We start from the raw sequence: 139,383 nt of genomic DNA, 5'->3' as shown, positions 1-139,383 counted from the left end.
GTGTAGCTGTCAAGAGGGATCGGGGTGGGGGAGAGAGACAGGATGGATTTAAGCCACAGCAAGCAGGGGCACTTCATCTCCAATGTGCCTTAGAACATTTACCGTATTTTTCGCTCTATAAGATGCACTTTTCTCCTCCTAAAAAGTAAGGGGAAATGTGTGTGCATCTTATAGAGTGAATGCAGGCGGGAGGCTCTGCTCAGCGCTCCCTTTAAAGAGCCGCGTGGAGCGTGTGAGCGGCTCTTCAGGACTTTTCCCTGAGGAGGGAGAAGGGCTGCCCCTCTCCCTCCTCAGGGAAAAGCCCTCAAGAGTCGCACACACACTCCGCACACTCTTTAAAGGGGGAGCCTTAGCCGCACACAGCCTCTCCCGGGCAGGGGATGAAGGCTCCTCTTGCCTGGGAGAGTTTGCGCGTGGCCAAGCAAGAAGCCAGGACAGCCAGCAGGATCGTTGCACAGCGATCCCGCTTGCTATCCTGGCTTCTGGGATACAGAATTTTATTATTTTGTTGTTTTCCTCTTCCTAAAAGTAGGTGCGTCTTATGGTCTTGTGCATCTAATAGAGCGAAAAATACGGCACTTATTTACATTTATTCCCTTGCACAAAATGGTAACAAACTGCTCGATTGTTAAAAAAAAAAACAACAACCCATGAAATGGTTTATGAAAAGAATGAAACAATGAGGTAAGAAGAGTGGAAAGCAACTATTTAAAACATTCAAAAGTTAATTGAAATAAACAATTTGCTAAAAAAAACAAAAACCAGATTAAAACGCATGTCTACATGCCTGGATAGGCTTGCCTGCCCGATGGTAACAGGCAGGGGGTTCCGAAGTGTAGGTTCTGCCACACTAAAAGATCAATTTCTTACAAATGCGGAACAAGGATTATGTGGCACCCGTAATGGTGCCGGTTCTGCAAATCGGAGCGGTTCAGGTGGGCATATATGAAGGTAAGATGATTTCACCAGTAAATCAGTCCCAAGCTGTTAAGGGCTTTATATGCTAATAGTAACACCTTGAATTTGTGGCAAGCAGGGAACCAGCAGAGGCGCTACGTGCTGAAAAGGTCCCGCTCCTGTCAGCAATTGTGCTGCAGCATTAATTAACCACTAACTGCAGTTTCTGGATTAAGCTGCATTCCTGAATCTATCACACCCAGACCCTGGCTCCCAAATCACCCACCTGGGGTAGAGTCGGTATTGCTATATTGTTGTTATTATTATTAAGTCTCCATCTATTCTTACCCCTTATCATAAAGAATGCAGTAAGGGATGTAGAGCATGCGAAGGAACTTCCATATATCCCGGTATGTCCAGTCCTGGGAAAAGGAGAGCAACCTAATCAGGAGGGCTGACATTTCTTTAAACTCCTCTACTCTAGGAAGCTATTCAGCAAATGAAGGCAAGTTTAGACCTATATACCTTCCTAGGCACAGAGGATCAGAGGAGGGCCAGAGGCACGTAATACGGTGTTTGAGAAAGGCAGGAAAAGAGTTCGCACTCAGAAGGAAAAGAGAAGTCTAACTCGGTGATGTCTCCTCTAGTGAATAGAATGGATCAGATCGAGGCCCCCCCCCCCCATCTGCGCAATACATTTAAAGCTGTATCATATCACTTTAAAATGCCATGGCTTCCCCCAAAGACTCCTGGGTATTGTAGTTTGTTAAGGGTGCCATTAAAGGTAAAGGGACCCTGACCATTAGGTCCAGTCGTGACCGACTCTGGGGTTGCGGCGCTCATCTCGCTTTACTGGCCGAGGGAGCCGACGTTTGTCTGCTGCAGTTTTTCTGGTCATGTGGCCAGCATGACTAAACCGCTTCTGGCGAAACCAGAGGAGCGCACTGAAATGCCGTTTACCTTCCCGCCGGAGCGGTACCGATTTCTCTACTTGCACTTTGACGTGCTTTCGAACTGCTAGGTTGGCAGGAGCAGGGACCGAGCAACGGGAGCTCACCCCGTCGCGGGGATTCAAACCACCGACCTTCTGATCGGCAAATCCTAGGTTCTGTGGTTTAACCCACAGCGCCACCCGCGTCCCTAAGGGTGCCATTAGGAGACCCCTATTCACCTCACGATGGATTAATATCCTGCAGCCTTTTACATGTATTTATGGGATGAGGCAGTATTGTTTCGTTTTTTCTGCTTTAACTATTTAGATGTGCTTTTATATTGTATTTTTATCTTGTGAACCACCCTGAAATCTTTTGACAAAGGCTGGTGCATTAAACAAACAAACAAACAAACAAACAAACAAACAAACAAACAAACCAGTTACAATTTCCAGAATGGGTTAACATTCAGTCCCTCTTCCCAGGGAACCCTGGGAATTGTAGTTCCATGAGGGGAGTCTCAGCACCTTTAAGAAACTCCAGTTCCCAGGATTCTTTTGGGGAAGCCATGCCTTTCACGGGGTATATTTTTATTTACTTTCAATAATACTATCTAGGAACAGAATAATAAAAAAAAGTATTCAGCATGTTTTGTCATTTTTGAGTCAGAGGCAGTTATCGCAAAGGTTGTCGAATGCAATACGGCACGGGTGTCAAACACAAGGCCCGCGGGAGATGCCTATGAGGAACCCCCACAGACCCACCCAGCCCCTTTTGACATGCCACAGCGCCTTTGCTACATACCAGGAGAGGGTTGACCCGCATATATTGGGGCCAATCGGGGTCCGTCATGCAGAAGGGTGTCAAGGTGCATGAGTAAGGGTCTGTGCGACGGGTGCCCATCAACACAGCCTCTATCTGCGGCTGTTGCACCTTCAGGTCGCCCAGCGCCTGTTTGATGTTCCCATGGACATTACACATCTGAAGGTTGTACCTGCGGGAGGTAGAAGAGGGAGTCTCGCCTGACGCCAACATATTTTTTTGTGTGCCGGACAAAGAAGACCTTTTCATTTACAAGAGATTTAATAACAATGATGGTGATCCCTGAGGGCTGCTGCATTTTATATCTGGGTGGAAACCATAGCTGTCAACTTACAGATTTGAAAATAAGGGACCAGCAGCCTCAAAAATAAGGGATCAGCAGCCAAAATAAGGGATTTTCCCAGCACAGGTATGTTCAACTTCTGAGCCCCTCCAAGCCAAAGGCAGAAAGCCCAGCCAGCAGCCAAACGAAGCCTCAAGCGGTGGTTCCCACAGCGCAGCAACCCAGCAAAGGGGATGCAGCAAGGAAAACCACTGTCACCTCTCCGCTGGGAAGTGCTGAGCAAAGGCAAGTCCCCAGGCAATGCGGCCGATTTGATCGGCACAAGGCATGCAAGCTCCACCCCCCAGTCGTCCTTAGACTCCTTATTGGGTGAGCAACGCAGCCAAGCAACACAGTTGGAGACTCCCTCCTCCCTGGCCAGCAGGGAGGGAGGGAGAGAGAGAGAGGAGCTGCTTCCTTTGAAACCCGGGAAATTTAAGGGATATCATCAATAAGGGACAGCAGCGGGACACGGTGCTGGGATAAGGGAGTTATGGTGGAAACAGCAAGGAGTCCTGCTGGGATGTTGGGGCCTCAGCAAATCCCCCAGAATGCCAACTGACAGCACCATTCCCATTTCCAAAAAGGCCTCTAGGCAGTTCTCAAAATGAAACAAACACAAAATATGGGAATACAACAAATGAAGGTGCCGATCGTTTGTTTGTTGCCTGTTAAGGGACTTCACACCAGCCCCCCGGAATGAAAGTACATGTTTCGTACCGCTGGGCTGTGTCTTCGATGAACTCCTCCATCTCCGGAAACGGGGACACAATCCGGATGTAAAGAGCCTGCAGCTTCTCCGACCTCTCTGGACACCGCCTGGGTGGGAAAGAGAGAACACAGGGACCCTTCATTTCAGTGGGAACCGGTTAAGCTGCCTTAAAAGGTAAAGGGACCCCTGACCATTAGGTCCAATCGTGACCGACTCTGGGGTTGCGGCGCTCATCTCGCTTTATTGGCCAAGGAAGCCAGCATACAGCTTCCGGGTCATGTGGCCAGCATGACTAAGCCGCTTCTGGCGAACCAGAGCAGCGCATGGAAACGCCGTTTACCTTCCCGCCGGAGCGGTACCTATTTATCTACTTGCACTTTGAGGTGCTTTCGAACTGCTAGGTTGGCAGAAGCAGGGACTGAGCAACGGGAGCTCACCCCATCACGGGGATTCAAACCGCCGAGCTTCTGATCGGCAAGTCCTAGGCTCTGTGGTTTAACCCACAGCGCCACCCGCGTCCCACACTAAGCTGCGTTATACCAGGTTATTTGTCCATTTAGGCAAGAATTGCCTTCTCTGACTGGCAGTGTGGCTCTCCAGGGTTCTCAGGCAGAGAAGAGACTTCTGCCCTCTTAGCAGGTAACTGGTTTTATTTTTAACTGGAGACGCAGGGGCTGAACCTGGGTCTTCTGCATTCCAAGCATGTGCTGCGCCAATGAGCTATGTCTGCCCTGCCACCCCCAAAGCACCCCATTCCTCATGGGGGCCAGCTTCTGGGAAGTCCACAGGCAAGGAAAGAAAAAGTGCTTTCCCCTTCCCCACTTGCAACTGGCACTCAGGGACAGACTGCTTCGGAATAAGGAGGTTCTCTTTATGTATCCTTGTTAACAGCTGCTGCCTTTGCAGGCAGAAAAAATTGTCCTGGACAAGCCCTGATTCTGAGGTCCTCAAAATGCCACAAATGGGCACCTGCCCTTCCTGATTTTTTATAGTTCTTCCAAGAAACAGATCTGAATTGGGGGAAAGAGAAAGGAAGAAGAAAAATGCAGATAAGCCAGTGATGAGGACTAGAAACTTGTGCTGCCTTGCTGAAAGATTCCAAAAGTTGGGAAACGACTAAGCTGTGCGATTTGTTATGCAATCAGGGCTAGGAAAGGCTTAAAAAACAACAACCCTTGCCTGGTACCAATCTAGGGAAGCCCTAACGAGAAATACGGAAAGAAGAGGGTGCAAAGTACCTTTGTACCGCAGCATGGAAGAGGTGAAGCAAGGCTGTACAGTCCTTTCCCCCATTGAATCCGACACAAAGCTTTGACAGGGCGTATTTATCCAAAGCTTCCTCAATGGTCTGAATGGCTGCTGCCACCTTCTGGCCAAGAGGGGAACCTACAGAGAGGTAAAGGCAACTAGGATGAAACAGGGTCTTTGAAAAATAATAGTAATAAAAATTAAAAACATTCTTACTTTTATTTGCCACCTTTTCCTCCAAGGAGCCACCAAAGTGGTGTGCATGGTCCTGCCCTCCATATTTTATACAGTGGTACCTCGAGTTACATATGCTCCAGGTTACATACACTTCAGGTTACAGACTCCGCTAACCCAGAAATAGTGCCTCAGGTTAAGAACTTTGCTTCAGGATGAGAATGGAAATCGTGCTCCAGCGGCGCGGCAGCAGTGGGAGGCCCCATTAGCTAAAGTGGTGCTTCAGGTTAAGAACAGTTTCAGGTTAAGAACGGACTTCCGGAACGAATTAAGTACCTAACCCGAGGTACCACTGTACTCACAACAACCTTATAAGGTAGTTTAAGTTGACAAGACTTGACCATTGGTGAACTTTGACATCACCATCAATATTATTATTATTAAATTTCTATACTGCCCTTCAACGGAAGATCATAGGGCACTTTACAATATAAAAACACAAAAATACTTACCATAATAACAAACAGAAACAATACCCTGCCCCACTTTAAAAGGCCGTGGGTTGTTTAATGAGCCTAAGGCCTGGCGGAAGAGAAACATTTTTGCTTGGTGTCTAGAATCATAGAACTGCAGTGTTTGAAGGAATCACAAGAGTTATTGAGTCAAAATCCCTGCAATGCATGAATGTTTCGCCCAGATTGCTCAAACCCACGACCCTGAGATTAAGAGTCTCATGTGCTATCAGCCAATTAATGAAGGTGTCAGGCAGGCCTCTCTGGGGAGAGCATTCCACAAACGGGGAGCCACTGCAGAGAAGGCCCCGTTCTCGTGTTCCACCACCTTCTGGACCTCACATGGAGGAGTCACATGAAGCAGGGCCTCAGAGAATGAATGCAGAGTCCTGGAGTGTTTATATGGAGAGAGTTGCACCTTGGTGGGTCCTGAGCCATTCAAGGCTTTATAGGTCAAAACCAGCACTTTGAATTGGGCCTGGAAACTAATTGGCAGCCAGTGCAGTCGAGCCAAGATTCAGGTTTAAATGCTCAAACCATCTTGCCCTAGTGAGCAACCTGGCCACCAAATTCTGCACCTGCCGTCTTCAGAGGCAGACTTACGTACAATGCATTCCAGTAATCTAACCTAGAGGTTACCAGAATGTAGGCCACAGAAGTTAGGCTATCTCTGTTCCGACAGGGGAGCAGCCGGGTCAGTAGCCGAAACTGATTCTAGGGATCATCCCTGACCACTAGTCATGCTGGCTGGGGGCTGAAGTCCGAGAACATTGCTGAACTACAAATCCCATCATCCCTGACCACAGGCCATGTGGAAGTGATGGGAGTTGGAGTCCAACAACATCTACAGGGGTCCACAGGTCCCCCCACCCCTGCTCTGCCTACTACACCACGCTGCCTCTCCTTTCAGCCCCTGCATAGTCCCGCATTCTTAACCTCGTGGTCCTGTATCCCCACAGATCCAGCCGTACGCCAGGCATTACAGTGGCACCTCTGGTTGCGAACGGGATCCGTTCCAGAGCCCCGTTCGCAACATGAGCAGAATGCAACCCGCGTCTGAGCGTGTCGCGATTTGCTGCTTCTGCGCATGCGTGTGACGCCATTTTGAGCATCTGCGCATGTGCGAGCGGCGAAACCCGGAAGTAACCCTTTCCAGTACTTCCTGGTTGCCGCGGAATGCAACCTGAAAAGATTTAAACCGAAGCGCCTTTAACCCAAGGTATGACTGTATTCCCCTACCAGATTCTGCTAAGGCATACACGTCCTGGGCTGCCTGCGAGACGGGATCGGCCACTAGGGGCACCACAATCCCCGGCGGCAGGTGCTTCATCAGGAAGGCAACCGCTTCCTCCAGGTCCTCTTCCGAATCGGAGTCCAGAGTGAGCTTGACCCGGAAGTAGTTGCTGGCCCAATCCGGGTAGGAGCCCAGGCTCGTGCGACGTCTGAAGTTGGCATTGGCCCGGTCAAGTATGGGCGCGATGAGGGTCTCTTCGGAGTTGACAAATATCTCCTGCGAGCAGAACTGGGTCTTCTCGTTGCGGAAGAGGTGGCCGAGACCATCCAGCGCTCGCCTCATCAGCGACGGGATGCCTGGGAAAACGTAGACGTTCCGGACGCTGATGAGCGGGTAGGGGAAGCGGCGGCCCGTCTTTTCGTCCTCGCCGTAGTTGAGCAGCGACGACGCAGGGACCCGGGCCAGCTTCATCTCGGGGCAGTCGGCCCCTGTCTTGCCAAAAAACTTCTTCACCAACTCCACCATCTCTGGGTGGGCAACGACCTTCTCTCCGAAAGCCTGGGCGACTGCCTCAAAAGTCACGTCGTCGTGCGTGGGGCCAATCCCGCCCGAGGTCAGGACATAGGTGAACTTGCTGGAGAACGACGAGACTTCGTTGGCGATGGCAGCCACGTCGTCAGGAACCACAGAGATCTTGGCCACCTTCACTCCCAGCGAGCGAAGCCTCTTGCACATGAAGAAGGAATTCGTGTCTTGGGTGTAGCCCTGCCGAAACAAGAGAGCTGTCAGTGCGAAGAGGTCTGCCACAAATATTGCCAAATCCTGCATCCTATTACATAGGTAAAGGGACCCCTGACCATTAGGTCCAGTCGTGGCCAACTCTGGGGTTGCGGCCAAGGGAGCGCTTTACCGGCCAAGGGAGCTGGCGTACAGCTTCCGGGTCATGTGGCCAGCATGTCTAAGCCGCTTCTGGAGAAACCAGAGCAGCGCACGGAAACATCGTTTACCTTCCCGCTGGAGCGGTACCTATTTATCTACTTGCACTTTGACGTGCTTTTGAACTGCTAGGTTGGCAGAAGCAGCGCAACGGGAGCTCACCCTGTCAATCCTATTACATATTTCACTTAATAATCCACATTGGATTACGGCAATTCAATCTGCGTGGGGCTGCCCTTGAGGATGACTCAGGAACTTCAACTGGACCAAACCGCAGAGGCCGGATTATTAATTTATTTCATAATATTTGTATACCGCTTGACTGCAGAACACTTCACAGTTGTTTACAAAAAGGAAACAACAATAGGGTTATTGGTTAAAAACAAATAAACATATATTGGTGAGGGAGTATCTTGTAGCTTTTTTCCTGTTCCTTTTTTCTTCAGTTTCTTTCTTTTAGTTCCTGTAATTAGTTTGTTTTTTTATAGGATTGTGAAAACTTCATTAACCCCCCCCAAAAAAACATTTAAAAAATTAAAACCACCAAAATACCCCCACCAAATGCATCATAAAAATATCTAGGTAGGCTTGTCTAAACAAAAATTTTTTTAGCAGGTGCTGAAAGGGCTACAGTGAAGACGCCTCCTGATGTCAATAGGCAGGGAGCTCTAATTTAGCTCTTGATTTTGTTCCACTTTGGTTTTTGTTATCTTCCTTAATCCTCAGGGTTAGGGAGGGATCTGCGTGCAGATGAAGGAGACGGGTGGTTGATGAAGGGCCCTTCATGAGAGGCAGGGAAGGGAAGATCTCCCAGGTGAGAGCTGGAAAAGTCTCGCCTCTTTGTGTGTGGGACAAGATTTAAGATCTTCCTTTGAGAGAGGACCTTCTTCTTTTCCTTCCTTTTTTCCTTTTCCTTTCATTTAGGTTCATTTTGTTTTTAATTGTATTATGAAAAGTCTTAATGAAATCTTATAAAAACAAAATATCAATTAAGATTACTGGCTGCAGTTCCATGTAGATCATATAGACCAGGGGTCAGCGAACTTACCGCACCTCGGGCCGGTGTCTCCAGTGCCGATTGCACAGCGGGCCGGGGAGCGCGGGCCCATATGCGTGCGCACACGCTATTTCCAGCGCACTTCCGGGTCGGAGGAGCACCGGAAATAGCTTGTGCGCATGTGCACAGGCCTCCTCCCACCTGGATGTGCACTGGAAATAATGCTTGCGCATGCGCAAATAACGCTTGCGCATAAGCTATTTCCAGTGCTCCTCGGACCCGGAAGTGGGCAGCTGTGCAGCACAGTGCTGGTAAAAGTGGGTGGCAGGGGTCGCTGCGGGTCGGATAAACGAGTCCCTCGGGCCTTATCCAGCCCACAGGCCTTAGTTTGGGGCATAGCTGTCAAGCGTCCCTTATTTGGTGGGACAGTCCCTTATCCCAGCGCCATGTCCCACTGCTGTCCCTTATTGATGATGTCCCTTAAATAAGCTACTGAAGGTAATGGGGCCCTTTCTATGTCCAGCTGTCCTTTGTCAACAACAAATTGTTGCTTTTTTTGTGTTGAATATATGCTATATGGTAATTTATGGACCTAATAGGTATCTAAAGCCATTTGCATGCCACAGAATATGTATTTTATCAAAGTAATTGTTGATCCCTTATTTTGGCTGCTGATCCCTTATTTTCGAGGCTGCTGGTCCCTTATTTTCAAATCTGTAAGTTGACAGCTATGGTTTGGGGACCCCTGATATAGACTAAATTGCACTGGCTCTCACAGGAAGAAGGATGGGAACAAACCTAGAATCCAGGCTCCGCCTATTACTGCCTCTGGCTCTGCCTACTGTTGCCCTCTCTGCCTCCAGCCCCACCAGCCCGCAATGGGCATCACCAGCCGTCACTGCGTCTAAGACAAGGGCCACTGCCACACCTTCCCGCAGCTCACGCACCTTTAGAATCTCGTCCCCGATAACTATGATCCCAGCTGTCACGGTGCCATCTGAGGTTCCTTCACTGGTTCCGGGAGCGGCGGCGCTGCTCTGTGCTGCCATGGCTCGGAGATACCTGCTCTGCCGTCCCGTGTGCAGAATGCCCTGGCAGAGCCGGAGGTTCCAGCGCATCACTGCCAGCACTCAGCAGAGCGTAGGGGGGCCCACATGGCAAAGCAGAAAGGAGGCTGGCCCGAACTAAAACTTGGGAACAAGCAAGATGATCACAAAGTAGAATTCCCTGTTTACCTCTCCTTGCGATGGACCACTCCTTGTAAGGCCTTGTACATTTAAAGCCACCCAGATGCAGGAGTGGAGACTTGGGCCAGCTCGCTTGGTCCCCTGCATGGGGTTCCTTCTCGCCTACGGCGACCAAGCTACGGCTGAATGCAAAGCTGCCACCAGATTCCATGAAACAGCACTGAGTTAGAATTAATAAACAGTGAGAATGAGCACTGAAATGTCCACAGGGCAGGAGCGAGGGTTATGGCTGTGTACACATGAAGGTACATTCAAAGCACATTCTGTCCCTTAAATAATTCTGGGTACTGTAGTTTTCTTCCCCTGCCCCAGCAACCCTTAACAAACTACAGTGCACAGAATTCTTTGCAGGGTGTGTGTGTGCTCTGAATGTGTTTTAAAAGTAAAGTCATCTGGCGTAGGGGTCCCCAACCTTTTCTTTTTTGGGGAGTTCCACAGGCACATTTGGAAACCTGAAAGACTGCAGCAGGCCCCGCAAAATACCCATTTCACAGAAGAGACACTGACGATGCTCAGAAAGGTCCTCTCCAAAACAGGCAAAACCTCCTCCGTGCCTCCAAACAAACAAGGTAAAGGTAAAGGGACCCCTGAGCGCTAGGTCCAGTTGTGGCCAACTCTGGGGTTGCGGCGCTCATCTCGCTTTATTGGCCGAGGGAGCCGGCGTACAGCTTCCGGGTCATGTGGCCAGCAGGACTAAGCCACTTCTGGTGAACCAGAGCAGCGCACGGAAGAATAATAATAATAATAATAATAATAATAATAATAATAATAATAATAATTTATTTGTACCCCGCCCATCTGGCTGGGTTTCCCCAGCCACTCTGGGAGGCTTCCACAGAGACCAAAAATACACTAAAATATCACACATTAAAAACTTCCCTGAACAGGGCTGCCTTAAGATGTCTTCTGTATGTCAGGTAGTTGTTTATCACTTTGACATCTGTTGGGAGGTCGTTCCACAGTACGGGTGCCACTACCGAGAAGGCCCTCTGCCTGGTTCCCTGTAGCTTTGCTTCTCGCAGTGAGGGAACTGCCAGAAGGCCCTCGGCACTGGACCTCAGTGTCCGGGCTGAATGATGGGGGTGGAGACGCTCCTTCAGGTATATTGGGCCAAGGCCGTTTAGGGCTTTAAATGTCAACACCAAGACTTTGAATTGTGCTCGGAAACGTACTGGGAGCCAATGTAGGAAATGCCGTTTACCTTCCTGCCGGAGCGGTACCTATTTCTCTACTTGCACTTTGACATGCTTTCAAACTGCTAGGTTGGCAGGAGCAGGGACTGAGCAACGGGAGCTCACCCCTTCATGGTGACTTGAACCGCCAACCTTCTGATTGGCAAGTCCTAGGCTCTGTGGTTTAACCCACAGCGCCACCCATGTCCCTTTTGACACATGCATGAAAGGCTGGTAACATCCCTTCCCAAAATGAAGGAAGCTCCCCCCCCCCCCCGCGGTGCTGGCTGCAGCCGATAGGAGTGCGGACCTAAACACCTGGAAGCTTCCAGGTTGGTGAAGTCAGAGCTACATTTGCCCTTCCCTCTCAAGGAATTCAGGAATCCAAGATCTCCAGCCAAGCTACATAGCAGAAGCACCTGCTCCTCCCTCCCTGCTTTGGGCCTAGAATACAGGGGTCTCAAGGATGGGTGCCAACCGGTCAGAAAAGAACGCAAGGAAAGCACCCTAGCTTCAATCTCTTGAGCAAAATTAGTGAAGTTTTGATGCACATATTATTATTACTATTATCAAATTTACTAGTCGCTTGTTCGTACAAGGTCTCCAAGCGACTTGTATTTTTAAAAATAAGCAAAAATGCATCGAGCCATTAAAAAATTGCATAAAACATTAACATCCTCATAGAACACCTACACGCACACCCCAGCTCCCCCTATTGACTGCAATATGTTAAAATCAATATATATGTGTGTAAATAAATTAAAACAAGTATTACATTATCTACAATGGTACTTGCCAAACTTACAATAATTGGGCTTGAAAATTTAGTCCTACTGGCCCGCCCCTTCTTGGAAGATCATTTGGGGGGAGTTTTAATAATACTATTTTATCTATTATATATATGTGTGTGTGTGTGTGTGTGTATATATATATATATGTCATATACCATTTGAAACCCTTTCCTGTACCCCCTGGGGTATGCGTACTACAACTTTAGGAAACACTGGTCTACAATATTCTTTGAGAGGGAAAGGCAAGATAGAAATAACAATGACCTGTGTTTATATGAGTAGCCACTGAGAAGATCCATAAAAAAGCAACAGTACCAAAAAGAATTGTTGTGAAAATAAGAAATATTTGGGGGGGGGGTGCCAAATTTTGTCCTGGCTCAGGGCACCAATCTTACCAAACTTTGCCCGAGTATATATTGGTAGATCAATGAAAATAAGCATTGTGTTGTATAGAATATTGTTGTATTATTATTATTATTATTATTATTACCCACTCTGGGACTTCATTGTGAAAATCAGGTAAGAAATCTAAAATAATTATTAATAAAAATTAATAAAGCAACAAAATAAAATCAACAATAATAGGTGAAGATGTGGCTGTCACGGGAGATAAACTTTGCTGATCGCTGCAGATCCAGCTGCTCTTAAAAGGCACAGCTTCAGGGGCCAGTGCGGAAGTTGGCAACCCTCTGTCCACTCCAAGGCTACATGATTTCAGCTCTAAGCCTGTTTTGTGTCCCCTTGGAGGAAAAGCACTCTGCACGTGGCCAGAGTTACTCTCCTTCGCATCCTTCAGGACACAGAGGGGAAGGGGATGGCCCTGAAAACACATCCTGGGACGGAGCCTCGCGAAGCCCCCCAAAGTCATACTCAAAGCAGCCTCCCCTCCCTCGCTCTTCCTACTCACCTCCCGTCTCAGATCAAAGCTCATCGAATCTCCCCGCCCGACTCTTGCCCATTGGCCGCTCCATCAACGTCGCCCCGCCTCCTCCCCTCCCATTGGACAGCAGGAAAAGGGGCGGGGAAAAGAACGGCCTATGGAAAGGAACCGATTGGCCAGAAGCTTCGTCTCGTAGCAAGCCTGATGCGCCTACTAGAAGGAAGATGGAGAATGAGCAAGAGACCATTGGGGAGCGGGGGACTACGATTCCCATCGTGCTTTGCGGCATTCACCTTCGTTCGAGGTTGTCTTTGAAAGGCAGGAGGCTCTTAGGGCGAGAGATAGCTAAAAGTAAGGAGATGAAATGAAGGATGATAATGAAAATAATATTAATACACTACAGATCATCATCAATCTAGGAAGGTGTATGAGCAGACAAGGTTGGCAGATGTATGGAAAATATTTGGGAGGGGGAGACAGAAAAGGGGGAGGAGGGAGAGACTAAATCTCTTAAAGGTTCAGTAAGGCTTGAGTATGCTCAGTGGCACTGTGGGTTAAACCACAGAGCCTAGGGTGGTTTGAATCCCCGCGACGGGGTGAGCTTCTGTTGCTCGGTCCCTGCTCCTGCCAACCGAGCAGTTCGAAAGCACATCAAAGTGCAAGTAGATAAATAGGTACTGTTCCAGCAGGAAGGTAAACGGCGTTTCCATGCGCTGCTCTGGTTCGCCAGAAGCGGCTTAGTCATTCTGTCCACATGACCTGGAAGCTGTACGCCGGCTCCCTCAGCCAATAAAGCGAGATGAGCGCCACAATCCCAGTCGCCTGCGACTGGACCTAATGGTCAGGGGTCCCTTTACCTTTACCTATGTTCAGTGGCTACAGAATTGTAGAGCTGGAAGGGACCACGGCAGTCATCTGAAATGCAGGAATTGTCTTTGCCTAACGTGGGGCTTGAACCCACGACGCTGAGATTAAGAGTCACATGCTCTTACCGACTGAGCTATCCAAAAATTTTGGTGGAGATGGAATGCAGTGACTGAGCACACTGTACAGAAGCACTTCATGCTGCCATCTTATATAAATATAAATCCTCCGTAGCAGCAGTTTTCAAACTCTGTTGGGAAGAAAGGCTATCTTACAGATTGCTTGGGACTACCTGTTTTCCCTTGCAAGGTGTGAGGTGTGTTTCTAGGGCATAGTTGCAGTCAGCGTAGGCCAGTGATGAATCCCAACCAGTCTATCCAGTAAAATGGGTTTGTACCCTGCTCCCAGAATCCACTGCATGTGGTCAGCACTTCCTCAGCAGATAGGTTCTGACTTGGAAAATATTTCCTCAAAGGAGGAGAAAGTTGTGAAACATCAGCTTGTCTGTTAACTATGCACTCAGACACACTAGAAAAGTACTACAACAAGAGTTTTCAGATGTCCCCTTCATGACCCATAATGTGAATTCACCCTGGCAGATTTCTTTTTTGTGTGTGTGAACTCTCGTTATGGTACAAAATGTTTTTGGGTGCTTGTGTTTCCCCTTAGTAATGATGCGCAGGCCAGGACATGTCAGTCAGCTCAGCTGCTATAGTGCATGTTAAAAATTAGACTATGCTTCAAAACCGTTAAAAGTTCTGCTTGTGGAGAACATGACAGCCTACTTTGAGATCTGGGTGGACCAGGGTTTTTATATCTCACACAAATCCTGCTCATAAAAACTCTCTAAAATGCTGCAGCAGTTGCTTGTGTTTGCACACAAAGCTAAGCCAAGGTTTGCTTTAACCATGGTTTACTCAGCAAGCCATTACTCATATTGCAGAGAACCCATGGTTTGTTTCTCCAAAGCTTGGTTTGTTTTCCAGCTTCTGTTGCTTCTGTAGGTCAGCGAACATATGTGGCGGGATGGCAAAAGAAGCCATGGTCAAGCAAGGCTGTTAGGATTGGCCCTAACAACACACCGCGGCCAAAAAAACTGTGTTTCCTACGCCAAGGAAATTGTGACTTCACATCACAGTTCGCTGCCAGAAAACAAACCGTTGTTAGTTTGTTGGGACCAGACAATCTATGCTTTGGTTGAGCAAACCATTACAGTGGTGTCCCGCAAGACGAATGCCTCGCAAGACGAAAAACCCGCAAGACGAAAGGGTTTTCCGTTTTTCGAGGCGCTTCGCAAGACGAATTTCCCTATGGGCTTGCTTCGCAAGAAGAAAGCCCATAGGGAAATCTCCGGGGACCTCTTTTAAATGCTGGCGGTGGGGAGCAAAGCCTTTCCCCCACCTCCGGCCTTCAGAAGAGGTCCAGGAAGGCCGACGGGGGCCGAAAGGCTTTGCTCCCCACCGCCAGCATTTTAAAAGCGGTCCAGGATAGCAGGGAAGCGCTTCCCGCTATCCCGGACGGCTTTTGAAGGCAGGCGGGCGGGAGCAAAGACTTTCGCCCCCCGCCGGCCTTCAGAAGAGGTCCTGGACCTCTTCTGAAGGCCGGCGGGGGGCAAAAGTCTTTGCTCCCCCCTGCCTGCCTTCCCGGGAGAGCGGAGAAACGCAGCGCTTTCTCCGCTATCCCGGACGGCTTTTGAAGGCAGGCGGGGGGGAGCAAAGACTTTCGCCCCTCGCCGGCCTTCAGAAGAGGTCCTGGATCTCTTCTGAAGGCTGGCGGGGGGCGAAAGTCTTTGCTCCCCCCGCCTGCCTTCCCGGGGGCTTTAAAATCGCCCCGGGACAGCGGAGAAGTCCTCCGCTGTCCCGGGTTTTTTTAAAATGCTGGGGGTGGGAAATGGTGCCGCCCGACAGCATTTTAAGATCGCCCCGGACAGCGGAGAAGTCCTCCGCTGTCCCGGGGTTTTTTAAAATGCTGGGGGTGGGAAGAAAATCCCTTCTCCCCCCCCCCCAGCCTTCAGAAGAGGTCGGGGGACAGACTGTCCCCGGACCTGGTCTGAAGGCGGTTTCCATAGGAACGCATTGATTGATTTTCAATGCATTCCTATGGGAAACTGTGCTTCGCAAGACGAAAAACTCGCAAGACGAAAAAACTTGCGGAACGAATTAATTTCGTCTTGCGAGGCACCACTGTACTTTGAATTGGGTGTAAACCAGACAACTCTATCTTCCCAACCTCTTAATTCTCACTACCACCTCTTGAGTCAAGTTGGTGGAGCCTCCACATGCTGTTGAGCTATAGTTTTCATTGCCAAAGCCATTGCCCATGATTGCTAGGGCTGATGGGAGTTGTATTTCAGCAACACCCAGAGGCTAACGCTTGCCCACTCTTATATTAAAGGCTGTTGCAATGGCTCTTCTGTCAATTAGGGTGCTTGCTGCCCAATTTTAAGCTTACCAAAAAAAATTCCAGGTGGACTTTACAACATTTTGCATTTGAGCTGGAATAAAAATAATTCAAATTTTCTCTCCTGAATGCTCTCGCCTGTTCCGACGTCCTTGGGACTCAAGATAGGTTCAAATTTTTAAAAGCTGTAGGCGAGGCAACTAGTTTACTGTTTCACGAATAGCTGTTAGGTTGAAAAAGCTACCCTACCCTTGTACTAAAGGAAACTTTCAGGGAGCTAGTGGTGGGCATAGCCAGAGACAAAAATGGGCGGAGCAACAGGCATGACACTTACCTTTGCATGGTTGAGTATGTTCCAGCCACACTGAAGACAGAGGTTTCGACACATACAGACCTCTGCGTCCACATCCAGGCAAGGAAAAGGCATTAGCAAAAGATATATTCCAGCCAGGCAAAAAGCACTCAAGGAGAGCACAAGGTAGGGTCAGTAAGGGGCGCAGATAGTGGAAGTCTTGAGGGCCAGGCAGAGAGGACTGGAGGGCTGCAATCCACCCCCAGGCAAGAGGTTCCCCTAACCCTAACCCAGTCCTTCGTTTGTTCTTGCTAGCAGCTTTGCCAAGTCTTTCCGCAGAGGTGGAAGTTGCTTCTTTAAGAGGGAAAAAATACTGTGGAACTGAATGCACATGACCCAGCCCCCACTTGTTCCTATGCCCACTTAAGTATTAAGGAGAGGCAATGGGATGCCTAGAGAGGTAGCTATGTCCTTTCTTGGTGCGTAAAGTTTGTTTTAAGAGACAGTGCCATTTCTGCGGAAAGGCCTCCGAAAGAGAAGCTGTAACACACGTTACAAAGATGTCTGCAAACGTGACATCAGCCTTGCTATGTGGAAATTCCTTGCAGATGACCGCAGTGCCTGGAGACACGACAGTCATGCCATTTTTGCACAGCAATGACCAGAGGAGGAATGACTGCTGGGAGGAGCGCAGAGAGAAGAAACGCATCTGCAGCAGCACAACTGGATGCCTTCGTCTCCCCCACCTGCAACAAAACATGTCTCTCCCATATCGGTCTCTACAGCCACAGCAGGCACTGCAACTTTCCAACTGTTTGACATCACCTGCAAAGGCATACTCCTCCACTATCTCCCGAGACAGATGGATGCCAACAACATGCACAAGCTCATCTGCAGCTTATTTTTTAAATACTTCTAGCTCAGCTTTGTAAATAAATCCATGAAGGTTATTTACCAGCAGAAATAAAATAATTTAGTAGCCTGCTAAGAGGTTTGTTGTTAGCATTGTTATGGTGACCATGGAGAAGGGAGGCACTGCCCCTGGAGGCATAGAAATAACCACTGATTGGATAAAAATATAGATATCTACTCAACACGTTGGCAGATCCTCACCTTCTCTGCCTGTCCATTCACTTGTCTACATGCAATTCCATGCACTGTTTGCACATCAGCTGTTAATACAAAGCTGTTCAAGCCACATTTGAGAGTACAGCAACCAGAAGGTTTGAGGGAGTCTATGAAATAAGCAAAAAGGATGTGTAAAACCTTGGTGCTTTATTGACAGACCCTGAAGAACAGTCATATCAAGCGTAACTTTTAAAAGTTCCAAAGGATTAACATGAAATACAAGGTTTTAAAAAAAGATTTAAAAAACATAGATTAGAAATATCCAACCAGGGAAACACACTGCATTCTCCTGGGTTTAAAAACCAAACCAGCCCTGCTGTGCGGGATAAAGCAGGAGCAAGGCTTCAGCCAGTGTAAAAAAATATCAATGTTTCAGCAGCTAAAACCAATCCTTTTCAGCAGACAGTCTTTCTGCAGCAAGCAAAGCTTTTCTTGTCCGGCATTAACTGTTGCATTGAGTGGACTTTTCTTGACAGACACAGTGAAAACATTTGTCAAACTTTTCCAAAAAACACAGTTGCTGGGTTTTTTGTTTAAAGGTGCTTATAGCTAAAACATGGGGAAAGGCCCAAGCACATCATTTTTCTGGCTTCTTTGGCAACGGCCGTCGGAAAAGCAGGATGTGGGGCTCTGCAGGGAGAGAGGAAATGGCATGTTAAAAAAAATCTAGAAAATAATCTTGAAAGGCCAGGTGACTCAAGCCTAACATGGGTGTTTCTAAGCATATGTCAAAAATCAGATGAGCACTTTGCACATGGCACAGTCACAGCTGTGTCGCAAACATGACCTCCAAAACAGCATCCGATGCATCCATCAGCTTCCTCCAAATCCAGATTTTGATTTGGAGTTGCTAATCCACACTGCAACAACAATAAGCTTAAAGCTACAACCATGTAAGAGCAGTGGTAGAACAGCTGCTTTGCATGCAGAAGGCCCCTAGATTCAATCTCTGGCATCTCCAGATGTGGCTGAGAGAAACCCCTGCTTGAGACACTGGAGAGCCACTGCTGGTCAGTGTAGACAACACTGAGAGAGATAGACCAATGGTCTCTCAGTATAAGGCAGCTTCCTATGTTAAAAAATCTGCAGGCAGAAGGGATCGGGAGAAGCAGAATCTTACGTTTGTCACAGGTCCCTCTCCCTTTTCAAAAATTTTGACTGCAGAACATTGTAAGCTGTTTTTGGTGGTTAAAAGATTTCAAATATTTCATTTTTTTCTACTTAATCACATTAATTTTTATTGATTTATCATAAGCATATGTATAAGCCAACATATAACCATACAGAACTATACACAGAGCATATTCAGTATAAAAACAAATTACAGAGCCAAGTTTTTAAGATGAGTCTATACAGCACAATTACAGCAAGGCGTGAGTTATAGGAATAGTTCTTAAATAAATGACTGCATCAAAACTCTGATTTGGTTTTCCTGCAGGGCACTTTCTCTTCTTGATATCCCTGGCCAGCTCCCTGATCAGTTCAGAGCTCCTGTCACCCAATGAGTGACAGGCCAACCCCGACTGTGATCTGGACAAGGGGAAGACGAAAGTAACTTCCTGCTTTAGTGGAGGTAATGGACACTCCCGACTATGGCTGGTGCTCTGCCAAACTGAGAGGCAAGATATGCAGTATATGCCAGGAGTCTTTTCATCTTGTCATATTCAATCACGTACCAAGGGTGGTGAACATTATGAACACCAGTAAACGGCCATAAGGAGTACTTTATTAATACATAAACTCTGCTCCTAGGGGAGGCAGAGGCATTTGCTTAAATAGAAAGCAGTGAGGAACTAGCAACTTTAAATCAAAACTGGGATTTGCAAGAAGCCGACAGAAGCATTGGATGCTGTTTTTGAAGCCACATCTGTGTGCTTTAAAAAACACAGGCTTTATAGGGCAGTGGCTCTCTGCAAAGGCCTAAATATCTTTAAGTCTGAATAGATATACAGTCTATACAGTTACTGTGATTGTAGTTATAATTTGTAACAGTAATCTGCACCCCTCACTGCCTCCCTTTGAATGGGAGAGCTATCTCCCTTCAGACATAGCTCTCTGAAGAGCATAAGGAGAGCCTGCAAGATTCCTCCAGCAAGTCCACAGGCATAAAGGCAAAAGCCCTCCTTCACTGTTGTCCATAAGAACCCAAAGAGACCCCTCTGGATCAGGCCAATGGACCACCTAGCCCAGCCCAGTAGGCAACCAGATGCCTGTGGGAAACCTGCAAGCACGATCTGAGAACAAGAAAACTCTTCCCTCCTGTAGTTTTCATCAACTGGTACTTGGAAGCATTAATGCCTCCAGCTCCGGAGGCAGAGCATAACCACCATGGCTAATAGGCATTGATGACCTTCTACTGCATGAATTTGTCTAATCCTCTTTTAAAATCATCCGAGTTGCTGGCCAACACTGCCTGCCTCTTGTGGGAGCGACTTCCTTGTTTTAAGTATGTGCAGTGTAGAACTAGAGAAGCTGTTTATATTGGGTCAGACTAGATGTTCATCCAGGGCAGCAGCAGGGAACTTGTGGCTCTCCACGCACTGCTGGACTTCAAATCCCAGCAGTCCCAGGACTCTCAATGGTCAGCCATGATGGAAGTTGTGGTCCAATATCTGGAGGGGCTCAGATCTGCCAAGCATGCCATAGATACATGTCGCAACCAATCAGGGATCACATATCCTCCACCCCTGCTCCAGACGTAAGAAAGCCAGCTGCCTAGAATTCTGGCAGGGCACAATGACAGCACAACTCAACTTGGTGTTTAAAGCAGCTATTGTAGTACAGCTCTTTTTGGTCATTAAGAAGAAATGTGTGCACGTGCAACAGAGGGACAGCAGGTCTCACATCCTACCTGATCTATTTCCTGCTACCCTGATATCAGAAAGCCATTTTGTCAGCCCTTCCCCTCAAGCAAGGTCTCTTAGCATTTGCTCCAAGCCTCCTGTGCCATTGTGCAACCTACCTGGCTCGTGGATCATGTAGTGAACCCAGCCCTGGCTTTGCTGGACCCCCAGGTTCCGCCACTCTGACTCGGACATGAGGTGGGTCTTTGGGACCAGCTTGGCAATGTCCTTTGGAAGCATCACGTGGCTGCAGCGGCAGGATAAAGAGAAGAGAATGTTAAAAGAAGCACAGGGAGGATCGCTGTAAAATAGTTTGTGACCATTAAGTCAATCATCCGAAAGTAAAGAGAACCAACACATTGGACCCATGGCCCATCTGGTCCAGCAGTTATGTTCAATTGATCCAATATATGGAGGGCAAGCCTATCAATGGCTACTAGCCATGATGGCTACGGTCTACCTACACAATCAGAGGAAGCAATGTTTCGTTCTGCATATCAGTGGCTGAAAACCGCAGGAGAGTTTTGCATTTGGATCCCTTCCAGTCGGGATTCAGGCCTCATCATGGGACTGAAACTGCCTTGGTCGCACTGGTTGATGATCTCTGGCGGGCTAGGGACAAAGGTGAGAGCTGTTTCCTAGTTCTGCTGGATCTCTCAGCGGCGTTTGATACCATCGACCATAACATCCTTCTGGACCGTCTTGAGGGGCTGGGAGCTGGGGACACTGTCATACAGTGGTTCCGCTCCTTCCTCCTGGGCCGTGTTCAGAAAGTGGTGGTGGGGGATGAGTGTTCAGACCCCTGGCTGCTCACTTGTGGGGTGCCTCAGGGTTCTGTCCTCTCCCCCATGCTTTTCAACATTTACATGCAGCCACTGGGAGAGATCATCAGGAGGTTTGGGCTGGGTGTTCATCAGTATGCAGATGATGCCCAGCTCTACCTCTCTTTTAAATCAGAACCAGTGAAGCCGGTGAAGGTCCTGTGTGGGTGCCTGGAAGCGGTTGGAGGATGGATGGCGGCTAACAGATTGAGGTTGAATCCTGACAAGACAGAAGTACTGTTTTTGGGGGACAGGAGGCGGGCAGGTGTGGAGGATTCCCTGGTCCTGAATGGGGTAACTGTGCCCCTGAAGGACCAGGTGCGCAGCCTGGGAGTCATTTTGGACTCACAGCTGTCCATGGAGGCACAGGTCAAATCTGTATCCAGGGCAGCTGTGTACCAGCTCCATCTGGTACGTAGGCCGAGACCCTATCTGCCTACAGACTGTCTCGCCAGAGTGGTACATGCTCTGGTTATCTCCCGCTTGGACTACTGCAATGCGCTCTACGTGGGGCTACCTTTGAAGGTGACCCGGAAACTACAACAAATCCAGAATGCGGCAGCTAGACTGGTGACTGGGAGCGGCCGCCGAGACCATATAACACCGGTCTTGAAAGACCTACATTGGCTCCCAGTACGTTTCCGAGCACAATTCAAAGTGTTGGTGCTGACCTTTAAAGCCCTAAACGGCCTCGGTCCAGTATATCTGAAGGAGCGTCTCCTCCCCCATCGTTCTGCCCGGACACCGAGGTCCAGCTCCGAGGGCCTTCTGGCGGTTCCCTCACTGCGAGAGGCCAAGTTACAGGGAAGGGGGCAGAGGGCCTTCTCGGTTGTGGCGCCCGCCCTGTGGAACGCCCTCCCATCAGATGTCAAAGCGATAAACATCTACCTGACATTCAGAAGACATCTGAAGGCAGCCCTGTTCAGGGAAGTTTTTAATATGTGACATTTCAGTGTATCTTTTATCTTTGTTGGAAGCCGCCCAGAGTGGCTGGGGAAACCCAACCAGATGGGCGGGGTACAAATAATAAATTATTATTATTATTATTATTTGGTTGGCCACTATGAGAACTGGATGATGGACCAGATGGGCCACTGGCCTGATCCAGCAGGGTCTTACATTTCTGGGAAGCCCACAAGACTAGACTTGAAAGAAATGTCACTTTCCTATCGTCATTCTTCAGCAACTGTTAAGCATGTTGCCTCCAATACTCAAGGCAGTACTATATACATATAGTAGCCATTGGAAAGCCCCTCTCAATCCAAACCACCAGCACAGTGTAACAAAGGAAGTATATCAGAAACTTCCTTTTTCCTAGTACTGAATCTCCTGCACCCAACAACCCACAATCATAACTGGTTATTCTGATTACTATCCTGAGAGATTATTCCTAAAAACTGTCCCCTACACCAGAAATGATGACAATAACGGTAATGATAATGCTAGATCCATCCAAATAACAGATTATGAGCTTCTTTCCAGAGCTGCTCCCCAACTTACCATCAGAACTGCTCATTATTCCGAGATTCTTCCTGAAGCTATTCCATTATAAGACTGAGATGGAGCAAATGGTTCTCTCTCCCCTCCCCCATTTTATCCTCACAACAACCCTGTGAGGTAGGCTAGCTTGAGAGGCCAGTCACCACCTAATGGACTTCATGGCTGAGTGGAGGGATTTGAACCCAGGGCTTAGTCTAATCTAAGATGGCGGCGCGCAGAGACGCTGCGGCTCAGTGCTCTCCTTTTGTTTTTTATTTTTACTTGTTCTTTGTTTTTTATTTTTACTTGTTCTGAGTATGTTTGGCCGGGCAAGAAAGATTTATAGCAGGCAGGAACTCCTGAAGGTCGGGTTACAGTGTGAACAAGCTGTGAGAGCTGATTATTTTCGCCTAGATAACGCTCCTGTGGGAGTAGCCAGGCCACCGGGTTCTCCATGGATTACTATGCCGCCAGGGAGGAGGCGAAGGCGGCGTAGAGACAGGAGGCAAAGGCGGGGTTGTCGGGCCGGCGTCCTGGTAAGATTGCAGAGGAGTCCATCTAAACCACCACTCCCTAGCATATTTCTTGCTAATGTGAGATCTCTTGCCAACAAGATGGATGAATTGAGGCTGCTGGCGGCAAAGAACAGTCTTGTAAAAGATTGCTGCGTTTTATTTGTCATTGAGACATGGCTTCAACCGTCCATACCAGACACGGCTATTCAGTTGGAAGGCTGTGTGGTACATCGTCATGACCGAGGCATGGACTTCGGAAAAACCAGAGGAGGGGGGCTGTGTGTATATGTGAACAAATGCTGGTCCAATAATTCTAAGACCGTTGGCAGTTACTGTTCACCGGATTTGGAATACGTGGCTGTTAAATGTAGACCAGCCTATCTCCCTAGGGAGTTTACAGCTGTTATGCTAACTGGTGTGTACGTGCCACCAGATGCCAATGCCAACTTGGCGCTGGGATGCCTGCAGAGCCTTATCAGCAGCCAGCAAGACAAGCATCCTGAAGCTGTGCACATCATTGCGGGAGACTTTAATCATGTTGAACTTAAAAAAGTGCTCCCAACGCTCTATCAGCATGTGAAATGTCCCACAAGAGGGGACAAGACACTGGACAAAGTTTATTCGAATGTAAATCACGGCTATAGGGCTTTACAGCTGCCACATTTGGGCCAGTCCGACCATATGTCTCTGTTCCTGGTACCAGCATATATCCCACTCAGGAAACGGGCTCCCACAATATCAAGGACTGTTAAAATCTGGCCTGAAGGTGCTATCCATCAGCTGCAGGACTGTTTTGAGAGAACCAATTGGGACATTTTCGATCGTTCAGACCTGGAGGAGCACACGGCGGCAGTTCTGTGCTATATCAATCACTGCACAGACACTGTCACAGTAAATAAATCCATCCGGTTTTACCCCAATCAGAAACCCTGGATGAATAGAGAGGTCCAGTGCCTGTTGCGGGAAAGGAACAGGGCTTTTAGGTCGGGCGAGGTGCTGCTTTACAGTGTGGCAAGAGCAAACTTGAAGAGGGGTATTCGACGGGCAAAACTGGTCTATAGGCAGAGGATTGAGGATAATTTAAGGAGTAACAACACAAGACAGATGTGGCAGGGGATTCAGCATATTACCAACTACAAACCTAACCTTGGTGCTGTCGACGGTGACCCTTTGCTGGCGGAGGAGCTTAACTTCTTCTTTGCTCGCTTCGAGAAGGAGCCACCTGAGACGCCGGTATTACAGCCACCAGCCCATAGGGGCCCCTCATTCACTGTAGAGGAGCATGAGGTGAGACAGGTATTGAGGATGGTGAATCCGAGGAAGGCTGCTGGACCTGATGGCATCACGGGAAAGGTGTTGAAGGGCTGTGCGGATCAGCTGGCGAGGGTCTTTACTAAGATCTTCAACAAGTCCTTACACCAGTCTATTGTCCCACCCTGCCTGAAGTCGTCAACTATTGTTCCTCTGCCTAAAAAATCCACAATCAGTAGTCTGAACGACTACAGACCAGTTGCACTGACTCCAATCATCATGAAGTGTTTTGAGAAACTGGTGCGCCGTCACATTATTTCCTGTCTTCCATCAACTTTTGACAACTACCAGTTTGCATACAGGGCAAATAGATCCACGGAAGACGCTATCACTACCACTCTCCATGCTGCTCTGTTCCATCTGGAGCAGCCGGGGAGTTATGTGAGGCTGCTGTTTGTGGATTTTAGCTCTGCTTTTAACACTATCCTCCCCCATAGACTGGTGTCCAAGCTAGAGGCGATTGGACTCTCCAACTCCACCTGTCTCTGGGTTTTGGACTTTTTGTCAGAACGTTCTCAGAGGGTTAGAGTAGGGTCACATATGTCCACAGCCCTTAGCCTTAACACCGGCTCACCACAGGGTTGTGTGTTGAGTCCCCTGCTCTATACTCTCTATACGTATGATTGTACAGCCATTTATTCCAGCAACAAAATCATCAAGTTTGCTGATGACACTACGGTGGTGGGGCTCATTTCAGGAGGGGATGAGTCCGCCTATCGGGACGAGGTGGAGCGGCTTTGTGCTTGGTGTGGAGAGAACAATCTGGCTCTTAATACGACTAAGACCAAGGAATTGGTGGTGGATTACAGGAAAAAAAAGGCGGACATTCAGCCCTTGTATATCAACGGGGAACGGGTGGAGAGGGTGGCGGAATTCAGGTTTTTGGGAGTGACTATCGATCAGGGCATGACTTGGAGCGCAAATACCACTGCTCTGGTGAAGAAGGCCCAGCAGAGAATTTATTTCCTCAGACTTTTAAAGAAGAACAATCTGAGTGAGAGACTGCTGGTGTCCTTCTACCGAGGCTCCATAGAGAGCATTCTCACATACTGTATTTGTGCCTGGTTCTCCAGCTGTACAGCTAGGAAGAGGAAGGTGCTCCAGAAGGTCATAACCACAGCCCAAAGGATTATTGGTCATCCCCTCCCATCTTTGGAAGAACTGTACGGTTCCCGTTGTCTTAGGAAAGCAAACAATATCCTGCAGGATGCATCTCACCCGGGACACAGTCTGTTTGTACTACTGCCTTCTGGCAGGAGATACAGAAACATCAAGTCAAGGACAAATAGACTGAAAAATAGTTTCTATCCAAGAGCTGTGGCCTTCTTAAATGCAGTAACTCGATAGTGTGACCTGGGAGTTTGATGGGTGTGGGTGTGGGTGTGGCTGGAATGTGGTTTGTTTGGTTGTTGTTGTTGTGTTGCTTTTGTTGTTTTTAAGGGATGGCATCCAATTTCGTTGCACTTGTGCAATGTTGCACTTGTGTAATGACAATAAAGAATCTATCTATCTATCTATCTTCACCTTCTAACCACTACACCACACTGCCCACCTCCCTTTTATGGAAGGCTCTCCCCCAGCCACGAGAAGGCCCCGCCCACTCCTTAGGGCCCCGCCCCTCAACGTAGCCATAACAACCCCTAGCCACGCCCCTCCTCTCCCTCTCAGGGCAAACCCCGACGCTTCCCCGCCTTAGGCCTCGCCTTTTCTCACCGGTACTCGAACTCCTCGTCGTCGTACTTGTCCGAATAATAGATCTGATTGTGAGCCATGAGGGGGAAACAACAACAACGACGATAATTAACAGGAGAATCCCGTCACAGAAGTATCCCGGCAGCCCCTGCAGCAGCAGCCAACGAGCGAGCGGCGGCGCGAGCTCAGGCCTCTCTCACTGGCGCCCGTTGGAAGAGGAGGCGGGACGAGGGAGGAGCCCGGCGCGAGCCCTCGTTTCGGCGCGTGCGCGAGGGCGCCTGCTGTCCTCTCCCTCCCTCCCCCGCGCTTCAGGCACGCAAACACACACCCCTTCCTCAACCGCCGCTTTTCAAACGCCGCCGCCCATGGCACTGATTGGGCGGAGGAGGCTCCGGGAGGGCGACGTTTGTTGACGTAGAGAGTGCTGATTGGCTGGCATTGGCATTGGCTTGGGATTTCCCCTCCCCTTCCCCTCGCTCGCTTTTTAAATTTTTTTTTAAATTAATAATTTATCGCTGTCCGTCCTGCGCGGAAGTGGAAAGGAGGCAGGAATAATCAGGACCGTGTGGGAAAACATATATTATTACGTTATTGTTTATATAACATGCAATATAAATATCATATAAGATATAATAAATTTGTAGCTTTAGAGCTTTAATATTTTATTCGTTCGTAAATTGCTGCCTCGCCTTTCGGCCCTCATATAATTTATATGTACAAATGTAAACGATGAAGTCAAATATTAAGCATATTTGTATAATAGCTTTTGTTGTTGTTTAGTCGTGTCCGACTCTTCGTGACCCCCTGGACCAGAGCACACCAGGCACTCCTGTCTTCCACAGCCTCCCGCAGTTTGGTGAAACTCATGCTGGTCGCTTCGAGAACACTGTCCAACCATCTCGTCCTCTGTCAGGGTCTTTTCCAGTGCTGGAGGAGACTTGAGAGTCCCATGGACTGCAAGAAGATCAAACCTCTCCATTCTGAAGGAAATCAGCCCTGAGTCCTCACTGGAAGGACAGATTGTGAAGCTGAGGCTCCAAGACTTTGGCCACCTCATGAGAAGAGAAGACTCCCTGGAAAAGACCCTGATGTTGGGAAGGATGGAGGGCCCAAGGAGAAGGGGACAACAGAGGACGAGATGGTTGGACAGTGTTCTCAAAGCTACCAGCATGAGTCTGACCAAACTGCGGGAGGCAGTGGAAGACAGAAGTGCCTGGCGTGCTCTGGTCCAGGGGGTCATGAAGAGTCGGACACAACTAAACGACAACAAGAAATTTGCATCCCTGCCTGTCTCACACACTTCAGTCTACACCCTATTCCATATGCCACACTCATGTCTCGTATTGCAGGTGGTCCCCAAAAGGTAAAGGGACCCCTGACCATTAGGGCCAGTCGTGGCCGACTCTGGGGTTGCAGCGCTCATCTCGCTTTATTGGCCGAGGGAGCCGGCGTACAGCTTCTGGGTCATGTGGCCAGCATGAAGTAAGCCGCTTCTGGCGAACCAGAGCAGCACACGGAAATGCCGCCGTTTACCTTCCTGCTGGAGTGGTACCTATTTATCTACTTGCACTTTGATGTGCTTTTGAACTGCTAGGTTGGCAGGAGCAGGGACCGAACAACAGGAGCTCACCGCGTCGCGGGGATTCAAACCACGACCTTCTGATCAGCAAGTCCTAGGTTCTGTGGTTTAACCCACAGCACCACCCGCGTCCCCTACTTCCTGGTAAATCATAAAATTGGAAGGGACCCAAGGGTCATCTAGTCCAACCCCCTGCGATGCAGGCAGGAATTTCAGCTAAAGCGTCCATGACAGATGGCCATCCAACCTCTGCTTAAAAACCTCCAAGGAAGGAGAGAGCCCACCACCTCCCGAGGGAATCTGTTCCACGGTCAAACAGCTCTTTCTATGGGAGGAAGAAATAAAAACAACCCCATTAGGAACTTTAAATAAGAGTTGTTGTTGTTTTTAAGAGCCTTCCGACTTTCAGGCTGCGCGTGTCACTCTACCCTGATTCCTATCTCTAGCGGGGTTAGCGAAGGGTTGGTTTTTTTAAAAAAAGATGGGCGGGGCGTGCGAACCAGAGTCGGGCTGGAGCCATAGAGGAGGAACCGGAAGTAAGCCCTTGAAGCCCGGAAGTGAGGTTCTGGGGCGGCCGCAACCGGAAGTGGTTGACGGGGAGGAGGAGTGGGGCCCGGGGCCCAGCTGAAGTTTTGCCGAGGAGCTGCTGCGCGACGGAAGGAGGCCGCCTCTGCCTTCCGCTGAGGACCCCCATGGTGCCGCCGCCCCGGTAAGAAGCGCGGGCCCGCCCCTCCCTCGTAGCCCCGCCCCCTCCCTCGTGATTGACTCCGGGCGATTCCTCCCCCCCCCCCCACGGCGCTCTAGTCTCGCCTCCCCCCGGACTTGGGTCTTCTTCCTTTCTTCGCCTTTCGTTTTGCGAATCGTATGTGTGTAGCAAAGGAGGGGGCCGCCCTCCTCGGAATCCTCGGCACAGCCCTGTAAGGTAGGCCAGGCAGGGAGGGAAGGGGTTAAAAAACTCAGCCTTGCGGCGGATTCGAACCTGCGCCTCGCCCCTCCAGCCCGTGATCTCTGCATATGAGTGGTTCTCTCCCATGACAGGGGGGCTTGGGAGTCATCCAACCCGGCAGCGGATTCAGGGTAGGCTAAGTGGTGCGTGTCTGTGTGTGTTTAAGCCCCACTGAATTCAACAGGACTTGCCACTGAGCAGACACGGTGAAGGTTGTGCTGGTAACTTCCTTTAAAAGGAGACCGGGCAGATTCATGCAAGAGGTGGAGGAGGAGAAGTCTGCAAACAGCTGTGAGCCGTGTCTGTGAAACAGAACCTCCAGGTTCAGAGGCAACTTACGTCTGAATACTAGTTGCTAGGGGAGAAACCAGGGAAGGCCAGGCCCTCCCTGCCCTAGTTGTAGGTTTCCCAGAGGAATCTGGTTGGCCACTATGTGGGAAACAGAATGGTGGAGTAGAGGCAGCCTGTGTGTCTAATCTACTCCGTCCGTTATTGTACAGTATTCAAAAGGGGGAGGTGTGTGGGCTCTTGGCACACGGCGACTGCGATGGAAAAGAATCTTAAACTGAAATGGAGAAGCACAGCATTTAATCTGTGGTGGGGGATCATTATTTCCAATGATGATTGTGCGTCTTAAAAGTCTTGAAATCACCACACCAAGTTATCTTGGGGTTCTTCACAAGATGCAGTGATGGCCAGCAACATGTGTCCTCTTTTTCCAGGGATAAAATTTGAGACAGACTGCATTTATTTGCTTTGAATTGCTGTCATCGCGTCTTCTTTTTCCTCTTCAAAATATGGCAAGTTCGTGGTGGATATAAGTGGCCACAATGGCTATGTTCTCCCTTCACTGTCGGAGGAGGCAGTATGCTTCTGAATCCCAGCTGCTGCTGACCACATGTGGGGAAGGTTGCTGTCGCCCTCAGGTCCTGTTTGCAGACTTCCCATTGGGGCCTCTAGGTGGCCAATGTGGGCACAAGAAGCTGGACAATGAGCCTTTGGCCTGACCCAGTAGGGTTTTTCTCTTGTTCTTATGTACAGTTACCTGGATTCCTTGGGGAAAGCAGTGTGCTTTAAATGGGCATTCAATGTATGGTGTGGATTTGATCTCTGTTAATACCTGTTTGGCGCGGGTGGCGCTGTGGGTTAAACCACAGAGCCTAGGACTTGCTGATCAGAAGGTCGGCGGTTCAAATCCCCGTGACGGGGTGAGCTCCAGTTGCATGGTCCCTGCTCCTGCCAACCTAGCAGTTCGAAAGCACGTCAAAGTGCAAGTAGATAAATAGGTACCGCTCCGGCGGGAAGGTAAACGGCGTTTCCGTGTGCTGCTCTGGTTCGCCAGAAGCGGCTTAGTCATGCTGGCCACATGACCCGGAAGCTGTATGCCAGCTCCCTCAGCCAATAAAGCGAGATGAGCGCCACAACCCCAGAGTCGGTCATGACTGGACCTAATGGTCAGGGGTCCCTTTACCTTTAATACCTGTTTAGTGTTCCATGAAAGCTACAAACATGCACCTAAGACTAGGCTTAGACAAGTTCATGGAGGAGAAGGCTATTAGGGCCTATCAGCCACAATGACTATGATCAGGCAGCCTGAATACCAGTTGCTGGTGGAAACTGGAGGGAAAGCTGCTGTTGGGCTTCCCACTGAGGCATCTGGTTGGCCACTGTGAGAATAGGATTCTGAACTGGATGGGCATTTGGTTTCATCTAGCAGCTAGACTCATATTGTTTTCTGAAATTCTTCATAACACCATCTCTTTCATTGGGTCAGTAATGTATTATCATCCCTGTGTTGTGGAAGGTGGTCTGAGAGAGAAGACCGGCTTGCTTATAAGGCAGAGCTGGGGAACTTTCAGCCCTCCGCAGACGTTGCTGGACTACAACTCCCATCATCCCTAACCATTGGCCATGCTGGCTCTGTGGCCGATGGGAATTGGAGTCCAACAACACCCGGGAGGCAGTGTTAGAAACTGAGATATGAAAGCTAGGAGCTAAATGGCAACTTAAACCTAGGTTATGGACGCAGCAACGGAATGTCTAGGTGGTTTTTCTATAACAAGAATGCAGAGCTGAAAATGAATGAACTGCAGTTAAAATATTATGTTCATTTTTCACATGGTCTAGTCCTTCCCCTGCCCACCCCCCTAATATTCTTAAGAGGGTCTCCAGAGAGTAGCTGGAAGTGAGGGAGGCAGAAAAAGTTCCTCCTTCCACTCTGCAGTTTTAATCTGAAATCTTAGGCGCAGTGCTGCGCCCAGAGCTCAGAGACTGCTCAAGCTAATGACATTCCCTGTCGCAAAATGTGCCTAAAACAATAGGAGTTTTGAACACTGCTGGAAGGGGCAAAGGTTCTCCACTCTTGCTCTCAGTTAATGAGTTCGTCCAGAGGCCAGGTCTGCCGTGGCTCAGCCTCTTTGTTACTTTGGCCCAGTAGTTCTCTTATGGGAGAACGAGTCCTGTTAGCAGACCTAGAGAGCGAGGAGACACAATGGCTTTGGTCACAGATGTGGAGGAGAGGGGACCCCTGGCTGTTTACGCCGCTCCTGTGTCGGGTATCCCTGCAGTTCTGTCGGTGCGCGTGGAGCAAGACTAGGGGGAATCCTTGGCAATCCAAGGGCCGCATTCCCTTATGAGCAGCCTTCTGAGGGCCACATGTGAAAATGTGCAGAGCAATAAGTGTGAATTTGTGCAGTACACACATTCACACACCATCAAAGCAAGCAAGAGGTGTGATCAGTGTTTAAGGGCACATTCCAGCCAGGCAAAAACACTCCAGGAGGTTGCAGAGCAGGGTCACTGAGGGGTGTGGCTTGGGGAAAGTTCTGAGGGCCAGATAGAGAGACCTGGAGGGCCACATTTGGTGCCTGAGGTTCCTCACTCCTGTCAGAGAGGAGTATGATCTCTCTTTCCCCCTTATATCCTCCTTTTGGCAGTTGCTGTGCCATTTTCTCCTATAGTCCTTCACTAGGTGGGTCTGAGTTTTGTCTCTTTCCCATCAGCCTGCCTGGTTTGAGCTGGAACTGGGGTTGAGCAGGTGGTGGTGGAGGGATGCCGTTCTGGCTGGCTACATGAATCCCACCCCATTGCGAAATGCTTAGCTTTGGGGGGGGGGTGTTATTTTTAAAGGACGTGAGTAAGCAATGAGTAATATCCCATGATTACAAAATAGCAGATGTATAGCTTTTCTCTTCCAGGCAGGGTCCTCCCTTGGGGGCAGAGAAGGCAAATGCTGTATTCAAATCCCAAGCTTTGGCAACCAAATCTGTGGGGTTTTCCAGTCTTGCATGTGGCTTTCCCTCCTCTGCGGCAGCTTCTCCTTGCGCCCTGAGCCAGTGGTGTTTCCCAAGCATTTGATAGTTGCAGCAAGCTTTGATCTGGATTTAAATTAACTGGTGTTCTTGGGGTCTCCCCCCGCCTGGTTTATTTTAATAATGTTTTCTTCTTTCGGATGAGCCTCCTTCTCCATGTGTGTGTGAATTGCTGTTTAGAGGAACGTATGCATACAGATCATCCATTTCACCCACTATTCTCTACTGGAAAAGATGAGGAACCTGTGGCCCTCCAGAGGTTGCTGGACTCCAGCTCCCATCAGCCCCAGCCAGCATGGTATGGGATGACAGGAACATCTGGCAACATCTGTAGAGCCCCATGTTCCCCATTCTTGTCCCCAGCCAGGTACATATCCCATCCAATCAGGGATCACATATTGATTGGAACCAAGCCTGCAAATCCTTGGCTATAGGTTTCGGGTTGATGATAATCCTGTTGGCTGCCTGCCTGACATGTATCACAGCTCAATCTGCTGCGTGCTAAGTGTGCCAACACTCTTCAGCCATGGAGTTGATCCTGGAAGCACCCGTGAATCTTCTCTTGAACTCTGTGGCCCCTTTCCTCCCACACAGTTCTGCTACTTCAGCGGAGATCTGACAAAACACTGAGTCAGGTTGCAGCTGAGGTTCAGGAAATGCTTGTTAAATTGGGAAAAGGAAGCCTCCTCCGTTGTTAAGGCTTTGGGGGCATCTTGATGCCTGACAGAACAACCACAGCCCAGTATCTGCTTTGCATCCAGAAGGTCCCAGCTTCAATCCATGGCATCTCCTGGCATGTTCCCTGCCTGAAACCCTGTAGAACCACTGTTGGTCAGTGTAAACCAGGGTTTCCCAAACTTGGGTCTCCAGCTGTGGTTGGACTACAACTCCCATCATCCCTGACCACTGGTCCTGTTAGCAAGGGATGATGGAAGTTGTCCTCAAACCAGAGCTGGAGACCCAAGTTTAGGAAACCCTGGAGCAGACCATACTGAGCTAGCTGGACCAATGGTGTGACGGAATAAGTCAGCTTCCCACGTTCCTATTCATAGGAATCCTATCCTTTGTCTTAAGATCATGAGGGCTGGAATTTTACTTTCTTTCCAAGGGAAGGGCCATGGTTCAGTGGCAGAGCATCCGATCTGCATGCAGAACTTCCACGGTTCAATCCGCAGCAATCTCCAGCTAGGGATGGGAATGCCCTTGCCAGAGTTTGAACCCAAGACATCTTGTATGCAAAGCAGCAGCTTTGCCTCTGAGTTACAGGCCTTCCTCAGGACGTTTAGCATTGTTTTAAAAATAAAAGTAAAAGGAATTTACTCTTTAGGGCAGGGCTGGGGAACTGGATCCAGCTGGCAAATCAGATCTTTACCTCTGCACATACCTGCAGAGCCACCCTCCTGTCAATCACCTGAGAACAACAAGCTTCATAATCCATGGCCACTGGTCACGCTTGCTGGGGCTGATGGGAGCTGTAGTTCCACAACATCCAGAGGGCCAAAGTTTCCCCATACCTGCTCTAGCTGGCATCAGAAAATGTTTTGATGCAAACTGAAAAAACGCTCTGAATCGAATTTTCCTAATATGTGCATGGCAAACTTTTCCGGTTCAGAATTTTCCGAAAAAGCCACATCGTTTATAAAAGATCCACTGCCTCGCAGGGCTGGACAACACATGGGAAAACGAGGCAAAAATACTCCAGTGACGCCACCCTTGGCAGGGATGGGTAGTGGGCCTACAACTTCCAGGGGTGATGCGATTTGGAGTTCAGCGACATCTGGAGCACCAAGGCTGCAGGATCCATCCCCATATGGGACAGCTGCATATTCCTGCACTGCAGGGGGTTGGACTAGATCAGTGTTTCCCAACCTTGTGCCTCCAGCTGTTTTTTGGACTACAATTCCCATCATCCCTTGCCACTGGTCTTGCTAGTCAGGGATGATGGGAGTTGTAGTTCAAAAACAGCTGGAGGCACAAGGTTGGGAAACACTGGACTAGATAGTCCTCAGGGTCCCTTCCAACTCTGCAATTCCATAATCTGAACTTTTAAGGGAACAGGACATGGAGAAGCCTACCTTATCCCAAGTCAAGGCCCCTTGGCGTTTCTAGCTAGGTATTCTCTACACTGACCCGCTGCTCTCCAGGTTTTCAGATAGGGGTTATTTCTCCACTTTGCATGCCAGGGACTGAACCTGGGGTCTTCCATGTGTGTATCAGATCTGCAACCGAGCTATGTGTATCAGATCTGCAACCGAGCTATGGTTTTTCTCCTTGAAATAGCGCAGGGTCCTAGTCCTCATGGTTCTGAATGGTTTATAGGAAGCATCCTATTGGTCCGTCTGGTTTATAGCAAGCATCCTATTGGTCTGACTAGCTCAGCATTGTTTACCCTGACTGGTAGCAGCTCTCCAGAGTTTGACAAGGTCTTTCCGCCCCCTTTGTAAAGATTCTGGAGCTTGGACCTGGGACCGTCTCTGTGCAAAGCAAGCTCTTTACCGCTGTGCTTCTATCTGCGACACCCTTTTCTCTGGTCCTTTAACTGCCTTCCGCTGAACTTTGTGAAAGAAGGAAAGACCAATCCTTCTGCCAGGTACATCAAGGCCAGTGGGAGCTCCTTCCATGGTCTGGTTGGGTTGGTCACCTGGGGGACGTCTGAGAACAAAGGAATGTCTGAGCCTAGGACTGGGTTATGGGGCTTGTCTTGTTCCTGCCAGAGAGGGCTGGCTGATATCTCAGATTTCAGGCCTTGTAAAATCAGGATGGCCTGCAAAGGAGGCGGGGGAGAAATGAAGAACCAGAAGCAGTTTTAAGTTAGGGAAACCTCCTCTTCTCTCTTCTAGGAAGAGGAGGAGCGATTCCTGAAGGGGTGAGGCTGTAGTTTCTTCTCTCCTGTTTGCTCTTGCTTTCTGAGACGGGAGTTAGAAAAGTGTCTGTGTCCAGGCCAGCAGGACAATTTGCTCTATCCATTCCCAATCCGTCTGTGCGAGGGATCGCCACCCTTTTCGTAAGTCAGCCGCCCGGGAGGAACAGCTCTTTCCTGGCTTTGCCGGAAGGGAGAAAGAGAATTCCATGTCTCCCTGCGCCGGCCTCCGTTCGGAAGGGAGTCTGCTTGGCCTCTGCAGAAGCCACAGCCCGCAATGGCACTCTCAGGCCGGGGTGTGGGGTTGCTGTTTCCCACATCCTTATTTCTGCAAAAGGTTGACACCTCTGCAGCTGAGTTGGAGAGCCAAAGTTTACATATGCCACTTAAGCTTTGGAATGCCCCGAGTCTTACATGTCTGGGGACATGCCATAGGAACACAGGAAGTTGCCTTGTACAGAGTTAGACCACTGTGTAGGGTTTGGGGGCAGTGTCTGCTATCAGCCCTGCTTGGAGATGGCGAGGATTGAATCCAGGCCTTCTGCATGCATTGCTGGAGCTCAGCCACGGCCCTTCCCTTCGTTGCTCTGTGTGCAGCGATCAACACCGAGACTTAAACCCATGGCAGCAGAACTTCCCTACTGACTTATTAGTTATTGCATTTTCTATCCGGCCTACAGTGGTATCTCGGGTTACATACGCTTCAGGTTACAGACTCCGCTAACCCATAAATAGTGCTTCAGGTTAAGAACTTTGCTTCAGGATGAGAACAGAAATCGTGCTCCAGCGGCACGGCGGCAGCAGGAGGCCCCATTAGCTAAAGTGGTCTTCAAGTTAAGAACAGTTTCAGGTTAAGTACGGACCTCCAGAACGAATTAAGTACTGTATTTTTCGCTCTATAAGACGCACCAGACCATAAGACGCAGCTAGTTTTTGGAGGAGGAAAACAAGAAAAAAAATATTCTGAATCCCAGAAGCCAGAACAGCAAGAGGGATCGCTGCGCAGCCTGCATTCGCTCCATAAGATGCACACACATTTCCCCTTACTTTTTAGGAGGGAAAAAGTGAGTCTTCTAGAGCAAAAAATACGGTACTTAACCTGAGGTACCACTGTACTTCTCCAAGAAGCTCCATGGTTCTCCCCATCCTCAGTCAAAGAAAAATAGAATTGTAGAGTCGGATGGGGCCCTGAGGGTCCCTGTGAGGTAGGCTAATAATAATAATAATAATAATAATAATTTTTTATACCCCGCCCATCTGGCTGGGCCTCCCCAGCCACTCTGGGCGGCTTCAATAGAAACCAAAAATACAGTAAAATATCATACGTTAAAAACTTCCCTGAACAGGGCTGCCTTAAGATGTCTTCTGAATGTCAGGTAGTTGTTTATCGCTTTGACATCTGATGGGAGGGCGTTCCACAGGGCAGCACTACCGAGAAGGCCCTCTGCCTGGCTCCCTGTAGCTTTGCTTCTCGCAATGAGGGAACCGCCAGAAGGCCCTCGGCGCTGGACCTCAGCGTCCGGGCAGAATGATGGGGGTGGAGACGCTCCTTCAGGTATACTGGACCGAGGCCGTTTAGGGCTTTAAAGGTCAGCACCAACACTTTGAATTGTGCTCGGAAACGTACTGGGAGCCAATGTAGGTCTTTCAAGACCGGTGTTATATGGTCTCGGCGGCTGCTCCCAGTCACCAGTCTAGCTGCCGCTTCTGGATTAGTTGTAGTTTCCGAGTCACCTTCAAAGGTAGCCCCACATAGAGCTCATTGCAGTAGTCCAAGCGGGAGATAACCAGAGCATGCACCACTCTGGCGAGACAGTACGCAGGCAGGTAGGGTCTCAGCCTACGTACCAGATGAAGCTGGTAAACAGCTGCCCTGGACACAGATTTGACCTGTGCCTCCATGGACAGCTGTCAGTCCATGGAGGCTAGGCTGAGAGGCAGTGACTGGCCAGGGCTACACCCCGTGAGGATTCGAATCCTGGTCTCTCCCAGGTCCTAGTCCGACACTCTAACCACTACACCACTCTGCTTCTCTGGGCAAATTGTTCATGCAGTTTCCCCCCTCCTTTTAATGCTGCAAGTCCATTTGGTCAAGCGTTCTGCTTTCATGAAAATCCCCCAGGCATGTGATGGGGCGAGCATCTCTCACCCCTGTTTGTCCCCCTGCAACTGGCATTCTGGGGTGGACTTCCTTTGAACATGTGGGCTCCACGAATCCATGGAACCCACCCACCCCCTTCTCAAAAGCTACATAAGCCATAGGGAGCCGGCTCTGCCTTCCCTCCTGCTTTCAGGCCTCCCTGGCTTGCTCCCCGCACCAGACAGCTCATTAATCACAGCCTGTTTACTGCTGACTTTCTCTAGCCTGCTGCGTTTTCCTGCTCCTCCTCTGAGCTCCCCTTATCTGGTAGCCTCCCGCCCTAATCTCTCCCATCAGCCAGGCTCCATGCCTGGGGCGAGGTTAGGGCCCCAGATAGAAAGGCTTGCTTGCTTCCAGCAGCAACAACACCAGGAAGTTCAAATCCTGTTTGTTTGCCTCCTGCACAAGCATATCTTGGACTCTGCATTCTTTCTTTGGAGGTTCCTGGGGAGGGGACTTTGCCACCATATCAGCCCAAGGCTGTGGGAATGTCTATGAGGAGTGTGTGTGTGTGTGTGTGTGTGTGTGTATTTCACACAAACACACACATACACTCACTTTATTCATTTTGGAAAACCAGAAAATGTACAACAGTGTACGATAGGAACTTCCCAAAATGCTTAGTTTATCAAATACAATAATCACATTTGTCAGATTATAATTGCAGCCTTTCTAACCATAATCATAATAACTTATTAGTTATATGCTAACTTATCTTATTCGGTTGCCCCAGCCACTCTGAGAGGCTCCCAACAAAAATAGCAAAGCACGACACAACACGCACCAAAATCTTCACTGAAGAGGGCTGCCTTCTCTGAAAGACTCTTCTCTGGTTGACACACTGGCTGACAAGAGTACAGTAGATGCAACCCGCAGCGTCCGCAACCCGCAGCACTGCATCTGCGCATGCGCGGGTCGCGATTTGGCACTTCTGAGTTCGGTACTTCCGGGTTCGGCACACAACCAGTACGTTTCAGAGCACAATTCAAAGTGTTGGTGTTGATGTTGACCTTTAAAGCCCTAAACGGCCTCGGCCCAGTATACCTGAAGGAGCGTCTCCACCTCCATCGTTCTGCCCGGACACTGAGGTCCAGCGCCGAGGGCCTTCTGGCGGTTCCCTCATTGCGAGAAGCAAAGCTACAGGGAACCAGGCAGAGGGCCTTCTCGGTAGTGGCGCCCTCCCTGTGGAACGCCCTCCCATCAGATGTCAAAGCGATAAATAACTACCTGACATTCAGAAGACATCTTAAGGCAGCCCTGTTCAGGGAAGTTTTTAATGTGTGACATTTTAGTGTATTTTTTGGTCTCTGTGGAAGCCGCCCAGAGTGGCTGGGGAAACCCAGCCAGATGGGCAGGGTACAAATAATGAATAAATATTAATAAATATTTTTTATTATTATTATTATTATTATTATTATTATTATTATTATTATTATTATTATTACCTGAAGGGTCTGTACTCAGTTCTGGGCTGTGTGGATAAACAGCATCTTGTGTGGGAAGGTTGCTGTCCGCACGATACATTTAAAGCAGTATCCTACCCCTTTAAAAAGTCGTGGCTTTCCTGCAAAGCACCCTGGGAGCTGCAGTTTCTTAAAGTCGCTGACACTGCTGAGAGTTGTTAGGAGACCCCTGTTCCCCTCGCAGAACCAGCATTCCCAAAGTGGTTTAGCCCTCCTCCCCTGGGAACTCGGGGAGCTGCAGCTCTGGGATGCGAGGGAATAGGGGTCTCAGCACCCTTAAACTACAGCTCCCAGGATTCTTTGGGGGAAACGGCGACTGTTCAAAGGCATATGACGCTGCTTTAAAGGTATAGTGCGGATGAGGCCTCAGTCCAGCTGTTCAAGCTCCTCTCTAGCGCCTGAAATTTCAACAGGCGGCCATGAGGACTAGGCACTTGAGGAAGGATGGGGTAAGGTGGAGGGTTAGAAGTTGAGATTTCCTGGGAAGCTGAATCTGCCACCCGTACAGCATTCTGTTCTCCCACGAACCTCTCCTTATATACACCCCCAGCAATGCTGCCTTTCGGGTTTTGGCTTAAAAAAGCTTTCCAAGGCAGCTTTGAGCAGGGTTGGGAGCAGAGACGTCTCCCTGATGACTCTGCTCTGCAATACAGTGGTACCTCTGGTTACGTACGCTTCAGGTTACATAGGCTTCAGGTTACAGACTCCGTTAACCCAGAAATAGTACCTCCGGTTAAGAACTTTGCTTCAGGATGAGAACAGAAATCGTGCCGGTGGCACGGCGGCAGCTGGAGGCCCCATTTGCTAAAGTGGTGCTTCAGGTTAAGAACAGTTTCAGGTTAAGAACGGACCTCCGGAACGAATTAAGTACTTAACCTGAGGTACCACTGTACTGTCCCATGGACACCCCCAAACTCCTGAGCCTGCACAGAGCAGTTTCCTGCTTCTTTCATGTGAGCGTTTCCCAGTGTTCCCTGATTTCCAGACCCCACCCCACCCCGCTTTCCAGCATACGCCATGGCTTGGACTGTCCTGGCTAATTCCCTCTTTGTCACTGAACCGCAGGTCTCATTCCCAAGAAGAGGGGCCCTCTGGCATCTGCCTGTGATGGAGTACACGGTAAGGCCGGCTGCCTCTCCCTTTCCTGGGTGTGGTGGAGGGCTGGCTGGCTGGCTGGCTGGCTGGCTGGCTGGCTGCTACGGTGGCAGGTCAGCCCTCTGTGTCCCCTCTCTTCCCGGTGGCGTTGATCGTGGTCTCTCTTCATTCATTCATTTTATTTCCTTTTCCACACATGGGGGGGGGGGGGAAGAATCACACTCGAAAAGGCTTGCAGCAGAGAAAGCAGGGGTGCATTTCAAAATCAACCCTGGAAAAACAATTTCATACCAACATAATAAAGCAACAACTCAACAGCAAATATCACAGCCTGCAAAACAATGGCAGCATTTCGATACTGTAGTTATAACCAAGTTACATTAACAGGACTCAGAAATAGCAAGGGAGCTTGACAGTCTCACCTTGGTCCTAGGAACAGCTCACCTGTGATTTTCCTCGCTGTCGGTCCCCTGCAGCAACTTGCAAGCAGTGTTAGAAACTCAGATACACAAGCTAGGTGCTAAATGGTCCTTAAACCAAGGTTGCAGTCACCAAAACAGAATGTCTAGTTGCCATTTGGGGGCAAGATGGGTCTAAAGTCTTATTTTTCAGACGACTGACTGACTGTGATTGATTCTCAGTTAAACATCTGGCTAGTTCAGATGACAACCTTGAGCTTGGTTAAGAGCTTTGAGAACTTAGAAGCCCCTTTGGTCCAGGGACCGTCCACATATATATTGGCCTATTCTGGTTTTTTTTATAAAAAAAATAATCTTTTTTGGTTTAAAATCAACACATACACACAAAGAACATTTAGGGGGGGAAGCAAAGAAGAAAACAAAAATAAAGCAGACAAAGAAATAGCAAAATTATACAAAATAAAAAATATACAATATATATTGACCCATTCTGAACTCTTTTTCTTTATGGTGGCACGGACCATTCATAACGTAGGGATGTTCTTCACAACTGGGAGCAGGGCAGAGGGGTGGGGTGAGTGAAGCCAAGCTACAATAATTAATTATAACGTTTTTCATTGCTCCTACACAGGCTGCACAGAAAAAGCATTTTGGTTCCCGATATTCTTTCCGATTGTGCAGATAAAATATAACTGATAGAATTCTACAGGATGGGGTGTTAGTGTGTGAAAACAGTCCAGATCCGAAGATCTCCAGGCTTGCATCTCCAGATGGTGGAGACACCAGGCGCCATCCTGCCAGGCGCCCAGGCATCTTCGCTTGGTTGCAAGTGGCCAATAGCCAGGTGCACATTTCAAACACTGCTTCCAAAGCTGGAAACAGCCCCCCCCCCCATTATTCTGCTCTTCCTCTGATCAGGGGATATGACAGCATAGAAGCTTTCCTAGGCTTGTGGGAGTTGTAGTTCAGCAGCACCCGGAGGGCCAAAGGTTCCCTGCGCCTGGCACATGTTATCAAGGGAGACGGCAAGGCATGAATCTAGGGAGGCGGAAGCCTGTGACCTTTCTGATGCTCAGTGCATGCTATCCTGACCTAATAGGGCAGAAACGAAATGGAAATTTATAACTGGGGCAGAAACGAAATGGAAATTTATAATTGGGGCAAAGGTCCTAACTCAGTTACAAACTGAAAGTGGGTTGCGAAGGTTGTTCAAACAGGTTGCAGGCTTTGCAAGTAAACCCCAAATTATTACTGCATGTGATCTTGAAGGGGCACGATGAGCACCCCTTACAACTCTCTGTTTTGTTGGTGAATTGTAATGCTGTTGTTGACTGCCTTTATTGTGGCCCATACCACCAGAAAAAAACCCAAGCTCCCTTGATTCTTTGCTGGCTTCCAATGCTCTGCGCTGCAGCGACCCCACCTTGTGGCTAAATGAGAACATCACTGCTCAGCCCTGAACACTTAACAAAGGAAGACATGTATGGGTGCGAATTTCACAGGGACTAGCATCCTGCTGCCTGAGATTTGGCAGGTGGTTTCCAGAATGAATATGTGAACCCCATCCTGTGCAGTTGTCCTCTCTCCCAGTTCTCCCTCTTCTTCAAGGTCTTCTTCTTCCTCCTCTCCAAGACATCTCTGCTTTCTGCCACCTCCGTCCTTCCCACCCACCTTGCATTTTTTAACCCGCCGGCTAACATTTCTGTTGGCACTCTGATCAGACCGCGGGTCGACCAGTCGGACCACGGTGGCTGTTCAGTCTCACTCATTATTGCTTACACTGACCGGCAGGGTTTCAAACGGCAAGTTTCCCACCTGGAGATCTTGCAGGTAGATCCCAGGACAGAAGTTTCTAGCCCTCATGGTTTGGAAAAAGCAGAGGTCCCGGGCCCTAAGGAAGTCAGATTATCCTCCACCAGGGCTAGGGCCTTCTCAGTGATGGCTCCGACCTGGTGGAATGATCTGTCCCATGAGACCAGGGCCCTGCAGGATTTAACTTCCTTCCGCAGGGCCTGTAAGACAGAGCTATTCCGCCTGGCTTTCAACTTGAACTTAGCCTGATCTTTTATTCCCCTTCCTTACCTCCCCCTCCCCTTTTTATGAAGATTACCCGCTCTGGGATCCCACAGCTAATTCTCCCCTGGTCTCCTCGCTGGCCCAAATAGGACTAATTTAGCCAGCTACCCCTGGTGATCATCTAATGTTTACTGGATGGATTTCCCCCCTAAATTGATTTTTGATTGTTATTCACGTTTTATACTGTATTTTATGCTGTTTTTGTTGCATCAATTAAGTGTTTTAAATTTGTTGTTAGCTGCCCTGAGCCCAGTTTTCTGAACCGGGAAGGGCGGGGTATAAATAATAATAAAAAATATTTATTTATGATTTAAACGGCAGCAACTCTCTGGGGTTCTGGGCAGGAGACATCCTGAAGAGTTGAACCTGCGACTTTATGCACCCAGAACGGGTGCTGCAACCACTGAGTGCTTGCCCTTCCCCCTTAGCCTTATGGTAGGAGATCCCCGCTCCAGGAAAACGTTATCCCCGGACAAGAAACCACCTCGGAGGGCCAAGCTGCTGCGGAAATGGCTGCTCTTTCCGCCCCCTCCCAAAGCCCCTATAGGAACAAGACCCAGAGGGGCCTCCCACACAGGGCGTGTCTTCCTGTCTCCCTGGCCCCCAGGGTCCTTGAACTGGGGCCGAGAGGCCAAAGGCACATCCGCTAGCCTTGTTCGGGGAGGGAGAGCCATTATTTCACCTTCCCTCCTCCTTCCGCTTCTTCCCTCTTTCAGGTCTTTAGGGTCTCATGATCCTCCCTCTTTCTTTCGGAGGAGGGAGCCCACGGGTGAAACTCTGCCTCCTTCCTCCCCTCGAAAGCTTCCCTTTTTTTTATTTATTTAAAGGAACCGGTTCCAGTTCACAGTCCAACGTGTTTAAAAGAAAAGGAACTTCCACACACACCCCCCCAGTTCATGTTTGTCCCTTTGCAAAACGAACTGGATCAGTTTGTGTTCCATACGGACGGAGGGGGGGGGCAACCAAAATGAGCAAAGGGAGGGGGGGAGGAATAACGTTAGTCGGAGATGAGGAGACAGTAAATTTATGAATGGCATGGAGAAAGGGGATTGAGCAAAAGTTTTTCCTCCCTCTCTTATAACGCTCGAACTCTCAGGGATGCCCAATGAAGCTGAAAGTTGGATGGTTCAGCACAGATAAAGTACTTCTTCCTGCAGTGTGTTGTTAAACTACAGAACTCCTTCCCACACGAGGCAGGGATGGCCACCAGCTTGAACCCTGGCCTCTCCCTGATCAAAGGCTTAATTTTTTTAAAAAACGCACACCCACCCACACTGGTATAAGAATGGTTTAATTTCTTTTTCCTGACAATTTTGAACTTTCATCTTAAAGGCCCAAATCATATATACAGTGGAACCTCCGGATGCGAACGGAATCCGTTCCGGAACCCCTGTTCGCATCCTGAAGCGAACGCAACCCATGTCCGTGTGTTTGCGTGGGTCGCGATTTGCCGCTTCCGCGCATGGACATGACATAATTTTGAGTGTATGCGCGAGCGGTGAAACCTGAAGTGACTTCAACCCAAGGTATGACTGTGTGTAGATAGATAGATAGATACACACACACACACACACACACACACACACACGGTAAGAAATGAACTAGAAATTGTTCCAGGCTTTGCCCCCCCAAATGGACTTAATCAGTTCCCCAGCGATTTGGCGAACTTCACTCAAGTGTTGCCTCCTCTTCCCACCTGGGCTTTTGACCCCTTATGAAATACCGGCACCTAGCGTGTATCTCTGTCTTTCTAACACCGTGACCGGCCTGATCCGGCAGCCAGGCTCGTCTTCTTAGAGGACTAGACAAATTCAGGGAAGATAAGGCTCTCACTTGCTGGCCAGCATGGCTACATCCTCCCTCCATGGTCAGAAGTGATATGAATGGCAGCTGCTGGCCATTGCAAGTGGGGAGAGTGGCTGTTGCACTCAGGTTCAGCTTGCCAGCTTCCTTTAGGAGTATTTGTTTGGCCACTGGGAAGGCTGGGCTAGAAGGGCCTTTGGCCTGATCCAGGTGGGCTTTTCTTTTGTTCCCATGAGTGGCAGGGAGGGAAGGAGGGCTCTTGCCTGTGGACTTCCTGGAGGAATCTGATTGGCCCCTGCAAGAACAGAATGCTGGGTTCCAGTGGGCCTTTGACCTGATACCAGGAGCCAGGCTGTTCTGATGTTCTTGAATACATAGCAGTATTGTTAATCATAGGCCATGCTGGCTGATGGGAGTTGTAGTCTTAACATCTGGATGGCACAAACTCAGAGGAATTGTAGAATTGTAAAGTTACAAGGGACCCAAAGGCTCATCTACTCACCCTGCAAAACAACAACCTGGCAGAGGCTGGTTTATACCTTCCTCCTGGATTGAGGGAATTCGGTGCTTAATTATGGGATTAAAAACCTGGATTTTTAAAAAGTGCAGCTTGACTCTGATTGTGGGCTTCAACACCTAGGAGCTCGCAAACCTTTGTCTAATGGCTAATCTTGTTATCGGATCCTGCCCCGCATTTTTATTTTTATAGTGAGGATTTGTAGTGGTGATTTCGAGTTGAAAAATTGCTTTGTGTGGCTGGAATCGTCGTGACGAAGGGAATGCTCAATAATAATAATAATAATAATAATAATAATAATAATTTATTATTTGTACCCCGCCCATCTGGCTGGGTTTCCCCAGCCACTCTGGGCGGCTTCCATAGAAACCAAAAATACACTAAAATATCACAGATTAAAAACTTCCCTAAACAGGGCTGCCTTAAGATGTCTTCTGAATGTCAGGTAGTTATTTATCACTTTGACATCTGATGGGAGGGCATTCCAAAGGCCGGGCGCCACTACCGAGAAGGCCCTCTGCCTGGTTGCCTGTAGCTTTGCTTCTCGCAATAAGGGAACCGCCAGAAGGCCCTCGGCGCTGGACCTCAGCGTCCGGGCAGAACGATGGGGGTGGAGACGCTCCTTCAGGTATACTGGGCCGAGGCCGTTTAGGGCTTTAAAGGTCAACACCAGCACTTTGAATTGTGCTTGGAAACGTACTGGGAGCCAATGTAGGTCTTTCAAGACGGGTGTTATGTGGTCTCCACCCCCAGTCACCAGTCAGTCTCTAGCGCTAAGAGACCGAGGCTGCAAACGGAACCCGCCTTTATCTGGGAGGAATCCCCCTTGGATTCAGCGGAACTTGCTTCTGAGTAGGCCTAGGTGGGGCAGTAGCCCGAGTTGTGTGAGAAGCCTGACTCTCCTTTCGAATCTTGCTACTTGCATATTACTTGGACAAAGCCTTCCTTTGCTTCTCTCTCTCTTTCTCTGTCCAGGTGTGAGGAAATTAACAGTGGCCTACCTTGCAGGCCTACCTTGCGGGACGCGGGTGGCGCTGTGGGTTAAACCACAGAGCCTAGGGCTTGCTGATCAGAAGGTCAGCGGTTCAAATCCCCGCGATGGGGTGAGCTCTCATTGTTCGGTCCCAGCTCCTGCCAACCTAGCAGTTCGAAAGCACGCCAGTGCAAGTAGATAAATAGGTACCGCTCCGGCGGGAAGGTAAACGGCGTTTCCGTGCACTGCTCTGGTTCGCCAGAAGCAGCTTAGTCATGCTGGCCACATGACCCAGAAGCTGTACGCCGGCTCCCTCGGCCAATAAAGCGAGATGAGCGCCGCAACCCCAGAGTCGGTCACGACTGGACCTAATGGTCAGGGGTCCCTTTACCTTTACCTTGCAGGGTATAGTATCAACTTTTATATCCTAAAGCGTTAACTAAGAAAGAGGGAGAAGGGGTTCCCCTGTGCCATAAAGAACTCCATGCAAAACCAGAGGTGTTGTCAAGTCAGGAGTGTGGCTTCAGATGAGGAGTGGCCCATATTAGATCGGGACCCACCTTGCTGTGCAACCGGTCCCCATTCTCTCCTCTGCACCCTCTACTCTTCCTTCCTGTGCCCTGCCTCCCCCCTCTCCCCCCCTGCGCTCTTCCCACCCCACCCCCTCCAGCCTAGCTGCCGGAAAAACCTCCCTTCGCTTCCCTGTGCAACCACTGACCTTGATTTTCACAAGTGTTTGTGTGCTGTCGCTCTGGCTCTCTCCCCCCACAAGGCCCCACCTCCCTCCCTCCGCATTTTATTATACAGATGCCTTGTCTTCCTTTCCGCACATGGGGGTGGGGGGCAGAAGCAAAGCTCTTGTGAGTCAGCACTGCCCTACCATTGGCAGCGGGGGCTTGGCCTCTCTCTCTCTCTCTCTCTCTCTCTCTCTCTCTCTTTCTCATTCCACCGCACCCCCCCTACCCGCCCGCACCCGTGCCTGCCTCTTCCCCAGAAGGGGAGCTGCAGTCACTTAGAGCCCAGCAGAGATTGTGAGCAGGATGCGGTAGCAATTAGTGTCTCTCTGCTCTGGAAGAAGCAGCAGCAGCAGCAGCGACTGCAGCCAGGAAGAGGGGAGGAGGAGGAGGTGTGGGGAGAAGAGCCCAGATCCCAAAAGCAAGGGGGACTCGGATTCCGCCTTCGCCCCTTTGACCAGCCAGGTGCAGGGGGGCCAACACCCGTTTCCCCTCCTCTTCGGCTCCCGGTGTGTTCCCAGACCTCCATCTCTCCGAGAGAGAGGCAGGCCGGCGTCTGCCCACTGATTGACACGTGGGCTCCCGTGACTTCACAGAGGAGCCTTGTTCGCGTTCCTGGCAGATCCTGCGGCCGCGCCACCTCTCCGGTCCCTGCCAAGCTGGGCCCAGCTGGAAGGCACTCCAGGGCCTCCCTGCTCTTGGATAATAATTTTTCTCCTTTTCAAATACATCTATATACGTTGAGCATCCGTTCAGCGGAGCGGCAGGCGAGCTCGAGACCGGAGCACCCGCCGTTCTGGACGTCATCGGCTGCTTTCTGCGTCGGCTGCTTTCTGCATCTCAGCTGTCTTTTTTCCTTCTCTCTCCCTCCTGGGCTGTGTGAGACCTGCTGGCGGGGCGTGGGGTGCCTGTGGCCAAGAGGACGTGACAGGACCTTTGGCAGGCGGCCCCGGGGCAGGGCGGCCGTTCCACAGGTGGCGTGACGGCTCTCCAGGGTGTGTGCCAGCCACTCCTCCCTCCCGGCCATCGCTCCGGCCTCAGGGACTAGCCGGCGGCCTCTCCCTCTTCCTCTCGAGCGCAGCAAAGCTGTCCAAGGGTCGCTGGTCATCTGGCAGCGTTGTCAGGGGCCGGGGGACACGGAGCAACGTCTGCGTCCTGTGACGACGACGGTCTTTCACCTGTGGCACAGTGTCCCCACTTCCGCTGCCCTTCTTGCGCCAACACCTCTCTTCTCCGCAGCCATGCCTGCAGGGGGCCGGACAGGAGTCGTCTCGCTCGGATCCGTTCTGACTTTCGTGGGCTCCTGAGTTTGGTGTCGGGGCCGCACACCCTCGCCATCTCCTGCTTCTCTCCCCCCCGCCTCCTGGCGCCTTGGTTTCGTCCCGTCTCCTCCGTCGGTTTCGGGGCATGGATCTGCTGCAAAAGAGCAAATACAACCACTTGCGCAATGACTCCCTTTCCTCCCTGGAGGAGGGCTCTGGGGTGGCCGATGGGGACTCTCCCGTGGACCCCCTGGTGGCGGCCCCCTCCCTGCCCAGCTCGCTGTCCTCCTCCTCGCTGAGCCCCATGCTCCCCCTAGGCGAGCTGTCCTCCGAGTCGGAAGACAGCCCCACCACCCTGTGCTCCTTCTTCCCCAAGATGGCCAACCTGAAGCTCGCCAACCCGGCCACTCTGCTCAGCCTCCGTGCCTTCTCCAAGGAGGCGGGCAGCTCCGGGGAGCATCCGCCGCCAGCGGCACCACCACCTCCTCCTCCCCCCGTCGCTGCCGCGACTACCTTCCCGGACTCAGCGGGGACTGTCGGTCTCTATTCCCAGGATATGAACAAGTTGGGCTGCGCCAAGAGGATGCGGGTGGAAGGGGGCCAGCTGGGGGGAGACGAGTGGACACGGCACGGCAGCTTCGTCAACAAGCCCAGCCGGGGCTGGCTGCACCCTGACGACAAGGTGATGGGCCCCGGAGTCTCCTACCTCGTCCGGGTAAGTGAGCGGCGATCGCGGGGGGCGGGGACAGGAGGTAGTTCAGGGCATTTGTGGGTGCAGCAAGTCCCAGTCGCTGGGAACCCTGATTGGTTGGGACGCGTATCTCGGCCGGGGATGGGGAACCTAGTGGTCTTCTAGATGTGGCTGGACTCCAACTCCCATCTGGCTGTGCTGGCTGGGATCGAATGGGGTCAGAGTCCAGTGACACGTGGAGGGGCCAGCCCACCATGGAGTCGCTGGTTGGCAACTAGCAAGGTCAGTATGGGAAAGTGGACCAAGAGCTTTTCTCCCCTTCCTAGTTCAGTGCGTTACTTGGGGTGCGCTGATTGGCCATAGCTGCCTTTCCCCGCTTTCACACACCCCTCTGTTGCTGTGGGGTGTGGGGGGGGGTAGTTGATCCCACTGAGAGAATGGCTTGGATTTGATCTTGGGGGTCTCCAGTTGCCAAGACCTAATGTGCAGGGGACATCATACTTTGCTGAAGTACGTCTGCGTGTTTGTGTGTGTGTGTTGGCAGTGCCGCTTGAGCTAAGAAAACAGCGCCTCTCCAGAGCATACAGAGAGCCTCTTTTCCATAGCTGGCCTCTCTGGGAACAGGGTAGGTGCTTCCACGTGGAGAGAGGGCGTGCATGACCTACATAAGTTGGGAGAGGGCTGTCGCTCCGCAGCAGAGCATTGACTCTGCGTGGAGAAAGAAGGCCCCAATGGCATCTCTGGGTAGGGCTGGGGGGGGGGACTGTCCCTTCTGAAGCCCTAGAGAGCAGCTGCTGCCATTCAGCACAGACAGTAATGACCTAGGTGATCTAATGGTGTGATTCTGTATGAGGCAGCTTTTGAATTTGGCTTCGCATCTTTCTTGGTTCCTAGGAGGACAGTGGCTTGAAGGCAGAACCACTGCTTTGCATGCAGAAAGTTCCAGATTCAGTCCCCAAGGGTTGTCTCCAGGAATGTCCCCTGCCCCAAACCCCAGAGAGCCAGTTGGTATCGATAGTACAGAGTTAGATTGACTATATCTATACAACACAGGTCAGGGCATCACTGCTACGAGGAAAGCAAACCTGCTGCATCAATCCCCAGCATCTCCAGGTAGAATCATGAGGACTAGAATCTTCCTGTTCCTTTTCAGAGGCAGGGCTATAACTTGCCTGAGGGATCACATGCAGCGTTAGAAACTCAGATATACAAGCTAGGCACCAAACAGCTCCTTAAAACCAAGGCTGCAGTCACCAAAACATAACATCTAGTTGCCATTTTCGGGCAAAACAGCTCTAAAGTCTTGTTTTTCAGATGTGATTGATTCTCAGCTAAGCATCTGGCTAGTTCAGATGTCAACCCTGAGCTTGGTTAAGAGCTTTGAGAACTTGAAGAAGAAAAGTCGCTTGATCCAGGGACAGTCCACATATATATTGGCCTATTCCGACCCCTTTTTCTTAACGGTGACTGCTCACGCTCAGGCTGCACAGAAAAAGCATTTTGGTTCCAGAAATTCATTCTGATTGTACAGATAAAACATAACTGATAGAATTCTACAGGATGGGGTGTTAGTGTGAGAAAACAGTCCAGATCCAAGGGTCCACAGATGGCGCCCAGGCATCTTCACTTGGTCGCAAGTGGTTGAAAGCCAGGTGCAAAATGCGCCTGGATAATTTCGAACACGGAGCACGTGCCTCACACACGGATGGATGGTCTCAGTTACCAGCACCTCCAGGTAGAGCAGGGAGTATCCCCTGCCTGAAACCCCAGAGAACTGCTGCCAGCCAGTGTAGACAGCACTGAGCCAGATGGACCAGTGATCTGAGTCTCTGTATGAGGCAGCTTCCTATCTTAACTTGTCATTTTGAGACGGGAGCTGTTGAAAAGGCCACCGAGGAGAGTTCCTGCTGTTCCTTTCAGCCCTCCTCCCCGTCTCCCAAGAAAGGCAGCACATCTTACTCTGGCCTCTTTGTGCAGAAATGAGGGGGGGGGGAGACACACAGCCCCTTTTGCCCTTTTCTCCCCACAGAGGCTGCCAGCCATGGCTGCAATGGTGTGGCCTCCCTGGCAGGCATCTGTCCCGGGTCTTCTGCTCTGCCACATGATTGCTTCTGACAAGCGTGCACCCGAGCGTCCACCCCCCCGAGCCACAGCGCACATGCGCCAGGCGCATCAAGCCGGCCTGCATTTCTCTTCCACTTCCCCCGCCCCCCTTCCAAGCCTCTGGCTGTGATGACCGCCAGCCCCAGATCTCCGCTTTGGGAGGCTGGGGCATCCCTCTGTGGTTTGGCAGAGTCCAGGGATTGGTCAGCCCGTTGCTGCTGGTCCAGGTGTGTGCCTCTGCATCGTTGCGCTGCCCACAGACTGCTTGGGAACTGAGATTATCTGGCAGGAAGATCGTTCCACCCACCCACCTGCCCCAGGTAAATGGTAGGTCTTGGTGATGCCTTGATACATCGCCCAGGACTGGTTTGAGGGCCTGAGCACGATGGCACTTTCACCCGCAACGTACCACCAGGTGAAGGCTCCATTGATTGCGCTTTGACTCTCAAACCGAGGGAGGAATAAGCTGCAAGGCGCCGTGGCTGATAGAGCCCGTTTCCCCCTCGGCGTGCTGGGTGCTGGAGGGACTCCTGCCAGCGCTTTGCATGTGGAGGAACAAGCTCCACAAGTCTGATATTGTCACTGCTCCTGCCTAGGAAGTTGAGGCGGTTTCATCTTGGTGTCTCGTGGGGCCGGGCCCAACGCAGCTTGTTCCTCCCACCGCTTTCCAATGCTGTGGTGTATCACTGTATCGCGATGTTTGGCTGGTGTTTGGCCCACTCTAGTGAACGGATCAGGCTGCCTTGCGTGTAAAGCGCAACCAGAAATGCCAAACAAACATTCCCCTGATGGCGTGCAGAGTGCATACCTTGCTGTTCCTCCATTACATGGTCTGAAGTTGAGTCCGAACCGTCGAGTCAGACCATTGCTCCACCAAGCTTAGTATTGTCACACTGGCTGGCAGCAGCTCCCAAGGCAGGGATATTTTCCCCAGTCCTACCTGGAGGTGCCGTTGAGGATTGAACTTGAGACATTCTGCAAGCGAAGCAGATGCTTTACGACTGAGCTGTCCCCCTTTCCCTGAAAATAAACCAAGATTCTAGTCCTCATGTTTCTGATTCAATAGGAACATAGGAAGCAGCCTTATAGCAAGTTCGTCCATCTCACTCTGGATTGTCTACACTGACCGGCAGCAGCTCTCCAGGGTATTTCCCCAGCCCTATCTGGAGATTGAACCCAAGACACCTTCTGCATACAGAGCAGATGTCCTGCTACCCAGACTCCTTTTAACCTCTGATGCCACTTCACCTTTCCCTCAACCCTGGACTTGAGCCTCACTGAAACCTTTGTCTGGTGAGGGGCACACAGCTGTGTCACTGGGAGTGTCTTTGCCCTCGGTGCCCCAGTGCCAACTCTGTACAGAGAACGATTGGTTGTACCCTTAACGGGAGAAGGTGAGCAGTAGGAGGACTAGAGTCCAGATCCAGGTCTCCAGTCCATGTTTTCTTGACCACCATTGCTGGTACAACACAGGAAGGGGGCCGGTTTTCCAACACCCCCCTCCTTTTCCTCCTCCTGCCCTTATATCCTTTTGGATTTATGCGGAAACAAATTCACACGCAAACTCCTGCAACCCACCCAGGGGAACGCCTCCTTTCATGCTCCTTGCCTGCGTCCTGCTGTGATCTCCAGGGTCAGTTTCAAGACTGATGTCTTGGAGGCAGCTGCAGGGCTTGGTGGCAGGACACCTGCTTGGCTTGCAGAATGTCCCATCTTTAATTCTTGCCATCCCCACATCGGGCTGGCAAAGGTGCCCTGCCTGAAACCATGGAGAGCCGCTGTCAGTAGGTGTTGACAGTGCTGAGCTCGATGGACCAATGTCTTCCTGTCGATTCAGCATCATGAGGACTGGAATCTTACGGTTATTTTTAAGGAAGGCCATAGCCCAGGAGCAGAGCACCTGCTTTGCTTGCAGAAGGCTTGATCCCCGGCGTCTCCAGGTAGGGCTGGCTATGCCCCCCTCTGCCTGAAACCCTGGAGAGCTGCTGCCAGTCAGGGTAGACAGTATTGAGCTGGATGAACATCTGATCTGACTCGGCGCAAGACAGCTTCCTCTTTTCCAAATCGCCGCTCCGCTACAGAGACCGAGCTTAAGCGTCCTTGGCTTAACCTACTCTGTAGGCTGGAGACTCGGCAAGAGGACAAGTTTGCTGCCTTTGAGCGCCTGGGAGGGTGGCAGAGGATTGGAAGATGAACAGTGCCCTGAGAGCATTCAGAGACAGGGTCTGGCGAGCAACACTTGCGTTGCCACTTCCCCTTCTCTGACTCATACTGGTAGCCTCGCCTCGCCTTGCTGGCGTCGCTGAAGTCTTTGTGTCTTCCCACCGCGCACAGCCGGCCTGGCAGGTGCCCAGTGGCACATCCTGTGCCAGATGCTTGCCCCTTCTGCCCTCTTTGCTGTCGGTTCTTCATCCCAGCTGGCGATTGTGCCAATGAATCTCTCCTGCGCCCTGTTCCACAAGCAGCAACAGAAAGGCTGCGGCTCGGTTGGCAGAGCCCCTGCCTTGCGTGCAGAAGGTCCCAGGTAGGGGACAGCATCTTAAAAAGCAGAGACATCACCTTGCCAACAAAGGTCCCTATAGTTAAAGCTCTGGTTTTCCCAGTAGTGATGAATGGAAGTGAGAGCTGGACCATCAAGAAGGATGATCGAATGGATGCTTTTGAATTCTGGTGCTGGAGGAGACTCTTGAGAGTCCCATGGACTGCAAGAAGATCAAACCTCTCCATTCTGAAGGAAATCAGCCCTGAGTGCTCACTGGAAGGACAGATCCTGAAGCTGAGGCTCCAAGACTTTGGCCCCCTCATGAGAAGAGAAGACTCCCTGGAAAAGACCTGATGTTGGGAAAGATGGAGGGCACAAGGAGAAGGGGACGACAGAGGACGAGATGGTGGGACAGTGTTCTCGAAGCTACCAGCATGAGTTTGACCAAACTACGGGAGGCAGTGGAAGACAGAAGTGCCTGGCGTGCTCTGGTCCAGGGGGTCACGAAGAGTCGGAAACGACTAAACAACAACAACAAAAGGGCTGGGAGAGACTCCTTTTCTGAAACCCTGGAGAGCTGCTGCCAGACAGTGCAGACAATACTGAGCCCAATGGTCCAAGGCAGCTTCCTGTGTTGCTAACCAGCTGGAAACGCCACTTTGCGATCAGGACCAGGAGAGGCTCTTTCTCACAGGCTCTGTGAGAAAGAGGCATGAAAAGGGCAGAGCGGTGGAAGGCTGCATGCAAGCTCAGTTTCTGATTGCTTGGGGAAATCCCTGAAGAGAAGGGGACTTAGGCAGCTGGGGGGAGACAAGGACTTTCAGTATTGGCAATTAATAATAATAATAATAAGAAGAAGAAGAAGAAGAAGAAGAAGAAGAAGAAGAAGAAGAAGAAGAAGTTGTTTTATTTATACCTTGCCCTCCCCAGCCAGGGCTGCTAACACCAGGTATAAAAACTAATTGATTAAAATACAACTTAAAAACGAGATTAAAATACAACATTAAAATGCAGCCTCATTTCAGTAGAAACTCAAATCAAAAACTTTTTGGGGATGAAAACGTCAAATCTTCACCAAGGCCAACTATCCAGACTGGTCCTACGTGGGCTAGAAAAAAGCCAGGGAAGTCCCCAAATAGGAGGAGAAAAGATTCATGGGGAGAAGACCGACCAGGGATAAGCTGCTGTGCTCACTAGGCCTGGCTGTCAGCCAGTAAAGACTGTGGTTTTACTAATAGAGTGAGCTCCAATTTCGGTGTGATTTACTGCTGGCTCGCTGTACGATAGCAGGTGGCCTGGAACTGGGCCTTCTCTGTGACAACCCCCTAAGTTCTAGAATTCCCTCCCTGCAGAGGAGCGAGCCTCTGGCATTTCCACTATACAGCCTTTGACCCCTGAGATGGTTGTTTCCGGGGCCCATCGTCCTATTCCTGCAGCTGCATTTGGCTTTAAATTGTCGTCGCCCTCCCTGGGACCTGCTGGCAGAGGACAGAAAATAAATTCAGTGATGGTGGTGATGACTAATAAGGATAACAGTGCAGCTTGGAAGTCTTCCAGGGGCCCTACCTGTTGTCTTGTTCCCTTAGGGAAAAAAGGGGGAGGTGAGCAGGGTGGAGGTGGAATAATTGATTCATAATATCTGGGTGGTGGGGATGAGGGTGAATGGGAACAGAGGGGACTTTGGGACCTAACAGGCTCTCCCATTCTTCCTTCTCCCATCAGTACATGGGCTGTGTGGAAGTTCTCCAATCCATGCGGGCTCTCGACTTCAACACGAGGACTCAAGTCACAAGGTGAGCTGCGCAGTCATCCGGGGGTGGGGGGGGCAGGGGAGATCGGGCGGGATAGTTATGTTGTGCCGCTGCACAGGCTTCAGTCAATCACTCAGGGTCACCGACTGGTTGGATGCAGAGGAACAGTGGGAGGAACCAGCTAGGGAACCCCCAAGGGAAGAAGGCTCAGAGCCCTGGGATTGGTGGTGGGGCGATGATGCAAGTGGTCAGAGGGAGAAGACTAGGAAGAGGAGTTTTCAGAAGAGGTCACAGGGTTTAGTGAGCTGGGAGAGTCCGGAATCAGAGGCAGGAGAGTGGGATGCGGGAGGCCAAGAGGCGGAGATAAGTCAGGCTGGTGAAGAGTCACAGGTGTCTCTCCCACCCGCTGTGAGAAGCTCCCTTCCCCACTTGTCTCCCAGAACCAGAAGAGGCATGAAAAGAGCGGAGGAGAGGTTGGCTGCACGCAGGCTCTCAGTCTCTGACTGCTTGGGAAAAAACCCTGGGGAGGAGGGGGCTTAGGCAACTGTGAGAAGGCGGGATCCTTCAGTCTCTGCAACTGCTTCATGGGGGCAAGATGAGTTGCTGTTCTCATTAAGCCCGACACTCCTATTCAGACTTTTGTTTTTTGCTAATAAGGAGTTAACTCCCACTCACTTGGGTGATTGACTGCTGCCTCACTCCTGTCACTCACTAACCCCTAAAGCAGAAATGCTGTAAGCTTTGAGAGGGTGTGTCCCGTTGTGTCTCTGCATGAGTTGCCGCTCTGGGCTTATTTCTTTTCCATATCTGCCTGTGTGTGTGTGCAGAATTCTGCTGTACCTCTGCACTGTACTGGGTATGGCTGCATAGGGAGCATTGAGACGATCAAGACACATGTCTCTGCATGAGGCTTGTCTTATGTGTCTCTACATGAGTTGCTGCTTTGTGTTTGCCTCCTTCCAATCTGCATTTTCTCGGTGGAGGTCATTGAGCTTGACGGTCCGATAGTCTTTCCTGCCCTCAGAGGAGGAGGCTGCCTGTTGTATCTCTGGATGAGTTCCTGCCCCGGGTTTCCTCCTGCCATCCGGCACCTGTTGGGAAGCCGATTTTGTGGCGCCTCTGCATTGGCTCAACCACTCACTCCCAATGCAGAAACACTGTGGAATTACCCACTGTCCGGGGAGGCTGCCTGTTGTGCCTCTGAATGGGACACTGTCCTTCCAACCAGGCTTTGCTGGGGGCCAAATAATTCTGTTATGCCTTTCAATCGGCTCAACCTGTTGTCCCAGTGCAGAAATGCTGTAGAGTCGCCCACCATTAAAGGAGGCTACCTGTTGTGTCTCTGGGCGAGATGCCGCCAAGTCATTCCGTGGTGCATCTACATCAGATGCAAACTGGGCCCTTGGTGCCCCAAGATAAGCTGTGTCTCCCCCACCCCTGTTAATTAAATCCCAAGAACCGAGCCTGTAATGCCCGAAACTCAATAATAATAATATTAATTATAATTTTATTATTTGTACTCCGCCCAATCTGATTGGCTTGCCCCAGCCACCATGGCCGTGGGAAGCCAAAACTGGCTGCAGAGGCCAGCAGAGAGGCAGTCTGCTCCAGCTCATATCCTTAGCAGCAGCAGGAAATAGTTAAAGCTGAGTTGGAGGGGGAGCAGAGAGAGGTGTGTGTGTGTGTGTGTGTGTGTGTACTGTAAACCTGTCCATTACCGGGCAGACGCAAGGTCTGGAAAAAGGTGACCGGAGGGAGCAGCCAGCAGGAGATGGAAAGGCTTCAGCAGCCAGGCCCCGAGCCTGCCATCAGCGGCCGGCGTTTTTTTTTTAATAAAAAAAATTAATCCGCTAAAGACAGGAAGCGTTTATACAGCATCATCAAATATTAACAGCACTCGCTCGATTTCTTCCCCCACGTCCTCTTCCATCCTTGCTCTGCAACCAAGGAGCTGGGAGACACACAAACACACACACCAAACAAACAAAACACAAACACACTGTGTGTGTTTGTGTGTGCACGGGCTGCCTGCAGGGGCCACATGGGGCTCTTTAGCCAGCCCTCGGGGCCACACACCCCTCGCCAGGCCACGCCCCCCCAAATCCGCCTTGCTTTGCATCCTCTTTGGGTTTTCTTTCCTGCCCGGAAGGCGTCCTTGAGCTCTCGCTTGCGTGGAAGGGTGACCGACGGATGTGTGATGTGCGTGTGTGTTTAGAAACCTCTCGACTCTTGGGTGGCTGGCAACGTAGCCTGCTGGGCAAAGGAAGCAGAGCAGTGACAGGGCAGCGTCTCGTCCAGAGGTGCCCTCACTTGAAGGTGAAGGGACCCCTGACCATTAGGTCCAGTCGTGGCCGACTCTGGGGTTGCGGTGCTCATCTCGCTTTATTGGCAGAGGGAGCCGGCGTACAGCTTCCGGGTCATGTGGCCAGCATGACTAAGCCGCTTCTGGTGAACCAGAGCAGCGCACGGAAACGCCATTTACCTTCCCGCCGGAGTGGTACCTATTTATCTACTTGCACTGGCGTGCCTTCGAACTGCTAGGTTGGCAGGAGCAGGGACCGAGCAACGGGAGCTCACCCCGTCATGGGGATTCGAACCACCGACCTTCAGCAAGCCCTAGGCTCTGTGGTTTAACCCACAGCGCCACCCGTGTCCCATGTGCCCTCACTTAACGGCGGGCAATTCCACAGTGCTTCTGCACCGGGAGCGGTCGGTTGAGCCCATGCGCACCTGACATAACAATACGACAAAGGTAGAGAGTCCTAAGAACCTGGGAAGACCCCTTGTGGGTGAAGCCAGCAGCCCGTCTGGTCCAACACCCTCTTATTTATTTAATTTATATACCACCCTTCCTCAAAAGAAGTCAGGGTGGTTGGCCCACGCTGGGAAAACAGGCTGCTCGACATGATGGCAGGTCTTTGTCCTGTCCCAGCAGGGCAGTTCAATGAAAGAAAACGGGCGAGGGTTCAGGTGAGCTCTTCTACCACTTTTTGCCAGGACATACAGTGGTGCCTCGCAAGACGAAAAGAATCCGTTCCGCGAGTCTCTTCGTCTTGCGGTTTTTTCGTCTTGCGAAGCAAGCCCATTAGCGGCTTAGCGGATCAGCTGTTTAGCGGCTTAGCGGATCAGCTGTTAAGCGGCTTAGTGGATCAGCTGTTAAGCGGCTTAGCGGATCAGCTGTTAAGCGGCTTAGCGGATCAGCTGATAAGCGGCTTAGCGACTTGGGAAAAAGGGGAGGGGAAAGGGAAAAAACCCCGCAGGAACTCGCAAGACATTTTCGTCTTGCGAAGCAAGCCCATAGGAAATTCGTTTGGCAAAGCACCTCCAAAACGGAAAACCCTTTCGTCTAGCGGGTTTTCCGTCTTGCGAGGCATTCGTCTTGCGGGGCACCACTGTACTTGAGATTCCTGCATTGCAGTTGCGCCTCCAGGTCCCTTCCAGCTCCACAATTCTAAGATTCTATACACCCATCCCTCATTTCTCTCCTCTTCCTTCAGGGAGGCTATTGGCCTAGTCTGTGAAGCTGTGCCCGGTGCCAAGGGAGCCGTTCGCAGGAGAAAGGTGAGGTGGACAGAGAATACTTCAATTTTTGTTCTCTTTGGCTCTCTGTTGTCCAAATTCGCCTCATACATCTCAAGAGCTGTGACGCCACTTTGAAACTATCATGGCTTTCCCCCAAAATACAGTGGTACCTCGGTTTATGAACTTAAACCGTTCCGGAAGTCCATTCTTAAACCGAAACCATTCTTTCCCTAAAGAGGTCTCTGGCCGCCGGTGCCCTTCCACCATTCGGCTTCCGTTCTTAGACCGAGGTAAAGTTCGCAAACCAGGACGCTACTTCCGGTTTTGCGGAGTTCGTAAATCAAATCGTTCGTAAACAGGACTGTTCTTCAACCGAGGTACCGCTGTATTCTGGGAGCTGCAGCTCATTACGGGTGCTGAGAGTTGTTAAGAAGTTTTCCTCTTCCTCTCCCAGAGCTACAATTCCCAGAGGTCCCTAGGAAATGGCTTGATTGTTAAACCGCTCTGGGAATTGGCAGGTAAGGGAAAATAAAAGAAAAAGGAAAGATCCCAGGTGAGAGCTGGAACGGCCCACCACTTTCTGTGTGAGACAAGGGATGAGAGCTACTTTTGAGGAAGAACGCTGCGTTTTCTCTTTCTCTGCTTTTTTAATTTTTATTTGGATTAGTTTCCTTTATCTTAATCGTATCACGAAAAAGCTTTAATAAAATCTTGCCAGACTGTATGTTGCCTTGTGTGCAGCTATAAATTGGATTCCTCACGCAAGACAGCCTTCCGCGGTAATCCAGTGGTAATCCACTCTCCTTTCAGTACAGTTCATGGATATAGTATACTGCAGCAGAGAGAATGTGTTACAACTGCTCCAGTCTATTAGGGTATGATTCTGGGACCACCCTACAATATTCCACATATTCAAGGGTGTAACTTGTAAAAATGTCTGTTTTTTTAACCTATCACTATTTTTCTGAAATGGGGGGTGAAATCCCCACTGGGAATTGTTATCTCTGGGAGGGCAACAAGAGTGGGCTGGGTCTCCTAACGATCCAAGGCACCTTTAAAAATGTCAGATACCTTTGGGGAAGCCGTGGCTGTTTATATTGGCATTGCAGTGGTTTAAATCTTTAGTTTGAACAAGCCCTAGTGGTGTGTTCAAAGATCCCCAAGCAAGCAAGGCAGAACCAACCACAGAGGGGCAGAATAACTCTTAAGGGCTTGTGATTCGGGTAAAAGGAGCTGGTGCAAGGATGTGTTCAGCACACCCCAGCTGGAACAGCAACACTCCCAGAGTGTGAGACGCGTGAGAGCCGCACGTGCTTTTCAGGAAAGCTTGCACATGTGTCTGTGTGTGATTTGATTTGAGGTCTCCAGCCTCGGCCCCCCCTTTCTCCCTCAGGCTGGGAAATGGGGACTGAGTTGCTGCAATAAAGGCCCGGCGCAGGCGAGGCTGATCAATAGATAACCATAACAGCCCGTCTAATGGACGCGGAGGAAAGTGGAGGGGCATGCGCAGGGTGGGGAGGTGAGGGGGCTGTTTGGTCATCAGCCCATCTCCCTTTTGTTCCTTCTGCCCTTCCCAGGTTCGCTCTTGCCTCTTTCTGCTGTGCACCCTTCTCCCTGATCTCTTAGGAACATATAAGGAGCTGATTGATTGATTGATTGATTGATTGATTGATTGCCAAGACTTCCAGCTCAGTTATGTCTGCGCTGGCTGGCAGCAGCTCTCCAGGGGTTTAAGCAGGGTTCTCTGCCCAGCCCTGTCACCTGCCTTCCTGCCTTCCTTAACAGCCAATCCCAGGGGTACTTGGCTCTGGCTCCGCCTACTGTGGGCCTCCCACCCCCCCAGTCCCAGTGCCTACCAGTCACCCTTCCCAAATAGGCTTGGGTCTTAGGAACACAGGGAGCTGCCTGATACACAGAAATAAAGATCCTAGTCCTCACAGTTTTGAACAAGCAGCTGCTTTTAAATAGAACCTGCCCTATTCTGAGCCGTACCATTGGTCCACCTACCTTAGTATTGTCCGCACTGGCTGGCAGTAGATCTCTAGGATTTCAGATTTCAGTCCAGGGCTGGATGGAGACTTTAGAGGCCCTAAGCACTTAAAAGGTTTTGGTGCCCCCGTAGATCTAATTCAAAACAGAAACAATAATAAACCGTAAAATAAATTTTTGATTTTTCGAAATGAAACGAAACCTACGGCAAGATGGGAAACGATGTTTGTTTTTGTATACCTCCACTTGATTTATAGTTGGAAAATCTTCTCCTGCTTTTTCTAATTGCATAGCCTTTGATCAGATCCTTACGTAACACATCTGCTTCTATACTTAGTAGAGGTAAGGCATCCAGCCTGCTTTGTTGCACAGTAGTTCTGTTGGGATTTTTAATATGCTTCGACTGAGAAAATGGAACACGCAGCTGAGCCATTTGTGACTGTTAATGTTAGAAATCTGGCAGTGGAAAATTTCTGTGATGCTCCCCCCTTTCTCTTGATGCCCTAAGCACATGCTTACCGTATTTTTTGCTCTATAAGACTCACTTTTCCCCTCCTAAAAAGTAAGGGGAAATGTGTGTGCGTCTTATGGAGCGAATGCAGGCTGCACAGCTATCCCAGAAGCCAGAACAGCAAGAGGGATCGCTGCTTTCACTGCACAGCGATCCCTCTTGCTGTTCTGGCTTCTGAGATTCAGAATATTTTTTTTCTTGTTTTCCTCCTCCAAAAACTAGGTGCGTCTTGTGGTCTGGTGCGTCTTATAGAGCGAAAAATACGGTATTTTGCTGATTGGTTAACCCAGAACTGTTTCAGGCCCCATAGCTCAGTGGCCTGTAGAAGTCCCCGGGTTCAATCCCTGGCAATCCTGGGGTGCTTTGTGGAGAAGGGCCATCGCTCCGTGATGGAGCATGTGGTTTGCACACAGAACGTCCCAGGTTCAGTCCTGGGCTTCTCCAGCCGGTGCTGCTGCTGCTAACGTCCTTGGGGTGCGTCTCTCTCCCTCTCGGCAGCCCTGCGGCCGCTCGCTGAACTCCATCCTCGGCAAGAGCAACCTGAAGTTTGCCGGCATGCCAATCACGCTCACCATCTCCACCAGCAGCCTCAACCTCATGGCATCTGACTGTAAACAGGTGAGGAGTTACCTTCCCTCCCAACCTCCTCCTCTGGGACACACTGTCTAGGGTGGATACTTGACGGACGGGTGTTGAGGATCGTGGGCTTAGACAGCCTTCCTCCTTGCTTGTTATGACCCTCCAGATGTTGCTGGTCTACAGTTCCCTTTGTCCCTTGACCACTGGCCATGTTAGCCCAGCAACATCTCTGTATCCCTGCTTCACATGCATTTAATGCGTGGTCCCTGATTGGCTGGGACATGCATCTAAGGCAAGGCCGAGGAACCTGCCAGGCATTGCTGGGCTCCAACTCTCATTGTTCCTGATCACTGGCTGGGGCTGATGGGAGTTGGAGTCCAGCAACATCTGGAGGGTCAGACGTTCCCTATCCCTGAACTGGACCACTGTTTGCCTTTTCTAAGCTCTGATCACATTCCTGTCTTATTCCAAAGTGGGGAAGGGGAACTTTCATCCCTTCCAGCTACTGCTAGGCCACAACGGCCATCAACCATTGGCTATGCCAACCACGTCAGGGGTGCTTCCCAGACACGGAATGCGCAGGGCAGAGAGTTAACTCTTTATTGTCTAAGATAACACAGTTGCTTCTAGGGCTCTGGATACCTGCACACAGCAATCTAGCATCTAGGCAGCTATTCCCGGGTCATCGCTCTAGGGGGCGTTGGCAGCAACTGGAGACGACTCCCCCTCCACCAGTTTATATACCTTCCCCTAATGGACTGTGCGCACTTAGCCAGAGACTGCGCCCGTGTGGATGCTATTTCTGCTGTTCCTGATTCAGCTCTCTCCTGGTTCTGGGCGACAGTGCTGCAGGGGAGGGTGGAGAAGCACCCTCTGATGCTTGCCTCCTGGCTGGTACAGGCCCCCACAGACCACTGCCCTCCTTCCAGTGGCGTAGCGTGGAGGGTGCAGGGGGGCCCGGCCGCACCGGGCGCAACATCTGGGGGTTAGGGTTAGGGGGCACAAATCCACGGGTTAGGGGGTGCAAATTACTTGCCTTGCCCCGGGTGCTGACAACCCACGCTATGCTACTGCCCCCTTCCCCTGATGCCCACTTGCCAGTGTCCTGCCAGTCCCTGCCAGGGCATCAGGTTGGAGAAGTCTAATCCAGGAGAGCTTGCCTTTACTGTAAGAATTTCAGGAGGGTGGGAAGGGGCGGGGAGGAAGCTCGCTTTGTGTTTTTTTGCTGTGCTTTGCGTCTCATTTTTCCTTCTTCCTTCCCTTCCATTGTTTAGATCATCGCCAACCATCATATGCAATCAATTTCTTTTGCATCCGGAGGGGATCCGGTGAGTGTCGAGAGGGTTTTGTGGATGGGTTGTTTTCAACACAGGGCTAAGGATTTCTCCTTCCCTGGCAGAATCTTCTCCCCGCTCCCTGGTTTGCCCCCTAACCTTGTTCTGGGGTTTCTGGAGACGGTGTGGGATGCGCATGGGGAAAAACTTCCTGCATTAATGCTAACCCTTGCACAAAAAATTAGTTGAGTACCATCCTCTCTGCATGTGAGCCACGCGTAGACTATCCCTGTGGCTAGCAGAACCTGTATAAATTATGCAGATTAACGCCATTCGCATAATTTATGCAGGTTGCAGAAATCCAGTGATTCATGCTGTGGAAATTTTAGGGTCTTCAAGCACAGACTCCATGCAGCCCTGACTATATTCATTCCACTGCACCCCAGTTGCTAGATCTGTTGACTAGCCCAGGCATAGGCAAACTCTGGCCCTCCAGATGTTTGGGACTACAATTCCCATCATCCCTGACCCACTGGTCCTGTTAGCTAGGGATGGTGGGAATTGTAGTCCCAAATATCTGGAGGGCCGGAGTTTGCCTATGCCTGGACTAGCCATTCTCCCCTCCATCAGGATTCAGATAACTTATTACCCTCCTTCATGTCAGGGAAACGGAGAGCTGGTGTGGTGTAGCATTGAAGTCTGGGGAGAGCCAAGTTGAAATTCCCACTTGTTCCCAAAGCAAACTTTGTGACTTTTGGCCACACACACAATCCTACCTTGCAGGGTTGTTAGGATAAACCAGGTAGGAACAATTTACACGATCTTGAGCTTCTGGAGGGGAAAAGGTGGGAGATAGATAGATATAGCAAATAAAGCAGCGCCAGTGAAGGCTAGTTGTGGGCTGCTTTCTCTTCCCTCTCTCCCCTTTTTTAATCTGGCATTTACCAAGTCTCCCATCTTCCCAGGACACGGCCGAGTATGTTGCCTACGTTGCCAAAGACCCTGTCAACCACAGAGGTAAGACGTTCTGTGCCAATCAGAAACTACCTGGGGCCAGGTCAGCTTCCTGCGGCCAGGTCAGCTGGGTTTAACAGATTTGCACCCTGCTTTTCCAGCAACCGTGTTCAGCTCAGTCACAATAACGCCAGCAGCATTAAAAAAAAAACTAGCGAGCACTTTAATCAGAATAATCAAGGTTTTTTGGGTGGGGGCCAAATTGGGAGGCCTGGTGGGCTTGATCTAAGTCTGTGGGCCAAAGGTTTCCCACCTCCGGTGTAAACGGTCATGAGCTGGATGAACCCAACGGGTCAGGCTTGGTAGAAGGCAGTTTCTAGTGCTGCTACAAGAAGCTGGAGAAATGATCAGTGATGGTGCTCGACAACATTTCATGAGCCACATGTCTTGTTTGTTGAGATTCTGTTAGCATGCGCTGTTTGCTTTGTTTATCGTTTTGGATATGAATAGATAAATAGATGGGGGGTAGAGAGAGAAAAAGATTCTAATTGCTATTAGATTCCATTAAATTTATAGATATAGGTATAATGTGTGTGTGTGCAAAACATGTATTTACGTCGGTTTGTAACTGTTTTTTTTCCATCCCAATCTTTTTTATCGCGCTTTCAGTTTGCTTGGGTTTATTTCATTGTGGGGTTGTTTTTTTTTGCACTGCTTCTACTCTTGAGCACCCGAAACGGCATCCGATACAACCTGTTACCTTATTCTGCTTCTCCCTGCCCCCCCCCACAGCCTGCCATATCCTGGAGTGCCCCGAGGGGCTGGCGCAGGACGTGATCAGCACCATTGGGCAGGCGTTTGAGCTGCGCTTCAAACAGTACCTCAAGAACCCTCCCAAGCTCGTCACCCCTCATGACAGGTAAGGCCAAGCTGGTTTTATTGAGCAACACCTGGAGGGCCCCACCCACCCCTTTCCCAAACCAGTCATGCCCCAACCAATCAGGGATCACATATTAAATGTGTGTACAGTGTTGGAGAATATAGCGATTACAGAGGAAAATCACACACCGTCTGAAATTCAGACAAGGAACAGAATCTCCAGCTCCCTGTTTATATGCTGTGGCATCTGTTTGTTTTTTATAGCAGTCTCCCTCCGCTTTTCAAATATTTTTTATTGAACAACTGTAGGCAAGAACAACAATGAAAGAAAAATATCTTTATTTTAAAGAAAGGTTAGTTGTCACACTTGTCAATAAAAAAAATAAAGGATGCAGCTATGTGATTTACTGAATCGATAAGAAAACATAACCAAGAGAAGGATGTGTGTTCTGTGATTACAAAGGGTTCCATGGTTTCAGTCAAAATCATTGCCATTTTTTAACTTTTCAATTTTATGTAACCTTGGACTGTACTAAATCTGGACGCTTGCTTAGACTTGTGGGTACCTAGCCCACCTGAGCTGCTGTTTGTATATAAAATAAAATCATACCTAATGGCAAAGAAGCCAATAGGTCCTTGGACACTCAAGCGAGATTTCCGCCCCCCTTTTCCCATGAAAAAAACAGGCAATATTTTTCAAGAAGGACAATTTGCGCTCCCTTCTTTCCTGTGGCTGTCTTGTATCTTGTTAGCTGCCTATTAAAAACGAAATAAAACCTGTTTGCAGAGTAGTAATAGCAGGGACAGGGTGGCGCTGTGGGTTAAACCACAGAGCCTAGGAATTGCTGATCAGAAGGTCAGCGGTTCGAATCCCCGCGACGGGGTGAGCTGCCATTGCTCAGTCCCTGCTCCTGCCCACCTAGCAGTTCAAAGTGCAAGTAGATAAATAGGTACCACTCCGGCTGGAAGGTAAATGGCGTTTCCGTGCGCTGCTCTGGTTCGCCAGAAGAGGCTTAGTCATGCTGGCCACGTGATCTAGAAGCTGTACGCCGGCTCCCTCAGCCAATAAAGCGAGATGAGCGCCGCAACCCCAGAGTCAGTCACGACTGGACCTAATGGTCAGGGGTCCCTTTACCTTTAATAGCAGGAGAGGGCTATAGCCTCTGTGCCCTGTTGTCTGCCCTCCCTAGGGCATCCAATTGGATCATGTGGGGATGCTGATCATCATGGGAGCTTCCCTGGCCTGATCCAGTAGGGCTTCCCTTGCATTCAGCGCCTACCCTCTATCCTCAGGATGGCTGGATTCGATGGCTCCGCTTGGGACGAAGAGGAGGAACCGCTGCCAGACCACCAGTACTACAACGACTTCCCGGGAAAGGAGCCCCCGCTGGGAGGCGTGGTAGATATGCGCTTGAGAGAAGGAGCTGCGGCGGCCCTGATGCCCAACCACTTAGGAGCCACCCTGGTTAGTGCGCTGGCGTTCCTCTGCCAACTCGCTCGCTCACCTGCATGCAGTTCCTACTCGCCATAGGCGACCAGGCTGGTTCTTAAATTGGTAGAGTGTGGAGGAAGTGAACAGAGGGCCAGTTTTCTCTCTCGATCTCATGACACTAGAAGCCAGCAGGATTATCTGGGGCAGCTGAAGTTGGGATTCCTGCATTGCAAGGGGGTTGAACAAAATGACCCTTTTTGTAACATTCCCAAAGCAAGGAAGGACTGGACTCTGATTAATAAAATACACACGAGGCTTGACCAGCAAGACTCTGGGAGGAGTGCGAATAATAATAATAATAATAATAATAATAATAATAATAATAATAATCCTTCCACCCCTTGACCCAGGTCGTTTTATTCACAAAAGAACTTTTAACACAGTGTTCGTAAGAGCCAATCAGATTTCCTCTGAGCATTTCAAAAAAACCTCACGTGGGGACAAAGTTAAAGCTAAAATTACAAAGAGCTACATTCTGGGGTAAATAAAACAGGATTAAAAAGAGGAATGCATTCAGCAAACCCAGAGGTCATAAACAAGTGGTAAACAGGAGAGGAAGAACGGCAAGGAAAGATTAGGCATCTTTGTCACCTCCATGTGAAACTATTTCCTGGCCCTAAGATTAAAAAAAACAAGGAAAGGTACGTCAAAGCTAACTATCATCTTTATGACCCAGGATGCCGGATGAAGCAACTGGCCTGTGTATTTAGAACGCTTATACGTGCCCGTCAGGCGTAGAGAAAGCAAATGGCAGAGGTGCGGAGGCTTGTGGGATTCGATCAGAAACTATCGTCAATGCATCAAACCCAGTCAACACAATGCTTTGATTGCTGACACAATGGCTTGCTCCATATTTCAGAATTCCTCATAGCGACCCCACCTGACCCCCAAACTCTGGATATTTGCAACCCTACACCTTTGGGTCCCTTCCAGTGCTACAGTTCTGTGACAATACTTCTTCCCACAGTTAAGCCCTGGAACTCACTGCCACAGGAAGCAGCGACGGCCACCACCTTGGATGGTTCTAAAAGAGAATTAATGGGAAAGGCTGTCAATGGCCGCAACAGCTATGCTCTTACCACCCCGTTGGAGGCCGTGATTTGCCTCTAAGCATCTGGTTGAATAATGTGAGAGCAGGGCGCAGTAACAGATGGGCTACTGACCTGATCAGCCAGGGCTATTCTTGTATTCTGAAGCCCAGAGTAGCACTCTGCTCCACCCTAACTGCAGAGTCCTCTGATGCTGTTGGGGACTACAACTCCCATCACTGCACCATTGGCCAGGCTGGATAAGGCTGATGGGAGTTGGAGTCCATAAACAGGGGAAGGGACATTGGGTTCCCCATCCCTAATCTACAGGTATAATAAGAATGTTATTATTTATACCCCGCTCATCTGGCTGGGTTTCCCCAGCCACTCTGGGCGGCATACAGCACATTAAAAAATTGTAAAACATTAGACATTACAGTGGTACCTTGGTTCTTGAACTTAAACCGTTCCGGGAGTCCGCTCGATGCCCGAAACTGTTCATAAAACAAGGCCCGGCTTCTGATTGGCTGCAGGAGCTTCCTGCAGCCAAACAGAAGCCACTTCGGATGTTAGGTTTCCAAAAAACGTTCGCAAACCGGAAAACTTACTTCCGGGTTTGCGGCATTCGGGAGCTGATTTGTCCAGGAGGAAAGCCAAGGTGTGATTGTAATGTCGAGTGCATCTTTAAGCATTTGAGCTTCTATTTCTTAAGTACAGAAGCCGGAAGCTGGCTTCCTGAGGGCTCCTCTCCCCCTGCCGAATCCAGTCTAAGCTTCGATTCCTCACTCACTGCCTTTCTTCCTTCAGCCTGTCTCCCAGATGTCTGCCGGGGACTACGAATCCAAGAAACCGCACCTCCCAGCACAAGGTGAGATTCCAGGCCACTCCTTTGCCTTGAGCGGGAAAAGGGAACCCTTTGCATCCAGCGATGCTGTAAGGCTTTGGCTCAGTGCTACGGCATGCAGAAGGTCCTCGGTTCAGTCCCCGGCACCTCCAGGAAGGGCTGGGGATGTTCCCTGACCGAAACTCCAGGGAGCCACTGCCAGCCCTGAGCTAGGTAGACCAATGGACTGGCTCAGAATAAGGAAGCTTCCTATTTAAAATTGCCTTTAGGTAAAGGGTAAAGGGACCCCTGACCATTAGGTCCAGTCGTGACCAACTCTGGGGTTGCGGCACTCATCTCACTTTACTGGCCGAGGGAGCCGGCATACAGCTTCCGGGTCATGTGGCCAGCATGACTAAGCCGCTTCTGGCAAACCAGAGCAGCACACGGAAACGCCGTTTACCTTCCCGCCAGAGTGGTACCTATTTATCTACTTGCACTTTGACGTGCTTTCGAACTGCTAGGTTGGCAGGAGCAGGGACAGAGCAACGGGAGCTCACCCCGTCGCAGGGATTCAAACCGCTGACTTTCTGATCGGCATGTCCTAGGCTCTCTGGTTTAACCCACAGTGCCACCCACCAGTTTATGCTTTAATTTCAGAAGAAGGGCCATAATTCAGTGGCATAGCAGCTGCTTTGAGTACAGAAGGTCCCGGGCTCAATTATTGGCAACTCCTGATAGGGCTGGGGAAAAATCCTGGAAAGACTCTGCCAGCCCTTATAGATGGACTGGATGGTGTGAATTAGTTTAAGGCTGCTTCCAGTGTTCCTGCGTTCCCATTCCCCGCCAGAAGTGGTAGACCCAGGCTTTTCCTGGTAGGCTGCCTCTGGGCATTGAGGCTCGTCTTAGCTACCCTGGACCTCCTGAGTTCCCCATCCTGTTTGCTGCCATGTGGGGCTTCTATTTGTTACAGTCTTCCTGCGGGTTTCCTAATGCTCTGTTCTGTCCCCTCTTGCAGGAAGGGAGAGGGGTCCACCTGGCCGCACGGATCTCTTTGACGACCCCTCCTACGTTAATGTGCAGAACCTGGAGAAGGCGCGGCAGGGGGCTCCGGGGGCCACTGCCAACGGCAGCGCCCAGCGAGATCTCTTTGACATGAGTGAGTGTCAAAGGCATGTTCGTGTATGTGTATGTGGAAGAGACTCGTGGGCACAGGGCCAACACCCTTGCAATTAAGCACTTGCCTGGTAGTCACAGGCGGGTAAAAAGGCTGGTGGAAGCACCTAGTGTGAAAATGTTGTGGGATGCCTTTTGAAAGGGGCAAGGCAAACTTTTCGTCCCTCCTCTTCCAACAGGCTAGTACAATTATTATTAGTAACCTGCAAGCTAGCTTTGGCTTGTGAAATGTGCACTTCTCACCAAAGTCCCAAAGTGATTTACATCCTAATTTAAAAAAGAGAGAGAGAGAGAGAGAGAGAGAGAGAGAGAGAGAGAGAAAACAATAATAAGATCTCATCATGTCTTTGCCGGGTGCCAAATATTGGTCCTGGCAGGCTTCCCTGGGGAGAGTTGTCATATCATGTGTTTGTACCCCATTCTTCAGCCAAAAAGACTCCCAGGAAGCCACCGTACGGTCAATTAAAACAAGACCGCAAGCCTGCAGGCAGGTGCTATCTTAAAAATGAAAGACACACAAGGAAAAGGGGGAAGGGAGGGAAATTGAACTCGTCACTAATTCATAGAATCCTAGAGTTGAAAGGAACCACAAGGATCATCTAGTCAAACCCCCGGCAATTTTGCCAATGTGGGGGTCAAACCCACAACTCTGGAGTCTCACGCTCTACCAACTGAGCTATCAAATATTTAGTATTACGGTCAATGAGCAGCATTAAGAAACTGGGATAAGAAGTGCATTGAGCACATCATCTGAACCGTGTTATGAGGAAAAGGAAAAAAAGGGTGGAATAAAATTAAGCAAATGAAAATAACATAAAATAAGGTAAAACAGGCATGATCACCAGAGTGGCTGAGGTCACACGACACATGAGGGAGAAGCGACAGGGAGGGAAGAGGGGGAAATCAAACTCGGGCACGTTCTTCAACCATTGGCCGGCTGGCGCAGGAGCTGGGCCTCCAGCAGAACTGAGGAAATGAGCCTTCTGCTCCTGATCTCTCCTGCTGAGGCTGCCTGATGGAATGGCTGCCCTCAAGCAATAGCAGAGGGGAGAGGAGGCCGGGCAGAGAGCCTTCCATGAAGTGTGGCTAGAGGTTGGGAGGCTGCTAGTAACGTTTGGTGACCTTATTTAAAAGGCTTATTTACCAGTGTTTACTATTAGAAGACATCTGAAGGCAGCCCTGTTTAGGGAGGCTTTTAATGTTTGATGTATCACAAGCCGCCCAGAGTGGCTGGGGAAGCCCAGCCAGATGGGCGGGGTATGGATAGATAGATAGATAGATAGATAGATAGATAGAGTGTTTTGGGCTGGAGGATATTTGTTTGATTGGTTTATCTACCCCCCTTTGTCACAAGATCTCAATAATCAGGTATAAATAATCTAGTAGTGTTAATTTAACTGCTCTCCCATCTCAAGATATACACCTGTTCCTGCAGAAGTGCATATCCCATTCAAAAGAGATGATTAAGAAATAGTGTTGATGTGTTTCTGACTTGAAACCATTCCATTTTAATTATTGTGGTATTTGTAAACTTTTGAATTGGGAGTAGTGGGAGAGTTCCTAATGCTCAAAATCAGGCTTCACCAGTGTGGTGCATTAGGCTCCAGCTCCCACCATAAATCCCTAATAATAATAATAATAATAAATAAATGAATAAAACGATGAGGGAGCTTCCTGCCCCACTCTCATTTTCCCTCTGTGGGCTTCTGCTAGCGTCTTGTAGTCCCCAACCAATGACAGTGGTACCTCGGGTTACAGACGCTTCAGGTTACAGACTCCACTAACCCAGAAATAGTACCTCGGGTTAAGAACTTTGCTTCAGGATGAGAACAGAAATCGTGCCACTGCGGCGGGAGGCCCCATTAGCTCAAGTGGTACCTCGGGTTAAGAACAGTTTCAGGTTAGGAACGGACCTCTGGAACGAATTAAGTTCTTAACCCGAGGTACCACTGCATATCTCGCTGGCGCTGAAAGGAGTTGTCAAGGTCCTAGTCCTCACTTGGTTGTCGAACGCCTCTCACCGCTTGCCTCTCTCCCCAGAGCCGTTTGAGGATGCCTTGCGGGGGCCGCCGCCTGCGTCCCCAGCCCAGCTGGTGGCCTCCATGGAGGAGCAGCTCCGACGGGAGCCCTGGTACCACGGCCGGATGAGTCGCAAAGATGCCGAGAAGCTGCTGCAGGCCAACGGAGACTTCCTGGTGCGCGAGAGCACCACCACGCCAGGGCAGTATGTGCTGACCGGGCTGCAGGGGGGGCAGCCCAAGCACCTGCTCCTTGTGGACCCCGAAGGAGTGGTGAGGCTTTCTTCTTCTGCTTCAGGGTGTGGGGCGAGAGGGGCCAAGTGCGACCTACAAAACAGCCCCTCCTGTCACAAATCCCTCTTTGCTGGCTGCCCCCTGTTGAGACTAGTAGGGTGGTAGGTCAGGAAACCCAACACTAGGCGGAGCCAGAGGCAGAAAGACAGGAGGCAGGGAGACCCAAAGGTGGGCGGAGCTAGAGCCAACAAGAGGTGGAGCCAGAGGCAGGGAGACCCAACGGTAGGCGGAGCCAGAGCCCAAGAAGAGGTGGCGCCAGAGGCAAAAGGACAGGAAGCGGGGAGACCAAAGCGGTAGGCGGAGCCAGAGGCAACAATTGGAGGAGCCAGAGGCAGGAGGCAGGGAGACCCAAAGGTAGGCGGAGCCAGAGCCAACAAGAGGTGGAGGCAGGGAGACCCAAAGGTAGGCGGAGCCAGAGCCAACAAGAGGTGGAGCCAGAGGCAGGGAAACCCAAAGGTAGGCGGAGCCAGAGCCAACAAGAGGTGGAGGCAGGAGGCAGGGAGACCCAAAGGTGGGCGGAGCCAGAGCCAACAAGAGGCGGAGGCAGGGAAACCCAAAGGTGGGTGGAGCCAGAGCCAACAAGAGGCGGAGCCAGAGGTAGAAGGACAGGAGGCAGGGAGACCCAAAGGTGGGTGGAGCCAGAGCCCAACAAGAGGCGGAGCCAGAGGCAGAAGGACAGGAGGCAGGGAGACCCAAAGGTAGGTGGAGCCAGAGCCAACAAGAGGTGGAGCCAGAGACAAGAGATGGAGCCAGAGGCAGAAGGAGAGGAGGCAGGGAGACCCAAAGGTGGGCAGAGCCAAAGCCCAACAAGAGGCGGAGCCAGAGGCAGGACAGGAGGGCGGGGAGAGCCAAAGGTGGGCGGAGCCAAAGCCAATAAGAGGTGGAGCCAGAGGCAGAAGGACAGGCGGCCAGGAGACCCAAAGGTGGGCGGAGCCAGAGCCCACTAATTCTTGTTTTGTCCCTGTCCTCCTCTCATGGGCTCTTCTGGGGGTTTCCCCAACACCAACTCCCAGGCCAGTTTTGTGGGGTAAGAGGCAGGAATGGGGGGAGCCCCACTGCGCAAGCGGTGCATTTAGGGTTTACTAAAAAATAAAAAGCCTTACAGTCAGAGTCTCCTTCCCCCACCTGCAGGTCCGGACGAAGGATCACCGCTTCGAGAGCGTCAGCCACCTCATTAGCTACCACATGGACAATCGGCTGCCAATCATTTCGGCGGGCAGCGAGCTCTGCCTGCAGCAACCAGTGGAGCGGAGATCATAAGCAGCGAGGGGCCGGGGTGTCATCCTAATCCCCACCCTGCAAATCCTTCAGTGGGGGAAAAAAATTTGCTGCCTTGCCCCTTCCAGCAGCTTCACCTCAGCTTCTCCTGCCTTTTACGGGTGTTCTGTTCCTCACTCACGTGTCGCCTGTACACCAGGCATCAGTGGTTCCCTCCACCACAGGCCAGAGCAGTGCCATCTCTGCCAAAGCGTTTCCCTTTTATTGCAAGATGGAAACCTGCCTCACTCCGCAAATCCCTCCTTGGTAGAAGATCCTCTCCGATTATCAACAAACTCTCCTGTCGCTTATCGTCACCCACCTTTCATTTCTCACAAGGAGGCCCTCGGCCAGCACTGCCTCACCTTTGCAAAGCCTGTGCAGGGCACTAGTCCTCAGCGAGGGCACGAGGGTCTCAGTTTCTCGTGGCCCTTGCTGGATCCCGTGCCTGCACAGCTTCCCATGGGGCAGAAGAGCCCCAAACTTCGCCTGCCTATTTACCCCCACCCCACCCCCAGTTCAGGTAACCTCACCCTTCTTCTCTTGACTTTTTAAAGCGGCTGGGCGGAAGTCCGTTCCCGTCTCCGTTTGTAGCAGCGCCTGATTGAATCTTTGCCCAATGGATTCAGCTAATGCCAAAGTTGCTGGTCGTATTTTGTTCTTTTGTGGGGGAGAGGGTGGAGGGAGGGAAACAGTAGCCTCCCCCCCCCCCACCTTTTTTGTAAAGCACAAAAACAGAGAGCGCAACTCTCCCCCTGGACCCAGATGTGTAACACATACACCCCCCAAAACACTCACTTTACATATTAATTAACTCTGCGTGCCTTGACCCTTTTACAGGTCTGAGATTTTATGCAAAATCCCTCTTGGTGTGGTGGCCTGCTTTGGAGGGCGGTGGTGTAGGGGTGGCAGAGAAGAAGGCTGTTGTTCTCTTTTGCCTCCCCCCCCCCCCAATCTCTAGGACCTGCACAGCCATCACTGTGCCCTGGCGGGCACTCCTACACCCCTTGGGCATCCCTGTTGGCAAAAGTGTCCTGCAGGGAAGGTGGAGGAGGGGGCGGGATTACTCTGGGCTACGGCCTACACTACAGCCCCTCTCCTCCCTGCATTGCAGGCAGTTGGACTAGATGGCCCTCGGGGTCCCTCCCACCTCCGTGATTCTATGAAAGCACAGCCTTAGCAGCGCAGGGACCCCTCGGGATTTGTGGGACGCTTGTCCTTGAACTCGAGGACCTTCCGCAAGGAGGCAATATTGGGGTGGGGAGCACAAAGCCTTCCAGAGCACCCAAAGGACCCAGGGAGAGAGGAGGTGGGAGTAGAAGAAAGCCACGTCTCCTTGCAGTGCTCAGGCTGCAGCCACACCTCCCTGCCCTCCCCAGGTCTGTAAATAAGTTTGATAACTTTAGTGTTGCATGTACATTGTTATACTCCAGAAGCCAAAGTGTAGCCCCCCCCCTTCCTCACACACACACCCATGATCACTGTGCCTGTCCCCCCACCCTGGGGGACTTCATTTCCACCTCACGTGTCCCCCCCCCCTCATTCCCCCATCCTATACACACACTTTTTATCGGTTTGATTTTATCTTGATTATACCAAAGGAACCCAATGATGATTATTATTATTATAATTATTATTATTATTAAAAGTTGGTATTTCTTTAAAGCTGTGGCTGCTGGAACCTCCTTTTTGTTTGTTCAGCTGCAGGTGGGGCAGAGTTGGGGGCACCCAGCAAAGAGTCTTACTTGGGTGGGAGAAGTTCTTTTTTTCTTTTTTTATTGATACAGCAAGAAAAAAGAAAAAAACACAAATACCAAATTACACACAGGAATAACCATAGACACATAATTTTCTTAGCAAACAATAAAACATATATTGGTCTTAACATTAAAGACCCGATCTCCCGTCTATTCCATATTTCGATTTCATGTTACTTATTGCCAATACACACTTTTGTCGTAATTAAATTTTTTCTTTATATATCTAATTACTTCTAATATAGAAGTTCTTAAGTGTTCCAGAGCAGATCCGAAGGCTCTGTTTTCAGGAGAGGAGCTGCTGGCAAAGCACTTGCTGCTCCCCACGTGTATAGCGCACTTGCTTGTCTCTCTGGAATTCCAGCTGCTTCCCCCGACCTTTTCCCTTTTCTTGTGAGGAATCCTATTCGGAGTAAGGGAATTCCCCTTTAAAAAAGAGAAAGTTGACGGCTATGCCCCAAACTCTCCACTGGTGGCCGCTCGCTCCCACCGCCTCTGCAGTAGGGAATCGCTTGTTCCTATTCGTTTCTACGATTCCCATGATGCCTTAAGGTAGAACCTAAGCTCCATTGGCTAAGAACTTTTTGTTCCTTCCTGCTGATTGGCCAATGGTCGTGCCTGTCAGGATTAAGCCTGCGGTTTAGGAATATTCCACAGGGGTAGGTAGGGAGAGGATGTGTGTCATGTCACCCGTTCTAAAAAAAAAGTGGTCTTAACCTTCTGGCCATGCCTTCATTTCATTCCGCCTGAGGAACCTTAGGCAGGGTCAGGATCTATTGTGACGGCTAAAAAGTTTCTCTATTCCCTCCCCCCGCTGACGAAATGGTACATCCCAATCTCCCTTCACTCGCCTCACGTCTAAGCTCTCTTCTTATTGGCTAGGTTCCTTCAGCCATAGAGAGGGGGAAATAGAGTGTCCCTCCTTTCCTTTCACTATTGAGCGAGGCTCGCCTTTTTCTGGCGCCATAGAGCTGCTTAAGTCCCTAGAGCGGCACAGCGGCGCGCGTTCTCCTTCCAAAGCCGGTCGCAGGCTGAAGCGGTGCTCTGTCCTCTCAACTCTATGGTCTTGGGCTTCCGCTTCCTGTTCTCGTCGCGATGGCGCGCGCAGGGCCCCTCCGGCGCTCGTAGCTGCTCTTCCCCTCCCCCCCATTCTCCCTCCCCCTCCCCCCCTTTTCCCTCTTATGGCGGCCCCGCACCCCGACAAGCTGGAGGGGGGAGTCGGCCCAGCTCCGCCTGCTCCGGGTCCGCCGCCTCCTCCGCCAGGGAACATCTCCACAGGACCAGGCCGCAAGCAGGGCAAGGCCGGTAAGGGCCCGGGAGGCGGGCGAGGGTGGTTGCCATGGAGACGGAGGCCTTGAGTGACAGGGGAGGGCGCACGATGATGATGATGATGATGGGGGGTGTCTTGTCTATGGGTGGAACCCCCTTTTCCCTCTGGAATTTAAATATTTGTTTTCTTTTAAAACGTGCACGTTGGGTTCGGACTTAGTTGCGCTGAGATCAGATCCATTGAAATCAATGGGACTCGGAAGTTAGGCTTATGGAGTCGGCACGTTTCGAGTGGCAGCTCCTTCCGCCCTTGAAATCAATGGGACTTACGAGCAGCCTTGTGTTTAAGCCCTCGTCTGGTAGCTCTAGGTCCTTTTGAGTCTCTTGTTCAGTGTGATAGCGTGAATCCTGGTGAGTTAGAAGGAACAGGGCAGTCGGGAGAAGGGCTGCAAGCTCAGAGGCAGGGAGCATCTCTTCCGCACGCAGAAGGTCCCAGGTTGGCTCCCCAATGTTGGGAATGTCCTTTTCGAAATCCCGAAAAGCTGCTGCCAGCCAGGGTAGGCAGTGCAGAGCTAGAAGGACTAATGGCCTCACTCTGGATCAGGCAGCTTCCTGCGCTCCTCTTTAAATTGGCCCTTTGTTTACTACCATGAGAGGCAGTGTGGCGTAATGGTTACAGTGTTGGAATACCTGGGAGACCAGGGTTCGAATCCCCGCTCAGCTATGAAGCTTGGGCCAGTCACCATCTTTTAGACTAACCTACCGCCCAGGTTTGTTGTGAGAGGATGAGAACCCATGTACACCACCTTGAGACCCTTGGAAGAAAAAATGTGGTATGTTAATGTAGTAAGTGAAAATGAAATGAATCTTTATTTTAATGTTAGAGGAAGGGAGGTACTTTGCATTCAGAAGGTGCAAGGCTGAAACCCCCAGCAGCTTGGAAGGTCCTGTGTACATCCCTAGAGTGCTGCTGCCTGTCCATGTAGTCAATACACTAGATGGGCCAGTGGTCTGACTCAGAATTAAGAGGTTCCAGTGTCCCTTGGTTATAGGGAAGAGCTGTAGCTCAGTGGTGGAGTATCTGTTTCACATATAGAAGGTCCCAAGTTCAATCCTTGTCTTCTCCACGTGATTTTTATTTTATCTTTAGTGACAACTTTTTGTTGTTGTTGTTTAGTTGTGTCTGACTTTTCGTGACTCCATGAACCAGAGCACACCAGGCACTCCTGTCTTCCACTGCCTCCCGCAGTTTGGTCAAACTCATGCTGGTAGCTTCGAGAACACTATCCAACCATCTCGTCCTCTGTCGTCAAGAGTCTCCTCCAGCACCATAATTCAAAAGCATCAATTCCAACTACCAATGGACAATTGTGCCATGAATTTATCTAGTCCCTTAGAACAGGAATGGAGAACCTGTGGTTCTCCCAGGTGTTCATAGAATTGTAGAGTTGGAAGGAAATCGAAGGCTCATCTGGTGCAAACCCTCAATGCATCCATGACAGACGGTCATGCAACCTCTGCTTGAAAACCTCTAGGGAAGGAGAGTCCACCACTGTCGAATAGCTCTTGGTGTCAGAAATACCTTCCTGATGTTTGGTCGGAATCCCCTTTCTAGCAACTTGAATCCATTGGTTATGGCCCTAGCTTCTGGAGCAGGAGAAAATAAGCTTGCTCCATCTTCCATCGACAGCCCTTCAGATGTATCTCCTATCAGTCTCCTTTTTACCTGGCTAAACATCCCCAACTCACAACCGTTCCTCCTAAGGTTTGGTTTCATCTTGGTTTCCCTCTGCACTTGTTCCAGCTTGTCAATATCCACCTTAAATTGTGCTGCACAGAACTGGACACAATAAGCCCCAGCCAACATTGTCATTAATAGGAGTTGTAGTCCAACATCTGGAGAGCCACAGTTTCTCCAGGCATGCTTTAGAAGAATCTAAGAACTGTTTTGCTTAATATGAGCATGGACACATTGTAGTAGTAGTAGTAGTAGTAGTAGTAGTAGTAGTAGTAACTCCATTTATATGCTGCCCTTCATCTCAAGATCACAGGGTGTTTTTTACCCACCACCCAGTTTTTCACAGTGCCCAGGCAAATATTTCAGCAGGGCATGAAGGCAATTTCCCCTCTCATACGGTTTGTTCTCCACTTCCCCAAAGCAAAATCTCTTCAAAAGTATTCTGCCTCTAGGCCTGGAAGTTTTGTTTAGCTATCACAGCTAACAAGCCTAGTGATAGCCCAGCCCACCTCCTTGTGTCTGTCTGATCCCCTTTCTAAGCATATTAAAGGTGGCACCTTTTCTCAACACCCTGTGGCACTTAATTCAATCAATGCATTTTTCAAATGTCTCTCTTAAAGTTCTGGAAAAGCAAGGTTCTTCCCTCCTCCCAAGCAAGCAACTAGGCAGGGAATGATCTTGATGCAGTTGATTTTGTTCTTGAAAGACAAATTTCTAGCATAGTTCTCTGCGGACAGGCAAACAGGGTGTTGTTGGGTTTTGTGGTCTAGTGGCGTGGGCGGGCTTAGTTGCAAGGCAGTGCACTGGGATGTTCAGGTTGTGACTGACCACCCAGACTTTGGATTAGCTCGCCACTGCCGCATCTACATTTTATTTTCTCCTCCCTTTTCTCCTCCTAATTAGGCCTTCAAATGAAGAGTCCCGAGAAGAAGCGCCGCAAGTCCAATACACAGGTAACGTGACTGGGGTGTCTGTCTGTTTGCACCGTATATGAATCAGCGTTAATACATCTCTACAGAGCAGCCTCTGAGAATTACTGTCTGCTTCCCTTCTCCCTTGCATGCACCTTAATTTTATTCCAAGTAAGATTTCTGGATCTGGGTTTTTCCTTACTTCTTCCTGCTCCACACAGATCCTACTGCTTTGCTGCCTCCATTTTCTAATGCTTCAGTCATTTGGAGAGTGAATTTCTTGCCTGATCAAAAAGCAGATCTGCAACTGTCTTAAAGCTGAAGTAGCAGCTGCAAAAGAATGACCATATTTATTAAAAATCTAAGGCTCACCTTTTTGGGCCAAAACATGTTGCAAAAATTAAGGTGTGCATTAGATTCAATGGCACATTTACATTCGCCAGGAAATACTTTTTTTTTGTTTCAAAGTTCTGAAAATTGAGGTGCGCATTAGATTCGATGGCACATTAGACTCGAGTAAATATGGTCATTATTTGAGATACCTAATATCACTGGTCAAACAAATCATTCAGCCCGTTAAATATATCTCTGGTTCAGAATGCAGATATCTCATTTAAATCTCTTATTAGTTAACTGTTGTTAGCAGTTAGACTTGCTATAGCCCATATGTTTTAGAAAGACATGGAAGGGACATCCTTATTGAAATAACTTAACATAATTTGGTGACTAGTCCTCATAGAGAAATTGACCAACAAAATACGGCTGGCATAGACGCAAAGAGTCATTTACAACTGACTGACACTGTTTTATCGATTACATGAATAAGACAAACAGTCCTGAACTTTCTCAGACATCCAGAGTTGTTTTATTATTTATTATTATTAGTGTACCACCCTATACCCATAGATCTCAGGGAGGTTCACAACACAATATTACAATAAAAAAACATAAAATAGGTAATGAAAAATAAGACCAGAGATGACCCAGTTAATCCCCCCTTGCACCTCACATTTAAAAGGGCATCAGTTCGCAGTCAGCCAAAGGTCTGGTTGAAGAGGAACCTTTTCGCCTGGCATCTAGAGATATGTAAACAAATGTGCCAAGTGACAACATTCCACAAATGGGAGCCACTGCAGAAAAGGCCCCATTCTTAGGTTGCCACCCTCCGAACCCCTCTTTGGTTGCTCTGGGTTAAATTACATTCTTACGCCGTGTCTTCACTGTATACCTCAATATATTTTTGTTGAGGGGAGGGTGTCATTTTCCAAAAAAGAACAATTGAGTTATAAGGGGGGAAACATTAAGAATTAACCTGGTTAAATCAAATGGCCATCCTGGATGGCGAGGTTGGTCGAGAAATACGACCCTGTTTTCAGCCCCATGGTGGAGCAGCCCAGAATTCCCTGGGCATAATGTACAGATGGGTTTCATCCGCGCAGCGGAGGTCCCCTGCTTCCCTCCCGTTAACTGTGGTGCATCTTTCCCTTCCAGGGCCCTGCCTACTCCCACCTCTCAGAATTTGCTCCCCCGCCCACGCCCATGGTGGACCACCTGGTGGCATCGAACCCCTTTGAGGATGACTTCGGGGCCCCTAAAGTCGGCTCTGCCTCCGCACCTTTCCTCGGCAGCCCCGGACCCTTTGGGAACTTCCGCATGCAGGGGGCAATGGGGCCGCAGGTGCCGCCCGGATACGGCGGGGGCCCGCAGCCCATGCGGAGGCAGCCTCCCCCCTTTGGACCAAGCCAGATGGGTCCCGCCTTCAACATGCCTCCCCAGAACCCCGGATACGTGCAGTCGGGAGGGATGGGCTTTGGCGGCCAGCCCTTTGGCCAGCCCCTGGGGCAGAACTTCAGCCCCCCCGGGGGCCAGCTGATGCAGGGCCCCATGGGCGGCTTCGGCCCCATGATCTCCCCAACCATGGGGCAGCCCCCGCGCGGAGGCGACATGGGCCCGGGGCCCGCCCTAAACCCTCCCGGTGGGCCACCAATGGCCCAGCGCTTCAACCAGCCGGGCAACCTGTTCGGACAGTCCCCCATGCAGCGCCCGAACCTCCCCAACCTGCCCCCCAACCCCAGCGCCTTCCCCGGGCCCGACCCCAGCTTCCCCCCTGGCGGCGGCGGCGGCGAAGACAACGGCGGCGGGAAGCCGCTCAACCCGCCCCCCAGCACCTTCAGCCAGGAGCAGCACAGCGGTTCGCCGGCAGCCATCAACGGCACCCAGCCCCCTTTTGCGCCCAACAGCACGGGGCACGGCGGAGGGGGCACGCCTGAGGCCAACAGCCTCCCACCCTCCAGCAAGGCTTCCGGGAACTCGGGCCACCAGCCCCCGCCCGGCCTGGTGTACCCCTGCGGGGCGTGCCGCAGCGAGGTCAACGACGACCAGGACGCCATCCTGTGCGAGGCCTCGTGCCAGAAGTGGTTCCACCGGGAGTGCACGGGGATGACCGAGAATGCCTACGGGCTGCTGACCACCGAGGCCTCGGCCGTCTGGGCCTGCGACTTCTGCCTGAAGACCAAGGAGATCCAGTCGGTCTACATCCGAGAGGGCATGGGGCAGCTGGTGGCCGCCAACGACGGCTGAGCGTCCTCCGCCGCAGCCGCTTCCCTCTGCCTGGGCGTCAGAGGTGGTGGCATCCCTGCTCTGTACCACTAGACACTCTTCGGCTTCGTCCGTGGATTCTGCAGGAACACGGGTAGCACATTTTCAAAGCCTCCCAGTTATTGAAAGAATTTGGTGGGAGGGGAGGACAGAGTTTTCGACCTTCTGTGATCTCCGGAACCTGGATCTGTTCTTCTCAAGCCTTCCAGCATTCCATCTCCTGTGCTTTCTTTACAGCCGCTGCTGCAGTTCGAAGCCACAGAACAGCCAGTCTTGGGCTGCAGATGCCCAGCGGACGGCAATTTAGCATAAACTGGAGAGCGGTTACTTCACTGGGGGTGTCTATGCTCTCTCTTCTGCTGACGTTTTCTTAGAAGAGGACCACCACCCGCTCTCCTCAAATGCAGCACGGTTCCCTCAGTTTCCCATTTCCCTAGAACTACTGCCAGGTGCAAGTCTGCCAAAGCCTGGGCCCTGTGAGGAGGGTTGATATTTTGAAGGTCGACAGGCCCTCAAGTAACAGAGAACAGACCAACCCCTGCTCTGAACCTCTTTCAGAGGGCATTTCAAGAGAGCCATGCAAGAGGAAACCCTCTTGGACATCTTTTTGGTTTTTTAAATTTTTACTTTTAAAAAGAAATTGGCGGGTTTGTTTGTTTTCTCCCTTAGACCCAGATCCTTTTTGTACTTGTGTGTGCGTTGGTCAAGTGGTTACTGGTGTGATTTTGATAATTGTTTTCTTAAAAAAAAAAATCTGTTTTGTCCTGCTGGACTTTTTGAAAAGAAGGGAATCTGGGGGAGTAGGGAATCATTGCTGTCTGTGTGTGTGTGTGTATGCGCGCTGTACACACACACACAGACACATACAGACACCTACAGCCTCTATCTCTCCCTCTCTTGGTTTTTATGTGAACGTATTAAAAGAAAAATTTTGTACCGTGGTGTTATAAACTCAATCTGAAAGCTGGTGGGAGGGAGCAATGACCTGGTTACTTATACATTCATGTGTGTATGAATTAGTGGTTTGCATTTGAACATGCGAAGGGCCTTGCCGGATCAGGCCAGTGGCCCATCTAATCCAGCATCCTCTTCTCCCAGTGGCCAGCTAGTTGCCTCGACAGGAAGCTCACAAGCAGGAACTGAGTGCAGCCGCAGCTCTCCCTGCTTGAGATTCCTGGCAGCTGGTATTCAGAGGCATAGACTGCCTCCCCCTTCTGAAACCCTTCAGAGCTGCTGCCAGCGTGGGCCGTATTGAACTAAATAGGCCAGTGGTCTGCCTTTGTAGAAGGCAACTCCCTTTGTGCACTGTCGGAAACGGGATGCTTGATTAGAGAGACAATTGATCTGATCCTGTTGGAATAAGCACACAAAAGTAATTTACAAACCAGACCTTCATCTTCATGCCCTTGCTCTATTTTTCTGACCCCCAAACATGCTGGCCAAGCATCCCCTCCACATGCCAAAGCCACAAAAATGCCCATTTGGACAATTCGAGGCTTGAAAGAACAGAGTCTACTGAGATGCACACACAAAAAGGCACCCCCCCCCTTGTTTGCTTCCTTGACAAAGTGTCACCTTTCAGCTTCTGCTTCCTTTCAAAGCAGCCCCCCCCCCCCCCGGGCTGGTTGCTGAAGAAACAAAGCCCCAAACCCATTCAGCTGCCCAGGACAAGCCTGGACTGCTGAGATTTGCCAAGAAAGAGGCTGGCAGGGGACTTAGAAATCGAAAGGCAAAATCTCTGGTTTGGGTTTTTTTTTCTGGCTGCGGTGCTTTTAGGGGAAACCTTCCAACAGTGGAGTAGAAGTTAAGGGGGTGGGTGGTTGGGAGGGAGAGGACAGAGTGAACCATTTCCACGGTACAGAAAAGAAGACTGGCGAAATGTCATGGCGGAAGAGGCTCTTGTCTGATTCCGCAACAGGTGTGCATCTGAGATAAAATCTACCTCCCTTTACAAGGTTGCTGAGAGGATTAGAGAACTTCCTGTGACAGACAGACTGCAAGGTGGTTTTATGAGATAAAATTGACCTCCCCTTCACGGTTATTGTGAGTGCTGCGACCACTCCAAAAACCTTACATGAAAGCTAACTGTTCACTTGGGTGCAGGTGATCTGGGTTGAGATTTATCCTGCTGGCTTATCAAAATGTCTCATCTATTGCTGAAATCTGCTGGGGTGGAGGTGAATGTTGCAGAGATTTAGGTGTGGCAGGTGTGTTTGCACCCCCTTCTCACTTTGGCGAAGGCTGAATCGCCCAGCCTGAAGGGTTTGTTTTGCTTTCCCAGCCAAACGCATCTCTGAAGCCAGAAACTGGCCGGTTATGGAGCCAACATGCTATAGGATGCAGATCAGGTATCGGGGCTGCTAATCAGATCTGGGATCCCCTGTTCACCTCCTTGCAGAATCCGGAATTCCAAAGCTCACCTGATGATCCAGGGTCAGCATCTGTTCAACAGTGGAATTTGCTGCCAAGGAGTGTGGTGGAGTCTCCTTTGGAGGTCTTTAAGCAAAGGCTTGACGACCATATGTCAGGAGTGCTCTGATGGTGTTTCCTGCTTGGCAGGGGGTTGGACTCAATGGCCCTTGTGGTCTCTTCCAACTCTATGATTCTATGATTCTTTCAGCTGAGCCTGCCTTGCAGGTTTGTTTTAGAAAGTGGAAGCCTCTACACTGCTTAGAAGTGGTGTTGCAGGGAAATAATTTTGGGCCAGGGAAGTGGAACATTGGGGGGTGTAGTTCTCTGGAATTTTACAGGACTTACCCCAGGCTGTCTGTTATTACCTGGCTGGAATGTGTCCTTGAACTCTTGACAATGCCTCTTGCTTGCTTGGGGGGAGAATAGAGAGCTGTGGGTATAAGATACAAGCCTGCTCAAGAGAGAGAGAGAGATAAAACCTTATTCACATTAGCCAATGGCCATAGTAACAGTAAAACATTACAGTATACGCAGAAAAGGAAATTTGATATAAAAGCACAATTTAAAGTCCTGAATCAGCAGTCAGTTAGTGGCCCTTATTCTGATTGCCCCTGCTATGAACCTAGCAACCTTTGCTGTTATCTGCTCATTTTGATCTGAATCATAGAATCCTAGAGTTGGAAGAGACCATAAGGGCCATCGAGTCCAACCCCCTGCCAAGCAGGAAACACCATCAGAGCACTCCTGACATATGGTTGTCAAGCCTCTGCTTAAAGACCTCCAAAGAAGGAGACTCCACCACACTCCTTGGCAGCAAATTCCACTGTCGAACAGCTCTTACTGTCAGGAAGTTCTTCCTAATGTTTAGGTGGAATCTTTTTTCTTGTAGTTTGGAACCATTGCTCCGTGTCCGCTTCTCTGGAGCAGCAGAAAACAACCTTTCTCCCTCCTCTATGTGACATCCTTTTATATATTTGAACATGGCTATCATACCACCCCTTAACCTCCTCTTCTCCAGGCTAAACATGCCCAGCTCTGATAGAAGAAATGACATTGTGGCAGTGGTTGAGCGCCCTGGGATGGTTAGTACCAGTGGGGTGATGATCTGGTTCCTCAGGTCTTTGTAGCTAGCCTGCTCCAGAGACATTTGTTGCTCCACCCACATTTGCCCTGGCCCCACCCACCACTCAGATGTGTTCCCCAGAAGGGACTTGGGCCCTCAAGCTGAAAAAAGGCTCCCCCCCCCAGACAGGTGCAGGTGATAGCCTCTTTAGATATCAAAATCATCCTTTTTATAAGGTCTTATGTTCCCTTTGCCTGCCTTGCCCCCCCCCCATTGGTGCTAGCCAACAATGGTTTACTCAGAGTAGACATATTTAAATCAATAGACTTAACAGCTATGTTCTTCAGTTTCAGCAGGTCCACTCCTGAGCAGAACCCAACATTCTCCAATTCACTCCAAACTGGTGCCAAAATTTCAGAATAGTTCTGTGCTGCAAACCCTGCGTTGTGTGCCACCCCACAATTGAGTAAGTGATACTCAAAACAAAACACGGGGTTTGTGGCACAAGATGGACAATGTTGGGTTGGGGGGGGTTAACTATGGCCCCCGGTTTGAGCATCAGTTACTAAGTTGGGGGGAGCACAAAACGTGGGGTTTGCAGTTCAAAATGAGTTCAAAACTTTGGAAGGGACCATGGCATAGTAACCAAGGGGTAGCCCCCCCTTAAATCAAAGTAAATACAATAATACTTAACTAAAATTAGAAATTGTAGGAAGATTTTAACATATTTTTCTGAGCACTTGGGACCAAAAGAAAGTAATTTAAAACAGAACCAGACGGAGGATGATGACAGGTGGGTATCCCCCCCCCCCATAAATCCTGACTACTCCCATCATAGGGGACCCAAAATTTCAGAGTTAGACTGTCTCACCAGAGTGGTGCATGCTCTGGTTATCTCCCGCTTGGACTACTGCAATGCGCTCTACGTGGGGCTGCCTTTGAAGGTGACCCGGAAACTGCAATTAATCCAGAATGCGGCAGCTAGACTGGTGACTGGGAGTGGCCACCGAGACCACATAACACCGGTCCTGAGAGATCTGCATTGGCTCCAAGTACGTTTCTGAGCACAATTCAAAGTGTTGGTGCTGACCTTGAAAGCCCTAAACGGCCTCATTCCTGTATACCTGAAGGAGCATCTCCACCCCCATTGTTCAGCCCGGACACTGAGATCCAGCGCCAAGGGCCTTCTGACGGTTCCCTCATTGTGAGAAGTGAGGTTGCAGGGAACCAGACAGAGGGCCTTCTCGGTAGTGGCGCCCACCCTGTGGAACGCCCTCCCATCAGATGTGAAGGAAGTAAGCAGCAATCCTATCTTTAAAAGACATCTGAAGGCAGCCCTGTTTAGGGAAGTTTTTAATATTTAATGCTGTCTTGTTTTTAACACTTGATTGGGAGCCACCCAGAGTGGCTGGGGAAACAGCCAGATGGGCAGGGTATAAATAATAAATTATTTTTTTATTATTATTAATGAAGCTGGCAGATTCGTGGGGGGGGGGGGAGAGCAACTAACTATGACAGCTGTTCCTCCATAGTTGGATGCAGTGATGCTTCTGAATACCAGTTACTCCCAGCAAGTGGAAGTCCTGTTTTTGGGCTTCCCATTGGGGCACCTAGCGGACCATTGTGAGAACAGGATACTGGATCAACGGGGCCATTCGCTCTTCCGATGTTCTGACTTTAGAGTCCGAATTCGTCAGCAGCGAGGGTCTCTTAGCAGTCAGCCTGCAAAGGGGGGATGGCGGCGGCGACAGGTCCCCTAGTCCTTCCACAGAAACATAGAATTCCAGTGTTGGAAGGGACCCTGAGGGTCATCCAGCCCAACCCTCTGCAACACAGCTGCCCCATACGGGGATCGAACCTGCGACTCTGGCGTTACCAGCACAGTGCTCTCGCCAACTGAGCTACCCAGGGCTGATATAAAGTGTCCCTGGGATGGCAGGAGAATCCGCCTCTCTGCTTGGACTCCCAGCTGTTGCTGTCTCTCCAGCCTCGCTCAGCTTAGTCATGCCTGCTCGCTAGGATCCTAAATGGCTGACTGGGGGGGGGGGGACACCCCTTCTCTGCACCCCCCAAGCCTTAGGAAGGCTGATCTTATGGGGGGACCCCTAATCTCCCCGCAAAGCGTGCTCCTCCTTCCCGATCCAGAATTCTCCCCATTTAGGGGGTTCTGCACACATTTATCTCCCGGCCTCAGGATTGCATTGCGGATTCCAAAACAGTGCTGTCCTCCCCCCTGCCCTGCCCTCTCTTCCCCTTCATTGGCCAAACTCATTTCCCCCCAACCCCAGGGATAGGCTGCCTGGCCCCGACGTCCCGCCCCTTTCCTCCCCCCCACAGGGTAAAGTGCTGCGAAGTTTCCTATACAAAGTTAAGAGGCGTCCGCAGCCATCCTTTTTTCCACCTTCTAAAAAAACTTCCAGATCCGAGAGCCCCCTAGTCTAAGGTAAGGATGGATGGAAAGGTGAAGAGGAAATGGGTTGTTGTGGGGTAACAGTATGGGTCACCGGAGGAGGCCCCCCCCATTTTAGGGCAAGCAGCTCTCAAGGGAAGAGGGGGGCGGCGGCGGCGGCATGATTTGGTCCAGCAGAAGGAATCCCCGAGGGTCGCTGATGCAGGGTTACCATGGCAACAGCACCATCAGCTCTCCCGTTGCCCCTTTAGGGGGTGGGTTGTGATTTCACCTTGCCTTCTGGGAGAGAGTTGCTGCTTTTTCGGGATATCTATCTATCTATCATCTATCTATCTATCTATCTATCTATCTATCTAGAGAGAAGAGAGTAGGCTTGCAGTTTCTATGGGACTCGTTTTTGAGATCCCTCCAAATGTACTCCCCTCCCCCAACCACCGTTGCCTTGGATCTATTGCAGGTAATTTTGGTTCCAAAACTTGGAACTGGCATTTTGATCGTTTTATGCGTGGTATGAGAGGGGCGATGCTGGAGTTGGGAGAGGTTCCTCTGCCCCATCGCAAAAGCCCACCTGTGCCCATATATTGTACCCGATTGCCACCCGCATACACAGTCGTGCCCACATACCCTGCATGAATTAATCCAGAAGAATTTATTCACCGGTTCTGTATACTCTTGAGTTTGCAAGCCCCTGGAATCCTTAGGGTTGTGTTTTGATGGAGAGGCGAGATCTTAATTGGCTGTATAATCCTCACTTCAATGCTAGGAATGCTTGTAAGGTGTCCATCTTTTCTGCCTTCCACGTTGCCAGTGCTATAGGCTGATTTATTCCTGGTGATTGCGGGTTTTTTGTTTTGTTTTTTGGCTGTCATGCTCAACGTTCGCACACACCGCTTTTTGAACACCCGAGAGCTTCAAACCTTCAGTTATCTGTCAGGGATTATTCAGCTGTGATTCCTCCATTGCAGAGGGTTGGGCTGGAGGACTTCCAAATCATTGATTTCATGACTGTAAAGGTAAAGGTAAAGGGACCCCCGACCATTAGGTCCAGTCGTGACCGACTCTGGGGTTGCGGCGCTCATCTCGCTTTATTGGCCGAGGGAGCCGGCGTACAGCTTCCGGGTCATGTGGCCAGCATGGCTAAGCCACTTCTGGCGAACCAGAGCAGTGCACGGAAACATTGTTTACCTTCCCGCTGGGGCGGTACCTATTTATCTACTTGCACTTTGACGTGCTTTTGAACTGCTAGGTTGGCAGGAGCAGGGACCAAGCAACGGGGGCTCACCCCGTGGTGGGGATTCGAACCGCCAACCTTCTGATCGGCAAGTCCTAGGCTCTGTGGTTTAACCCACAGCACCACCCGCGTCCCATGACTGTACTAACTCAGTAACTGTAGTTCTGCACATGTTTACTCCGGAAAGTAAGCACCCATTCAGTTCAATGCGACTTCCTACCAGGTCAGTGCTTACAAGGTTGCACCCTAAACTTTATGGCAGGTGGGCAAACCACTGATGTTTAGGGATTCCAGTTCCCACCAGCTCCGACCAGCACGGCCAGTGGTCAAGGAGGATGGGTATTCTAATCTAGCGACATCTCCAGAGGTCAACAGATCCCAAACCCCTGGCTATCATATTATTATCAGTTTTTGTTTTATTAATTTGCACTATTTGCTATTATAATAAGCCTTTATGCCCTTATTTTGAATGTGAAAGTAATGTGTGTCCTTTTGCTAAGCGATCTGTAAAAAGGGGATGGGGAGAAGCTCTCCAAAAGTTGCTGAACTACAACTCCCATCACCACTCCTGCTTGGGTTCGGTGTGGTGATGGGATTTGAAAACCAGAGCCGCAGATTCCTCACCACTGCTTCACAACAGCCTTGCAAGGAAGGCCAGGTGGTGATCTATGGCTGAGGGGAGAGGGCAGGGACAGGCCCTGCAGATCCTTTTGGACTTGTTATTTATTTTTAAAATTAAACTTATATCTTGCCCTTCCTGCCAAGGACCCCAGGGCAACTGCTGAGGAATTATGGGAGTCCAACAAGGGCTGTAGCTCTCCCCACTTGCTCCAACAACTTGAGTTATCTGCAGCAGTGCGTGTTTCGCATCCACAACTCACGCTATTTCCAGGGGGGAGAGCTTTGTTAATGGGTTGCATTGAGACCTACGAAGGGTCTGATCAGAGGGACGAAACCCTTCCATCTCTTGTTGGACTCCAGTTCCCATCAGCCCACATCAGAATAGCCCAGTTGGTCACGGATGATGGGAGTTGTAGTGGAGCAACATCTGGAGGGCTATAACATTATGAGATGCCCTGAAGATACCAGGCAGCTCACGTACGATGGAATCACCATTCCGGGTTCCTGCCCCGCAACAGGCCCTCTCACATCCCTGCTGAAGGCTGCCAGGACCTCATGTAGAATCATAGAATTGGAAGGGACCCTGCGGGTCATCTAGTCCAAGCCCCTTATTGCATCTATATCCTGCTTTTTTTCCCTCCAAGGAACTCAAGTTGGTGTACATGGATCTCTCCCTGCACAACAGCTCTGTGAAGTAGGTCAGGCTGAGAGGGGCTTTGAATCTGGGTCTCTCAGGTCCTAGCCCGACACGCTAATCGCCACACCACCACGGGCTCTCTTAGAATCATAGAATCCTAGAGTTGGAAGAGACCCCAAGGGCCATCGAGTCCAACCCCCTGCCAAGCAGGAAACACCATCAGAGCACTCCTGACATATGGTTGTCAAGCCTCTGCTTAAAGACCTCCAAAGAAGGAGACTCCACCACACTCCTGGGCAGCAAATTCCACTGTCGAACAGCTCTTACTGTCAGGAAGTTCTTCCTAATGTTTAGGTGGAATCTTTTTTCTTGTAGTTTGGAACCATTGCTCCGTGTCCGCTTCTCTGGAGCAGCAGAAAACAACCTTTCTCCCTCCTCTATGTGTCATCCTTTTATATATTTGAACATGGCTATCATGTCACCCCTTAACCTCCTCTTCTCCAGGCTAAACATGCCCAGCTCCCTTAGCCGTTCCTCATAAGGCATCGTTTCCAGGCCTTTGACCATTTTGGTTGCCCTCCTCTGGACACGTTCCAGTTTGTCAGTGTCCTCCTTGAACTGTGGTGCCCAGAACTGGACACAGTACTCCAGGTGAGGTCTGACCAGAGCAGAATACAGTGACACTATGACTTCCCTTGATCTAGATGCTATACTCCTATTGATGCAGCCCAGAATTGTTGTCCTATGAAAAATTTAAAAAGTGTTGTTGTATAGAGAGGCCCATTTTTGTCCCTGCCTGTGCCGGGTGGCGCTTGGCTGCCTGTAGCCACTGCCGCCAAGGATCCGGCCCGGCTAGGTTCCGCTGTCCCACATAAATCTCCTATTAAGGGCACCGCTGCCAGGGTTGCTATGGCATCGGAGCTGGGGGGGGCAGAAGTTGAGAGCGACAAAACAAGGCCGTTTCCTGATTACATCTTTTGATGCCTGCTGTAAAACCACAGCCTCTTTTGTATATTGAGAGCAGGATCAGAGGACACAGAAATATATGTACATATTAGGGGTGCAGTGTGACTTTGGGGATGTGCGATTGTGTGCTGTTGGGAATTAGCTTTGTCCCACAGGATTAGACTTCTGAAAGAGGAATAATAGTGCCTATTTCACTCCAAGGATCCTGCCCCAAAACTTTTCTCTTTTCTCCCAAGTCTGATTTTCGGCAGGGAGAGCTGCTGCCAGTCAGTACCAGCAGTGCTGATCCAGATAGACCAACGGTCTGAAGGCAGTTTCCTATGCCAGTTCAATGGAACGGAAGGGCTGTAGCACAATGGCAGAGTGTCTGCTTTGCATGCAGAAGGTCCTGGGTTCAAATCCCCAGCAACTCCAAGTTAGGGCTGGGCATGTGTCCTGCCTGAAACCCTGGAGAGCTGCCAGTCCGTGTTGACAACGCTAAGCTAGATAGACCAATGAACTAACAGTTTCCTACCGTGAGAAGGTTGTCTCCAACTTAGTTTTGAAACATATGGGTCTAATTTAGTCACCTTTTTATACCCTGAATATGGCAAACATTGCATGCATCTGCAGTGAGTGTTAGCATCCATGGGGACAGGCTTTTAAAAAATAAGATAACATTTAAAACAGCAGCCTTTTTATTCCTTCTTTTTCTCAAACTTCCAGATTAGGAATTCTCTGCAAAAAGGTGCTTTTCCTTCTTATAACCACGGGGCCCAGCAGGAGAGAGGGAGTGGGAACCCAAACCAGCAAGGCTGTTTAAAACCCTGCGTCCAAAAAAGGAATAGTGGAGAGTTACTTGTTGTGGGGGGAGCAGGAATTATCTCCCTATGGGAGTCGAAAAGCTTGGAGTTAAATGGATTCTGGGGCAGGAGGGAAGAAAGATCTTGTCATGTCCCTCCAGAGCAGTCTGGGCTGGTCTGCTCAGCAATTTCCACCTGCTAAAGTGTATTAAAAGCGTCTAAAAATACCTCCCTCCTTTTCCCCAAAGTCAGTCTCCTGTTCTGACAGCTGTTCCCTACAGGGAAGGGGGGGGGGGATATTTAACAAGAATGTATAGCATGGAGGGGAGAGAAGAGGTCTTGAAAAGTAAAAAACTTCTCATCTTTTAACAGCAGACCAGGCTGGCTGCATTGCGAAATCCTGGAAGACCTTTAATCTTAATCATCGGGATTGCTGTGTTTAAAGGTTGGCAGATTGCCCTACTTGAAGAGATGTCTCATAAACTAAAACTACATAATAGGCAGAGCTCGAGCGACCATTTTTAATTTTCATATATGCCATGATTTTACTTCTTCTACAAAATATTGAGTTGCAGGCTCACTCAGTGCCACCAGTATATGCAAACGCCAGATTCTCAACAATAAGGGAGATCACAAATGGAGATTTCTTTTATTCTTACCAATAACAAAGGGAATATTTGTAATACTTTATTATCTCTTTAGAGCTGCATTGGATCTTTGTAATTTTGTTTCCAGACTGCAAATCTTTACGGTTTAAAGTTTTAATTCTTTGTTCGATTGCTTTTTATTACATTTAAGAAGAGAAGAAAAATAGAGGTTTTTATATATGGGCACCTCTTTTTTTTTTTTTAGGGGAGGTCTGGAGTACCTATTCTTTTGACACCTGTGTGTGTCACCCTCCAAAAACCCACCAACTTTGTCCCAGAGCCCCATAAATTTGCATTTTTGTGTTTGCAAGAGGACTTGTTTCCTCTTCCTCTCCTTACTTTCGGAGTGCTGGTAATCAGACCTCGTTCAGAGTCCGGCATAATTTGGATTCCCCACATTCTCTTTCCAGCGAGAATAGCTCTGCTTGGGAGACGATTTCAAAACTGCCCACCCACCTTCCCTTTCCAAACTAATAAGGGAAGATGTCCTTCTCTTGTCTATTCTGGGTTGGCTCCAACTCAGTCCACTTCAGAGTAGACCCACTGAGATAAATGAGTTTTATCTATTGTACGTTCTACTCAAATAGTACATTCTACTCGAAGGCTGTATATACACCATGCATCTGAAGCACATTCCCCACCCGCCAAAGAATCCTGGGAATTGTAGTTTCCTAAGTGTGCTGGGACACGGGTGGCGCTGTGGGTTAAACCACAGAGCCTAGGACTTGCTGATCAGAAGGTTGGTGGTTCGAATCCCCGCAACGGGGTGAGCTCCCGTTGCTCAATCCCTTCTCCTGCCAACCTAGCAGTTCGAAAGCACATCAAGTGCAAGTACTGTAGATAAATAGGTACCACTCCGGCGGGAAGGTAAACGCCATTTCCGTGCGCTGCTCTGGTTCTCCAGAAGTGGCTTAGTCCTGCTGGCCACATGACCCGGAAGCTGTATGCAGGCTCCCTCGGCCAATAAAGCGAGATCAGCGCCACAACCCCAGAGTCGGTCATGACTGGATCTAATGGTCAGGGGTCCCTTTACCTGGGAATTCTTTGGGGTGAGTGTTTTAAATGTACAGTGTTTATACAGCCTAAGTTAGTCAAAGCCATTAAATTCCAATGGGTCTACTCTAAAGACCAGCATTGGGTACAACCCTGTGACTCAACTCCATTGATTTTGTTACAGGTGCGAGGCTGCTCAGTCACCCATCTCGTCATGAGTCCCTGATGTTGTAAACAAAATCTGCCCTTTTCCCTTATGGGGTATCCAAGAGCCCATACAGAGTCCTTACATTGGCTCCCTATTGGTAGGAGAAAATAACAGAGGCCAACCAGAGAATATTGAGAAGCAAAGCAGCTAGTAAGCCTGATCTTTATTGATCTGTTGCAACAGGGTCCTTGCTCACCACACGCAGGAGGGAGGAGGAACCCAGAACAATGGCGTGCAAGGCCTTATATAGACTTTCGAAATTGCCACCCTGTAGATCAAGACCACCCCCAGAAACATCTTACACACATCACAGAAGGGCTGAAATCTGAGTTCTTTGTTGACCTCCTGTCTGCCAGGTTACCTGTTTAATGGTCACTTAATTGGTTTGCCTGGGGAGCCTGGCTAGTCTTTTGTAATGATAAATACTTAGTTCCTGGGCCAGGTCACAGGCTCACACCCTATTCATATCTTAAATGTGCCCTTAAGACAGGATTTGTGAGGAAAGAGACAATGGGGAGGTTTCCCACTTTGACCTTGCAGAGAAATAATTGAGGTCAATTTGTTCAGGACTTTTTTTCTGTGGAGTTTTCAGACATGTGGTTTATATATTTATGTACCTGTTTGCTTGGTACATTTATGAACATTTATTACATATCTAAGAGCTTAAAATTGCAGAATAAAGGAAGGAGTCCAGCCACCAACCAGAGCAAATAGCTGTAGACCAAAGTTTATTGCGCAACAAGTTCAAAGGGGAATTTTGAACCCCGAGGATGGGGTGACAAGGACTTTTAAAAGTTTCCCACTATATCCCAGAATACAGTTCGTACAGCATCATTGCTACATCACGAACATATCACAAAAGGGGAGAGGTAGACAAGGGTTACACTAGTTTAACCTTGGCAAACATGTCCAGACAAGTCCTTGGTACAAGATTAGCATAAGCAGGCATGGCAGGGCAAGACCCAGGTATAAGATGAGCATAGGCAAACACTTCTGAAGTCCCACCACCCAAAGTACAATAGAACTTCCTTTGTGTGTCTGGACCACTTGGCAAGTCTGGTGATGGGATTAGGCTTTCCTTGGCCAACAATCAGCTCAGCGATTGTCACCTCTGGGCACATCCTGGGGTAGGAGGTGTGTATACACGTTCTCAGGCTTGGGGAATTGGCAGGGAAAAGAGTCGTTTTTCCCCAAGGGCAAAATAGTGTTTAAATGGAGGAAACTGGCAAAGGAGTTGATTTTATATGATTCTTAAAGCTAGGTAACTTCCCTGAGCTGTCAAGTCGAAAGGATATGGAGAAGGGCCTTAGCTCAGTTTGCATGCAGAAGGTCCCGGGTTCAGTCCCTGCCATTTCCAGGTAGGGCTGGGAATCTGCCCTGCCTGAAACCCCGGAGAGCTGCTGCCAGTCAGCGTAGGCAATGCTGAGCTAAATGGACCCATCAGTCTGACTCTGTTCCTATGCTTGTTAACGGAAAAATCCGAGGGCTCCCTTGGACAAAAACAAAGACACCAACCAGGATAACTTGGAGCAAAACAGCAGCCTGTAGGCTTGGCCTTTATTGATCTGTTGCAACAGGGTGCTTCCCTCACTTGTAGGAGAGAGGAAGGACTCAGAAAAATGGTGTGCAAGGTCTTATAAAGACTTTTGAAATTGCCACCCTGTAGATCAAGACCACCCCCCCCCCCAGACATCATACATACATCACAGAAAGGAGGAGTTGAGGGAGGGGTTGTGGTGCTAACCTGAGTGTCCTGTCACCTGGCTGGTCCCCCCTTTCCCCCTCCCCATGAGTACTTTCCAGGTGACAGAGGGGAGTTTGCAGTTTCCTGCCCCCAGAGGGAAGAGCTGATTATTGTCCTTTGTTCCAGTCCGCGCTGAATCCACTCCCATATGCAAGTTCTTTGTGATCTTGATGGTCTTCTGTCTAGGACCATCAGGGTTGGCATAGCAACTGGGCAGGGCTCCAGTGTATGTGCTGGGATGCTCAAGGATTATGGCTGCCCTGTATCAAACCTTCCCCATTTTGTAGTCCTTCCTTCATGGAGTAAAATAAAAGTGGAACAGTGCAAATCCGATGTATGGTTGGTTTTCTATGAATTTATAACAGAAGCGTAGCGTATGTAGTGTGTGAGTGTGTGTGAAGTTTGTACAAACTGAATGATTTGGGGGTGTTTCCTGCTACATGCTCCTATTTTAAACCAGCTGTTTGCTCAAAACCATGAGACCTGGGATCTTTATTCATGGGGGTTGTTACGGCAAAATCTGGGTGCGAGGCTGCTCTGCCACCCAGCTCATCGGACTAAGTCCGTGGGTCCCTGCGGAGGAAAATGAGCTCAGCCGGAGACAGGAGCAAACTGCAGAAGATCCAAGTTTATTGCGCAACAGGTTCAAGGCGAGATTGAACCCTGAGAAAGGGGTGACATGAGTTTTTGAAACTCCCTCCATGTCCCAGAATACAGTGCAAAACATGTCATGAATACATCACAGAAAGGTGGGGTTACACAGATCAGCACTTCAGGAAGGTGGGGGGGTTACACAGATCAGCACTTCAGGAAGGTGGGGGGGGGTTACACAGATTAACATATGGAGGAGGGAGGGGGGAATATGCAGAGCTGGAGATATGCACAGATAAACACTTCCTGGGGATGAGAAAACAATGGTCTCAAATATGCATAGTCTGCCACCTGACATTGTCTGGAGGAAAGGCTGATCAGAGCAATTTGAAAGGATTAGGGTCTTGACACCTTGCTTGAGGGATTATGCTGGACAGGGGAGGTGTGATGGAGTCCTAGAGTAATTGAGCAAACTGGCACGCTGATTTTCTATGAATTTTATAGATTTTAGTCCCTTTTGACATTGACAATTGGAAATAAATTGATATATTGTAGCGAAGAAGAAGGTGAAGAAGACATGCCCCCCCCTTCCGTAACAGGGTAGAGACCATAGCTGCTGCCAGCCAGTGCAGACCGTGCTGGGATAGGAGACAGAGAGGCCGGCTGGCCTGTTCCGGGTTTTTGCATCTCATCTGCAGTCTGTGCCCCAATTTCTCTGCCCAAATTAATTTGCCAGTCAAATTCCCCCGACGTGAAGTGGCCGGCCTCGCCTGTTTTGTTCTCGAGGCTGATAAAGAACCTCCTCTGTCTCTCTCTCTCTCTCTTCAGACGTCTTCCGTTCCTTCCAGCCCCCCATCCGATTGGGGGTCTGCATCCCTAGGAGGCCCCGCTGACCCAACGCCCCGTGGCATGAGCCAAAATGACTGACAATTCAGACTCCCGGGAGTCGGACAACAACAGCTGGGTGATTGCCGGCTCTGAGGTGAGTGGGAGCCGAAAGCAAACTGGGGAGAGGGGCGAAGGCTCTGTGGGGCAGGGGCAAGACATCAGGGGTGGGGCAGCATAATGAACTCCTCAAAAGCCCTCTCCTCGTAGGCTTTTGGGTCTCCCAGGCCTGACCTCTTGTGAGGAGGACACTATTTGGCGTCAGTGGTAGGCTCTAGAACCTGCTTCTTTTCTCTGTGGGCAGTTGGTAGGGAAACCTGCAGCCCTCCAGGGTTTTAGGGGCTGGAGTGGCTATCCTCCTGGACTGTTGTCCTTGTTGCCTAGGGCTGATGGAAGCTGGAGTCCATCAGCATCCCTTGGAAGATGTCCCATCCCTGAAGTTGGCAGTGAGGTTTGAAGGGGGTGGGCAACCTCAGGCTTGGAGGGCGGCCTCAAACCACGCCCACTCTCCCCAGGCCACACCCATCTTTCCAGGCCACACCCTCTCCCCTCAGGCCAGGCCCCCTCACCAGCGTTGCTTCGTTCCCTATTGAGGGGGGGGTGTGTTTAACTGGCCTACTGTACACAGGTAGGGACGCGGGTGGTACTGTGGGTTAAACCACAGAGCCTAGGACTTGCTGATCAGAAGGTCAGCGGTTCAAATCCCCGTGACGGGGTGAGCTCCCATTTCTTGGTCCCTTCTCCTGCCAACCTAGCAGTTCGAAAGCACGTCAAAGTGCAAGTAGATAAATAGGTATCACTCTGGCGGGAAGGTAAATGGCGTTTCCGTGCGCTGCTCTGGCCCAACCCACTTGGGACGTGCTGCCCCTCAGAAGGCAAGGAGATGCAGCCAACTGAAGCTGGAGCCTTCTGTAGGCAGAGGAGATACTGAGCTACAATCCCTTCCATTCTTCACCAGGCTGCATCTCGCCCGCCATCACCTACCCTTTGGCCCACAGGACCGTTTCCCCCTAAACCACGCCCACTTGCTCCAGGCAAGGTGTCATATGTGGGGCAGGCGCCCAGGTGACCCCAAAGAGACAGTCAGGAGCTCAAAACAGGTCGTCTTTTCCCGCTTCCGCCAGGCAGCTGATGGGCAAAAGAGGGACCCCTGTGCCTTTCTCCTGCAGCACCAAGTGGCTTCCGTTGGAAACTCCTGCAGACATGGAGCTTGCCCCTTCTCATTTTAGCAGAGGGCTCAATGCAAAGCGCTTGGTGCTAGGGAGGCAGAAAAGCCCCCTGCGCTGCAGTTCCCAATCACCTGGCAACCAGCTGGCCATCAAGCCCTTGCGGGAGCTCCTTGTGATGGACTTTGGTGGGTGGGCAGGGGCAGTCTACCTGTATTATTATTATTATTATTATTATTATTATTATTATTAGTCCACTCTCCACCCTAAGGTCCCAGGGTGGGTTGCAACATTAAAGCACAATATTACAAACAATTTTAAACAACTTACAGTCAGAAAAAATAAGGTGGGTTCTAAAAATATGCACCTCAAATGTGCACCTCAAATATAATGATCAACCATGGGCAGTTGAATTCATCCTGCACGCCTGGGTATTTTGCTTTAAAAAATAAATAAATCTCTATTTCAGATACTTTATCACAGCTGTTTTCTTCTTCTTCTTTTTCTGTATCGAATAATAAATAAATAAAAACAGTTACAAAAACACACACACAACCATCAGGATTGACAAGTGGGTTGCCCCACTCACCTGCCAAAGTTGGCCCACGGGGGTGGGACCAGGTAAAGATCCTCCCCCATCCCACTCTATGAGAAAAAGGGAAAAATTTGTGACCTCTATTTTCGACATGTTTTGCCCTTCCAGGCTCTACCTGTAGAAGACCTTGGTTTGGAAACGCAGACTGGGTCTGAGCCGGCCCAGGAAGAGACGCAAGGTATGTAGCAATGGACGAGGCCCAACCCTTAGCTGCCTTCCATGCCCTTTCCTAACCCCACCTGGCATATTCTGATTGCCCCTGTTGCTTTGCAATCCTCTGCATGATATTGAAAGCTGGACTTCAGTATATAATGGGGAAGCTGCTTTGCATATGGGGTCCGGCTCACCCCACTGCTCTGAGGGAGGGAAGCATATTTTCAGTGATGGAGGATACCTGGTATTTTCATCAGACCCTGTTTTGGTTACAGCGTGTTTGTGTGTGTGTGTGTGTGTGTGTGTGTGTGTGTGCGAATCCCAGGCATGAGAACTGAATGCGGCCCTTCTAGCCCTCTTACTCTCTGGCCCTTGGAACTTTCACCAGGCCACACCCCCTTTCTCCAGGCCACACCCCCTTTCTCCAAGCCCCACCCACCAGTCCTTTTTTGCACCTTCCTTGGGTGTTTTTGCCTGGCTGAAATGTGTCCTTGAACCCTGACACCCCTTACTCCATCCAGGTTTGCTTCTGGCCCTGCCAGAAGGGATTGCGGGCCTCTCTCTTTGAAAATGGTTCCCCACCCTGGATCATAGCTGTCAACTTTCAGATTTGAAAATAAGGGATCGGCAGCCTTGAAAATAAGGGATCAGCAACCTCACCTATCCCGGGGACAGTCTATGGGATATCTAACAATCCAGGATAGCAGCGGGAAACGGCGCTGGAATAAGGGAATTTCCTGCAAAAAAGGGAAGGTTGACAGCTATGCCCTGGATGCAGATGAACATAATAAACGCATTTGTTTACTAGCTTTAACACAGGCATCTTTTTGGACAGCTCCTCTCGGCGAGAGCAAAACCCTCATCGACCGCCCTGATGCAGACGGCGCCAGTCAGAAGGTAGAGCATTCGCTTAATTCTCTGCATGTACTGTATTTTTCGGCCTATAGGACACACTTTTTCCCCTCCAAAAATGAAGGAGAAATGTGTGTGCGCCCTACGGGGCGAATACAGGCTTTTGCTGAAGCCTGGAGAGCGAGAAGGGTCAGTGCACACCGACCCCTCTCGCTCTCCAGACTTCAGGAAGCTATCCGCAAACCTTGGGAGCCCGCGGGAGTTCCTGCCGGGCTCCCACGGCTTGCGGAGAGCTGCCTCTATCCCGAAGCCTGGGAGTGCTGAGTAGTCGCGCCCGGGCTTCGGGTAGCTCTGCGCAAGCTGCGGAAGGGCTCCCACAGCTTGCGGAGAGCAGCCTATTCTGGGGGCTGGGGAAGCTCGGGCTTCCCCCGCCCCAGCCCTGCGCCTGGGGGGGAAATATTTTTTTTTCTTTATTTCCCCCCCAAAAAAACTAGGTGTGCCCTATGGGCCGGTGCGCCCTATGGTGCGAAAAACACGGTATATGAGACTTTGGGGCTTTGTTCCTCTTTGAACTGAATTCCATTTGGCAATTAGCCAAACGATCCACACAGGGCCTCTTCTGTTGGGGCCTGCTGTGGCCACAGATGCACCCCAGAGGTAGGGCAGTGGGCGGCATTAGGCCAAGCGAAAATTTTGTGGGTGCCCAGGCACCCAGGGCCTCCTGGAGTTGGCGGCAGTGCTTTGGACATGAAAATGGCGGTAATTGGCCAACCAAAGCCATTACTGTACAAAGAAACTGGTCTGACCAAATTTTGCACGATGGCTCCTCTTACCGGGATACAGTTGGGCACCATTTTGTTTTTCATTGGTTTTCACGTATTACATCACAATACGGATGTGCCAAGGCCAACACCATTTCTTTCCCACCCCCCTATACATTTACATTTATATTTCCTCAATCCATCATATTCTTCTTTTCTCCTTCCTCCCACTTCCCTCCGCCCCCACTTGACATCTTTCCGCAGGGCCCGCAAGACAGAGCTGTTCCACCTGGCCTTTGGTCAGGGCGCAGCCTGACTCCCTCCTTTGGCAATCTTTACAAAACTTTAGTTTATGGTTGCCATCAATTTTGATTTTAATTAATTTTTATAATGTTTTTATAATGTTGTACTGTTTTAGTGTTGTTAGCCGCCCTGAGCCCGGCTTCGGCTGGGGAGGGCGGGATATAAATAAAATTTAATATTATTATTATTATTATTATTATTATTATTATTATAAAATTTAAAATCATCTTAGCATTCTACAACCTTCTCAAATCATCTATATATTCTTATTATCTTTCCTTACTAATTTTTCTTCCATCCAGTACTTCACATTTTAATCTAGGCATATTAGCGTATCTTTTTTTTGAGCAATATTTTGGTTGGGCACCATTTTGAAGCAAGATGGCAGACTAAACCTTTTAAAGCTGCACCGATTTTTTTTGTATCTTAGAACTCTCAATCAACACTGGATATGAGGTTGCCAGGAAGTAGGGACACACACATTCACAATTTGAGAACAATGCCAATTTTACAAGCATCCTTATCTCTCTCTTGCAATCCAGGGTCCTGAGGTGGTGGTGGACCCCAGTTCTGAAGAAACCCCCACAGTAGTCAAGACCCCAGAGCCCGTCCTGTCGCATGCAAAGGAGGCCAGCACCTGCGAGGCTGAGGAAGGATCTGTGCCTGTCCCACGGGGAACTCTCTTCATCCACAAAGCAGGTGACTTAATGCCATCAGCATAGGCAGTTCTTTGTGGAATAATGCGGAGGCCTTTGACAGATCTCTGCCCCAAGCAGCCTACACATCTACATTTTGGCTGCCGGAAGAAGCAATAGAGGAAGTGCAGAGGGCAATGAAACAGAACACAAATGCAAGCAATTGCATGAGTTTTAGGCTTCAAGTTAGTGTCTGGACAGGTGTGCTTAAGGACTTAGGTGGGGCAGAGATTCTTGTCGGGTTTGAGGGCCGCATTTCTTTGTGGGCAGCTTTCAGGGGGCCACATTCTAAAGGTAAAGGGACCCCTGACCATTAGGTCCAGTCGCAGACGACTCTGGGGTTGCGGCACTCATCTCGCTTTATTGGCTGAGGGAGCCGGCGTACAGCTTCCGGGTCATGTGGCCAGCAAGACTAAGCCTCTTCTGGCGAACCAGAGCAGCGCACGGAAACACTGTTTATCTTCCCGCTGGAGTGGTACCTATTTATCTACTTGCACTTTGACGTGCTTTCGAACTGCTAGGTTGGCAGGAGCAGGGAGCGAGCAACGGGAGCTCACCCCATTGTGGGGATTTGAACCACCGACCTTCTGATCGGCAAGCCCGAGGCTCTGTGGTTTAACCCACAGCGCCACCCGCGTCCCACATTCTAGTGGTGGACATATCCAGGAGGCAACAGTAGGTGGAACAGCAGACGAAACCTTAGCTCTGTAGGGTCGCCAAAGACTCTTGCTTACAGATGTTCACTCGCTTTCACTTCATCCTGGCAAACTAAAGGTATTATTGCAGTTCAAGAGCAGATTCTAATTGAGGAGGATGTGGAGCAGAAACCGTGAGGTTCAGAGGTATTTTCTACCTTTATGTTGTTTTCAGGGTTCAGGAGCAAAGAGGGTGACTCGCCACCTCTCCATCCGCAACCTGTAAAAGCTTCTTTGCTTGGTTGCCTGGAGGAATTTCACCCTCGCCATAGGCGAGCGGCCACAGGTGAGCCTGTTTTCTCCAGCTGACGCAATATTTTGGTCCTCATTTCTTGCCCTCTTCTTTCCTCTCCTTTCCCTTCCCAGGCCCTCTGGGGGAGGAGGAAGGGAACACTTCCAGCAGTGGGGAAGAGGCGGCCAAGGAGCGTGACGTCGAAGGCCTGCGCAGGCGAAAGGGTCGGGATGCGCCCCCCGTTCTGCCGGGGGCTGGCAGAGATCGAGGCGTGGAGGCCTTCGAGGGCGACGACGGTGGCCTTCCCAGGACAAAATGGCTGTTCGGGTTCCTTGCCCTCCTGGGTTTGGCCTTGTTGGCATCCTTGGGTAAGTGGTAGCCTTGCTGGGGTGGGGCTAACTCTGCTAGCTGTTCCCTCTGGGATGGACCTGTGACAGTCTTAATAATAATAATAATAATAATAATAATAATAATAATAATAATGTATTATTTATACCCCGCCCATCTGGCTGAGCTTCCCCAGCCACTCTGGGCGGCTCCCAATCAAGTGTTAAAAACAATACAGCATTAAATATTAAAAACTTCCCTGAACAGGGCTGCCTTCAGATGTCTTTTAAAGATAGGATAGCTACTTATTTCCTTCACATCTGAAGGGATGGTGTTCCACAGGGTGGGCGCCACTACCGAGAAGGCCCTCTGTCTGGTTCCCTGTAACCTCAATTCTCGCAATGAGGGAACTGCCAGAAGGCCCTCGGCGCTGGATCTCAGTGTCCGGACTGAACGATGGGGGTGGAGACGCTCCTTCAGGTATACTGGACCGAGGCCATTTAGGGCTTTTAAGATCAGCACCAACACTTTGAATTGTGCTCGGAAACGTACTGGGAGCCAATGCTGATCTTTCAGAACCGGTGTTATGTGGTCCTGGCGGCCACTCCCAGTCACCAGTCTAGCTGCCGCATTCTGGATTAATTGCTGTTTCCGGGTCACCTTCAAAGGTAGCCCCTCTGTGTTAACCTTTTTGCAAACCACGGTGAGGGCTTTTTAAAAAACAATCAAATGGCATAGACATTTCATGAAATAAGTAATAATAAAGCCTCTTTGCCTCTCTCTATCTCTCTTTACAGGGGTCATATTTGACCAAGATGATGGTAAGTCCTGTTTTAACTCCCTTTCCCCACCAGTGGGGAGCCACAACAGAAAAAACCCCCCACTATTTTGCCGGCTTAGAAAGAGTCTCTATAACATATTGAATAAGAGAACAAGAAGAACATACATTTAAAGAAGACTGGGAAATGTTTCCTGAATATATGGGGTGGGGTATTGTGTACGTTTGAAAAGGTTGGCAGCATTTAGTTAAATTCAACAGGGTAAATAACTTCTGATGCGTGTAATAATGGAATGCTGAATTGTTTAGTTTATGTAAAATATGCAGGGATTTATGATATGCAGAATGAACCATGGAAGGAGAAGAAGGAAAGTCATTGATATTTTAAAGATGTTTAAATGAATATTCTGAATTTGTAAAAGAGAAAATTTAATTATATATGTGTGTGTGTGTGTGTGTGTGTGTGTGTGTTTATATATATGAATATGAAAGAGGCTCTTAATTTTTTCAGCTCTCCCCTTTTTCTCCTTTACATCCTCCCCCCGCCCCGCCCCGGCTGTCTCCTACAGGCCCAGTGGACATTTTCAGCACCTGGTCAAGCTCAGACAGTGAAGAGCCCCTTCCTGGCTCTGTTGGGGTGGTGAGTCTTTTTATCTCTGTGCTGACGCAAGAGGGAACAGGGGGTTTCCTGCTTGGAGTTCTGGAGAGCAGCTGCCAGTCTGTGCAGACAATACTGGGTCTGGGTCAGCATATGGAATCTTCTTCCTGGCTTGCTGCCCAGCCAAAGATTCCAGCCAATGGGATGCCTTGGGAGGGTCAGGAGGGCGGAGCCATGTGGGCACCTCAGGGACCAACACTTGGCTGCAATGTTCAAATCCTGATGTTTCATCATCATCATCATCATCATCATCATCATCATCATCATAATTTATTTATACCCCTCCCATCTGGTTGGGTTTCCCCAGCCACTCTGGGCGGCTTCCAACAAAGTACAGTGGTACTTCTGGTTAAGTATTTAATTCATTCCAGAGGTCTGTTCTTAACCTGAAACTGTTCTTAACCTAAAGAACCACTTTAGCTAATGGGGCCTCCCGCTGCCACCGCGCCACCGGAGCACGATTTCTGTTCTCATCCTGAAGCAAAGTTGTTAACCCGAGGTACTATTTCTGGGTTAGCGGAGTCTGTAACCTGAAGTGTATGTAACCCAAGGTACCACCATAGTTGTTTATTGCCTTGACATCTGGTGGGAAGGCGTTCCACAGGGCTGGTGCCACTACTGAGAAGGCCCTCTGCCCGGTTCCCTGTAGCTTTGTTTCTCGCGGTCAGGAAACTGCCAGAAGGCCCTTGGAGCCGGACCTCAGTGTCCGGGCTGGACGATGGGGGTGGAGATGCTCCATCAGGTATACTGGACCGAGGCCGTTTAGGGCTTTCAAGGTCAGCACCAACACTTTGAATTGTGCTCGGAAACGTACTGGGAGCCAACAAGGCTGCGGCTCACTGTGACTCCCCACCCCAGCAGGATTGGCCAGCTTCGCCCCCACGGGAACCCCCGGTTGGCGACGAGCTTCGGAGAGCCAAGGAAGCGGTGATGTCATCAGATGGTGACCGCCAGAGCCTGGATGCCATGGGACTCTTGCTAGACAAGCTGGCCAAGGAGAATCAAGACATCCGGCTTATGCAAGCGGAACTGCAGGTGGCTGGAGGGTCTGGGTGGAGCGAAGGAGGGCAGAACAGTTCCTTTGCATGCAGAAGGTCCATGGTTCAATCCGCAGGGGCATCTCAGAGTAGGAGGGGAAATGTCCCCCACTTGAAATCCTGGAGAGATGCTGTCAGTTGGTGGAGACAGTAAAAAGTTAGGTAAAAGGTGGCGCTGTGGTCTGAACCACTGAGCCTCTTGGGCTTGCCGATCAGAAGGTCGGCGGTTCGAATCCCCGCGACGGGGTGAGCTCCCGTTGCTCTGTCCCAGCTCTGCCAACCTAGCAGTTCGAAAGACACCTGTGCAAGTAGATAAATAGCTACCATTGTGGCGGGAAGGTAAACAGCGTTTCTGTGCACTCTGGTTTCCGTCACGGTGTTCCGTTGCGCCAGAAGCGGTTTAGTCATGCTGGCCACATGCCCCAGAAAGCTGTCTGTGGACAAACGCCGGCTCCCTTGACTTGAAAGCAAGATGGGCGTCACAACCCCATAGTCACCTTTGACTGGACTTAACCATCCAGGGGTCCTTTACCTTAATAAGTTAGGACCTGATTCTTCTCTCTCATAACAGTAGAATCTGTCCCCCCTCCCCATTCATATCATTTTCATTAAGTATCCCACAATATTTCAAAGCATTTATCATTACATACAAATCTTTTTTTTAACACACGTTTCTTTTTGACTTCCCCCCTCCTTTCCTGATGTTTGATTTTTACTCCTTTTCATTAGCTGTTTTATAGCAGATACATATTTATTATCTAAGCCCCTCTACCGTTAAATCTTTCAGTAATCCACTGCTTATTATTTCAAATCCTTCATATATTGGTGATAATTTGATAGATAATCCATCAGTGGTTTTCATTGCTTCTTAAAGCTAGGGTTGCCATATTTCAAAAAGTGAAAATCAGCGCACAAAAGTTGTCTAGCTTTTCTTTTTCTTGGCCAAAGTTGTTAAATGACACTGCCGACATGGGCATGCCATACGTCCAGATTTTCCCAGACTTTTTTTTAGTGATTTCCCCCTGGGCGCTGCTTCTTAGTGCAGTATTCTGGCTATGTCTGGCAAATTCTGGACATATGGTGACCCTGCCTTATGTCCTCTTAACCCAGCTGTTAATTTCACCATTTCAGCATATTCCAGCAGTTTCATAAGCCGTTCCTCCTTAGTTGGTCATCCCTAACAGTAGAATTTGCAGGCATCCGAGGTAGCTGAAGGACTGAAAGTTCAGGATGGATAAAAGTACTTTGTCACGCAGCGCAGCTGAACTGTGGAACTCACTGCCACAGGAGGCAGGCAGTGACGGCCACCAACTTAGGTGGCTTTAAAAAAGGACTGGACAAATTTGGGGAGGTAAATAAGGCCTTCAATGACTTCCACGGTTGGAGGTACCGATACTTCTGAATAACGGTTGCTGGAAACCACAGAAGGGGAGAAGGTTCTTGTGCCTGGGGTCCTCCTCGCGGGTTCCCCATAGTTATCTGGTTGGGGGCTGTGAGAATGGAACTCGAAATTATAGGGACAGAACTACCTAAATTGTATAGAAATTTATTTATGTACGCTACTCACCCCAAAATGGAAAGAAGCAGAAGTCCTAGCAAAGGAAGAATGGATACAAAAACTTATGGAATATGGAGAAATGGCGAAACTCACCGGAAGAATAAGAAATCAAGATAGCAAACTTTTTATAAAAGAATAGAAATGGTTTATTGAATATTTACAGATAAATTGCAAACAGATAAAAACATTGGCAGGGTTATTGTAATAACCTGCAGTTTTGTATTTAAATTAGATAATTAAATGAGTAAATTAAATGAATTTGGATATGCAGAAGATATGAAAAAATAAATTTAAGGAACCGCAGAAAGAGCGGGAAGGAAGTCAAACTTTGAAATGTTAAAATGATTGTAAAATTAATTAAATGCATAAATTTGAAAAAGTATAAATAAAAACTTTAAATAAATAAATAAAAAGAATAGAATGTGGGACTAGGTGGGCGTTTTTAACAACAGCAACAATGACGAAATAACTCCTTTCTGTCCTGAATTTTACTGCTGAAAGGAATGCTCCACAAACAGTTTTTGGAGTGTGGCCCTTAATAATTATTCTGGGTTCCTCGGTCTGGTGATGTTTTGTCTCTTGCGTCCTGGGATCCGGGTTTCCACTCGCGTCTTTGCTCCAGCGAACAAACACATTTCTATTTTCCTTTCCTTTTGGACAACCGCAGGCCCAGAAGGAGGAACTGCAGCTGCTCCTGCGCAAGACGGAAGGCGAGGCACTGGACTTCACCTCTCAGCGGCAGAATTTGGCCGCTGAGAACTCCAGGCTGGCGGAGGCGCTGAAGCGGGAGACGGCCTCCCTCCTCACCACACGAGCTGAGCTCCATCTTTTGCGGGAGAAGCTGGCCGAGGCGGGCGACTCCAAATCCCAGCCGCGCCCGGAAAAGCTGCCTTCGCAGGACCGCCAGCGGGAAAAGGCAGAGAGGCCCGAGGTCGAAATCCGCCGCCTGCGCTCCTTGCTGGCGTCGGTGCGGCGGGACCTGGGGAGAGCCTTCCAGAAAGTTCCGCCCGGCAACGTGTCCGAAGGGCTCCGGAAGGAACTGGACGGCGTGGAGCGGAGGGTGGCCCAGGAACTGGAGGGGGCAGAAGAAGGGGCCAAGCCGTCCTGGAAAGATGGCCACAAAGCCAAACGAGGCAAGGAGAGGGCCTGGCACAAAAGGCACGATGGCCACGAGGAGCGCAAGCCCACGCACCACGGCGAAGGCCCGGAGAAGGAACACCGTCCTCCGTACAAGGCTCCCAAGATGGCCGACGGGCCACACCGTCCCAGGAAGCACCAGGGGCCGCGAGACACCAAGCCGGCCAAAGACGGGGAGCACCGGAAAGCTAAGAAGCCCGCTGAGCCCGGTGCATTGTGGGAAGCACTGGCCAAGCACCCGTACCGGCGTCCTCAGGGCTGCGCCGGTGTCGACGAGTGCGCCCGGCAGGAAGGGTTGGAGCCAGTGCAGAAGCCGCGCTTCTTACCCATGCTCCAGAGCTACCTGGCTGGGCTGGGCTGGGCCGAGCACTACGGAGGACTAGTGGCCGCCCTCGACGGCTACTTTGGGAGCGACGGGGCCTTTGCCCACGACCGCCTGAGCTTCGTGGAGCTCCTGGATGAGGTTGAGGACGCGCTGGAGGAGCTGGCGGAACAGCTGGGGGGCAGCGAAGAGGAAGCGGATAATTTCGAGGAGGTGATCCTGAGGCAGCTGGGGGCAGCCCCTGCGGGCAGGTGAGAGAGCCTGTGAGGTTGTGGGTGCAGGAAACTCTCCAGGGCAGGGGGCAGCAAACGTTTTCAGCAGGGGGCCGGTCCACTGTCCCTCAGACCTTGTGGGGGGCCGAACTATATTTTGGTGGGGGAAATCAATTCCTATGCTGCACCAATCACCCAGAGATGCATTTTAAAGAAAAGCACACACATGTAGAAACATCAGGCAGGCCCCACAAATAACCCAGAGATGATGATGAAGAAGAAGAGTTTGGATTTGATATCCCACTTTATCACTACCCGAAGGAGTCTCAAAGCGGCTAACATTCTCCTTTCCCTTCCTCCCCCACAACAAACACTCTGTGGGGTGAGTGGGGCTGAGAGACTTCAGAGAAGTGTGACTAGCCCAGGGTCACTCAGCAGCTGCATGTGGAGGAGCGGAGACGCGAACCCGGTTCACCAGATTACGAGTCTACCGCTCTTAACTACTACACCACCACTCATGTAAAAACATGCTGATTCCCAGACCGTCCGAGAGGTGGATTTAGAAAGCGATTGGGCCGGATCTGGCCCCCAGGCCTTAGTTTGCCTGCCCATGCTCTGGGGGTTTAAATGTATGGTTTGAATGCGGTCCCACTGAGCTTCATGACCAGGTGGGGGATTTGAACCCGGGTCCCCCGGGTCCTACTGCGACGCTTTAACCGCTTATGCGGCCACTGGTTCTCACATTTATTCCTTCACCTAGCTAAGCTAGGTGATTCCACAGGGCACAGTGATGGCCCCCGACCTAGATGTCTTTCAGAGACAAATTCATGGAGGAGAGGACTACCGGTGGCTTTTTGCCACAATGGCTGTAATCTTCCTCCACAGTCTCAGGGAGCGAGAAGGGGAAGCAGATTGCCACTGGTGTGCTCTGCACCTGCGTGGCTCAACGTTACTGTAGATAGTTATGCAAATAAGGGATCGAAAGTGACGTTCAGTGATTGGATAGTTTTAGAAAGTTGTTACAGTAACGTTGTACTGGAGCTCTATATAAGCAGGCTGACTGAAGGGTTCAGTTCAGTTCTGTTCTGGCCTGTGAATAAACAAGAGCTGTTTGAAGAATCGCTGTGTCGTCTGATATGCTCACCCACAACGTAACACTCAATGTTATCAGCCTTAACCTTATTGCCTTCTCCCCAGATTCGCACAGCGGGACAGCAGCGCCCAGCGCCACCCGAAAGAGAGGAACCCCGAGGGACACGGGCGCAAGAACGGCCGAGAGAGCACCAGCTGGCCCCATGGCTAGGATGGCGGGACCCGCCAGTATTAATCTGGCTCAGGGTGGGAGGGTAAAGGAGTTGGGCTTATCAAGGATTACTTGATGTCCCGTGGAGGGGTTGGTACCGTTACTCTTTGGCAGGGAAGGAAAGTGTTTTATCAACATGCCAAGTTCTGATGTGTGGGGTCACCCAGATACATTGTCCTCCCCCCCCCCAAGTCCACTCAGAGCCCTCTGTCATCACCCGCCCCACCCCAAGTTTGCTTCCACTCAGTAATGACCATTAGTAGAGGTGTTTGGACGGATTATCGTCAGGAAAGCAATCCTTTTTCACCCCATGTCCCCTCCTGTTGAGAGAGATCTTTGCTGGGGGTGGGTGAGGGTCTCTCTATAGGGCCTCCCCACCCAGATCCAGGGGGTCCTGGCTCACTTCTCTTTCGGCTCGGGATAAGTACAGTGGTACCTCGAGTTAAGAACTTAATTCGTTCTGGAGGTCCGTTCTTAACCTGAAACTGTTCTTAACCTGAGGTACCACTTTAGCTACTGGGGCCTGCTGCTGCCGCCACGTGATTTCTGTCCTCATCCTGAAGCAAAGTTCTTAACCCGAGGTACTATTTCTGGGTTAGCGGAGACTGTAACCTGAAGCATCTGTAACCCGAGGTACCACTGTAATTATGTCAAAGGAAAAATGGATTGGAACCCCAAAGTAGAAAGCGAGATTTTGCTTCTCAGAACGGGATGCTGTGATCTTGCTGTTCTCCCTTCTAAACTCTGAAATTCTCGCAAAATTCTCATCCTCCTCTCTAATTAGGAATGGTGAAAATGGGGATATCATTTCCTCACCTGGTGGGGGTGGGGAAGGGTTGAGTCACTTGGAGGGGGGATGGCTTGTTTTCCTTCTTCCCCACCCCACATTCACCCCCTCCCTACTCCCTCACAATTTCTTGCACTGTGAGTGTCTCGGAAACCAAATAAAGGCACTGATTGTTCCTTTCTTTCCAAGGTTGTCTCTGATTAAGTGGCCCATTGAAGGCCATAAGGTGGATGTGGTGAGGGAGTGTGTGTGTGTGTGTGTGTGTGTGTGTGTGTGTGTGTGTGATGCTGGCAGGGTGGAAATATCCTTCCAACAACATATCCTCTTTTTGTTTTGCCATGGCAACAGCTTTCGGTCGTTTGCTGTTGTTGTTTTTTCAATGCAAGGACACCTGCCAAGAATATTGTTGTGAATCTTCCGGCCTGTGCGTCTGAGTAATTCCTGAGTTTGAGGAAAGGACCACGGCTGACTCATCAACCCCCTGCTTTGCTGGAAGAAGGTCCCTAATTCAATTCCATGTAGCACTGGGTGAGGGGAAATCCTGGGTGGCTGCTGCCGGTCAGTGTAGACAATGCCAGGCTAGATGCACCGAACCTCTGACACAGCTCCATGTGTTCATGCCCCTGCTCAAACTCTCCTCTCTTTCCCAACAATGCATGCAGGATACTGGCTCACTGAAGTGTGTGTAAAGGAGGAATTGTATCTCTGAGCATAAGCAAAGTGCTTTCCCACCTCTAATATCTTTGGGATAGCTAGGGTTGCCATATGCCTGGAATTTCCCACACATGTCCGGCGAAATTAGTGTCCAGGGGGAATTTTGAAAAATGGGCAAAATGTCCAGGCGATTCCCCCCACCAACTTTTGTATTCTGATTTTCAGTTCTTGAAATATGGCAACCCTAGATTAGCATCTGACTTGCAAGACGGGTGCGCCAACTCCCATTGCAAAGCTGGAATCACACTTGTTGTTGTTTAGTTGTTTAGTCGTGTCTGACGCTTCGTGACCCCCTGGACCAGAGCACACCAGGCCCTCCTGTTTTCCACCGCCTCCCACAGTTTGGTCAGACTCATGCTGGTAGCTTCGATAACACTGTCCAACCATCTCGTCCTCTGTCGTCCCCTTCTCCTTGTGCCCTCCATCTTTCCCAACATCAGGGTCTTTTCCAGGGAGTCTTCTCTTCTCACGAGGTGGCCAAAGTATTGGAGCCTCAGCTTCAGGATCTGTCCTTCCAGTGAGCACTCAGGGCAGATTTCCTTCAGAATGGAGAGGTTTGATCTTCTTGCAGTCCATGGGACTCTCAAGAGTCTCCTCCAGCACCAGAATTCAAAAGCATCAATTCTTCGGCGATCAGCCTTCTTGATGGTCCAGCTCTCGCTTCCATACATCACTACTGGGAAAACCACACTAAGAGGTCACAAATCCCACCGTTAAGAATGTGCTGCCCGCCTTTGCCATGTATCAATGGATGGATGAGCCTCAAAGACAGATGGATTTACAAGGGATCTTCAACCTTCATCCTCTTTTTGTCACTCAGCAACACACAACTGGTCCTCCAGCCATCCACCCTACCATAGAGTTGTCTACGTTTTTGGCTAGATGGGCCCCTGCTAGGTTTGGGTGGGTTTGATGACCTTGAGAGCAGGAGTATCCGGCCAGAGCTGCGATGTCATTGTTGCAAGACTAAGAAGCGATTTTTCACATCAGTTGCGCCCAAGTTGCTGAATGTGCTGTTGGAATTGAGGAAACGGAATGACTCCATTGTGGCAGAAGCATTTTTTAAGCCACACGTTCTTCACAACTGATGGAGATTGACTGGCGCGAGAGATTGCAGTGCCCACTCCCAATGGAGGCTGGTTTACTAGGGCAGATGGGGCAGGGCTCTGAAAACCCTCACTTGCCTTTCTTCTTAACTTACAACCAGTCCATCTGCTTCTTCCTCCTTCCTCTCCATGTTGCCCTTGTAGAAGGCAGCAGTGAGGAGGATCATGGGGAAACAGGAACTAGAAATGGATGGCTCTGCCTGCCACTGGGCTCTCTGGCGCCACCTTCTGTTGGGCTCCCTGCCTTTCACCCAATTATCCCCAAATGGGCACCTGTGACCACTGGCCCCTTGCTTAGATAGGTTGTTTTTTTTAAAAGGTGAATTCATTAAGAGGAGAGTTCTGTCAATGGATATTAGCCATGACAAGTGGAACTTGCAACAAGATGGGGGCTCTTGTTTAAGAGGCTGGCCAGCCATGCCCACTTCCTGGGTACTCCTTTGCATCTGCCAACTCCAGATCAGTTATTATTCCATTACTAGAGCAGGCTCAGACCTCAATGGACAGGGTTTTTTGGGGGGAGAAGGGCTCCCCCTCTTTAGAGTTTCCCTTCCAAAATACTTTGCTTTGTACATTAAGCCAGCAGAACTATTTGTGTGTGTCTGTACACACCTGCGGCTTACATATTCAAACCTAGCTACCAATCTGAATGTTTTAAATGTTGCTATTTCTTTTGGACCATCCTTGGTAAGTTACTCCCTCACTTCCTCTCAAAGACTATCTTCTAATACTAATAAGTATACAACACTCATTTTTAAATGGGCATGCTTATTACACTTTTTCAAATTAAGAGTGAAACCGAAAATACTTTAAATTGAGTAGAATTGTTTTGGTATCACTGTAAATCAGCTATAACTGGGGTGGGGGTGGGAAGAGAACCTTTTTAATAGTCCCTTTCAAAAGTCATTATTTTTTAACTGTTTCCAAACACTCAACACTCAGGAAATATTTATAAACGTAATTTTTTTAAAAAAATGGAATATATGTAATGCGGCATAAGCCTCCCAAATGACCCCCTTCTGTCCTTTGTGCCTAAACTGAGATGATTATTTTTTTTAAAAAAATCATATTTAAATATGCAAATGACGCCTGTCGCCTCCTAACACACCAGGACGCAGGTTCCATACGGGGCGTGGCTTAAGGATAGCCCCTCCCCTTTCAGATCGTTCTATTCCGCCCACGCCGCGTGATTCGGTCTTCCTCGTCCCGTCCTCTCCATCCGTCTCTTTCCACCGCCCCCTTTTTTTGCTTTCCTCACTTGGTAGCGCCCGCTTTCCAGGAAGCGGCGCCTGCGACGTCCCCATTGGTGCGAGGCGGGCGGAGGGCGGCGGGACGGAATGCTCAGTTCCGGACGAGACCATTAAGGCCGGCAAAGGGAGGGAGACGTTGTTGAGTGCTGCTTGCTGCTGCTGCTGCTGCGGAGTTCTTTTTGCAATGGCCCAGACGCCGAAGCTGATCTTGCTCTTCAGCGGGAAGAGAAAGTCGGGCAAGGACTTCGTGGCCGAGGAAATCCAGAGCCAGTAAGCAGCGCCGCGGGGATTGCACAAGAGCGGGCGGGAGGAAATGTTCTGCCCCCCCGTGCATGATGGCGGGTGGCGGGGTGGGTGGGATGCAGGCGAAAGACCACCCACCGCTCCACGTGCGCGCGGGATCCGGCGGGGAGAGACCTTCCCAAACCTCTATTACCCCCATTTTTTTAATTTTCAAGCGGTGGTGGCAAGACTTCTCTCAATCTCGTGTCCGGAGCGAACGTCTGAACCCGGAGCGCACGCGACATCGGCCCCGACCGCCCCTCTCCCCGTGCTTAGGAGGGGAAAGAAGCGACACCCCACGGTCCCCCCATTTTTTTTAATTTCCAAGCCTTTTTTTGGAGTAATGGCAAGACTTCTCTCAATCCCGTTCCCGTGTCCGCAGCGAACGTCTGAAGCGGGAGCGCACGCGAGATCGGCCCCGACCTCCCTTCTCCCCGTGGTTAGGAGGGGAAAGAAGCGACACCCCACGGCTTAGGGATGGGGAGCAAGGCGGCCTTCCGTGTTTCCTCCTTTTGTTTCCTTCCTCCCCCTTCACACGTGACACAACACACGACGGGGCTGGGAGAAGGTTGCGGGGAAGTGTAGAAAAGTTGGCATGGGCAGCTGGAAGGAGCCCAACTTGCAGGGGTGTGGGGAAGAGGGAAAGCCACGAGTTGCAGGAGTTTAATCCAACGTTAGTCCTTAAGGTAAAGGTAAAGGCCGAGGGCATTCTGGTGGTTCCCCCATTGCGAGAAGTGAGGTTACAGGGAACCAGACAGAGGGCCTTCTCGGTAGTGGCGCCCGCCCTGTGGAACACCCTCCCTTCAGATGTGAAGGAAATAAGCAGTTATCCTATCTTTAAAAGACATCTGAAGGCAGCCCTGTTTAGGGAAGTTTTTAATATCTAATGCTGTATTGTTTTTAACATTTGATTGGGAGCCACCCAGAGTGGTTGGGGAAACTCAGCCAGATGGGCGTGGTATAAATAATATATTATTATTATAAAGGGATCCCGTCCAGTCATGGATGACTCTTGGGTTGCGGCGACGCTCATCTCGCTTTATTGGCCGAGGGAGCCGGCATACAGCTTCCAGGTCATGTGGCCAGCATGACTAAGCCGCTTCTGGCAAACCAGAGCAGCACATGGAAACGTCGTTTACCTTCCCACCGGAGTGGTACCTATTTATCTACTTGCACTTGACGTGCTTTCAAACTGCTAGGTTGGCAGGAGCAGGGACTGAGCAACGGGAGCTCACCCTGTCGCGGGGATTCGAACCACCGACCTTCTGATCAGCAAGTCCTAGGCTCTGTGGGAAAGCAGGCAAGATCCACAGTCTGCCAAGCCCTTCCCTGGAGGGAGGTGATGTTCTCAAACTTTGCAGCGCATCTGATAGGAAGAGACTAGGCCTTGTTTAAGTCAAGGCAGTGCGCATAAGAAGAGCCTGTCTGCTGGGATCAGGCCAGTGGTCCACCTAGTCCAGCATCGTGTTCTCACAGTGGGTGACTGTCGCCATGGAGATGTTGAGATTCGAACCTGGGACCTTTAGCATGCAAAACAGACTCTCTGCCACTGAGCTATAGCCTAGAGGTCAGCAAACTTTTTCAGCAGGGGGCCGGTCCACTGTCCCTGAGACCTTGTGGGGGGCTGGACTATATTTTGGAAAAAAAAATAATGAACGAATTCTTATGCCCCACAAATAACCCAGAGATGCATTTTAAATAAAAGGACACATTCTACTCATGTAGAAACACACTGATTCCTGGACTGTCTGTGGGCCAGATTTAGAAGGTGATTGGGCCGGATCTGGCCCCCAGGCCTTAGTTTGCCTACCTACCCATAGCCCTTCTCCCCTAAAGGGTCCTTGAGGACGGAAACTTCTGCCATGTTTGGATCTGCTTCATTTACATTTTTTCTCCCCTGACAGGTTGGGCCCTGATGTTTGCACTATCCTGCGGCTGTCAGAACCCCTCAAAGAGCAGTATGCCAAGGTAGGTTGTGGCTCCCTCAATTTGTACCCCTTTATCTTTCCTTTTACATGCATAATAGCATCCTTGCCGAGTTAGGCCGAGAGTTGGAAAATAGAAGGGCGACCGAAATAGATCGAGGGGGGTTGTGCGACTCCCCTGTGAGAGAAGGTTGCAGCAGCATTCGGGGACTTTCTATTTCAGATAAAAAGGCAGATGAGAGGGGACACGATGGGAGTTTATAAAATCACGCGTGTCTCGGAGAGTTGTACTTCTCCCTCTCCGGTAATACCGGAACTCACTGAAGCTCAGCAAAGCTGAATGCTGGAAGATTGCTGACAAATAAAAGATAAACAAACTGTGGAACTCCCTGCCACAAGAGGCAGTGATGGGCCCCAAACTGGGTGGCTTTAAAAGAGGGCTGGGCAAAATTCCTGGAGCAGAGGGCTATCAATGGTTATTAGTCATGATACACAGCAATGCTTCCGTTTACCAGTTGCTGGCAATCGCAGGAGGGGAGAAAGTTTCTCTTGTGCTTGGGTCCTTTCTCTGGGCTTCCCATTGAGTCATCTGGTTGGCCACTGTAAGGACAGGAAGCTGGAATGAATGGGCCTTTGGCCTGGTCCAGCAAGGCTCTCTTGGTGTTCTAGGATAGCTTTGCTGACAGCCTCGGATAGATTCACTCTACTCTGTCTCTTCTCCTAATAATAATACAGCGGTACCTCGGGTTACAGACGCTTCAGGTTACAGATGCTTCAGGTTACAGACTCCGCTATCCCAGAAATAGTACCTCAGATTAAGAACTTTACTTCAGGATGAGAACAGAAATCGCACGACTGCAGCAGGAGGCCCCATTAGCTAAAGTGGTACCTCAGGTTAAGAACAGATTCAGGTTAAGAACGGACCTTCAGAACGAATTAAGTTCTTAACCTGAGGTACCACTGTAATAAATAATAATAATAAATTTTATTTATACCCCGCCCTCTCCGGCCAGAGCCAGGCTCAGGGCAGCTAACACCAGTAAAATTACAGTAAAAACATAATAGGGGAAAAAACCCAATTTAAAATACAAGTTAAAATGCAATTTAAAATGCAGCCTCATTTTAAAATAGCTGATAAATCAAGACCATAAGGGAAGGGAAACATAAGGGTCAGACTGAGTCCAAACCAAAGGCCAGGCGGAGCAGCTCTGCCTTGCAGGCCCTGCAGAAAGATGTCAGGTCCCGCAGGGCCCTAGTCTCTTGTGACAAAGCCTTCCACCAAGTCGGGGCCAGTACTGAAAAGGCCCTGGCCCTAGTTGAGACCTATCTAACCACCTTGCAACTTGGGACCTCCAAAATGTTGTCATTTGTGGACCTTAAGGTCCTCCGCGGGGCATACCAGGAGAGGCAGTCCTGTAGGTACGTGGGTCCTAGGCCGCGTAGGTCTTTAAAGGTCAAAACCAGCACCTTAAACCTGACCTTGCACTCCACCGGGAGCTAGTGCAGTCGGTAAAGCACTGGATGACTGTGATCCAATGGCAAGGAGCCTCGCCGCGGCATTCTGCACCCGCTGGAGTTTATGGGTCAGCTTCAAGGTTTCTATGGAAGCCGCCCAGAGTGGCTGGGGAGGCCCAGCCAGATGGGCGGGATATAAATAAATTATTATTATTATTATTATTATTATTATTATTATTATTATTATTCAAGGGCAGCCCCGCGTAGAGCGAGTTACAATAATCAAGCCTGCATGGATCACTGTGGCCCGATCTTAGTGGATTTGTCTTATTCCCGTCTTAAAAACAGTTGCCCACATTCATTTGTCATGGGCTGGCTGGATGAAGAGGAGTGGCGGGAGGAACCCCCCAGGGAACGGCCAGGGGAAGAAAGCTCAGAGCCAGGGGAATGGTAGTGGGATGACGATGTGAGGTCAGAGCAAGCAAGAAGGGGGAGCAGACAAGGAGGAGGAGGTGGCAGAAGCTGAAGAGCAGGGGTCAGCAAACTTTTTCAGCAGAGGGCTGGTCCACTGGCCCTCAGACCTTGTAGGGGGCCATACTATATTTTTTTGGGGGGGGGATGAGCGAATACTTAAGCCCCACAAATAACTCAGAGATGCATTTTAAATAAAAGCACACATTCTACTCATGTAAAAACACACTGATTCCCAGGCCGTCTGCGGGCTGGATTTAGAAGACGATTGGGCCGGATCCAGCCCCCGGGCCTTAGTTTGCCTACCCATGCTGAAGAGGGAACAAGGCTTAGTGAGCAGGGAGGAGCCTATGGCAGAGAGAGGACCAGAATCAGAGACAGAAGTGGAGGCTGGAGATGACCGGGGGGAGGGGGGGAAAGCTTCTGAAGACACCAGGGAGTCTCCCCCTCCTGCTGTGACCAGCTCCTTTCCCCTTTGGTATCCCAGGACCAGAAGAGGTATGAAGAGGGTGGAGCAAGGGCAGACACGCTGAGGAGTCTCAGATTGCTTGTGGAGGACTCAGCTGTGGGAAGGCAGGGCCCTTCAGTCCTCACACCTGCCTCTTTGGGGCAAGCCAGACCTGCTGGGAAGAGTTGCTGATAATAATAACTTATTATTTATACCCCACCCATCTGGCTGGGTTTTCACCAGCCACTCTGGGTGGTTCTCAACAGAATATTAAAAACACTATAAAACATCAAACATTAAAGACTTCCCTAAACAAGGCTGCCTTAAGGCATCTTCTAAAAGTCAGATAGTTGTTTATTTCCTTGACATCTGATGGGAGAGTGTTCCACAGGGTGGGTGCCACTACTGAGAAGGCCCTCTGCCTGGTTCCATGTAGCTTCACTTCTTGCAGTGAGGGAATTGCCACAAGGCCCTCGGAGCTGGACCTCAGTGTCCAGGCTGGACAATGGGGGTGGAGACGCTCCTTCAGGTATACTGGACTGAGGCCGTTTAGGGCTTTCAAGGTCAGCACCAACACCTTGAATTGTGCTCAGAAACATACTGGGAGCCAATGCAGGTCTTTCGGGACCGGTGTTATATGGTCTCTTTGTATAAAGAGTTATCACTGACATCAGGTGGTTTATTGGTTCATTGCTGGCGTACGCCTGACTCCAGCTCCTGACAGTATTTCACGAGGAAGTGAGTCCCACAAGTTACTTAGCAGTAGACCCTTGGATTGGTTTTGTTCGCCAATTGTTTTCATCCCGGAGCTTTGATAACTGACTCACCTCTCTGGCCTTCCCTGTAGGAGCACGGCTTGGACTTCCAGCGCCTCTTGGACTCCAGCTCTTATAAGGAGACGTATCGGCAGGACATGATCCGATGGGGAGAGGAGCGGCGCCAGACCGACCCGGGATTCTTCTGCCGCATTGTGGTCGAGGGCATTACGCAGCCCATCTGGGTAAGGCTGAGCGGTGGCAAATTGCTGGTGGCAGGGATTGATTCGAACCCACCTCCCCGGATGTTAACCCGCCAGTCTTCCCACGCAGATAGTGAGTGACACGAGGCGAATCTCGGACGTGGAGTGGTTCCAGGACGTGTATGGGGATGTGGTGAAAGTGGTGCGTGTCGTAGCCACGGAGGAGACGCGAAAGAGACGAGCCTGGGTGTTCGTAATGGGTGAGTGAGTCACAGGCAAGGCTGCCTCTTGTTTCTCTGCTCGTTGCCCAATGCAGGGCTTGGTGTGCAATTAGGCTTTTAAAATTAAGTGCAAAACAAAAACCCGCATTTAATCATTTGACAGTTCTTTGCGGTAATGAGAAAAAAAGCCCTGCTCCAATAAAAATAATAGTTCAGATCATAATATTTTCTGCAAGAAAATAAGACTGAACATAAAATGGCAACCTTTCCCTCCTATATACATGGAAAGGCAAGGTTGTCGTCATGCAGCCCCCAATGGAGGGCTTGTAGTGCTTCATCACAGTCCTGGATTTGCATGAAGAAACAGGGTTAGGAAGGTGAGAAGCGAGCTTAGTACGTTCATGGGGCGGGAAGGGGAAGCAGCGCTTCTCAAACTTGGGTCCCCAGCTTGGGTTGTTGGACTACAACTCCCATCATCCCTGACCACTGGTCCTGCTAGCTAAGGATGATGGGAGTTGTAGTCCAACAAGAGCTGAGGGCCCAACTTGAGAAACACTGCTCTGGGGGGGTTAATCCTGGAGAGATGCAGCAATGTAGTGTAGACAAAACTGGACTAGACTGGAACCAACGAGGTTGACCTGCTATAAAGGAGCTTTCTGTACCCCTAAGGACTGTTCTTCCTTTATATATGGTGAGCAATCAAGTCAAAGCCAATCCGCTTTGATGATGCTTCTGAACACCAGTTGCTGGAAACCAACGAGGGGGCTGGCGCTCCGGTTCTGCTTGTCTAGGCTTTCTGTAGGCATGGAATTATAGAAGGGAAGGGACCCAAGGGAATTATAGAAGGCAAGGGACCCAAGGGTCATCTAGTCCAACCCCCTTCAAGGCAGGAATATTTCCAAGACCTTACTTGGAAAATGAATACAACCCAGGTGGTTAAGAAAGCCCAACAGAGACTCCATCTCCTCAGAGTATTGCGGAAGAACAATGTCAGTCAACATCTGATGATCTCCTTCTACCGGTCAACAGTAGAAAGTGTCCCTTCATACTGCATCGTGGTGTGGTACGCTGGTTTGACATCATCTGATAGGAAGTGCCTATAGGTAAAGGACCCCTGACCATTAGGTCCAGTCATGACAGACTCTTGGGTTGCGGTGCTCATCTCGCTTTATTGGCCGAGGGAGCCGGCGTACAGCTTCCGGGTCATGTGGCCAGCATGACTAAGCCGCTTCTGGTGAACCAGAGCAGCACACGGAAACGCCATTTACCTACCCGCCGGAGCGGTACCTATTTATCTACTTGCACTTTGAGGTGCTTTTGAACTGCTAGGTGGGCAGGAGCAGGGACTGAGCAACGGGAGCTCACCCTGTCACAGGGATTCAAACCGCCAACCTTCTGATCAGCAAGTCCTAGGCTCTGGTTTAACCCACAGCACCACCCGCGTCCCTGGAAGTGCCTATAGAGGGTGGTGAATACAGCGCAAGATATTATGGGCTGTCCTGTGAATCCGCTGGATGAAATAGCGGAAGAACGTTGCCTCAGGAGAGTGAGGAAAATTCTCAGGGATGATTCACACCCTGGCCGGCACTTTCTTGATCTCCTGCCCTTGGGCAGAAGATATAGAAGCCTGATTAGTCGCACCAACAGGGTAAAGAACAGCTTCTATCCCTGGGCTGTTAGGCTGCTGAATGAAAAGATAACAACAGGGCAACTGACTTTTGGGTTTGGTGTGTGTGTTGTCAGTAAACGAGGGGAATTAAGACTAAGAGAGCTGAGTGGGGGGTGCTCAAGTAATCTCACTGTATACAAGTTGTACAAGTGACAATAAAGTATTTCAATTCAGCTGTCCCATACGGGGATCGCGTCTGCAACCTTGGCGCTATCAGCACCCCACACTCACCAGCGGAGCTATCCTGGCATCTCTGGTCAGGATGGTGGCCTTATCCTGCCATTCCTATGTCCTATCCACTCTTCCCCACCACCTGAATTTGGGAAGCTTGTGTCAATAATGATATTAATTTGTTATTCATATGCTGCCCTCCTGACTGGGTTTCTCCAGACACTCTGGGCGGTTTCCAGCAAAATATAACCCCCACTACAAAACATCTAACATTAAAAATTTCCCTATACAGTCGTACTTTGGTTTTCGAATAGCTTAGTTCCTGAACGTTTTGGCTCCCGAATGTCGCAAACCCAGAAGTGACTGTTCTGGTTTGCAAATGATTTTTAGAAGCCGAATGTCCGACAGGGCTTCTGATTGGTTGCAGGCGCGATTTGGTGTTTGAAAGTGTTTTGGAAGTCGAACAGGCTTCCGGAATGGATTCTGTTCGACTTCCAAGGTACAGTGGTGCCTCGCAAGACGAAATTAATCCGTTCTGTGAGGCTCTTCGTCTAGCGGTTTTTTCGTCTTGCGAAGCAAGCCCATTGACAGCTTAGCGGATTAGCACTATTAGCGGATTAGCGGCTTTTAGTGGATCAGCTGATAAGCGGCTTAGGGCTTAGGAAAAGGGGGGGAGGAAAGGGAAAAAACCGGCAGGAACTCGCAAGACATTTCGTCTTGCAAAGCAAGCCCATAGGGAAATTCGTTTTGCGAAGCGCCTCCAAAACGGAAAACCCTTTCGTCTAGCGGGTTTTCCGTCTTGTGAGGTGTTCGTCTTGCGGGGCACCACTGTATGACTGTTTAGGGCTGCCTTCAGATGTCTTCTAAAAGTCATAGAGATACTGATCTCCTTCAGATACTCCTTCAGTTATACAGGACTAGTGAGGTGAGGTGAGAATATTCTCTGCTAGAAAATTCTCCGGAGAATATTCTCCACAAACTGTAAATTCTAATGTAAGAACCAGTTTTACAATCCTTGAAAATCTAGTAAATAATAAGTCAAGCTGTGATATTGCCAGCATAAGTAATGAATAATGATTTTTTTTTATTATATCCAGTTACATTACTGGGCATTGTGCCATTCACCATTGGCAGTTCTGAAATGTGAGCTACAAAAAAACATTTTTAGTTTTAGTTTTAAAAATGCTGTTCATTTAATTTAATGAACATTTGAATTTGTTTGTATTTCAACTATATGTAATAGCCTTTTTTTCTATTTTGGTGTGGCTTTATTCTTAGCAATCCTCTACTTTTGGCCATACAGTGTGATTTCGTTTTTATAGAAAGTAGCTTTAATACTTTATACACTTAAAGTACCTAGGCCTATACAGTTATGTGTAACAGATTGTGAGATGGCCTTGATTTAAATAGTTGACGTTCCTATATTTTTATTTCGTGCCAGTAACTGGTTTTTGCAGTGCCATTCAATGGTACAAGGTGCCATTTACCAGAGATTAACATACTGAAATATATTATCATATAATGATAACATATTTAATGTTAATAGCTTCTTTTTTATATGCATGCCTATAGTTTTGTTTATCAAGCTGTATTTCAGTCACCAAATCAGTCATTTCTTTTTTCTTTTTCCTTTCTCCTCCTGTGATGAGGCTGCATTTTAATATTTTAATGTTTCAATATTTTAATGTTGTATTTTAATCTTGTTTTGAAGTTGTATTCATTCAACTTGTTTTTATTATTGCTTTTTATTAAGATTAGCCACCCTGAGCCCGGCCTTGTTTGGGGAGGGCGGGGTATTAATAATAATAATAATAATAATAATAATAATAATAATAATAATAATTAAGTGTTAGCGCTGTTAGAAGCACAAGATAGCCTTTTACTGAATTTACTTGTATCAAACCTTAAGATGCCAATCGTATTTTTTTGACTTGTCCTATAACATGTCTATTCTCCTATTTTAAATGAAAATTCATTAATTGAGAATATTCTCGAGAATATTCTCCGGAAGATTACAGTGGTACCTCTGGATGCGAACGCAACTTGTGCCACCCCTTCCGTGCATGCGCATGACGTCATTTTGAGCGTCTGCACATACGCAAATGGCGAAACCCGGAAGTAACGCGCTCCGTTACTTCCGGGTCACCGCGGAGCACAACCCGAAAAGGCTTAACCTGAAGCGACTTCAACCCGAGGTATGACTGTATTCTCTAGAATTTAACATCACTATACAGCAGGGATGTCCAACAGGTCGATCGTGATCTACTGGCAGATCCCCGCGAGGCGGGCAGATTGCGGTCGATCTCTGGGTCCCTTTCCTTGGCATCACTAAAACCTAATCCTGCCTCACCCCACCTTCCATTGTTGTTTGATCTCTGGAAAGGAAGCTGGAGCTTTTTCTGTGCTGCTGGTTTCCTCCATAATGATATTTTTGTGAGTGACTTTACCCCTTTGTCCCTTGCCTTTAACCCCCCCAAAGCTTTTTTCAAACCCCTAAAAAACAGGGCATTCCTCCTCCCTAAAAAAAAAAGCCCAACAACTTTGAACCCCCCAAAAACGGGGGTAGATCATCACTAGTTTTTAAAAGTATATCACAGTCTCTTAATAATAATTATAATAATAAATTTTATTTATATCCCGCCCTCCCCAGCCGAAGCCGGGCTCAGGGCGGCTAACAACAATAAAATAGTACAACATTCTAACATCATTCCATTATAAAATTAATTCAAATCAAATTGATGGCAACCATTAGGCTATAGTTCTGTGAAGATTGCCAAAGGATGGAGTCAGGCTGTGCCCTGACCAAAGGCCTGGTGGAACAGCTCTGTCTTGCAGGCCCTGCGGAAAGATATCAAGTCCCGCAGCACCCTAGTCTCTTGTGACAGAGCGTTCCACCAGACTGGAGCCACAGCTGAAAAAGCCCTGGCTCTGCTTGAGGCCAGCCTAACCTCTCTGTGGCCTGAGACCTTGAAGATCTTGAGAGTTGGCCTTCAGGATCTTGAGAGTTGGCCTTCAGGATCTTGAGAGTTGGCCTTCAGGATCTTGAGAGTTGGCCTTCAGGATCTTGAGAGTTGGCCTTCAGGATCTTGAGAGTTGGCCTTCAGGATCTTGAGAGTTGGCCTTCAGGATCTTGAGAGTTGGCCTTCAGGATCTCGAGAGTTGGCCTTCAGGATCTCGAGAGTTGGCCACCCCTGCTATACGGGACCGAGACCATTTAGTGCCAGCAAGTCAAATGGCCAACTTTTGCCTGCCTTCCCTCTCCTCTCCACCCCAGGGATTGACGACGCGGAATCCGAATGTGGCCTGGATCAGGGCGTGCCTTATGACTGGGTCATCACCAACGACGGAGACCAGCTTTCTCTGGACGCTCAGCTGGAGAAACTGCTTCAGTTTATCCACAGCAAGCTGTAGCGCAACCCAGGGCCCTTGTGTTATCTCCACTTCCTTCCCTTTCTCTCTCTCTCTCTGTCTCCCTCCACCCCACCCTCCATTCCTTCGGGACCTGGGCTGGGGTTTGGCTGCATCACCAAAGAAAGAGAATCTGGAGAATGCCGCCGTAGCCACAGGGCTGCGGTCAGGTGCGCCTCAAGGCAAGGCATTTCTGGGTGGGGTTGGTTTTTTGACACCCACCCCACCCTTCTCTTCCTTTCATTTTGGAGAGTCCATTCCAGCGAGTGCCATAATCCAGTGCCAGTTCTTCCCTCCCCGGGACTCCATTCCAGGCAGGGTGTGCGTCTCCATCCTGGCCAACTGCTCGCTTGTGTGTCATTTCCGCGGGCTGTTCTTTTGCACTCGTACCTGGCACTGGCGCCTTCCCCACCTAGCATCAGGTGGGGGCTGATGTTTGCAGGAAATGTATGTTTGTGCTGTGGGGAGTGGGCGGTTTTTGGTCCGTTTCGGGTTTTCCTTCCTCCCTCCCATCTTGGGCTCGCAGTTTTAGACTCTTACAGCTTTCGGCCACCAGGGGGCAGAATAACCTCAAGCTTAACACTTCCACGGCTCTGTTTCCCTGGACAAATCTTATTTCGTAACCCTTGCCTAGCTCTGTGCCTGTCAATCATCCTGTCCACCTGAATCCGGCAGGATAGGGTCCCCTCGGCAGGTTGAATTATATGCATGTTATTTTCAGGGGGCATTTTCTAGTCCTGCACCTCGTCCCAGATTCAAGCTGATTTTTATCTGAGACAGGAACGCTTTTGATTGTTACTTTTAGCTGCTTCTGCTAATGACTGACCACACACACTTTCCCTAAGGTGGGGGGAATCGCTGTGCCTTATTCTTAAAAGTGCTGACCTCCTCCTGTTCTCCTCGCTTGCTCGGCTCCCCAACCAAATCCTTAATTTGGGAATCATCTCACCACCTTCTTCCCTTACCAAGGCTCCTGTGCCTTTTCCTTGCTGTCTGATGGGAAAGAGGCGGGGGACAGAAATTCAACAGGATTAATCCCCGGAACATAAACGACACAGGGCTTTTTTACTCGGATGGAAACGTTGTTCGGCAAGTTCTGAGGGACACAGGAGCCATGATGGGGAAAGCAGTTGGCAACGTGACCAAAATGGGTTCTAAGCTGAGAAATTGCAGGACAGGCTTTTGTTGTTGAGGGGGGGGGGCAACCAAACTCTGCAAGAATTGAGAGTTGAGCGCTTGGGCTGGGGTGAGATAGTCACGTGGGCTGGTGTTGGGAGCAAAACTAGGGACAGGGTGAAGGTTTGCAATTGATGCAACCCGATTTGCCCCCGGGCTACAGAATACCTAGCATATTCCCTGGCCATGTTTGCACATTATGCCAAACCACGGTTTAGTGTCACGCGAATGAGCCTAGTCCCCTCTAGAGGTCGTGCGTTTCCCCTCTCCTTATCCTCTCACACAGCCAGAAAAGGAGGATTTCAGAAGATTCCAATTCCCCTTAAACTTGCCATGTCCAATCCCAGTTTCACCATAGCAAGGGCTCATTTCAGCAAGCAGCTTCATGAAACCATGGTTTGCATTTTGGCATCTTTTGAAACAGACCATAGTCGAGCTGTGATGCCTCATTCAGATGCAAGCTTGTAACAGCTTCTGACACTGTCCTGGCTGCGTAGGAGGCTGAGGGTCTGGGGGAGAGGTGGTCTGGCTCGATAATGCTGCACTAAACCATGGTTTGAATGTAATGTGCAAACACAGCCCAGGTACACGGGACGAGGTCCTCTCTCTGCTCCTTTCAGCACACCTGACTCCCTTCCCCGCACCGCAAACTGGATGTGCGGCTGTATAATCTCTTGCTAACGCCACTCACTGCTCAACCAAATGCCCATCTCCTCTCTTCCCCTCTGGAGAGGAAGAAGATTGTTGTACTCAAAATAAAGCTTTGGATTGGTTACAGTTTCCGGCTCTCGTCTGTCTAGAATAGTCCAGTTTCCATTGGGTGGGTCTGGAGTCTCGTTTGCTCAGGTGCAGAACGTGGAGTCGGTCAGGATAGTTCTTGCACAGGGATCAGCCAAACTCAAGGTTTCCTCCATTTGAGGTTGCTGGCCATTACATCGCCCGTCACCCCTGACCACTGGCCTGGCTGCCTGGGGCTGATTTGAGGCTGTTGTTTTCCCCCTATCTGTGAAGTGAATGAATGAATGAATTTTATTATTTCGTTCACAGACCAATTCTGGCTCACTTACAATATCAGGAAAATCATAAAACACAACAGGAATACATTGAATGGCAATTGGGTATAACAGAGACAATACAGATATAGAGGCAGTTTAAAATATATATTAAATCTTGATCACTAAAATATAATCTAAAATTGTCATTTAAAGCCTTAATCATTTTGGCTTGTTCCCTAGGTGTTATGGCAGTCGCACAGAATTTGGCCATCCTTAGCGTGCTCTCTAAAGGGATGCGGGTGGCGCTGTGGGTAAAACCTCAGCGCCTAGGACTTGCCGATCGCATGGTCAGCGGTTCGAATCCCCGCGGCGGGGTGCGCTCCCGTCGTTCAGTCCCAGCGCCTGCCAACCTAGCAGTTCGAAAGCACCCCCGGGTGCAAGTAGATAAATAGGGACCACTTTATAGCGGGAAGGTAAACGGCGTTCCGTGTGCTGTGCTGGCTCACCAGATGCAGCTTGTCACGCTGGCCATGTGACCCGGAAGTGTCTGCGGACAGCGCTGGCTCCCGGCCTATAGAGTGAGATGAGCGCACAACCCTAGAGTCTGTCAAGACTGGCCCGTACGGGCAGGGGTACCTTTACTAGCGTGATCTCTAGATCCTTGTCCTCTACCAGGAATTTTAGACTGACTGACTGTCTGTCTGTCTATCTACAGGTATCTATCTATCTATCTATCTATCTATCTATCTATCTATCTATCTATCATCTATCATCTATCTATCTATCTATCTATCTATCTATCTATCTATCTATCTATCTATATCTATCTATCTATCTATCTATCTCTATCTATATCTATCTATCTATCTATATCTATCTATCTATCTATCTATCTATCTATCTATCTATCTATCTATCTATCTCTATTTTTTCTTCAGGTTGCTCATGGTTCTCCCCCTCCACAACCCTGTGAGGTAGGTTAGACTGAAAAGTACAGTGGTACCTCAGGTTAAATACTTATTTCGTTCCGGAGGTCTGTTCTTAACCTGAAACTGTTCTTAACCTGAAGCACCACTTTAGCTAATGGGGCCTCGCACCGCCGGAGCACAATTTCTGTTCTCATCCTGAAGCAAAGTTCTTATCCCGAGGTACTATTTCTGGGTTAGCGGAGTCTGTAACCTGAAGCGTATGTAACCTGAGGTACCACTGTAGTGCCTTGCTTGCTTAATGGCCAAGTAGGGGTCTGAACCCTGGTCTCTCCTGGTTCCTAGTCCAACCCCCCAACCACAGCACCACCGCTGCTTCTCATCAAATACAGCATGTTTTGGAAACGAGCCGTTTCAGATAAACAGCACTGCATTTATTTCCACTACTAGGGGGAACATGGGCATGAATTGGGGACCTCATGATCTGCAGTCAAATGCTGTACCATCAGAGGGCTGTCGATTGCCTACTTTTTGTTGGCATCCATGTCTCGAGAAACAATGGAGTACGCTTCCAGGGGTGAAGGCAAACCTCTGGAGAATTACACTGCCTGTTGTGGCTGCAGAGACCGGTAACTTGCTGCCTCCTGTGGTGTTTTTGCTGGGTTAGCATCACCAAGGTGACCTCTCCGGGGCGCAAGCCTGGGCATTGTGTCTGGAGGTCCTGGGCTGCGCAGATGACAAAGACCGCTCCCTCTCACCCTCGCTGATGTGGTCCAAAGGGAAGCAGAACTATTAAGTGAGGTTTGGACGTCAAATGTGCAAATTCATCATCCGGATATGCGCTTCAAGCAGTGGCGTAGCGTGGGTTGTCAGCACCCGGGGCAAGGCAAGTAATTTGAGCCCCTAACCCGTGGATTTGCGCCCCCTAACCCTAACCCCCAGATGTTGCGCCCGGTGCGGCCGGGCCCCCCTGCACCCCCACGCTACGCCACTGGCTTCAAGTTATGGACGCGTTAACACGTTGCGTTCCGTTTACCATTTTTAAAAAAAAAAATAAGAGTCAATGTATGTTCGAGCAGAGTCTTAAAACTGCCCCGGGAAGCAGGGATGTAAACCTAAACAAACAATTCCTTCCATAGAAAAAGGTCCTAATAGCAGAGCCAGTGCAGAGGCAATGCAAGGAATTCTGATCGGATCTCCCCTCCTTGTTCATAAAGTAGCCATAGAGGGATGTTGGGATGTCTTCATTTTGATTACAGTATATATATTGCGGTTTTTAAGGTTGATCTCTTCTGTGAACCGCCGTGAGACCTCTGGGTATAGGGCGGTATATAAATTCAAAAAGGAATAATAATAAATAATAGTAATGAAAAGCACTGGAGGGCCACAATTGGGCCTGAGGTTCCCTAAACCTTGCTGTGGGGATGCTCAAAGCGCAGACATGGGCTCAGAGTTGTACCAGCTGAGAATCTCTCTGCTCTCTGCTTAATGCTTTTCTGCAGCCTGGGAGATTATCCGCCTCTTCTAAGCATAAGGATATGATTCTTAATACCCTCTCCGGCAGCCGAGGACCTGATGTTTGGATTTTAGAAGTGTAAGAGAGATGTATGATCCCTCAGGAATGTGGGTTGGGATTTTTCCTGGGGGCTGGGGCAGAGATTCTTCCACAGCTGAAGAAGAGGCTATTTCTTCTTCCTGGGGTTAGGGTCTTTAACCCAACTGTGAATTTCTATTTCATTTCTACCCTATTAAGAACATAGGGCCCATCTCGGTCCGTACAGTGGCATAGCATGGGGGGGGGGGCACTGGGGTGGTTGCCTCGGGTGCAAAATAGGGGCACAAAATTTCAACACCCGGTGCTGCCTCAATATTGCTGTTGTTTAGTCGTTTAGTGGTGTCCGACTCTTCGTGACCCCATGGACCAGAGCACGCCAGGCACTTCTGTCCTCCACTGCCTCCCGCAGTTTGGTCAAATTGCCTCAATATACTCTGTGCAAACCAGGAAGTGACCTTTCTAGACAATGGAATGACTCTTCTTATCTCTGTGGCTGCAATCTCCTGGTTGATGTGGACAGACACCATTAGGCAGTTGAATCATAGCTGTCAACTTTTCCCTTTTCTTGCGAGGAATCCTATTCGGAATAAGGGAATTTCCCTTAAAAAAAGGGAAACGTTGACAGCTATGAGTTGAATGCACGTGCTTATTCTGTCTGTCCCCCATCGCCCAGTGCAGCCACAGGCACTGGCAACCAAAGCTACGCCACTGGTCCAGCATCCTGTTTTGCTGGCAGGGCACTTAAAGCATCCTTGATTGTTTCTCTCCAGCATCTCTCTAGTTCAGCGGTAGACTGCCTTAGGAGATGGAGGCTCTGTTTTGAATGATCCTGGCTGTTAGCATAAGAAGAGCTTCTGGATCAAGGCAAAGGGGCCCATCTAGCCTAGCCTCCTGTTCTTACAGTGGCCGCCCAGGTGTCCAAATGGGAAGTCTGCATACAGGATCCGAGCACAAGAACGACTCTCCTGTGGTTCCCAGCAACTGGTATTCACTCACTGTGGCCAGTAGCTGTAGCTCTGCATGAGTTTGCCCTGTCCTCTTTCAAAGTTGGTGGGGAGGGGTGGGGTTTGGGAATCCAAAGGGTGCATAATTATTCTCTTTTTTATTTTTGTCATGTTATTAGTATGAAAATTGGGGAATTCGTGGAAGGGAATTTGGGTCGGCCTTAGAAAAAAGTTTTTAAGATTGAGAACTGATGTACAAACATTGATGTTTATAAGGTAAAATTGTTTTTTTTTTTTTTAAATGAACTAAATATAAAAAGGTTAAAAATTGGGATAAGAACTTGTTGAACTAACAAATTTGAATTGGAATATAAGAAGGGGAGGTGTGGGGAAGTCAGGGAAATATGTTACAGGAAAATAATGTTTGCAAACTGTATGTGTTTTTAACTTTTTTGTTTTCTTTTTTGATTTTTTTTTAATGTATTAAAGTGGAAAATTTCAATAAATATATTTAAAAAAACACAAAAAACAACAAAGTTGGTGGCCACCACAGCAGTTTCATCAACTATGAACCTGAAGAAACACTGCAAAACTTGGAGTTCGTAGTTCGGGGTTCGTAGTTAATGATCTCTCATCACAGCCTCTTCCTGGAGCAAACTTTCGTCCATCATTTTCTCAGTCCTCCTTTTCCTCAGTCCTAAGTCTAGGAAGTTTGCAAGCGGGACCTGAGTGTGACTGAGATTCAGAGGCATCTTCCCTCCGAGGATGGAGATTCAAGTCTGCCGCACAGCTACCTTTGTGAGGATGCAGAGGGCTGGGATCCCAGCTGCCCGCTGCCACTGAGCATCCTGGATGCCGTTCTCCAGATGTTCTCTTGTAATCCTGGCCTCGCCCCAGCTACTTTCCTCTTTTTGCCAAATAGGGCAGCTCGAGATTATTTGGGGAAGGAGGGGTCTTATGTAACTACAGTTACATGGGAATGTGTGGGTGGGGCTTTCTTAAAGCCTGTTGCGGAATTAGGATCGCTGCTGTTCACACACACACACACACACACACACACACACACACACAAACCTGCTCTGGTTTGGGGCTACGAGAAATCCTGGGATGTCAGAGGCCAAGGATCTCGAGTACGAACTAATTTCCAAAGTCTGCACACCTGGGTTTACTGTTTTCTTCAGTCTTCACCTATACTAGCAGAAACTTTTTGTGTTCTGTGTCAATTGATCCAGATTATCTCTCGCACCCTGGCCCTGTGGACTGTGTACCCAATATTCTCTGCCCGCTAGCTCAGGTTCAGTATCATACAGGGTTGTAGCCAGCTAAGTTTTACTCGGAGTAGAACCACTGACTTTACTGAGCGCCACTAACTTAGGTCTATTATTCTCAGTAGGTCCGCTCTGCCCATTCCCAACCATCATCACCATCTTTTATTTTGCTGGGGATAGCTCAGTTGGTGGAGCACAAGACTCTTAATCTTAGGGTTGTGGGTTTGAGCCCCAGGTTAGGCAAAAGATTCCTGCATTGCAGGGGGTTGGACTAGATGACCCTGGTAAAGGTAAAGGGACCCCTGAACATTAGGTCCAGTCGTGGCCGACTCTGGGGTTGTGGTGCTCATCTCGCTTTATTGGCCAGGGGAGACGGCATACAGCTTCTGGGTCATATGGCCAACATGACTAAGCCGCTTCTGGCAAACCAGAGCAGTGCACGGAAATGCCGTTTACCTTACCTAGAGCGGTACCTATTCATCTACTTGCACTTTGACATGCTTTCGAACTGCTAGGTTGGCAGAAGCAGGGACAGAGCAACGGGAGCTCACCCCATCACGGGGATTCAAACCGCTGACTTTCTGATCTGCAAGCCCTAGGCTCTGTGGTTTAACCCACAGGGCCACCCACGTCCCGATGACCCTTTTGGTCCCTTCCAATCTTACAATTCTATTATTTGTTAATTGCATTTATATACCATCTCCCCCACACCCCAAGGAACTCAAGGTGGCATATGTTGTTCTCCCCTTCCTCATTTTATCTCCACAACAACCCTGTGAGGTAGGCTAGGCTGATAAGCACTGACTAGTACAAGGTCAGCGATGGCTGAGCGGGGATTTGAACCCAGGTCTCCCAGGTCCTAGTCTAACACTAACCACTACACCACACTGTTTCTGAATAATATACATTTGTTCATTAATATCAAATACCAAACCTGCTGCCCAGATAGCTGCAGTTCAATGTTGCAATTTTTATTTTAAAAAATAATTAAAAAATAAATTAATTTATTTGAGAAACCTGCTGTTTCCATCTGTGGATTTTTGGGTAGCTGTTTTTTTTTAATTGTTCATTAATTGTTCTCCTTGTTCATTTTACTGGCAGTGCTGTTAAGTGGTTTTCTAATTTGATCAGTGTATAAGAAATATTTTTATCCCCTCTTAGCTCCAGCAGATCCCGGAAGTAGTACAGGTGGCTTTTAACCTTGACCTTCAGGTGTGCTGGGCAAATACGAGCCTCTCCGGTGTGGGGGACAAGCAGTGGGGAGGGGCGGGAATGTCCCTTCCCCGATTGCTTTGTGATTTGCAAGACCATCGAGTCCCAGGCTTTGCTGGCTGAGGCAGAGCAGGAAGAGAGGTACCTGGATGGATGCTGTGTCCATGGCAACCTGCCACCATCAACCTTTGGAGGAAAGACAGTGTGTGTGTGTGTGTGTGTGTGTGTGTGTGTGGATATGGGAGCCTCTTAGAGAGCAGAAAGCGGGAGAGCGGAGTCAGGGAGGGGCGGGGGGCAGGCGAGAGAAGCTTATTTCCCCAAAATAAGCAGGTGGATTATCAACAACTCGTACATTAGGAAACCAATTGCTTTCCCAATTACTGGTGGCTGATGATCAGGGTGCACTTGTGCCAAAGGAGTTTCCTTATGAAGATCAAACCTGTCCCTATTATTATTATTATTAATTATTATTATATTATTATTATCTCCTTCCGTCCTTTTTGTTCCCTTTCTCTCTAATCCTCTCTTTCTTGTCTTTTTGATTCTATCTGTTCTAGATATTACTTTTTTGCATTGTGAAAACTTTAATAAAAATTGGGGCTTTTTTATTTTAAAAGTTGCATACTATTACAGCAAAAGAACACGTTCTTGGGGAATTGGTGAGCTGGATTCTCCACATTTGGCCATTTGAAGCCCAGCAGAGCTGCTTGCCAGTCAGAGTGGACAATACTGAGCTAAATGGACCAAGGGTCCAACTCAGTGTCTGTGTGTACTGTATGTATGTGTACATATATCAAAGTTTTTAATCAATTTTAATTATAATCAATCTATTAATGTGGCAGCCCCAGCATGTTGGAACCATAGCATAGCTGTCAACTTACAGATTTGAAAATATCAGCCTCGAAAATAAGGGATCAGCAGCCAAAATAAGGCATCAACAATTACTTTGAGAAAATACATATTTTATTGTGTGCAAATGGTTTTAGATACCTATTAGGTCCATAAATTACCATATAGCATATATTCAACACACACAAAAACAGCAACAATTTGTTGTTGACAAAGGACAGCTGGAAATAGAAAGGGCCCCATTACCTTCAGTAGCTTATTTAAGGGACATCATCAATAAGGGACAGTTGCGGGACATGGCGCTGGGATAAGGGACTGTCCCGCCAAATAAGGGACGCTTGACAGCTATGGTTGGAACTGCCTGCCTGTTGACCTCAGGCTGGCACACTTTTCAGAACCTGCTTAAAACATTTCAGCCTATTGAGACATGTAGAAGTCACATGTGTTTTACTCTGTTTTTATTGTAAATATTAATTATTCCCTTTCTTAAAAATAATGTTTTTAACTCTATCTCTTATTGTCAGTGTGGAGCAGTGGTTAGAGCACTAGACTCCAGCCTGGGAGACCAGGGTTCAAATTTCCACTCAGCTACGAAACCCACGGGGTGAATCACTGTCTCTCAGCCTTGCTTACCACACAGGGGTGTTTTGAGGAAAAAACTGAGAACTATGTACATCCCCTTGTGCACTTTGGAGAAAAAATAGGATATTAATGTAGTAGTAGTAGTAGTAGTGGTAATAATAATAATAATAATAATAATAATAATAATAATAATAATAATAATTGTTATGTACTGAAGTTCTCACCCTGGGCCAGCAGGGGGATACTGTAGATAGTTATGCAAATGAAGGATCGTAAGTGACGTTCAGTGATTGGATAGTTTTAGAAAGTTGTTACAGTAACATGGTACTGGAGCTCTATATAAGCAGGCTGACTGAGCCCTTCAAGAATCGCTGTGTTGTCTGATATGTTCACCCACAACTTAACAACAACAACAACAACAATAAATAAATAAATAAATAATTTTTTGGTAACCCACTTAGATGTTCTATGTACAACCAAGCAGTATGTAAATTTTATTAAATAACTGAAAATAGACACCGGCTCCATCGTCATAACAACCACTTTGAGGCCTGCCAAACCATCCCTAAAGTTGCGATTTTCCCAGAAGCCTCCAGGTTTGCCTGTGGTCTTTCTCTCTCTTTTTGGCTTCATCTGGCGTTCCACTTGGGACTCTGTATTTGGCAGATTGGCTGTTTCTCTTTTCTTTTTGTAAGGCTCATGGATGAAAGAGATTTATTTCTCAAAGGCAAGGACTTCAACAAGAAGTGTGTGTGGGGGGGGGGGGAGTTTGGCTTTCAGAACAAAGACTGCAAATGTTTCCCACGAAATTACAATGGGCACTTTTTCCTCCTGGCTTCCATGGCAATCACTCCCGGTTACGTAACAAGTTTGAACTCTTTTGCAGAGGACAACTGGAGGGAGACGGAAGTGGCCAAAGGGACAGTGTGACATTGGCCGGCCGTCAGCTTCCAGAGCGGTTGTGCAGTGGTCAGTGGTCACAGGCTGGGTCCAGGCAACATGGAGGGAAACTAAGAAAAGTCTTGGGAGAAACTGAGCCTAGATTGGAGAGATAATCGTTCCGGCAGAAAGGAGAGCTCAAGAGATTTATTTGTGGTCTTTTTTTGTTTGTTTGTTTAATTAAGAGTTTATAACTGGGAATTGCAGCAAAAACCTTGCAGCCCTGAGTGATCCTGTTCAGGGTTCCAATGGGCCAGCCATGCCCCACTTGGGGCTACTCCATTCCATGCCCTCTCTACCCAGTTTCCCCAGTTTCCTTTCCCAGTGGACACTTAAACGTTCTGTGGCTCCTTGGGCCTCACTGGCATGGCTCCCGAGAAAGAACATGTGTCACCAAGAAAGAGGAAAATGTGGCTGTGTTTATGTCTCGGTGCCATTTTAGAAAGAAAGAGTGGCTACAATTGCAATAGGAATACAAGAAATCTCACCCTGGTGGGGAAGACAGCCCTGTGTACCTGCTGCGGTCTAAGCGCTCGTTGTGAATGGTCCACTTCAGGGCTCCCTCCTGCCCTCCCTATTTCAGGTTTAAAGTACACTAGACAGTCCTTCAGGCAGAAGATACATTCAAATAAGGTGTTTCATAGAATTCGTACTGTTTAAACGGAAAGGGTTGGAACCGTCACAAAAGGTGTTGAAATTCAGTCAAGCTTGCAAAAATTTATCATTTGCCCGATAATAAATGTTGGAAATGTAAAGAAACTGAAGGTACATTCTTTCACCTTTGGTGGACGTGCCCAAGGATTAAGGCTTTCTGGGAGATGATCTATAATGAAATGAAAAAGGTATTTAAATATACTTTTCTGAAGACACCAGAGGCCTTTCTCCTGGGCATGGTCGGCCAACTGGTGCCAAAGAAGGATAGAACTTTCTTTATGTACGCTACAGCAGCAGCAAGAATACTCATCGCAAAGCATTGGAAGACACAAGACCTACCCACCCTGGAAGAATGGCAGATGCAAGTAATGGAGTACATGGAAATGGCGGAAATGACTGGCAGAATCCGAGATCAGGGAGAAGAGTTGGTGGAAGAAGACTGGAAGAAATTTAAAATTTATTTACAGAAACATTGTAAAATTTTTGAATGTTGATGACGTTGAAATGAAATGAAGGGGTTCTAGTAATAAGGCAAAATAAGAATATGTAAGAATGAATTGATACTGGATGAAAATTTGAAGCTATAATATGTGAGGGGGGAAAAATTAAGGATAAATCAACAGGGTATGAATTTGCTGAACCAATTTTTAAATGGAATACAAAAAAGGGAGGTGTGAGGAAGTCAGGAAAATAAGTTAATGAACAGTGAGAAATTAAAAAGAGGGATTTTTCTTTTTTCTTTTTCTCTCTATGTTAAATGTTTGTATTTTTGTATTGTATTTTTTGTGTGTTTTTTATTCATTGTCTTATAATTTTTTTCTTGTTAAAACTTAATAAAATACCATTTTTTAAAAAAAAGAAATTCTAGAAGGTTGGATAGTTAATGATGGAATGGTCTCAGGGGTGAGGTGCACATTTTTATTCCTATTTACAGTATTTCTTATTACTTTGTCAAAAAAACAGCAACGTTCAAATCCTCTGTAAAGGACATGCAACACATACGTATAAGAACATGAGCCAATGGTCTATCTAGTAATAGAATCATAGATTTGTGGCGTTGGAAGGGACACAAAGGATCATCTAGTCCAACCGACTGGAATGCAGGAATCTCAGCTAAACATCCAGTCTAGCATCCTGTTTTCAGAGCTGGCCACCCAGACCCTTGTGGGAAACCCCTGCCCATCCCGCAGCTTCCAGCAACTGTTATTCAGAAGCAACGATAGACCTCTCCTCCGTGAATCTGTCTGATCCTCTTTTAAAGCCTCCCAAATTGTCAGCCATCTTGCAGGTGGGAGTTCCACAGTTTAACTCGGCGCTGTGAGAAGAAGGTCTTCCTTTAACAGTCCCGATCGCTTCATCGGATGTCCCCGAGTTCTAGGGTCATGAGAGAGAGAAAAAACAGTTTTCTCAATCCACTTTCTCGGTGGCATGCATAATTTCATAAATTGCTTTTGTGTCACCTCTCACCTTTTCTCTCTAAACTCCAAATGCTGCAATCTTTCCTCATAGAGGAGTTGATTCATCTCAATGATCATTTTGTTGCCCTTTTCCGAACTGTATAATACCCATCTAATTGTTTTAACCTGCGCAGGGACCTTAGGGTGAAGGGCAGATAGAAGAAGAAGAGCTTGGATTTGATATCCCACTTTATTACTCCCCTAAGGAGTCTCAAAGCAGCTAACATTCTCCTTTCCCTTCCTCCCCCACAACAAACACTCTGTGAGGTGAGTGGGGCTGAGAGACTTCAGAGAAGTGTGACTGGCCCAAGGTCACCCAGCAGCTGCATGTGGAGGAGCGGGGAAGCGAACCCGGTTCACCAGATTACAAGTCCACCGCTCTTAACCACTATACCACACTGGCTCTCAAGAAGAAGAAGAAGAAGAAGAAGAAGAAGAAGAAGAAGAAGAAGAAGAAGAAGAAGAAGAAGAAAATAATAATAATAATAATAATAATAATAATAATAATAATAATAATACAGGGCCTGAGTGGATATTTTTGTGGGGAGGGGATGTGTTTGGTACTCTTGCAAACTTCACGTTTCCTTAGTCTAAGCATACAGAAACCTCCCCAATTACTCCCTTTTGCAAGTATTTGTGCTGGCACTCACCACCACCTGATTTCACTTATAGAAGGAACAAAGGAAAATTATACACACACACACATCATAAATCTATTCTGTTTTCAAAGTCATTCAAAAGACTCGGGACAGAAGGAACAAAAATCTGCATCAGCCACTTGATGCAGCTATTGTTTGAGCCAGAGTGAAAGGCGAGGGAGCAAGGAGGTGGTGGGAGGGGCCTTAGCTCAGTGGGCGGAGCATCAGACATAGGTGAACCAATGATATGGCTCAGATGTCTACGCTTCTATTTAAGCCCTTTATTAAAAACGATGAGGACTATAATATATATTTTTTGGGGGGGGTAAGCGCCATAACTCAGTGGGTAGCGCATCCACTTTGCTGGCCGGAGGTGCCAGATGCAATCCTTGGTGTCTCCAGATGGGACTGGGAGTCACTGGAGACACAACTAAGCTGGGTAGACCAGTTGTCTTAGTTGATAGGCAGCATCCAACATTCCTATTTAAACCAGCCCTTCATTTAGACTTGGTTAGAGTGTGGTGCTGATAAGGCCAAGCTTTCAGGTTCGATCCCTGTGCGGGACAGCTGCATATCCCTGCATTGCAGGGGGTTGGACTAGATGATTCTTGGGGCCCCTCCAAACTCTACGGCTCTATGACTGACAAAGACTAGATTCTTACTTTGCTTTGAGGGAGAGTGTATTGCAGGCATGGCCAAACTCAGCCCTCCAGATGTTTTGGGACCCTAGCTGTCAACTTTTCCCCTTTCTTGCGAGGAATCCTATTCAGAATAAGGGAATTTCCCTTTTTTAAAAAGGGAAACGTTGACAGCTATGTTTGGGACTACAACTCCCATCATCCCTGACCACTGCTCCTGGTAGCTAGGGATGATGGGAGTTGTAGTCCCAAAAACATATGGAAGGCCAAGTTTGGCAATGTCTGGTGTATTGACACAGCAGATTTGCATGCAAGAGAGCTCCAGGTTCATTCCTTGCCTGAAACCCTGGAGAACTGCTGCGAGTTGGTGTGGACCAGGCTTCCTCAACCTCGGCCCTCCAGATGCTTTTGGCCTACAACTCCTATGATCCCTAGCTAGCAGGACCAGTGGTCAGGGATGATGGGAACTGTAGTCTCAAAACATCTGGAGGGCAGGGGTTGAGGAAGCCTGGTGTGGACAGTACAGTACTGAGCCAGGGGGACCAATGTTTTGACTGAGTATAAGGCCACTTCTTAGGGGAGGGCCAGGAGGCTCTTACAAGTGGCCCCCAGCAGACCCATCCATAGCTGTCAACGTTTCCCTTTTGTTAAGGGAAATTCCCTTATTCCAAATAGGATTCCTTGCAAGAATAAGGAAAAGTTGACAGCTATGGACCCATCCCCAAATGCCCAGCAGGGCCAATGTCTCTCCAACCACAGAATCTTCTTGTAGAGCTCAGATTTCTTTCTTTTTCCTAAGACCATTCCGAGACAGACGGTTCTGTTGGTTTTCCAAGTAACCCTTCACTAATGGGCCATTCTGAGTCGGCACCCTGCAGTTCCTTTGGGAAGTATCCGATGCAGATCTTCGCTGGCCGGAGGCAACCTTTGCATTTAATGCAAAGCGCAAAACGCCTCGCTCCTGAGAGTTTGGAGGAGAGGGGAACCCCGCTGCTCCTTCGGCATTTGATGTCGTTGTCTAACGGGATGTGAAATTAAAAGCAATATTTCTTAAACGAACCCGTCCCGCTGCCTGGGGCAAGCAGGACGCGGGCAGAGAGGTGTAAAGCGTATGGCACCAACCGTCGTTCTTGCTTCAGAAATAGCATTAATGTGCTCCATTTGGTGGCTAACGCCCAGGAACCTTTAAGTCTACTATCTAATCACACTTTTCTCAAACTGCACAGTTGGTGCCCTGCACCATTTTACTCTTTGGTAGGCCAGCTATCAAGCGGGTTTACTGCCTTTCATCTTCAGGGGGCTTTCTGCAACCTGCTGCCAAAATGGTTTAACCTCCAGTGTTACACAACAGTCCCCCCCTTTAATAATCTAATTAAATAATCGTCCTTCAACAGCCAGCAGTCTGTAGCTACAGAGCAGGCTCGGGGGGCCGCATTTGAGACTTTATCGCTTTAGAAAAAAGGAGAGTAAGAGGTATATAAAAATATCCATAGCACAGAGGGGTGTTTTTCCTCCCTTGTTAACATCCAAACTGGTGGGAATCGAATGAAGGTGAATGTTGGAAGATGAAAGAAAGTACTTCTTCACATTAAAGGTAAAGGGACCCCTGACCATTAGGTCCAGTCACGGACGACTCTGGGGTTGCAGCGTTCATCTCGCTCTTATTGGCCGAAGGAGCCGGCGTACAGCTTCCGGGTCACATGGCCAGCATGACTAAGCCGCTTCTGGCGAACCAGAGCAGCATACGGAAACACCGTTTACCTTCCCGCCCGAGTGGTACCTATTTATCTACTTGCACTTTGACATGCTTTCAAACTGCTAGGTTGGCAGGAGCAGGGACCGAGCAACGGGAGGTCACTCCGTTGCGGGGATTCGAACCGCCAACCTTCTGATCGGCAAGCCATAGGCTCTGTGGTTTAGACCACAGCGCCACCCGCCTCCCTACTTCTTCACATAGCACATTGTTAAACTGTGGAACTCACTCCCACAGGAGGCGGTGATGGCCAACAAATTGGGCGGCTTTAAAAGAGGAGTGGGCAAATTCATGGAGATGAGAGTTATGTGAATGGCTGCTAGCTGCTATGGCTCTGCTCTGCTTCCACAGCCGGGGGCACCAATGCTTCTGAATACCAGTTGCTGGAAATTACAGGAGGGGAGACCTGCTTTTGTGCACAAGGGGGTTTCCCATCTGGCTGGCAACTGTGAGACCAGGATGC

The 139,383-nt window shown here is 49.4% G+C and overlaps 6 protein-coding genes across 20 annotated transcripts in view; 4 read left to right on the top strand and 2 right to left on the bottom strand.

Annotated features, from left to right (window-relative positions):
• FLAD1 (flavin adenine dinucleotide synthetase 1) overlaps nucleotides 1-12,952 on the bottom strand; it is a 13,472-nt gene extending 520 nt beyond the window's left edge. The window contains exons 1-8 of one of the 2 annotated variants that reach the window (XM_083715824.1): nucleotides 12,904-12,952; nucleotides 9,734-9,976; nucleotides 6,859-7,618; nucleotides 4,924-5,071; nucleotides 3,694-3,792; nucleotides 2,634-2,823; nucleotides 1,246-1,319; nucleotides 1-6 (exon numbers count right to left, since the gene is read on the bottom strand). The exon at nucleotides 1-6 is cut by the window's left edge and continues 520 nt beyond it. In XM_083715824.1, the coding sequence (XP_083571950.1) occupies nucleotides 1-6; nucleotides 1,246-1,319; nucleotides 2,634-2,823; nucleotides 3,694-3,792; nucleotides 4,924-5,071; nucleotides 6,859-7,618; nucleotides 9,734-9,904 (1,448 nt within the window). In that variant the 5' untranslated portion in view covers nucleotides 9,905-9,976; nucleotides 12,904-12,952. Of the gene's footprint in view, nucleotides 7-1,245; nucleotides 1,320-2,633; nucleotides 2,824-3,693; nucleotides 3,793-4,923; nucleotides 5,072-6,858; nucleotides 7,619-9,733; nucleotides 11,202-12,903 lie in introns of those variants that run through there. The other variant, XM_083715825.1, reaches the window with a different exon arrangement.
• A 4,736-nt stretch (nucleotides 12,953-17,688) lies between these two features.
• CKS1B (CDC28 protein kinase regulatory subunit 1B) lies at nucleotides 17,689-26,546 on the bottom strand. Its single transcript, XM_083716221.1, has 3 exons — nucleotides 26,243-26,546; nucleotides 20,523-20,650; nucleotides 17,689-18,190 (listed from the first exon to the last, which is right to left on the bottom strand). Exons 1-3 carry the CDS (start codon nucleotides 26,299-26,301, stop codon nucleotides 18,138-18,140), a joined length of 240 nt encoding a protein of 79 aa, XP_083572347.1. The 5' UTR covers nucleotides 26,302-26,546; the 3' UTR covers nucleotides 17,689-18,137.
• Nucleotides 26,547-28,351: 1,805 nt separating this feature from the next.
• Nucleotides 28,352-73,887, top strand: SHC1 (SHC adaptor protein 1). 5 transcript variants are annotated; one of them, XM_083715758.1, is made up of 14 exons: nucleotides 28,363-28,509; nucleotides 39,586-39,639; nucleotides 47,953-48,114; nucleotides 54,398-54,468; nucleotides 57,924-57,987; nucleotides 60,947-61,066; nucleotides 62,302-62,355; nucleotides 63,267-63,318; nucleotides 64,048-64,174; nucleotides 65,428-65,599; nucleotides 67,462-67,522; nucleotides 68,496-68,636; nucleotides 70,694-70,944; nucleotides 72,097-73,887. In XM_083715758.1, exons 2-14 carry the CDS (start codon nucleotides 39,628-39,630, stop codon nucleotides 72,223-72,225), a joined length of 1,416 nt encoding a protein of 471 aa, XP_083571884.1. In that variant the 5' UTR covers nucleotides 28,363-28,509; nucleotides 39,586-39,627; the 3' UTR covers nucleotides 72,226-73,887. The 5 variants fall into 5 exon arrangements, with proteins under 5 accessions (XP_083571886.1, XP_083571884.1, XP_083571887.1 ...); XM_083715759.1 differs by lacking the exon at nucleotides 28,363-28,509 and adding an exon at nucleotides 34,902-34,923; XM_083715760.1 differs by lacking the exon at nucleotides 39,586-39,639 and having other exon boundaries at nucleotides 28,352-28,509.
• Nucleotides 73,888-74,988: 1,101 nt separating this feature from the next.
• PYGO2 (pygopus family PHD finger 2) lies at nucleotides 74,989-81,436 on the top strand. Its single transcript, XM_083715914.1, has 3 exons — nucleotides 74,989-75,284; nucleotides 77,890-77,939; nucleotides 79,389-81,436. The coding sequence occupies exons 1-3, from the start codon at nucleotides 75,161-75,163 to the stop codon at nucleotides 80,475-80,477; spliced, it is 1,263 nt and encodes a 420-aa protein (XP_083572040.1). The 5' UTR covers nucleotides 74,989-75,160; the 3' UTR covers nucleotides 80,478-81,436.
• Nucleotides 81,437-85,980: 4,544 nt separating this feature from the next.
• On the top strand, nucleotides 85,981-109,444 carry PBXIP1 (PBX homeobox interacting protein 1). Of its 10 annotated transcripts, none has more exons than XR_014558584.1 (12): nucleotides 86,279-86,413; nucleotides 95,629-95,782; nucleotides 97,555-97,624; nucleotides 98,408-98,496; nucleotides 100,058-100,214; nucleotides 101,272-101,505; nucleotides 102,262-102,285; nucleotides 102,812-102,882; nucleotides 103,762-103,935; nucleotides 106,163-107,205; nucleotides 108,364-108,893; nucleotides 108,971-109,444. XR_014558584.1 is itself a non-coding variant. In XM_083715699.1 (11 exons), the coding sequence occupies exons 2-11, from the start codon at nucleotides 95,720-95,722 to the stop codon at nucleotides 108,467-108,469; spliced, it is 2,031 nt and encodes a 676-aa protein (XP_083571825.1). In that variant the 5' UTR covers nucleotides 86,279-86,413; nucleotides 95,629-95,719; the 3' UTR covers nucleotides 108,470-109,444. The 10 variants fall into 10 exon arrangements, 6 of the variants coding, with proteins under 6 accessions (XP_083571828.1, XP_083571825.1, XP_083571829.1 ...); XR_014558586.1 differs by having other exon boundaries at nucleotides 86,283-86,413; nucleotides 98,435-98,496; XR_014558587.1 differs by having other exon boundaries at nucleotides 86,285-86,413; nucleotides 98,435-98,496; nucleotides 103,759-103,935.
• Nucleotides 109,445-112,246: 2,802 nt separating this feature from the next.
• PMVK (phosphomevalonate kinase) lies at nucleotides 112,247-125,287 on the top strand. The gene is made up of 5 exons (XM_083716142.1): nucleotides 112,247-112,596; nucleotides 114,513-114,576; nucleotides 117,755-117,907; nucleotides 117,996-118,125; nucleotides 123,201-125,287. Exons 1-5 carry the CDS (start codon nucleotides 112,511-112,513, stop codon nucleotides 123,335-123,337), a joined length of 570 nt encoding a protein of 189 aa, XP_083572268.1. The 5' UTR covers nucleotides 112,247-112,510; the 3' UTR covers nucleotides 123,338-125,287.
• The last annotated feature ends 14,096 nt before the right edge of the window (nucleotides 125,288-139,383 follow it).

This window comes from Podarcis gaigeae (assembly GCF_964106915.1).
Source record: "Podarcis gaigeae genome assembly, chromosome: 16".
NCBI classification, from domain to species: domain Eukaryota; kingdom Metazoa; phylum Chordata; class Lepidosauria; order Squamata; family Lacertidae; genus Podarcis; species Podarcis gaigeae.
Note: the sequence above shows the minus strand (reverse complement) of the source record. Positions and strands in the feature narration are given on the sequence as shown.

What these genes read in the sequence shown, in the direction of transcription:
- PBXIP1 (XM_083715698.1), top strand. Translation starts at nt 95,720, where the DNA reads ATGACTGACAATTCAGACTCCCGGGAGTCGGACAACAACAGCTGGGTG. An exon ending in TCTCTTCATCCACAAAGCAG is followed by an intron (nt 100,215 to 101,271) that starts GTGACTTAATGC and finishes TTCCCTTCCCAG; the next exon opens with GCCCTCTGGGGGAGGAGGAA. An exon ending in GGGGCAGCCCCTGCGGGCAG is followed by an intron (nt 107,206 to 108,363) that starts GTGAGAGAGCCT and finishes CCTTCTCCCCAG; the next exon opens with ATTCGCACAGCGGGACAGCA.
- PYGO2 (XM_083715914.1), top strand. Translation starts at nt 75,161, where the DNA reads ATGGCGGCCCCGCACCCCGACAAGCTGGAGGGGGGAGTCGGCCCAGCT. An exon ending in CCGCAAGCAGGGCAAGGCCG is followed by an intron (nt 75,285 to 77,889) that starts GTAAGGGCCCGG and finishes CCTCCTAATTAG; the next exon opens with GCCTTCAAATGAAGAGTCCC. An exon ending in GCCGCAAGTCCAATACACAG is followed by an intron (nt 77,940 to 79,388) that starts GTAACGTGACTG and finishes TTTCCCTTCCAG; the next exon opens with GGCCCTGCCTACTCCCACCT.
- PMVK (XM_083716142.1), top strand. Translation starts at nt 112,511, where the DNA reads ATGGCCCAGACGCCGAAGCTGATCTTGCTCTTCAGCGGGAAGAGAAAG. An exon ending in GCCGAGGAAATCCAGAGCCA is followed by an intron (nt 112,597 to 114,512) that starts GTAAGCAGCGCC and finishes CTCCCCTGACAG; the next exon opens with GTTGGGCCCTGATGTTTGCA. An exon ending in AGCCTGGGTGTTCGTAATGG is followed by an intron (nt 118,126 to 123,200) that starts GTGAGTGAGTCA and finishes TCTCCACCCCAG; the next exon opens with GGATTGACGACGCGGAATCC.
- CKS1B (XM_083716221.1), bottom strand. Translation starts at nt 26,301, where the DNA reads ATGGCTCACAATCAGATCTATTATTCGGACAAGTACGACGACGAGGAG. An exon ending in GACGAGGAGTTCGAGTACCG is followed by an intron (nt 20,651 to 26,242) that starts GTGAGAAAAGGC and finishes CTGCCGCTGCAG; the next exon opens with CCACGTGATGCTTCCAAAGG. An exon ending in CTACATGATCCACGAGCCAG is followed by an intron (nt 18,191 to 20,522) that starts GTAGGTTGCACA and finishes CTCTCCCTGCAG; the next exon opens with AGCCCCACATCCTGCTTTTC.
- SHC1 (XM_083715757.1), top strand. Translation starts at nt 47,545, where the DNA reads ATGGATCTGCTGCAAAAGAGCAAATACAACCACTTGCGCAATGACTCC. An exon ending in GAGTCTCCTACCTCGTCCGG is followed by an intron (nt 48,115 to 54,397) that starts GTAAGTGAGCGG and finishes TTCTCCCATCAG; the next exon opens with TACATGGGCTGTGTGGAAGT. An exon ending in ACCACTTAGGAGCCACCCTG is followed by an intron (nt 65,600 to 67,461) that starts GTTAGTGCGCTG and finishes TTCTTCCTTCAG; the next exon opens with CCTGTCTCCCAGATGTCTGC.